Raw genomic sequence first — 144,179 nt, 5'->3', positions numbered from 1 at the left:
TAAAGAAGAATTTGTATTCATTTTTTCTTCTTAAGGGGCCTCTGTGGTCTCATGCTGCGTTCACACGTAATTCGAATTCGATTCGCATTAACTAATTCATATTAGTTTAATTCGCATTCGAAACGTTTAACGTCCAAACGTAAATTCTAATTCGAATTGCAATGCGCGTCGAATTCGCTTTACTGTCCTAACGACGTTAACTTTTAATTCGTATTAACAAAAATGCATTTCTAATGCGAATTGGATAATGCGATTTAGCCAATTCGAATCAATTCGAATTAAAAAAGAAGAGAGTGTGAACGCGATTAGCGAATTCGATTCGCATTCGATTCGAATTCAATGCATTAATAGTCGAACTATTGTATCACTAGCCTGTCAACACTGAGTATGTGATTTATTTAGAATCCCGCTCGTGGTAGGTGCGCTCGACTCCAATCTTAATTGACCAGGATTGTCAGTTTCCTACTGAGGTCGGTGGTACTTTACGGGCACTGCGGCATCCACCACCAATAAAAATTGCCACGAATAAATCATTTAATCAATGTTCATAAGAGTACAAAAAGAAATCGACCAGAAAAGTCGTATAATTAATGATATTGGAACACTGCCTGTTTGAATGTCAATACACCAAATTTGAAATTGGATTCCAATTTCGTTGTAACTGTGAGGTTTTACCTACAGCTAGTATGATTTTCGCAACAAATGACAGAAAGAGAGAAAAAACATCCACTGCAATTTTATTATTCTAATATAGAAGACATTGTTAAATGACAAGAAGCAGGCGGTATTATAATTTTCTTAAAAGTAATAACAATGGTAAATAAAGGCAATAGTAGAATACCGATGTTCAATAGTCATAATTCGATTAAGCAAAAACAAATCCGGGTAACAATCTAAAACCGAGGGAAACACATCAACTATAAGAGGAAAACAACGGAACAACAGAAACACTGAACTACAACAAAAGCAAACGCCAACATAAATAGAAATGGACTATCTGATAACAACTGCCATATTCCTGACTTGGTACAAGACATTTTAAGAAAAAATGATGGGTTGAACCTGGTTTTGTGGCTAGCCAAACCTCCCGCTTATATGGCAATGTTAAAAATACCGCTAAAATGACAACACTACATGACAGGAATACAGTACAAACATACACAAGAACACTCAGCACAGAGAAATACATGAATAAATAATATAATAGTACATTACAACATGTAAACCACAGAATGACAACGGACACCTCCAATGAATTTACGACAGTACACCACAAACGAAATATAAACTGCGCGTCACATGAATGGGTCAACGTTACAAAAAGTGACATATTTTTTGTGACGTTTATATTATCACAGGTAAATCTATCTCTAAAAATATAACATATTTGTTTTATTTATAGACAAACTAAATAAGATAAATATATTTAATTTTTAAATTTGAAATTTTCAGAATAAAATCTTGAATGGCACAGTTTTAAAACACACATCTTTGAAATTAATTCGAAGGCTTTCTTTGACTGTAGAAAAATAGATTATAACAATAATGTGAATATCCAAAGGATCTCGTTATGTAATGTTCACTGTATATTTTCTTATAAGAATACTCCGAGCAAAGCTCGTAATATATATTAATGGTACCCCCAAACCCCCATTGCAAAATCAATGATTTGATTAAGGAAACCCCTGCAATAATAGTTACTTCAAATATAGACCAGGAGGAGCACAATCACATTATCATGATCATATGATAAAGATTCCAAAAAAAATTTCATTTACATTACAAAGGATTTAGGAAGAGACGAGGATAAAAATATGTACTTTAGTGTGCAGATTTGACGTAATCCATGTCCATGTCATCCCAAAGGAAACCCCAAAGTCTTTCAGATGAAAAAAAATGAAATAGGTAGTGCAAATGTACACTGACCATTAAAAACCACTTGTGTTACTGGTTCCCGACTCAGAGGAGCCGCATAAAGAATGTGGCAGGGTTTAATTTTCCTCACATTATGCAAGAAATGTATTAGAACTTAAAAAATATATTATCCTAATAACAAGCTCCAGACCTACATTATAAATAGCATAAACATATATACTAACTACCACATCCTCCACTGCAAATGCAATTACTTTCTGTGGAAATGTTGAAAACCAGTGAACCAGAACAATTCTTGACTTGAGCATTCAAGAACTGATCACAACAAGCAGTTCCATTTCGGAAACACAGCTGAATGTCGACAATTCCACCAGAATCTATGTTTGTACCTACATATAAACAATAAAGAGAATACTAATATCAAATAGTTTGCCTGATGATGGATAAAAAGAACCAAGTTTACTGTGAGGTTTTCTTGATGATGATTTTATTTGTGTAATTAACCAGTAAGGGAAAGTATCAAAAAATCAAATACTTACAAAATGTAATAGTTTACAGTCCAATAGAGGAAAGTCGAAATTTTATAATTGCATATTTTTCATCAATTGAATTGCCAGGTATCTATATTTATGAAATTGTGTAATTATTTACTTACCATTTACCCATACTTTGGATGATTGACGACATTGTGTTTCCAATTGAGCTTGATGTTGCAGCTTGTACCAACCAGATTTTATACTGCATATACGATTTCCTTCAAAATCCTCTAGATTTATCTTGTCATGATAATAAAAGTCACATGGTTCTAAAAAATGTAGTGTTATGACAATGTTAAAACTTTGTTAAAAAAAGGTTGACTTGTGTTCCCTCTACTATAAATTTTAACAGAGGCATCATTGAAGAAAGATATAGATAGTGTTGATCTTTCAGCGATTGGATGGTGTATGCTACAGTTCAAATCAATCAAAAGGAAATTTCTTTAAAATGGCACTGTTCTAGCTGTTGTTTTTGCACTACAATGATATGTTTCCATTATTCACCAACAATCTAATTATATGGAAAATTTGTTAATAATTCAAAGAATATCAATTATCATGCGCAAGACACTTTATTTCATATCGAACAATACTTTAGAAGGAATGAAAAATGATATTTGGTTGCAACTTTTAATTTGAATTAGGCTTACCGAATGCAGCACATGATCTGTTCATGCCTAAGAAAAAGATATAAATGGATTAAAATGTCAGTCCAGTATATGATACTTATATAAAAAAACAAAAACAAAAAACAAAAAAAACAAAAGTAAGGAAATAAGGAGGAATACAATGTAACGACATTAATGTAATATGTAAATAATAATTGCCCACGTGTACATGTAGTTGTAATTTGTAATGTGAGTGTCAACTTCTAGTTTTCTCAAGAAAATAAGTATATGTAACCATTGTGTGTAATTGGTGGCAATAACTACTGATGTCATAAACAAATACAAAAAAGAAATAAAAAATTAGAATAGCTATGTAGAATTCACATCATCATTTTATAAAAATGATTGCCTTCTGATGAGCACTTTTGAATTTGAGGTTATGCAAAAATGATCAGCTAACAATCGTTATTAACCTGCAATAATGGGAATCATTCAATTTAGTTTGATTCAATGTGTTAACATAGATTATAAAAGTTAAATAGAGGGAATTACGTTGTATGTTGGTTCTACAAACATATACTCAATTAAGTTTGGTGAAATTGAGTTTTTCACCATCGCCTCCCTAAACACTCCTTTCTTGTCTGTCGAACTGTTGGAGAGAAAAGTACGACGTAAAGTGTAATTTTGGTAAATGTATCATGTAATTGTTGCCTATTATACATTTTGTATCATTATGGCTTGAGATTACGAAATATCAAAATATTGCACGAACGTAAGCTATGATCATTTGTCTAGATAAGAAATAAATTAGAGAAGGTCGCCGTCTTATATGTATGGATCGAAGAAATTACACATGTATGTTATACAGAGGAGTGCCTTTGGTAGATTATTCTGTTGTCTTATTGTCGCCTTTTCTTCAAGTTTCCCCAAAATAAACGTGCATGTACACAATTAATGCGTCTTAAATAAATATTTAGTGGTGTTATACTATGTAATACTTGTGTGTATTTGCTTACCGAAACAGTAACCCGCTTCACACGGCTCTGAAGGCTGTAAGTAATAAACAAAATAATTCGTACATTTCTTCACTTTGATGCTGATTTCTTCATCACAACCTCCATTAGACATGCCTTTGTTAATGCATACTGTTGCATTCTTTTCTGTGCTTGTCTTTGGTAACAACCCTAGAAATAAGAAAGCACTAAAGATGCAATGAAAAAGGCCAAATCAGTTCATGCAATTGTATTCTAAACGTATTATATATACACATAAATATTAAAGAAGACGAGCATTTAGATTATAAATGTTTACTATATACATGTTTAAATAGTGTTACATTGTATGTTGCAAAATCCTGTTCAATCTACCTACCGGAAAACAGTTTTGAAGCAATACATGAATGGATAATAAAATACATATTAAGAAAAATGTGTTACCTCTCATCCAAATTGGAAATGTCGTGGCACAATGGTATGTGTTGACCTGCTCTGTTACAATTTCGGCATCTCCTTTGACTCTAAACCAATTCGGTTTTATATATTTATCACATATATCTCTGTATGGTCGAGAGGGACACATGGTTCCTCTGTATTCCGAGTATGGTAACCATTCATAACTATTACAGGGGTCAGCAGCTAAAAACAAAACAGATTTGATAACAAGCCAACTATGTTCATGTCAAGTATTTCAAATATATTTTCTTTGTTATATATGCAATTTGCTTAATTCTTTAAATATTTAAGTCCAGTAAAAACGATATGTTTGCTATTTCTATTTACTGTTTTTATAATATTAATTTGCTTTCATATTGTCATATTACCACATTTACCTGGTGTGTACAAGAAAAAAACAAAACAACACAAAAACACAAAATAAAAACAAATACAAAAAACAAACACACAACAAACAAAATAAAACAAAACAACACAAAAACAAAAGAAACAGTCCAGCGAGGTAAACCTAATTTATTTTTTATGTAATAACAAAACGAAGATGTTCGAACGGAAAAATCATGAAGCATACGTGAGAGCAGGCACTAAACCTTTATATTTCGGAAAGACTGGCTTATTTCAATACTGTATTGATGTAAACTCTGCAAAAGTCTTTTAAACATGAAAACATCTGCACCCAACTTTATGGTATATGGCAAACTAGGTCGCAATCCAATTGTTGTAGATATAAAAACTAGAATTATCTCCTTTTGAGCTGCACTTATTACTGGAAAACAAATAAAATGTTCGAAAGGTATGTACAGACTTCAACATTATATGTTCACAAATTATAATGTAAATGTTACTAGTATATGGATCTTATGTGTTTGATAATTATTATTAAACTGCCAATAGGAAAGGAATATTAATAAATACACGATTGCATTTGAATGGTACTGATAGATCTTCAAAGATCACCGAAGACATTTATTAACATCAGTGACATTAAGAGGTATAGAAAAATATAAAAGTGTATTTTAGTTGGAAACATATGTGTACTTGAAGCTGTTAGTAAAATTAGTTAATACATAGATTCAAATGTAAATGTTAGAATTTTCAACTATGAAACAAAATGTTCATTTTCATAAATCGTATTGCGTTTCATATCTGTAAATGGTAAAGCAATAATTTACCTAAATTTTGAAGACAAAAAACATATCTTACTAAAAGAGACTCAATAAAATGTTGTCAATTTTAATCATATAACTCATCATTTCATTGAATACTTTTGTCGTGTATATTTTGTCGTATTTCAAAAGCGTGTCAATTATATAATAGCGTGAAGTCATTTTTCTAAATACAATTTCACTTCATACTTAGGGCTAAGATGTAAACAATTACATTTATCATATTGCATACCACGTAATTGAAATAAACGGAACAGAAATCGGAATGTTGCCATCACAGAAAGAATAAATAAAACAAAAATATTTAGCATGCATACAAATATAAATAAATGAACAAATTAAATTAAATGAACAGTCATTAGCTGCCTAAAGCAGGTTGATGGAGGACATTTTAGCGAGAAATAAATCGGATGTGTTAGCGCCAAAGTATTACCCATTTTAGCGTCAGAGAAACTTTCAATGCCCATTTCAAAAATTGATTCAAGGCAGAATGATAAATAATAAAATACAGCATTAAAACTCTAAAATGTTAGAAGTCCGGAATCTACATCATACTGGGCGCTTGATTATACCCACGATACATTACTGTTGCTAAAATGCGATACGAACTGTTCCTCATCTTTTCTTAGTTTTGTTTAAATAAAGGTGCAGATTCATCGATACTTCTTATTTTAATTTATGTTGTTTGTAATTTGACGACGGTATCCAGAAAAAAAACGTACATATCTGGCTGACAAAAATGAAATTGATTATTATAATGGGCATGGAACTACTCTGTATCATTTTTTTCCCGCTTTGAATTACATGAAAATTTTGCCCAAACTTGAGCTAGAAACCAACATTAATTATTGTCGACGGTTTTATTATGGTGAGTATTATTCAACCTAGTAATTTTCCCCCAAAAAATGTTTTTTTTTTTTTTTTTTTTTTTTTTTAAATATTTCGCTTAAATCTCCTGCACCAAGAACCCGTACTGAATTGACCTTAGTTCACTTCATGAAATTTGATTTTTAGATAAAGGAAAGTAAAAACTGTATCATATATAATGCTTTGATGCATGAGAAAAAGGAGAGCAGGTGTTATGAAATGATAAAAAAAGATCGGTTAATAAGTTCCAATTAAATCTTTCAAAACAAAAACATTAACGGAATTTTTCCTTATCCTCTTTTTTTTGGGTTTATGGGGGAGAGTAGGGTGCTAAATAATCGTACGAAAGTAAAGTATAATCATGCAATATTCAGCGTGCAGATTTTCAATGCAATATCAAAAGCATATCAGGTTAAAAAAACAGCTTTTCGTTAGTTTAAAAATCAGCGTAATAATGTAAAAAAAAAAACTTTTCATTATCATGAGAAGCATCAAATTTCGAAAACATACCTCAATACATTTGTAATTTTTATAAATAATAATAGTATCGCTTTCAACGAAAATGACATGACATACCTAGGTTTTGTACGAAATATAAACACATCATCTGCATCCAAAAGTACAATAAACCGGAGCTTGCCATAACTGAAATCCAATGCCGTAAAAATCTAACCTTTGTTTTATTTTATCGATTTCACATAGCTTGTACTGATAAGATAAGAGCTATAAATATATTTTACTTGAGTCTTTATTAAACAAAATCATCATTCCCAATACCAATAATTTAAATGTTTTAAGTAAAATTCCCAACATATCCAGGTTGCATTGATAGTATAACTATTTTTAAAGTACTCTGGCGACTAACAATGACCCATATTAATAATTTAATAGATAAAAAGTAAAATCAGAGCGTTTGTAATCAAATTATCATATAGGATTGGATGATTTCTACTGAAATTATTTCCCTCTTCTTTTTTAATTCCGAAAAAATTTGAAACCTAGTGGAATTTCAGCATCAACGAGCCTAAATAAAAGTCTACAATCATTTTTGAATAATGCTAAAGGTTGTCATATAATCAAAATATAATAAAGCATTTTACGTTGCCGTTTAAGACATCTTTTAACCAACCTTGCTAATTTTAACTGTTTCTATTTTTATTATGCATTTAACGACATTCTCAACCAGAATGATTGCTTTGCCGGTAAAAGACAACACATACATCGTTTCTTCTGATGGAAATTTGGTGTTGATAAAAATGTTCATCTTATTCAGTTTTGTAAATAAACACTCATAATTTGCTACAATCTTGTTAAGGTGTGTCTTGCCCTCTTCGCATCTATAATAAGTTTGAGAAACGACATAATTTTATTACAGCCTCAAAGTAGACATATGGAACTGTGATATTGTATGTTGAAGTATAGATTGAAAGATTTTCGAAAATAGTCCTACTATTAAAAAATATGTTTAATAATGTTCTCTCTATAATAGAAGAATACGGATGTCAACAATGAACAAGACTACTCATAATGTATAGTAAGCTATTAAAGGATCCAACATGTTAAAATTTAAAACAATTCAAATGTTTTCAACGACCTGATTTATGTTAACCAATAAACGAAAAAAATATATATACATCTAAAAGCAAACAACGAATTCTGAAAAAAAAATCGCTGACGGAACAAATAATAGGGCTTTCGACGGAAAAATAGCAAAGTAAGAACTATGAATTTAACAACAAACAAAATTAAAACATCCTAAAACGTAACATATAAATCATCATTAATATATGGGAAGTTTAATTTGATAATTGTTGGTTAATGTCTATCAGCAAATTCAAGACTGCTAAGCTGTGGAGTACACTCATGGTCACATTGACTTCTCGCAACCAATATTAAAACTCATGCTAAAAAGTGATGTCCGTTTTGCTGTGCTGAAATTTTAAATAAGCATAATAGTGTTCTGTCGGAAATGAGCCATGACTCGTGATTGGAGAGTACCATGCTAAACACCCGTTACGAAGAAACAGATAATGCAAATGTTAAATGTTTTCATGTTATATGTCGCAGTAAGTTGACTCGATCTTAAATCCATCTCTTTGTTTTGTTGATTTTCTTACCATGTATTGTTTGGCTGATGTCTCATTGACTTATCTGGTGATACAATTTATAAGCCTGGTATCCATAATCAGTTTATAAAACTACTGGGTCGATGCGACATAGGCCAGTAGTCAGCACTACTGTACTGACATGCAATATCTAGAATACGTCAACTTTTCACAAAATTAACTGTTCATAAAATTTTAAAATCATTCGAAATACTAGGGTTTTCCTTTCACAAACATATCCAGATTTAGAAATAAACTTTGCGTATTTTGGGTTTCAATGGCCTTCTTTTTCTTAATTGATTTGGTCTTCCAACTGTTTTGATTCAAGAACTATTGATGAGTCATGTGTAGACGAAACGCGCGTCTTTAATACAAAATTATAGGCCTAATATATTTGATGAGTTTTATATCCCTTTCATGCAACATCTTAAAATTGTGTTTATCGTCCTTCCTTTTGCCTATATCACGCTGCTGAGTCCCTCCATGATTATCACTATTTTTATCATTGTGCAAATCTTAAGAGTTTGATATCGCAGTAATGCCTATTCTAGACATTCCGGTACATATTGAATTTGCTGGTTGGACTTTTTTATAGACTACTTTATGTTTCTATATATAAAGAGAGAGAGAGAGAAAGAAAGAGAGAGAGAGAGAGAGAGAGCGATATGTGTATATATATATATATAGAGAGAGAGAGAGAGAGAGAGAGAGAGAGAGAGAGAGAGAGAGATGGGCATTTACTTTCGGTTTTGAAGACGGGGTAAAACATTGAAATATGTTATTTATAAAACACAAACGTCTCTTTATTGGAAGAACATTGAGGGTGATTTCCTTTTTTATTCCAATAGGAATTTTATTGTCTGATCTTCCTGGTTGCAGTGTATGGGTCGGGTAATTAATCATTCGTTTGAAGGGGTTGAAGATCGACATTGTTGACTTCTGTGAGATCAAAACATTCAAAAAGAATTAACTTGACTTTTTCAATGGGGATTAGAGATGATATTCTAAGCAAACAATATAAATTTATAAAAGTAAAGATTCTGTTTAATTTTGAATTAAATAATATTATATTTTCTTGATGGGAGGTAATATTGTTATTGTAACAAATTCCTGAGTTACCAGGAAGCCTATGATGCATAGCATAGTTATAATGGAGAAATGAAATATTGATTCTCTATTCTCCACTATAACAGATATTTGTTTCATGTAGATACATCTGCAGTTTCTTCCATTATCATCTAATGTTTTACGTTGCTCCACAATTTCATTACCTTATACATTCTTTTATCGTTGACAATTTTAAAGCATCCATCTGAAAGTTAACTTTCTTTTTTCTTATTAAGATATTTATGAGCTGTAACATTGAGCAAAACAGTACATGAAACAGTATGTAAACCAAAGTGATGATCAAGTGATACCAAATGATGTTGCCACAAATGATGTTTATTGTAATAATACATAATGATATTGACAATATATACAAATGAAATTTTCCTATATATCGTTTATTACCAATGGCTTTAAGACAACATTAACCCCAATTATTTATAAATTTGTGAACGGAAATATTTTTATTTTCAGTCAAAATTAGCCGAATATTTCATGCAGAACAATACAATTGCTATACATCTGTTTTGGCTATTGGTCGGAGCAAATCTAATTCAGACTGTTTATAAGCTTTAAACAATGTGTTTGTGTGTACGGAAGTATGTTCTCCTCTGACATAGTCTGTCGTGCAACTACCTGAAATCAAACGAAATCATAAATATATGTAACTATAGTCTTAGACTTAAATATCGGTATCGCAATATATTTAATTACTGAAATTAATGACTGAACAAATTTCTATAATTCATAGAATTTACAGCAAGGTAAATTAATACTAGCTTATTTAAAAAAAAAATTATAAGCGCCATATTTTTTTTAAATAGCTAAGTTGCACCAATACATTTTTTTTAATTCAAGTCCAAATAGCATTTATATATGTTTTCTGGTCAAACTGAAAAAGGAATTTCACAAAACGAATTTGCGAAGTCCAAAGTTAAACAATATTTTAACAACATTTCTAGACATATGCCTTTATAAAGTTTCAAACTTTTAATCGGCCCGCGACTATAAATAATGTGAATAATAATAAAAAAATCTTTCATTAATTCAATAAAATATCATGATTTTCCATACGTCTGAGGACGGATTTTGGAGAAAAACACAATTTCAAGTGAAAAAAAATATTTTTCACTGCTTATTATGTACATTATATACATGTATAGACATATTTTAAACATTTCTAATTCACCGTATCTATGAAGGTATAAATGATTAATAATTTTGTTTCGATGTTCATGGGAAGTTTCAATTTCATCAAAATCCGAATTATCACCAAATTACGTATATTTTGCACTTAATAGATAAAAAAATAACAGTATTTTAGTATCCAATCTTTAATTGAAACTCATCTCAATATACATAAAGTTATCAATTTAACACAGAGGGCTACAATATGTAGTATAGCATGCCCTTACAAATTATATCTAATAATATTTTTTGTTAAGTGCCAGTCTTTGTAAGAATCAGGCAATTTTGAAAAATTTCAAAACATGGCCGAAAAAAACCCACCTACCTAACCATCCTATTTTGAAGTTAATCTCATCCTGAGTAAGAAATAGAAGGTCTTTTGATAGTGCGTGTCTGGTAATTCGAGAAATATCTAGATAACTTTTGGTTAGGATGATAGCAAATTACGGAGTTAACTCCCCTTAATTGTTAATTTCTAGTGCATTTCAACCAAATTATATCTTGAGATACCAGAACAGGAAAAGGAAACAAATGTTATTTTCATGTACCATTATACAATTTGAACATAATATAATGTCAACTTGAGTGGGTTTTTGTTTGTCATGTTTTTCACCACTGCCTGATTCTTAGGCAGATTGGTACTTAAAAATAAAGTAATTAAAGTAAGTTTGGTAAGAGTATATCCCCTTTTATAGAAAATAATAAACATAGATCGAGATTCAAAAAAAGTTTAAAATCGAGGAACCATAATAAATTCGAAGACCAGTTGTAGTTGCATGTAGTTGCATTAAGTAAATAATGTCTTATAAAAAACACAATATCCCCTTGATAATAATGTGTTATGCCACTACAGAAATGTTTGATCATCTTGCTGGTAAATGCAGGTAGAACTCAAGGAGGACGAAATATTAAGCAGTTGCCAATAAGAAAGTTGTTATTAGGAATCTTGGTATAGCTGGTTGTTATCGAATATTTTTTTCCAACTTACCAACTTACTTGTTATGACCTTTAAACTGTTTTGATTCGAGCATCACTGACGAGTCTTATGTAGACAAAACACACACTACTGGCTTCAAAACATAAACCTATTATTTCTAAAAAAAATATATGGCGATGTACGTATTATAGCGACACGTTTATGGGGTCTTAGATATTTAAAAAAAAAAACCATAATAGTCATCTGATATAGTCATTTGCCAATTGTATCCTATTGCCGGTTTAACTTTTTTACTGTATGGATTCGTACGGAGGGTGATGCATGCATATCTTACACTAGTACTGTCAACGAACCCTGTCAAGCTCCTTTTGGAGTTGATGCAATTCCCTCAGCTTTTGGCTTTTACCTTGATTCGTAACTTCTTGGTGGATTTATTAGATTTGAACATAAGAAAACTACTGTTGCCTCTTTTCTATTATGTCCAAGTAATGTAATTTCCGAGAAGGCAGGAAAAAAATATATATCATATGTTTAATACAAGTTTTTAATTTATACATCAATCATAATGTTAGATGCTTTATTATATTTGAAATTAACCATTTCAGCAATGTTCATTATGCTATCTGTTATCAGTTCTTCGTTTTTGTATGATTTGAACGAATAACTTTGTTTTCCGCTGTCATCAAACTAGACATAGATTTAAAAACTCCGATACGTATCTCGCTCTGTGTATGAGTCGTGTTGTGTTTAGAATCTTAAAATGTCTCTTCAAAATGTAAATGCCACTTTATTAATTTTGTGCATTGGAAAATGTGTTTCTAGATTTCAAGAAAATTAAATGAAACTTGGTATTATTGTTGACTTCACTTGAGACTACGTCGTGTAACATTGAAATATTAAAAGAGTTTTAATCGTGACTGAATGATAAAACGTGATTCTTAAGGGCTGAAAGAAGAATCCCATGCATATTTATTTAACAGTTAGTACGAAGACAATGCAGTGTATATTTAAGTCATAATAGATATCAGTAGGATTAAGTCGCTAGTCAAAATAGTATATCCATTTTCTTATCTCAAACCAATGAAATCAAAGATCAATTTAAGTAAAATCTAAAAAATCTACAGTAATTATTAATTTACCTGAACAATGAAAATGGCTATCATAGGCCATTGCATGCTTTTTATCAGTGAGTACAAAGTATTTATTTTGAGTATGAAAAAAAAACTTGTATGTTTTGTCGATCTTAACTTATTTCAAATATAAAATATTGAAATATACAACCATATGTCAGAATCTAATCTATTGCATTGACATTTATTTTTATAAACATTGTAGATACACTGATACACTATCTGGTAATTCATTCAATTGTATTCGAAATTCCATTCAAAACAAATGATCATAATATAACTTTAGGTAAAATCGAATGACCTAATTCTACCGCTGGCTCTTGCAAAAGATAGGTTTGGACAATGACAGAACCGACAAAAAAAAGTCTCAAATAAATTAGATGAATCATACTTGAATGTCATTATTAGCTTTCTTGTTGGAAGTAAACCACTGTAGATTCTTGCGACGTTTTTATTAATTCGCAAAAATGCGACAGTATCATGTTTGCAATATAATCATAAAATTTCTAAAATCGCATTAATTCTATTTCCTATATTTGCACAAAAAAAAGGTCAAGGATCCGCAATAATGTATAATACATCTATCTTAATAATTCTAATTTTTAAAAATAATAATAATCTTGGTTTATTGATGAACTAGGGAACGAAAGCGTAAACGTGATCAGTTTTGCAAGTCGACAAGGAGGACAAAAATAAATCTAATTTACTGAAATGCAGACAGGCAGCAGGAAAAACAGGGGATATACAAAGAAAACATTTCATAGGAAACTTTTAAGACCTCAATCTGGCGGCATATTTTCATAAAATCGAAATATACAATACAAATATGTGTGTTGAATGGGAACTGCGTGTGCTGAATCTTGTTTTTAATTGCCCGTTTATAAATTTATAAATTATTAAGAAACTATGTTTTCAACTCCCTCAGGCAAAGTTGACCTACGAAGGATTTGGCTGTTATTTTTATGTCCTTTTTGGGTCATATAGCTCTTCAACTGTTCCGATTCTTATACACACTTGGCATTCAAATATTAGGCTTGGGGCGTTCCTGATGAATGTAAATCCAGAAAAGCACTGCGGACGCATAAAATTTATAAAGTGTTGTTTCAAATTTTTAATGATCATTGTTGCTAGACTGAGCTATTGTCGATCCATTTTAGTTTTAAGAGTACAAGCAGAAAGAGAATTGACTAATATGTGTATGAAAAAAGTAAAACAACAAAAAATCCTAACTCCAAGGAAAATTCAAATCGGAAAGTCCCTTATCAAATGGCAAAATCAAAAGCTCAAACACATCAAACGAATGGAAAACAACTGTCATATTCCTGACTTGGTAAAGGCATTACTGAAGAATTTCTGTGGCTGATAGATACTGTTCAAAGTTTCAGTGTATCTGTCATAGTTTTTAACTTAAGGAGTAAAACACTGAAATAGGTCGGCGATTACCTTTAAACTGCTAAGGAGTCAACTGACAATTTTCGTCATTTGTATTTTTTGTTGATCGTATTTTGTCTATCATGTAGGATTTTAAAAGCTTTCAATTTTTTTTTACAAAATTCGATTAAATAAAATCGAAATGTAAGGGTGTAACTCTTAATAGGATTAACTGATAATTTCGCCATGTTGTCTTATTCGTAGATAATATTTGGATTTAAACCGTTCAACAGTTTCTCTATATTTGCTAGTTTCTGCAAACAATTGAATGAAAGTGGTTATCGACGTCAATAACTCCTGTAAGTTGTATATCGGTCATGTTGACTTATTTGTGGATCTTGACCGGTTAATGATTATTTTTATCTCACCTACCTTAAATGGCTATGTGAGCTTTTCTCCATGTAAATTATAGTTTCTGTAAAAATCATAAAATTGGTACAAAAACCGTTATTAAAAGGCAATAACTCCTACATAAAGTCTACTGCCGATTTCTGCTAGCTTTTTGATGTTGTCATCCTAATCTTTTTTGCTTTATACATTTTCTGTATGTCTATACTAGTTTCTCCAGTACTCCTTCAAATAATATTATAATTATAAGCCAATGGGAATATCCACCGGTTTAGAAAATTGCAAATGTAAGTGCTATTTGTATGTAATAGGGCGATGAGTCATTGCCAACTAAGTCTTTCTAAGTTGTGTTGGATTACAAGCATGTACTCAACCTTGAAGTGCTCTTACGAAAAATCCCCTTATTTTTTACTATTCTTTAATCAATTGCAAGAAATGTATATCTGTATTCTTAAATCATTCGGGAAAAAAAAACAGTAGCTTTTTTTGTTTTCTGTGATTTTTCAAACGGTTTTAACAAGGTTTGGTATCATGGAATATAACATTAACTAAATATTATGGATTTAATGGAAATCAACGTAAAAGGTTTCAAACAACTTGTATCACAAGAAATAAAGTTTTTTTATCAATGAATTATCAACCTTTCTCTTTATATATAGCGGGAGACGCTTACCCTGTCGATGCACCCAATTGACAGCTCCTTTTGGGGTTCATATGATTTCACCAGTTTGTGTTTGTTCCTTTATTTGTCTCTCCTTAATCGATTTACGAGATTTGCACATCGGTAAACTACAGTCGCCTTAATAGACCACAAGTCATTTATTTACATATTATACGAAATGAGATATAAATAGCTATGTTCGCTGATGTGTTTACCCAGTGCTGACCGATATGTAATTATATGATAGTTATGTTTTGAAAGTTATTATACTATACAATACTATCAAAAATAAACTGACAACGCCATGGCAAAACAAGGAAAAGGACCAAAAGACATCCAACAGTTAAAACAACACAACATAGAAACTAAAGACCGAGCAACACGAACACGAAACCCAACAAAACACCGGGGCCAACCTCAGGTGCTCCAGAAGGGTAAGCAGACCCTACTCCACATGTGGCACCTATCGGGTTGCTCATGTAGATACCAAACCAGTGATAAGTCTAATTCGGTAGGTCACATTCGGGGAAAAGAAGGATGGGATTTTGGTAACGACGACTTGAACATATTCGTCGTCATCTGAGAAACAGATATTTCATAACGGTCAACCAACTGGTGATGGCATCGGTAACATTTTCAAAGAGATGAAAAACCCCTCTTGATCAAATAAATATCTGTTAACAGTCTGTTGTTAAATTTTTTTTTTACAGTCCTTTATTCAATTTTCTTAAATTTGTTTTTTAATTGCATTCTGTCGATTTTTTTATTTACTAATACGTGGTAAATTTTAAAATTTTTCTTTCATGACTTTATCATTGATATATTTCTCATTTTGTATTTTTTTTAATTTCTATTATAACAGTGGTTATGATTACTTGTCCATTCTCAAAAGGCGATCCATGCAAGGATTTTAAGAGACTCGGTGATATGGATAGACGTTATACATCTTATATTACTGGTAGTGATGAAAATGACATATGTGATATGTACTTACATAATGATGGAGGAGAATGGTTTCTTGCAGAAGTGGATATGCCCACGTCGCCGCCTTCATTATACGACTGTGGTACAACGTTTCCTATTTGGTTCAACGGTAAGTTGTTTAAATATATCTATGTATATCAACAAAATTATGTTCAGGTTTGCATTGTAAAATCACAATAATGCTCTAAATAAGTTGACATTAACATACAAGTATGCCATTAATTTCAGCTACTACGGAATGATAAGGTAATCAGAGTACAAAATTTTAAGATATTATAATATTCTGATGCATTATATGCGGATTTTGATCCCTTTGATTCGACAATGATGAATACAGCAAAATTGTTTGAAATTAGAAAGTATTTTGTACTTGTAGTAAAACAAATACTGGAATAATTTTAAATGAATGTTATCTTCTTCATGCATTATTAAAAAATCAAGTCAACGATTAAATGCATCTCGGTATATGAAAAGTGAAAAGACACCAAAAGGGCAATTAATAAGGTTGAAGAGTTTAAACAACGTCATAACCAGAAGCAAATAAAACACGTGAAACGCAGTGCACAGTCCACAAACATTGACTTATACGAACCATGTCAACAAACCTTGGTAAGTTTCTGAAAGGATTAGGAGTTCCTGATCCCACCCGGTACTAAGTTGCATTTGATTGTCTTTTTTTAAATAAGGAAAGACGACCGGGATTGAGGCTAAGACAAATTGAACATTTCTTAGTTAATCTTTGATTAAAATATTCCATAATAAGTTATCCAGACCATATTAGAGTACATACAATCTAAGACTCTCTCATCTTGCAATAGTATTAAAACATTTGACTTTTCTACACTTTACACAAGTATTCCCCATTCCAAACTAAAAGACAAATTGAAAGAGTTGGTATTACTTTGTTTCATTAAAAAGAATGGCGAACGTAGATACAAGTATCTTGTCTTGGGGAGGGATATATCCTACTTTGTAAAGAATCACTCTGATTCAAACAAAAAATTCTCTGAAACTGACATTATCAATATGCTTGATTTCTTGATTGACAACATATCTGTTACGTTTGGAGGACGTGTTTTTCAACAGACTGTCGGAATTCCAATGGAAACCAATTGTGCCCGTCTTCTTGCCGACTTGTTTCTTTATTATTATGAGGCTGACTTCATACAGGAACTTCTTAGAAAGAAAGATAAGAAGCTAGCAATATCCTTTAACTTTACGTTCCGCTATATAGATGATGTTCTCTCACTAAATAATACAAAATTTGGTGACTATGTTGAACGAATCTATCCCATCGAACTAGAGATAAAGGATACTACATATACAGTTAAGTCTGCCTCATATCTTGACTTACATCAAGAAATTGACAATGAGGGTCGGTTGAAAACAAAACTTTATGACAAAAGAGATGATTTCAGCTCGCCCAATTGTGAACTTTCCATTTTTATGTAGCAACATTCCAGCAGCGCCTGCATACGGAGTATATATCTCCCAATTGATACGATATTCCTCTGCTTGTATTTCCCATCATGATTTCCTTGATAGAGGATTGCTGCTCACAAGGAAGCTATTAAACCAAGAGGTCCAAATGGTGAAGTTGAAATCATCCCTTCGTAAATTTTACGGACGCCATCACGATTTGATTGACCGTTATGGAATAACCGTTTCACAGATGATATCGGATATGTTCCTTATGTCGTAACTACAATACCCTTCCCTTTTCACGAATGTGACCTACCGATTTAGACTATTTACCGGAATTGTAATAACATAAGCAACACGACGGGTGCCACATGTGGAGCAGGATCTGCTTACCCTTCCGGAGCACCTGAGATCACCCCCAGTTTTTGGTGGGGTTCGTGTTGCTTAGTCTTTAGTTTACTATGTTGTGTCATCTGTACTATTATTTGTCTGTTTGTCTTTTTATTTTTAACCATGGCGTTGTCAGTTTGTTTTCGATCTATGAGTTTGACTGTCCCTCTGGTATCTTTCGTCCCTCTTTTAATGCAGTTGAAACTATTTTGAATTCATAACTTTTTTCAACATTAATAACTCTTTATTCCATAACGTCTTTGTAAGACGCAACCATCTAATATGAAATTTAAAATTGAAACATCGTACCATCTGGGAAGAAATTATTTGAACGCAGGTGCTGATGGCATGTTTCTTTACAAAAATTCAATAGTCCTAGAATGGGAAAGTTAAAGTCATCTCTGTTGCCGTAGAATTTAGACCACAAATTAAACATTTCCACAATGTCAATGTCAAGATGTATTTATAATATTCTATCGGATTATCTGATAGCTTGTATTTCAAGTGAAATGTGAATGCAATACTCTTACATTAAAAAAAGGATATATGTAGAAATATGAAAATGTAGACTCAATTCGCTAACGAAAAAATTAAAAACTAACAAGAAACAATGCATACATGTATGTGTACTACATGAAATTATTAATATATCAATGCAGGAGATAAATAAAGGCAACAGTAGTATACCGCTATTCGAAACACATAAATCGATAGAGATAAAAACAAATCGGGGTTACAAACTAAAACTGAGCGAAACGCATCAAATATAAGAGCAGAACAACGACACAACAAAAACACAACATTAAAATGTAACACACACAGAAACGAACTATAATATAACAATGGCCATTTTCCAGACTTGGTACAGGACATTTTAAGAACAAAATTGGTGGGTTGAACCTTGTTTTGTGGCATGCCAAAACTCCCGCTTTTATGGCAATGTTAAATATAACATTTAAATGACAACATTACATGACATGACTACAATACAAATAAATGGGAGAACATATAGGACAAAGAAACACACAAGGAGAAATTGCATTAAAACTATCAATATGAAGTCCTATAATATCTATGAGGGAATCAAAATTAAAGCTATCAGCTCCTTTTCTACCAATGACCTCCGTCGCACTGACATGTTAAGATATTCAAAATAGTAATAATCTGTAGTAAGGCATCATTTAGAAAGTGGATGAGCATACTTTTATTTTTCTTGTCTAATATTCATCATAGTTCGAGAAAATGGAATTCAATGTATATATATATTAATTTAGGTACATTGCCACAGAAAACAAACGAGGAAACAAGTGGTAGAGGTTGTGTTGTTGATTCAAAGACTAAAGAATGCATAGAATCATATCCTGTGAGAGTACATAAATGTAGTAAATTTTCCGTATATTTTCTCAAACCAACAACGAAATGTGCACAGGCTTATTGCTTTGGTATGTTCAAAACCATTTTATATAATTAAGTCACTGATACTTATGTTATGTTAAGACTTAAAACTGTAAAGTATTTACCAATAAATATCTAAAAGTGCATACTACAAATTTATAAACAAGTATACCGAGAATTATACCTGTGCAAAGTCAAGCTTTACGTTCTCAGTCTCCTCAGTTGTACTTTATAAAACTATGGAACTTAAATGTAATAATCAATTTTCACAAAAAATATTATATTTAAGTCGCCTAGAATGAATAAATTTACACACACATGATACGGACTGGCGTCTAAATATGAATCAGACCACTGTAACTCTCCGATAAACCAAATATTTGATAATTTAATTCAATTAAGTGAAGTCGGTAGACCACATATCGATACCAATTTAAAAACTCAATGTTTTCCGTTTCTAAAGAAGTATTTGGCCTTTTAGCTCACCCTGCCCGTTAGATCATATGAGCGATATTTTCGTTGGACGTCTTGGTCTCCGTCGTTCTTTTTTCTAGTCTCCTCTGAAACCATTGGACCATTTTCAACAAAACTTGGCTTTCATGATTCTAAATGATTTGCTTTATCATATAATTCAAGTGTTTTGTTCCAAAATGGCCGCCATGACTAAAAAATGATGATCAATTGATGTTGATCGGAGGTTTCATAGAACACTTTAAAGACCCAGAAATATAACGTTGTTTCAAAGCACACTTAAGAAATTATGGTTTCCAGTTCTTCATCTTCTGTTCAAAAAGACCCACGATTGCTACGTATTTCCTCTGTGTCGTGGGAGTATATATTGAGTATCCAAGTGAGTTGTCAATATATAATGTCGTTATCGAGCAGTTTGTGTAATGATATATGCATGTATGCACAAAAACAATCTTGATTTGAGCTTTATCTGGGGTAACATCAACATATGTCTCGTTCAGATTCAACAGGTGCTTAGCATTATTTGTGTCATCCAAGATAGATGTAGCATGAGTGTTCATAGACCAATTCAGTTTTTAAATCCTAGTTTTTATCAACAACCTTACAACCTTTACCCATTTAGAAAGAGATTCAACGTGTTCTTTTGTTTACGTTGAGCCAATAGCCTGACATTATTCCTGACTGAATCCATAAGTATTTTGAAGTGTGGTTTTCTAATTTACAGATATAGGCTCGCGGCATTTATGTCCACATTTCACAGAGAAGGTTGTCGACAATTTTCAGGACACCATTATAACGTGGCCAAAGGTATATAGGAATTGGAACTAGAACAGGTTCAAACAGGAGCTTTGACGTAAAGTCGTCAATATTAGGATCCTGCAACGTGTCTTTATAACTGAAAATTTTAGACGCAATAGCTGTAATATATGTATATGGACGACTTCAAACAAGAATATATTACAAACGTGATAATTTCGCATTTCCAATTGTCAACTTCCCATTTCGCAGCAGTAACAGTCCGTTTCCCCCCGTCGTATGGTGTTTACATTTCTCAAGTAATACATTACGCTCGTGCATGTTCGTGCATTATATGGATTTCATCAATAGGGGTTCACCTTTTAAAAAAACTGAAGTCGTCCCTACATTAGTTTTATCGCTACCATTACGAATTTGTAGACTGATACTATATGTCTGTGTTTCAATTCAGAGCGATTATGTTTTCGCAGTTTTCAGATATCAATGTTGTTGTCTAACCTGTAATTTTACCAATTGTGACCTACTTCCGATTATGACATTTTGTCTGGATTTGGATTTGCATGGCAGGTGATATATGCATTGCAGAAGACGCTTACCTTACCTTAATTTAGTTTAGCTTAATTAAAGTTTAATTTAAGAAAGGCAGCAGATAACATCTGAGCACATTTGTTGGTGTTCATGCTGTGGTTTTTTGAAAGATGGAACTATTGTTCCAATTCTTTCATAAGGCGCCAACCTCTCAAACAGAAAGTAGCCAGATTAGCACCTGGTTCCGCTCCTATTGGATTCACTCAGTGTTTGTTCGTTACCTTATTTTGTTTTTTTCTATTCGATCTATGATATTTGAACATTGGTAAATTACTGTTGTCTTATTTCAGCACTTTGCCCGAAATTTACAATGATTTAGGGGTTTGACCCTGAGGGTCATGTCCCGCCTTTCCATATACAAATTGCTTATAATGTTCCAGGTTCAGATAACCACCTCAAGGCATGCATTTACTTATTTGCCTTGATAAGACATTTATAATTAATTATTAAACATAAAAAAATCTGCTTATATTCATATCCCCACCCCTAAATCATATATATATTCTTTATTGTAAGACAAAACCTAAGAGTACACCATTAATGTTGATCCACCCTCTCATACCATAAAATTTTGAATGTATCACAAAAATGTTTCGATATTCACTCGTAAATCATATAATATATATTCTAACCTGTAATGCAATGAAGACCTTTAGACAAAATGATACACTATAGCATTAGTTTACGACCATCAAAACATTTCGATCTGGTTCAACCTGCCATCATTTAAAGAACTTTAACATTACAGAGACATGCAAAAGGTTAATGAATCAAGTGTTTTGTTCATGCTTTTTAGTTAACTTTCTACAAACATCTGTATTTTCAAATGACGATATCAAATAATAATAATGTTTATTTCTGAAAATAAGGTTGAGGTCTTTTATTTGTTTCTTATGATTTACAAGATGTTTTGATGTACAAAATAATTTAAATTATATTTTTGTATTTCATTAAATTTTGAGTTTTAGGCGAAGAATTTATTTTATTACAACTTCAACAACAATATTTATTTTTTTAGGCACCGGCATTGCAGGTAATGTAGTACTCGAGTGGTAAATAATAACAATAAGTATGATAAATATAAATACTTTTGTCGTTTAATATCAAGAATGAGTTAAGAAAATGTATAGCTGAAAACCCAAAATAGTTCAAAAAGAAGTATCGTTAAAAGGAACAACAAATGGCGTTTGTATATTGATTTCGAAAATGAATTAAAGCCCGGTAAAAACCGCTTAGTACTATTCATGTATACTTGGATGGAGAGTTGTCTTATTGGCACTCATACCACATCTTCTTATATCTATATAGTATTTTACTTTATTCCATTTAAGTTGTTTCGGAGATGCATCTCTTGAAATGCATTTCTAAATGCAATTTATTTTTACATGCTCCGTAAGTACTGTCTTTACATAAAAATTTGTGTTAATCGATTTTAGAAACTTTGAATTGCAAATGTGATATACCAGTATGACTGACGAAAGGTGAAAAAGCATAGATTTTTGAAAATAATGAATAATATAGTACGAACAACATTGTTAAAGTTGAAGTCATACTCATCGACAAACGGACATTGCTGGTGCAAAGTCTTTTTTTTCAAATATATACTTCGCTACACATTAATACATGAAAAAGATAAATATAACAATGTTAACCAAACTTAAAATTTGGCACAGAAAGGTATTAGGAAAAATAGTATTTTTAAGTGTGTTCGACAGTCAATTGTATGTGGGTTAACATAATTAAACATGTGTATGCTTTTAGAAATCATGATATCAACAACGAATTAGATTTGCTTTTTTTCTTAATGTGCAACTTCATAGATATAAGCCAAACGAAGGGTTGCATAAGCTTTTTATTACAAAATATTAAGCATTTATTCTCTTGAAGTGTATAAATTCGAAACATTAGTTTTAACGTTTTCATTTTTCCTTTAGTAATGTTGAGTTAAAACAAATTACAAGAAAAGGTGCAAAACAAGTAAATATTAACGATTGAATAATCTACTGATTTTTGTTCACTAATCTAATTAATTCAAAAACTTGCCTTTAACTTTATTTGCCTTCACTGAGAATCGAACCCCTCTTTGAGGTCCGTTATGTGTGACTGACATCAATACATCGACGAAACCTCTCGGCTGCCAATAGTTTAAAATTTCGATGATTATTTTAAATATATCAATGAACATATGATACACATCAGTACAACATAACACACAGGGCTTGTACCCTTATATATACATACTAGACAATCGTATAGTATAAGTTGGTAGCCGCGAGGTTTAAATCAATGAATTGTAGAGTCAAGTTAAAAGTAGAGATTTGTCGGTTTAGGTTCGAATCCCTGTTTTCTCTTTGTTGTTCCTTTAGTTTTTCCGTTTTTCTTATCTTGTATGGTATTGTGGATATCTTTGTAATAATAGTGGGTTTTGGATTACTATTGGCTATTTCACGTTTTTGAAAAGAAAATGATTACATTCAATTTGTCAATTTTTGTTTTATAAATATAGTATGATTTAAAATGTTTTACTATATATCTTTACAAAGGTTCATTCGCAAATCCCTATACGAGTGAATCGTGAATAAGGTTTCTTGCTAGAAATGTCCGTAATATACATACTATATATACTTAGAACTACATTCGAATATGTCTTAATTGGTAAATTACGTATAATATTAATACTAATTTAAAGACACGTATTATGTTATATTTGTATTTCTATAACCGATTATTTGTGAACTTTGATTTATTAATTCGTCGTTGAACATGATAACATGGTTATTCAAAATCACTTAAAATACCTTTTAATTAAGAAAAGGCTTTAATCTTCAAAACACATCAGAACAAAAGTTTAAGTTAGAGTCATAACGAATAAGCGTTGATTCATGAAAAACAAACCATTAATACTCCGGGATCATTGTTTCTCTTTCAAGAATCAATGCTTATCAATTGTATCTATAATACTTAATTGTGTTAATTAAAAGAATGACATGAAAAACAAGTGGGTTAACGACAACAAAACAGTTAACTTCAAACTTAGATTTGTAATCTCTCTCTCTCTCTCTCTCTCTTTCTCTCTCTCTCTCTCTCTCTCTCTCCTCCGTTTAACCATCAATCTTTCCATCATTCATTTATATATTTATCCATCCAGCAATCTTTCAATCTATCATACGAATTAAAATATCTTTTGTAGATACACCCCCAAAAGAGACTCTACAAAATGTTGTAATACAAACAGATTTGATTCCAGATGAATTAGATGCACCCCCAAGGCAGATTATTGGCTTTGTTTGTTATTTTGGAGACGCTTCAAGCCTCAAAAGTCCATTTTACCAAGTAACCTGGGCTGTTAATGGCGAGTCGATTCTGACAATTACGAAGAGTAAAACACATTTGTCAAATCTAATTCTTACAGAAAAAGACATTAAAAAATTAGACGTTACAGTGAGTGTGTTATGTATAACAATTATAATACTTTTGCAAACTCTTGGTTTGAAATTAAAAAGAGGACTTCGGCGTTACCTGTGAAAGGGGAGGAAATTCGTAAAACATGTAGTTATTTGAAACATTTTTTAACAAAAACAAATCAATGAAACAATTTTGACAGTTATTGATAAGGCAAATACTAACTAATACCGAAACACTGTTTTAATTAATGAAAAATATACTTATCAATTTTACACATATTGGGAAACCCTATGAATTTGTCTCCTTTGTTTATACATGATCAATGCCTGCTTTGTTTACAAATATTTAGAACTCTATCTTTAGCCTTGGCCTGTTTACCGAAGTTGTCCTAGGATCTGTACTAAGAAATACCGTAGGAAATGAGTATGGATAGACTTATGACTGTCCTAGGGCTTGTCTGAGTATGCACATCGAAGCCTTTCTTTATTTTCTCTATTTGTGAGAATTTTATCCTTGCGAATTTCATGTAGACCGCCAGACTGTTCAGCAATCTCATTGAGACGTGCATAGCATTTCTACATTTTATAACACTTTATGCTAACAGGTAAGACACCCAATTCACACCATACTGCTAAACTGGATGAGTTTTAAAAAATCCAAAGTATATTTTTAAAGATTGAGTTTTGTGGTTTCTTTTCACATTGACTTTTGTCTAGGGCTTCGGAATTTGGCTAAAAGTGATCTGAAAACAATTATTCGCTCGCAACATAAACATGGGAACAGAAGACTGTTTATACGTATACTCTACGTACATTATTATCGCTACAAGTTAAATGTGGTATAGTAGGAAGGTATATTTCCGGATAAACTCTACTATTTCGTATGAAGCAAGAATTTTGCAGTCTGGTTGGTTATTTACCATGGTGTAAATACCCCCACAAAAGCTTAAATAATTACACTGGGAAATAATAAATAAATAAAAATAAATAAGCTTTATTTAGAGTTGGCGTAATATGCAAACAAGGGCAAAGCATAAACTCTAATGAGCTTTTAATCGACAAACAAGACATAACAATACAATACATAATACGCATGCAATAAATTACATAACACAAAAGGAAGCACTATAATTAAGCATGGTGGTAATAAGCAGATTATAAGCATGATAAGATAGGTATTATAGTTAAAAGCATATAAAATGTAAACTAAGCATGATTAAAAGGCTGGTAAAATGCATTGCATCAAATATAAAAAAAATAGCATATGATCTAAATGGTAAATATTTTTACATAATATATTAATTAATAATCTGCACAAACTGTGCACTTGCACAGTCATTTCTATTCCATGATTTTAAAATATTTTTTAACTGACTGAAATTAGCATTTATTTTCTAAAATCATCATATTTACAATCTTTCAGTAGAACTAAATCATGTAATCAAAGTGGTGACAATTTATATAAAATTTTAAAACATTCAATAGACATGTTACGCATACGTCTAATTTTCAGTGATGGAAGTTTGGCTCGTACAAGTAATTCATCATACGAACTAACATAGTCATATATAAATCGTAAAGCCCTTTCCTAATTTTTTTTCTAATTTAGTGGTATTATTTTTGTTGCAAATATGCCAACTGCAATGGCTTGGAATTTATCAGGATTTGCCTGCATACAATTAGATTTAATTCAATCAATTAAAACAGCACTTTCTCTTCCAAGTATATACAATAAATTTTCAAAATTGTTGTCAGCATATGACAGAGCATTATCGTCAGCATAGTTATATAGGGTTCCATGTTCAATAAAATAGAATATGTCATTTATAAAAATATTAAATAATAGAGGTCCGAGATTGAACCTTGGTGTATCCCTTTCTTGATGTCAGCCCAACTGCTGAGTACTCCCTGAAGTTTGATTTGTTGCCTACGATCTGTAAGATAAGTTTGAAGTAATTTCACTGATTTTGAAGAATGACCATAGGCAGATAATTTACTTGAAAAAAGTTTCATGTGTTAGACAGTCAAAAGCTTTCGAAAGATCCATAAGTATTGCTGCCATATACATATTTTTATCCAAAGCTGTTTTCCAATCTTGAAGGATTCTAAGCAAAGTTGTCTGACATCCATGACTATTTCTAAATGCACATTAAAAAGCTTGAAATATATTTTAAAAAAACTCAGTTAACTGAGTAAGACATAATCATTTCATATACTTTTGAAATTGTAGGTAAAATGCTCACAGGTCTGTAGTTATTTTTATCCAGTGGATCGTTAATTTTGATGTAGTGGTACGACGTGAGCTTTTTTATAAAGTCTGTTTGGAAATTCAATTGATTCTATTGTATTATTTATAAGTGTTGTTATATGTTTGTTAAGTACCAGTTCACCAGCTTGCAATAGTTTAGATGACATCTGATTTATCCATGACATTTTACAATAATATGTGTAACACAGTGTAATATATTCTTTTTTTATATTAATTTGTTTTTAATCCGTTGTATTTGATTGTGTTTTCAGTAAAAGGGACGTAACTTTATTCAATTACGTCTGCTAAGATGGCGGCGAAAAGATTTGCCCAGTATCAATGAACAAAGAAACGCTTCATAAGAAAAAAATTCGTTATCTTGGTTTCATCATGGGTGTATGGTATTAAAATTCCATGCACCCTGATTACACTCAGATAATAATAATATCGATAGGTGTACTTCATTCTAATCAAAGCATTTGAAAAGGATAGTATTTGTTAATATTCTTTTTTTAGATAAATTGTGTTGTTAGAGCGAAAAATAACATTAAAGGAAGACCAGGACCATCTGCAAAGAGTAGTGATTTTTTTGCTGGTATTTCGGTAAGATTTCTTTAATTAAATGCTCTCTGCACGTTCTTAAATATTCAATTTCTACTAAAATGGATTCATTAGCATGTATTTTAAATCCTTAGTTTATACTAGGGATTTCAATATACAGATTCATGCTAGAATTTGACATTCAGATAAGAAGCAAGACTATAAATATGAATTCCTATTAAATTTCAGCAAAACAAAAACACAAAGAAAAAGTTTCCCCAAATAACCTTGAATCAGTATATAACAGATATATTAGTATGGTATTGTCGTAAAATATCCTTGCTTAGGAAATGTTTTTAAGGAAAACTCAATAAAACTAAAATAAAAATCCACGCACGACAATATAAAATAAAAATATGCGGTATGATTTGTAATGTGACAACTGTGCACTAGAGTCCAAATGACGTGGATTTAATCAACTATAGGTAACCGTGAGGCCTTACACAATTAGCAAAACGCATACCATATAGTCAGACATAAAAGGCACCGATTTTATAAAACCAATGACTTTTGATGAGGTTGGTATACTAATGTATTTACCCCATGTATCTGACATACCCCAACGCCAACTTATATTAAAAGTTTACAATTATTGATTTCATGACCTTTTGATCCATCTCAAAGATCCTAGTATTTGCTCATGATATTTAACTGCTTCTTGTATTTATACTCAATATATATTTGCTATGGCAATTTGTTTTACAGATCGTTTATACTAGAGATTTAAATAATACCATGTTTTATGTTTTGGTTTTTTCATTTTGTAATGCCTTTTTTCCAATTGTTTGGTGCCTTTTTTCCATTAGCCTGGTAACACTTTTACTTTATATATTTTTTTTTACATTTTTATGAAATTATTTTCTTATAGTTTTGATAATGCAGATTAAATATTAATTTGGTTTAAAAAAATCATAAATCGCGAGGATGAAGTTAAACAGTCTAAGCATCATACCATTTTTCAGCAGGTATGTAGCTGCATCTGCAATATTTTAATGACAGAAACGTATAATTGACGTCTGCGAGATCGAAAGCGCTGATGGTTTGATAATAATTGAGTCATCGAATAAAATCATATTATGTATACTTCCCTTAACTTAGAAACATTCTACATTACTATATTTAGGTACGTGTTAGCTGTTCCAAATTTTATATGAACCTCTCATGATTTTCCTCCGCTGGATATAATTGATTATAAAAGAGGACTCCCTATGCTTTTATCCAATGAGAAAACAGAATATATAATTATGGCAAGCCGTTTTTATTTTTATTCAATTTATCTTATTAATCGATATCTTATCAAATTAATAAGATAATTTATAAAGTATATATTATATCTTGTATTCTTTATTATATAGCTTATATAATTTGAAGTCAATAATATATCCTATATACTTTATAAGATATCTCTTTGAATTTATAGGATATCTGTTAAACTTAACCTAATATAGTCAATGCATTGACAATAATATCTTGGTGTAAATTAGAAACACACATTCGGGCTAACGCCATCAAGGTGAATCTTGTGTTTATACTAACTGGTAAATATGTGCTACAAATGACAAATGCAAGGCATTTGTTTTTGTTATTGAAAGAATAAAGGTTACAAAATAGGAAACGTGATTGGAATTAACGAAAAGTCACATTTCTTATAGTTCATAGTTTTAAAAAGATTCATTTCTGTTGTAGATAACGTCAACTGTATTAACTATAGCAAAAAACCAAGAGGAGCACATTAAGTTCAGATTTACAGTGCCGTTTGGTTGCTTGACAAGACCAGGGCAGGCACATAAATGTGTACTTAGAGTAGAAATGTATGCACCCGATAATACAGATAAATCGTGTAGAGGAAAACTGTCTGTTAATTCGAGGTTTTGCAGACACGAAATTCAAAACGACAACTGGAATGACACCCAGTCCATCAAAATACGATACAGGGGAATAGGAAAATATACATCAAAATATAACAATTACATTCTTAATTTAAGAGTTCATGCTGATGAGAGTCATATATGGAATAACCATGCGTTACCAAGTATAAAGGTAGGTCGCATCATTATAATTCATTGTAAGTAGTTTTAATACATACTAAAATTAATGAATGAGCTCGGGATTTTTATTAAAATTATTATTTGGACAATTTAAACATGTGGTTTGAAGAGGTGGATCAAATGAAAAAAGAACGGCTATAATAAAACAGATGTATCAATGTTTTAAGTAAAATTTGCTATTTTTGTCAGAAAGCCATAAAAAGATAAGATTGTGAAAATCCATGAGGTCCGTGACAAAATTATTACAATTACATAAATTCACTAAATTGATGTTATCCAAATTAAATTTAGTTGTCTCATATCCTCGTGGCTTTCGCAACTCATATACGCAGAAACTATATTTAATACATATCATATTATCTGAAAACTGTACTTTTGCCAACTCATATCACCTTTGTCTATTATTAAAGTAATAAGTTAAGTCAAGTTGAACATTTGGCGTCCTCAATAATAAGCCTGGTATCTTAAATAAATGTTTTTTACACCAGTGTTAGTAGATGTATCGTTCAAAAGGGTATAACCAGCCAAGTAGGCAGCACTCTTGACATGAAATATAATTAAACGTTCATTTTTTGTAAATTAACAGCTCATAAAAAATTTGAGCGTTCAAGAACGTACGTTTTTCAGGAAGAGATGAAAACAGGCAGATTTCCTTTAACTTTTTAGACTTTTATTTTTAGTTGTCAATTCCCTTCAGCTTCATAACCGATTTGACCTTCGAAATGTTTTGATTCCAGCAATAGTAAAATCTTTTAATATTGTCTTCATTGGTTCTAACATTTATTTTGTTTAAAAAAATTAAAGCATAACTAAATATGTATTGCTATACAGTTATGAATACTTATGGTTCTACATCCTGTTGATACTAATATTTTGGCATTACACAAGCTAAGGATATTCTTTTCTCAGAATGTTTATAACGTTTTTTCACTTAATTATTTCGATGTGTACTGATTGCACTGATTGATATTTAAGTATGGGAAAAGACGATTTGTTTATCAGTTTTAATGGGCTTTGAAATAGCTCTAAGAAACTACGAGTACTCTAAGATCGGAACATTGTTTGTGCTACATGTAGGTGCCAATTTGACGATTTAAGCCCTTTCAAACTGATTTTTACTTTGGCTGCTAGTTTGTTTTCATGTTTAGGAGCAGAAGTTAACCGATCGTGACCTTCAAAAACTAAAAAACAAAGATCAATGAACACAGAATTCTTAAGCACTTGTTTAAAACTTAGGTGATAGAGCGCGATATTATCTTTTTCTTATTTCCATGCTTTACCATTTGTTATTGATCTTTTTCATAACATGTGTTAAATGATTTGGTGTATTAAAATGTTTCTCTCAGAATCGGTTAATACAAACTTCCTTCCAAGTTTGACTAGTTTTTCTTCCATCACGTTTTCCCATTCGCAATTTTCGTAATTTCGTGAGAGAAAACGGCTAATTCAATAACATTTCTGAAGAATTGGATAAAAAGGATTTTCTTTTAAAAGAAATCTACCTTCACGTGTTTTATGTTTAAACTTAGCCCTTTAAGTATGTAAAACACATTCGACCTTTTTTTGTTGAATTTGAAAGAGCATATGACTTTATACTTGATCTACTTCCGAGTACTGTTACGCGTTATAAGCGCCATTTTATATTAAGAAACTGATTGTCAATAAATAAACAATTAGAAAATGAGTAAATTTTTAGGTCATTTTTCTTCATAAGACGGACTTGGGAGGAAATTTTTGAATCTCTCAAAACAAAAGCTTAAGTCAAGACCTCCCTTCCAACACCCCCCCCCCCCCCCCTAATTGATCTCATTGTAATTTACCTTAAATCCCTTCCATTAACTTTTGCATTTAGCACATTTTTGGCTCTTCACATGAGGAACGAAATGGTATGCATATCAATATTCCATGAGGTACGAAAAGGTCAAGGTACGAAAAAGTCAGGGTACGAAATGTTTTTTTTTAGGGTACGAAATGGTTAGATTTTGGATATTGGACCATAATTACGAAAGCCTAATAGGGTCACAAAAATTTTTTTTTTATCCCGTAATTACGAGAAAACTATCGCGTAATTACACGATAATTATCGCGTAATTACGGGATAATCATTGTTTTATCTCGTAATTACGAGATAATTATCGCGTAATTACGAGATAAGATTTTTATCTCGAAATTACGAGATAATCATAGTTTTATCTCGTACGAGAAAACTATCGCGTAATTACGAGATAAGAAGTTTTTTATCTCGTAATTACGAGATAATTATCGCGTAATTACGAGAAAACTATCGCGTATTTACGAGATAAGAAGTTTTTTATCTCGTAATTACGAGATAATTATATCGTAATTACGAGATAACTATCGCGTAATTACGAGATAATTATCGCGTAATTACGAGAAAACTATCGCGTAATTAAGGGATAAAAATTCATTTGGCCAAGTAGATTAAGAGGAGAAAGATTTTTGTAAAAGATTAAAAAAAAATGTACTTAATTGCAGAAATTACTTTAAAGGGCAATAACTCCTAAAGGGGTCAATTGACAATTTTGGTCATTTGACTTATTTGTAGCTCTTACTTGGCTAAACATTTTTGCTCCTACAAGTTATATCTTTCTATTATAATATTCAAGATAATAACCAAAAACTGAAAAATAATCATTAAAATTACCAATTCAGGGGCAGCATCCCAACAACGGGAAGTCTGATTCGTCTGAAAATTTTTACCCTGTCATATTTGCTCTTAATGCTTTAGTTTCAAAGATATAAACCATAAACTACATTTTACCACCCCCCCCCCCCCCATGTTCGATTTTTAGCCATGGTGGCTATCTTGGTTGGTGGGCGGGGTCTTTGGATACATTTTTTCAAACTAGAAACCCTAAGGATGATTAAGGTCAAGTTTGGTTCAATTTGGCCAAGTGGTTTCAGAGGAGAAGATTTTTGTAAAAGTTAACGGACGACGACGGACGACGGACGCCATGTGATGGGAAAAGATCACTTGACCCTTTGGGTCAGTTGAGCTAATAAAAACGGGCGTTTTATCAGGTGCCTCGGAAGGGTAATCATGATCTGTATAGCTATATATATATATATATATATGTAATTTTCTCGTAATTACGCGACAGTTATCTCGTAATTACGCGATAATTATCTCGTAATTACGAGATAAAAAATGATTATCTCGTAATAACGCGATAGTTTTCTCGTAATTACGCGATAATGATCTCGTAATTACGCGATAGTTTTTTTTGTGACCCTAATAGGCTTTCGTACATAATAGGTAAATGTCCAATTTAAAAATAATTTTTCTAAGTTCTTAGACAACATTCATTCTGTGTCAGAAACCTATGATGTGTCAAATATTTAATCACAATCCAAACTCAGAGCTGTATCAAGCTTGAATATTGTGTCCATATTTGCCCCAACTGTTTAGAATTCGACCTCTGCGGTCGTATCAAACTGCGCCCTATGGGTCATTTTATTTCTTCTTCATACTTTCCCCTTTGGATAAATATTTCTCGTCCTACTGAGGAGACGGTAATAAGCAATAAGTCATCAATATAAACATTTCAGGGACAGAACTTTAAGAGATATCATCTTGATTGGTTTGACCCAAATTAATCAAATATTTGTCATTATGTCAAATACATATCTCTTACAGTTTCAGTGAAAAATCGATACAAGTAAAGATGTTATTTTGAGTTCATTTTCTGTGTCATTTATCATGGATGTCAAGTCAAAGCATTAATACTCCATGTAGGTCTATTAAATTGTACATGTATGGTTTAGGAGTTATATGACTTAACAGATATTATTATCTTTTGAAGGTCAACGTAAATGAAGCACCCGATGACTGGATTGGAAAGGTCTGCGAATCACATAACGACCCACACATGAAAACGTTTGACGGAAGGTAAAATATTGCATTACAAACATAATGGGAACAAAGCTCTGTTTTATTGATCTTGGGAATTTTAATAGTAGACGAAAACCTAATTTTTTCGTTCACTCTATTGGGTACCAAAACTACAGAAGTACCGGTATGCCAAATGCTCTATGAACCTTTTTTCTCAAAGAGGGACGAAAGATACCAGAGGGACAGTCAAACTCATAGATCGAAATCAAACTGACAACGCCATGGCCAAAAATAAAAAGACAAACAGACAAATAATAGTACAGATGACACAACGTAGAAAAACAAAGACTAAGCAACAGGAACCCCATCAAAATCTGTGGGTGATCTCAGGTGCTCTGGAAGGGTAAGCAGATCGTGCTCCACATGTGGCACCCGTCGTGTTACTTATGTTATTACAAATCCGGTAAATAGTCTAATTCGGTAAGTCACATTCGTGAAATGGGAGGGTATTGTAGTTACGACATAAGGAACATATCTGATATCATCTGTGAAACGGTTATTCCATAACGGTCAACCAACTCGTGATGGCGTCCGTAAAATTTACGAAGGGATTTACTCTCTATTATATTAAGAGTGACTTGTGACATGGCAAATATTTCATGCATATTTAGAGCAAGAATACATAAACACATCTGATAAAAAGATTGCGCAATTTGTGGGGGTTTGGGGGGGGGGGGGGGTGACAGCCTTTTTGGTATCAGTAGGCTAAAAGTAGCAGACCCTCTGTTAGACAGCTGGTAATATCAAGGAAGGTAATCGTGAGTTGAAATATTTTAAAAGGACTTTAGTATACTTGATACAAGGATATATGGTATGTGCTAGTATTAATATACTCATGAGACATATAACTCCAAATAATAGTATTGTGTCATTAAAACAATGCTCCCGCGGTAATCATTTAATCAGACTTTGAGAACAATCAGAATATGATCAACTTGAAATAAACAAAACTAAGATTTGGACAACTAATTAATCATGTAGTTGCTCAAGGATACAATTACAAGAGTAAAGATCTATACAGCCCGTGAAGAAGCAAAACGATTTATTGACTACACAAAAATGCTGTAGAACAAAGATAATAATCAAGAACGTACATGAAATTCTTATTTTATGCCGAAACGTGTTTTCCATTCTTCCAAAGCATATGGGGAATTATAGAGAATGAACCTAATTTAAAATAAGATAATTCCATTACCATTAGTCACGACTTTAAAGAAAACCAAAGCAGCATCTTTGATAAATAAGTGACAATAAGTGGCGAAACATACCAAAAGGGATATCCAAACTTATAAGCCAAAAACAAACTGACAATGACATGGCAAAAACAAAAAACAAAAAACAAAAACAAGAAGACAAACAACGGTATACAAAACACAACATAGGAAACGAAAGACTAAGAACACGAACCCAACAAAAACTGGGGATGATCTAAGGTTGTTCGGAGGTTGAGCAGGTCCTCCTCAATATTTGGCACACATCGTATTGATCATGTAAGTACAAACCTGGTGATAAGTCTACTTCGGTAGGTCGCATTCTTTGAAACGAGGAAGAAATTGTGGTTACGATAATTGGAACATATCCGTCGTCATCTGTGAAACAGACATTCCATAACAATCAACCAACTCGTGATGGCATCCGTTAAATTTTCGAAGAAAATGAGTTCAACTTCACCACTTGAAACTCTTGGTTTAATACCTTCCTTGTGAGCAACAACCCTCTATCATGGAAATCATGATAGCAAATGCAAGATTTGAAATATCGTATCAACTTGGTAATATATATTTCATATGCAGGCGCAGCTGGAATGGTGCTACATAGAAATGAAAATTATACAACTGGGAAGCTGAAATCATCTTTTTATCGTATAGTTTTGTTCTCAACCGATCCTCATTGTCAATTTCTAGTTAGTTCAGCTTTAGATAAACTGTGGAACTGCCTTTTCCATGGGCGGTTTGAATTTAACATTCTAAAGATCTGTAAAAGTACATAACATTTAAGTCTCTATCCTCTTGCAATAGTATAAACCATTTGACTTCTTTACCTTTGCACTAATATACACCATTATAAATTTTAAGACAGATTGAAAGTACAAGTCAAACTTTGTTTCATCAAAAGGAATGGCTAACGTAGATACATGTACGAAGAACTTGTTTAAGGAAGGAATAAATCATATTATGATTCAAACAAAAAAAGTCTCTAAAATATTCTTGATGTTTTAATTGACAACCTACATATATTTGTAACGTGTCGAGGACGTTTTTTTTCAACAAACGATCGGCATTTCTATGGGGATTTATTGTGCCCTAATTCTTGCCGACTTATGTCTTTGTTCATATTATAAAGACTACATAAAAGAGCTTCTCGAGAAGAACGAAAAGAAGCTAGCATTATTCTTTAACTTTGCGTTCCTTTAATTTCAAAGTACCGTAGGTTCCTATATGTAAGTTAAGGTTTTAACAATACTTTGTTGTATGTATCATAGTGTTATTCGAAGAGCCTGGTGCTAAAACAGCTATTTTCCATTTTGTCCTGTGCCGTACAGCAGTGTTACTATCAACAAGCCAGTACCATCTGTACTGCATATGCATAATTTAATGTTTTATGCTGATATGATCATATCATTTCTTGAATTTATATAGTATGTTAGACGTTCCAGATTTATTTTTATTTAGGAAATATGAACATCAAGAAAAGGGAGTATATATATTATACGAACATAAGGACCAAAACAGACAGATGCAGGTAAAGTGTACTATTTTACCAATCTTTTCTTATTTTACAGCTTTCTCCACTTGTGTATCTTTGTATTGTGTTTTATTTTATTGACTGAATATTGTAATAGTAAAACATAATATTGCACCATCATTTCAAATATATCAGAAAAACATAGGTATGCAAAAATTTAACTATGTCTTTCATTATGATAATGACTATGTGATGTATGTCTACTGTTTAACCAAGTTCTCAAAAATCTAAGTGAAAAGCATGAGGAAAAGAATGAAGTTTTATTTAATTATTTAAAAAAGATTTAATGCAAAGGATAAATCTGGTGAATAATTTTGTAGTTTTAACCTTTATTTCAATTTTATTGATTTAATCCAAAATCTTGAACCACATCAAATAAAACAAAACATGATGCTCTATAAACGTGCCTGCGTATATACAATATATAATTATATAGGTTTATTTTTTTCCTTAATGTTATGGTTAGGGTTAGGATTAGGTAAACTAACTGCATTTAATTTAATGCATTTTTTATTCTAGTTTTTTTTTTAATTTCAAAGCAACATGTGGTCATCATAAATTTATCAGACATGTTTTAGTGAAAATATCCCTTATCAAATTGAAATAAGTGATCTTTAGGTCATAAGCAGCAAGTTTTAACTCTACGATTGAATTTCAGGTTCAAATTAAACTAAAGAGCTGCCATCCTCCTCACCAAGTAAATTTTTGTAACTGTGGTGTTGCTGTTAGAGCTGGTGGTGATGTCTTCATAGCCGATAAGTGTGATGATGATGGTGATAAACATTTGTTTGAATATAGGACTTGTCATGATAAAATTTTAGATGTTCGTCGTCAAAAGAAAAATGACAGACAGTACAGTGTAAGTGAGTCTTTATCATGTTTCATTCTTTCAACGATATCGCTGTTAGGCACTCATTCCTACAGGGAAAAAAATTAAAAGAAGATGGTCAATAATTGTTTTTCTATAGAACGTATAAGTGAGTGCCTATCATATTTTTAATTCTTTTAAAGATATCGATGTTACGCACGCATTCCTAGGGAACAAATAAAAAAAAGATGGTCAATTATTATTTTTCTGTAGATAGTTAGACATCTAATGAGTCAATAAAACACACGGGAATATAACATTTGCATATTGAATATTTGACAATTAAGACTTACTTATACTTTATACTTTAAGAGAAACTTGAAAATTTAGCACTTCCCTGTAAAAAAAAAGTCAACAATGGATACGCATAACGGCATGTCGTTTTAAATAAGGACAATTACATCGTCAACTAAGATTTTTCAACCGAGACGGTTCCCAGCAATGCATTATTTAAGAAGGTAGTTGTTGCTCATAGTAAGAGACATACTTTCATTGGTCAGAGTAACTTTATTATTTTGATATTGTCTTATTGACTTTTACATTTTCGTCTGATGAGTAGAACAAGATATGGCGTTCTATCCATTTGATTTTTACCATTTATCCATTATATAATGCAGATATTTATACATGAATTTTACTGATTCAATAGCCTAGTGCTAGCGTCTGTTTTTATCTAGAGTCTATCCATTATCCGTCTACTAATTTTTTGTTCTTTCCAGTCGCGCTAAAACCTACACAATTTTAACAATACGAACGTCGTAATCTAGATTCAAAACTGCAACCGATCAATCACCTATAAACTATGCTACACAGGCTAGATGTCGTTAACATTTCATACAATAGAAGATAGAGGTATTATCAATTAACGATTTACACAGAAACGATGACCCCCATATATTTGAATATCATTAAAAAGGAATTGTTTACTGTAAAAGCATATCATTATTTAACAACATTTTGTGTACGGAATTTCGAGAATTATTTGCATTTGTTTACGTATATTTTATGTAATTATAGATCCATTTCATAAATTGTAAATCGATTGTATCTATAAGGTATACAAATCAACATCAACACACGAACAGTGGTGACTTTTCATCTTTCTTAACTCAACTTACTTGCTATATATACCTCCATCAGAGTGATAGGCTGATCAAAAAAGTTAATTTTGCCATTTTCATCCTTATCTATATAAACTTAAGCAAATGTTGAAGTATTGCCAAAGATAAAAATATCCACCAGAGATCAACGGATGCAATCCATAGGGTGGTGTGTTTTAATTTATATTTATACAACAACGCCATAATTTACCAACCATCACGAATATTACAGAACCGAAATTTTCGATTGTATAAAAGTCGTTCATTTAGCAAGACGGAAATACTTTAAATTCCTCTACTGCATGTACCCAAACGTTCTTTCAGATCGTGTATTTTTACTCTCAGATACCTAATCTGTTTGCTATGAGAACATATTTGTTACCAAAAGGAAAAGTCATAATATGTCTGTCCGATATACAATTCCTTGCAGGTCCTGTATATCAAACAATGAATTTTATTTTCGATTTCCATCCACTTCTGTATTTTGAACAATGTTTTTTTTTGCAACGTAATTTGAGGCCTATTTTTCAAGTATTCACAAAGGCATTTGATTTGGAAACGTTTTATTTCAGCTGTGTCATTAAATTCAGTCCTTTTTAAAATCTTTGACAATACAATCGCATGAAGGTTGCTAAAAGGTATGGAAGCGATAGTGACAATAGACAATATATTTAATCGAACCTTTTTTTTGTAAATAATCTTTATTCAAAATTCGTTTAAACCTTAATGCCAAAACATTCGTTCTTTACTAGAGTATATATCTCCCAGTTGATACGATATTCCAGGGCTTGTATTTCCTATCATGATTTCCTTGATAGAGGGTTGCTGTCACAAGGAAGCTATTAAACCAAGAATTCCAAGTGGTGAAGTTGAAATCATCCTTTCGTAAGTTTTACGGACGCCATCACGAGTTGGTTAACCGTTATGGAATATCCGTTTCACAGATGATAGCGGATATGTTCCTAATGTCGTAACTACATTCCCGTCCCGATTCCCGAATGTGACCTACCGAATTGGACTTATTACCAGGTTTGTACTAACACGAGCAACACAAATGATGCCACATGTGGAGTAGGATCTGCTTACCCTTCCTTAGCACATGATATCACCCCCAGTTTTTGGTGGGGTTCGTGTTTCTCAGTCTTTGGTTTTCTATGTTGTGTTTTGTGTACTATTGTTTGTCTGTTTGTCTGTTGGTCTTTTTCTTTTTTAGCCATGGTGTTGTCAGTTTTTTTTCGACTTATGAGTTTGAATGTCCCTCTGGTATCTTTCGCCTCTCTTTTACTAAGGACTATAGTTAATCCCAAGACCTATCGCATGAAAACCTATTCTTATCAACAGCTAATATCAATATTGGTAATGGTACCGGTCCATTGACTGTTAAAAAGCAAATCCGACTGCAGTATAACAAAGTTGTTTTTGTTACTGATTGCAATTTGAAAAATGAACACATTCTCCTCTGATTTAAAACAAAATGCTCTGTACAATTAAAGTCACTTTCATTTACTGTAAAATTATTTGAACGTTTTGTTACAATAAGACTTGCTATTCAGGGTTTTATCAGTTTCATTTTAGTGAATTCAATTTGGATTTTTTTTAGTTTCAGAATGCATAGCTGCACATTAGGTCAGGTCATGACAGTTAAGGTGGTACCTAACACTACAGGGAGATAACTCTGTAAAAATCAGCTAAACGTTTTAATAACGTTGTATTGTAAAGGAAATATTAAGCTTCTCAATGATCAAAATTAGTGTTTGTCAAACTGCTATATAACCAATGAAATTTTTCTGATAAAGTGGTTGGTTCAAATTTTTTGAAATTTTTATATTTTTGTCAAAGGGTCAAAGTAAACATTTTGTCAAAATTTTATGAAAATTAAACGAGCTAAATTAATATTAGTCAAGGTGTTGGGTACCACCTTAAATCTCTTGTGATAATATATTTTCAAACTAATGTTACTAATGTAACTACTGATATTTTTATTTTTGTTATATATTTTTTGTGAGATTCTGTACTTGCTGGGATCGATGGTTGATCAGTAGAATGTTGTCGTTGATTAGTACTGTAGCTTATTTGCTATACTATGTTCTGTAATGCTTATAAAAATAAGGAGATTTGGTATGATTGACATTGACACAACTATCGACCAATGTCCAAAATACTTAAGCGTTAGCAACTATAAGTTGTTTGCTTTGCTTTGTTGAGTTTGATATTTGTTTTTTATTGATTTATCTGTTTTATAACTTTTATTGGTGTCTTCACTCCCTTGTTAAAAATTAAACGAATGATGTTCTCTTTACCTTTTGTAATTATTCTACACATTCAAACTAAACTTTCTATATATTATTATAATTTTGCTAATGATTGAAATGTTATATCATTACAGATATTTTTTCCAACTGGCACACGAGTTGACATAACTGCATCAATTAAGTACTTTAATGTCGATATCAAAGCATCACTGCATGATACAAGAAACACAAGAGGGCTTTGTGGTTTTCTTAGTGATACTTGCACAGACGATTTTAAACTACGGAACAATGCACTGAGCACCGTCTCTGGAACTAAAGATGAATGTAACAATCAGGGCTATACAGCTTTATATCCTAAAGATTTCACAAAATCATGGAGGTAATATCTTCAATATTGATTTTTTTCTATTTAATATAAATATACATACCAAGAGTTTGCAACTATTCTTTGCTTTATAATATACATTTTTGACCTTTGATTAATTAGTTTGTGAAATATGATATATGTATAATTTATGTATGTCGATATTTGTTTTATTTAATTGCTGATATTGTATAGACCTTACTTATTAAGCTCATATGTTCATACATCTTATCTAAAATTAAAATCCCTAATTGTGCCAAATTTGTTGTCTTGGTTCATTTAACCTTTCTGAAGGATATTAGTCATCAATGATTAACCTTAAATTAAGATAAGTAATCAAGTCTTTTATATTTGCCTACTGCAAGGTTGTTATATAAAATAAAATAAAATAAAAATGTCTAATAAAGTAATAAATGACTATAAGTTTTCACATTTAACGCAAATTTGGGGTATATTTCAGAATTGATGACAAGATTAGAACGCAAAATGAAAATTTGTTTTCCTTGACTGCAGATAATAAAACCATTAAATTGTGGAACAACGACGACAATTACTGTACATGTCCACCTGACACAAAAGAGGCTGAGGAATTTGATTGTTCACCTTCTTATTCTGTACCTTGTGAACGGAATAAGCATTATGACTCTATAGGGTCCAAAACCTGCCACGAAAAACCTTTGAGAAAAAAACGTTCAATTGAGTATCCATGGAAAAGTTTTCGAAGACATCGTCGTAAACGTTCTATCGTAAGTGCATCTCTATTAGACGAACTATAACATTAAGAGTTTTCTATTTTTTTTTCTTTCTAACAAAGCATTAAGTCATGTTAGTGATAAGCTAGTGTTTCTCTGATGCTTTTCTTTTTGTATATGGTGCACTACGACGATCTTTTGGTCAACCGACAACAAGACAAGCATTAAAGTGTAGCTAGTTCGTAGTTCATGTTTAGTCCATTTGGGGCAGAAAATGCGTACCTGTTCGAAGATAAACACTTGTTATAAGTTTTGAATGAAATACATTTTCGTTTAATTTATGTGAACATTTATTTTGCCTGAGATAGTGAAATAACAAAAATACCGAACTCCGAGGAAAATTCTAAACGTAAAGTCTCTAAGCAAATGGCAAAATCAAAAGCTCAAACACATCAAACTTTCCTGACTTGGTACAGGCATCTTCTTATGTAGAAAATGGTGGATTAAACCTAGTTTTATAGCTAGCTAAACCTCTCACTTGTATGACAGTTGCATAAAAGTCCATTATACTGACAACGATGTGTGAACATAAGAAACAGACATAATAGGTAAAAATATCAAAAATAGGGGTACAGCAGTCAACAGTGTGTTATAATCTTAATCACTATAAAAAGAAACAAATATGTCAACATAGAAAAACAAATATATAGACAAAGCACATTAGCAAAAACGAAAGACAAGAATACAAAAATTTTAACATTGCACAATAACACAATGACAGGATCTATAAGTACCGAGCCACGTCAAATGGATATTACCAAAAATAGACTAAACAGTAAAAGTAATAATTTGTCAAGACAAATAAATGATTTTTTTTTGTGTTTTAGCGTCACTTTTAAGCACCGCTTTTGGGCTATTTCGTGGCTGCCAGTTTTTATTGGTGGAGGAAGCCGGAGTGCCCGGAGAAAACCACCGACCTTCGATAGGAAAACTGACAATCCTAGTCAATTAAGATTGGAGTCGAGTGCATCCGCACGAACGGGGTTCGAACTCACAACCTCAGTGTTGACTGGCTAGTGATTACAGTAGTAACTACTTAGACCACTCGGCCACCGAGGCCCCCTAAACCAAGACAAATAAAAGAATACTATAAAACGTTATTCAGACGATAAACAACGTCAATACCTAGAATCTACACCTCAAGACCATCGTGTATTATTTGTGAAGTTGATACGGAATATTTATAAACAAGGTATTGGTATCTTCCGATGAATTTTATTTTAGAAAGAGGACGAGACATTCATTGACATAACCCTGGTTCATCAACTTTCTGCTCAAATACTGGCGACGTTTTACAAAGTCTGAGTAGCAGCTGCAAGGTCTTGAATACCGAATGAGTTAGGAAATGTATATCTCATATGCAGGTCAAGTTGGTATATTGCTACTAAGGTGGGGGAAAATTGATCATTTCAAAATTAAAATCGTCTCGTTTGGCATAGATTCTGGTACTGAGATGACCGCCGCCTATGTCAAATTCGAGGTATAAGTCTAAAAATTAAGCAGAGGAAGCCGTGTCTTTTGTTTATTTAATTTCTAGTACTGGAGGATATATCAATGGAACTTAATTAGAACAATTTGGATTGTTAATGGAAAGAACATCATCAACATATTTGAATGTGAAATTAAATGATCTGGCTTCTTTGATCTTCTTGTTTTTGACAAGTGTCTGATTGAACTTCGACTCATATGAAAATAAAAGAGATCGGCAAGGAGAGGCACACAGTTCGTTCCCTTAGGGTTGCCTAACGGCTCTTGAAATTTGTTTACCTCTCAACTGGTATTTTTGGCAAATACATACCCCTTGTAAGCATGATATATTTGGATACCATTTTTTGGCTGTTTTTGTGTAGTCAATTCGAAACATTTAATGGTTTAGGTCTCGTAAATGATTGTTATATTCTAACAATATTAATCGTATATTTTTAAGGATTTGAGATTCGTTAAAACTTGGTCACATGAACATGTGTATTTACTCAGTTTGAACGCCAATACTGTTGTGTTTAGCTCTTCGTAGGTAAAAAAACAGCTTATTGCACAGGGCATACAGCATGTTACTGAAATATATTCTAGAAGTCTGCAATCTTACATTGTTCATGCAATAGTTGTTGATTAATAAAATACCAATTGTAGCCTGTTGTTGAGGTCAATACGATGTTATATCGACCTAGAGAAGCATATAGACCTCGGACTTAATCCTCAGTCAATATGCTTCTCTTACGTCGATATAACCTCATATCGACCTCACACAAAGGCTATAATTGTATAATATAATGCATGATATGTTTTAGGTTTCAAATGAGCAGCACGATAATGTTACAATGACTAAAAATGAGGCGGAAAAGTACTGTCAACACACTCTAGGAGCATCTTCTGTATTTAAGGCTTGTAGCCAAGTTCCTAATGTCCAAAGTGAATCGTCATTGGAAGCATGTGCCCTCGACATTCAGGTTTTGTATCAATTAAAATATAAACAAAATAGAATAGAATTTCACTCATATTAACTTTTGGCTAAATGTCTGCTTTCTTTATGTTATAAGAATTTATTAAACCATGATGTCTCAAATTGAAAGTCGTATAGTCTCTATTGTACAGATTGGTTTACATCTCTCTCTCTCTCTCTGAAATATATAATAGGCAATGTAAATTTACTCTTTTTCCACCAGATAATGCTATTTCAATTTCAGTTGTCGAAATCATTGTCATGGACCAAAGCAACAATGGAAAGCTTCAAATCAAATTGTTTTGGGGAGCTAATTGACAACAGCACTCTGAGCGAGGAACCAGAAGGTGGCGGAATGACAATTGCAGACGCTGTGCGGGAAGTACTCTGCCCTGGTCTTCCAGAATGCAGTGGAAACGGTTCTTGTGTAAACGGTTAGTTCGTTTTGAGAATTATTATTTCGAGACTCCAAAAACTTTTCTAAACTGACGATGAAAGTGATAATAAGCTAGATTATACGAATATCACGTTTCTTTTAATACATTCATACATCGCTCTTTAATCACGTCAATTCTTCACAGAAAAGAGGAAGTTTTATATTGAAAATCACTCATTAAATAGAGTCTCGTCATATTCTGAAAGACAATTGCTATACATTAATTAGTAATTCTTCTATTTTGAACGTAACGTATCAGTCGTAGCATACTTATCATAGTAATGCATTCATACGATACATATTTTATAGACAAATAGCTGGCTCAAGATGATATTAAGGACTGAATCGGGAAAAGATACAATGATAAATATTTAAAATAAGTCTCAAATGGTACGACAAAGGTTAAATTGAAGAAAAAACGTTCAGTGGTCCAATTACGCATGCCTTCTCCAAATTGGTACTTGTAGTAATGCTTCACGTGTTTATAGTTTCAAAATAATATTTATAAAATGCATGTGAAAAACTCATCATAATATGTATCCGTTGACAATATACCACGTCTTTTTATTTACTTGGATATTTCAGTTGGCAAATAAAGCAGTAATAATTGAATTTATATAGGTACATGTTACTGCCATAATGGTTATATTGCATCAGATTGTTCAGTTGATAAAACAACACCTCCTGTGATGTTTGGAGTACGCGGAGATGGGTTTTGTGATCTAAGTGAAATCGAATGTGATACGGCCTTTGTTTTAGGAGAGGACGTTGGAAGCAGTCCGAACTTGTCCTGTAGTATTCAAAAATATCACGTAACTATTCAAAATACTATAACATTTACTAATACGTTACAGGTACTATTTCACAAAAATAAATCATTCGAAATTGTCGTAATGAAATTTAGAATTCATGGCATATCAATTCAGATCGTTGGTTAAACATTTAAATTGTTGTTGTTCAATCACAGTTTCTCGTATTTTAGTAATATTTTTTTTTTAACGTAACTAATATATTTTATTGCACGCTATTGCTGTTAACAATTTACTTAGTGTACAGCATTGTACTAAGTATCCCTGATATATTAGTTATTAGGTATCCAGGGAGAATATCGAATAAGAGTACATTGATATTACATTACAATATTACAATATTTTAAATAATTTCATGTTTACCGGAGTATTCCATTTCTATCCAGTTTCAAATCAGTAATATTGATTCGGTATGGTATAATAAAAGATTGATTCAATAAAAAATATATTTTTCCTGTGTTGTTTGCTTTTGGCATTATACATAATCATGACTCTCTGTCATATTTATGACGTTGTTGCAACCGAGATCAAATGTAGGACTGTATGTTTTCTTATCAACAAGTTTCGTACTTTGAGCTTAATTTCAGAACCGCGATTCATTGCTATTATACTATATATTTTATTTTATTTTATCAGTATTATATCTGCGCAAACAAGCATTCAGGAGAAATGAATAGGAATCAGTGTGTCTGTCCTAATCCAAGTAATTATCCATTGTATGATTCACACCAAACTTGGCAGAAGAATTGATCTTGCCATGCAAGATCATCACGTGAAGAACTTTTAACGTTTATTTAGAATTTTGGCCATGTTACCTAAACAATGTAGACTCCTTTTTACAGCCGCCCTTGTCATCGCAACTCCTGCTACATGGTATATAGTATACATATGAACATTAGCATATTGTTATATCCTATAAATGCAGATGTGCATCTGGGACTAAAAATTTGGACCTTGTCCAGCACCGAACTTGTGCATTTTGGTAGGTTGTTTGAATTATTTGAGTTTTCCTAGAGATAATCCTCTTTCAGCTTAGAAATTGTTGGCCCTGTTCAGAACCTACCTTGTCATCGCAACTCGTAAATATATCATAGGTTTAATGGAAGTTGGTACATTGTTAGAACCTAATGAAAATGTGCATATGCTTAGAGTATTCCAGTGCATTTTTTTTCAAGAGAAATGTAGACCTGCTCCTGCATTGTCTTCGCAACTCGTCACAAAAGGTTCCTTTCATCTATAATATACAAATATGCATGCATGTAGGATGTACACTGAGACAATATATAAAAAAAAGACACTAAGAAAAGTCAAAAATAATAGTATAAAATTCTCTGATTCTGTGTATATCAGTCACTATCATAGATTACTCATGTATTAATCCAGGATGTGGTTGTATAAGTCCCGGTTAATGAGCTTTTCTAGTCTATTCTGGAGTTAAGATGTAACTGCCTTTTTTGTATCTCTGTTTATTCTATGTTTTTAATGTATGTTTTTGTCAATTTACTGATTGAGAGTAAGAGGGAAAGGTCGCGATCTCGGTGAACTATTAGTACTTTAAACGAGCCAAATTTACATGTGACTATCCCAAGTCCCGAACCTCGTCAGTAGTTGCCATATGTCAAATCTCCATGAGTGCATGAATGTTATACATTGTTTGGAGAATTGGGTTTTGAAGGCATTTCTTTGATTGTTTCTGTTTTAAAACAGCAGAATGAGCTACGAGATATACAGTATAAGTTGAAAAGGGAAATGGTAGTGGGCATTATGTTTTTTTCTGTCTGTGCGTCCGTCCATTCGTCTGTTCGTCCGTCCATTCGTCTGTTCGTCCATCCATTCGTCCCGTGTAAATAAATATTGAAGTATTAAGTGAAGGCAATTTACAAAAATGATATGGTCTAAACAACTTGATGTGTACTATTAAGTAACCTTAAAATAGTATATGTCAAATGACAGTGTTGACCGCGACTTCACGGTTCACTGAACATGGAAATGTCAAAGTGTGAGATTAATATATTTTCAGGTTAAAATATTCAGTCAACCATGAAGTTGAGGTCATATCAATTTGAAACTTAGTACACATGTTTGTTATGATATCAACTATTGGGGTTATTTACCAAATTAAGGTTTGACAGTTCACTGCAATATCAAATTTAATGCGAGCGGGGCAATGTGTCCCTTCAAACAATGTAAGCGAAATCGTCTTTGTAATATCGCACTTGTTCACCTTCGTGAATCGTATGGCACCAATATTTGTTTTATATTTGTAATAATATTGGGGTCGCATACCAATCGAAAATCTTTAAGTTTTTGTTTTTGCCAGTCCGAAATACGTACGAGTCATGCATGACTAAATGCATTATCATTTGTTTGCAATAGAAATTTTGTGGGTCTGATATATATACTTATAAGTGTGTAACAAATCCAATTTTGGAGTTTTGAGTAAATGTAATGGATATGAGTTTGGAAGTTACTGGCACTTCACATATAAACACTTGAGGCCATTTAGAGCTTGGCCTATTGTATAGACACATGTAAGACTGAATGTTGTCTTTTAAATGTATTTTGGTTATTTTTGTCATTGAGTTGCATCAACAATCTCTCTCTTATGTTTTTGTTTTCACTTTTGCATTCCTATCGTTAAGTTCAAACATCACCAATGATACACAAGGCCGAACTTGCCTGACATTATTCTTAGAGAGACCTCTTAAGGCCGAACTTGCCTGACATTATTCTTAGAGAGACCTCTTAAGGCCGAACTTGCCTGACATAATTCTTAGAGAGACCTCTTAAGGCCGAACTTGCCTGACATAATTCTTAGAGAGACCTCTTAAGGCCGAACTTGCCTGACATAATTCTTAGAGAGACCTCTTAAGGCCGAACTTGCCTGACATAATTCTTAGAGAGACCTCTTAAGGCCGAACTTGCCTGACATAATTCTTAGAGAGACCTCTTAAGGCCGAACTTGCCTGACATAATTCTTAGAGAGACCTCTTAAGGCCGAACTTGCCTGACATAATTCTTAGAGAGACCTCTTAAGGCCGAACTTGCCTGACATAATTCTTAGAGAGACCTCTTAAGGCCGAACTTGCCTGACATTATTCTTAGAGAGACCTCTTAAGGCCGAACTTGCCTGACATTATTCTTAGAGAGACCTCTTTGACAAATATGTCTGATGGTCCTATGGTATAACTAGCATTGGCAAATAGCTAATGACAGTCAACACGAAAATCAATATAAATTTATGAATGTTTTGTGAATTTTTACATTAAATATTATCTTTTTTTTTTTAATTTTAAATAGAGAATTTACAAATCTTCAAAGAAGAAGGTAATATAAGGCACATATGTTTGGCCCCGTCCGATTTGAGAATCAAAGTAACATAAATCTACAAATTTACCAAATTACAAAATTACATCCTTCAGATGATCATATTAAGATATAATTCTAGCATAGATCAGTGTTTATATTTCTGAATTTTGTCTTGAATATTTGCATTAAGCCTGGGAACTTCTTGAAATTAATGCAGAATCCCTTATTATGAGATCTTGTCAATAATATTCACATATGAGAAACAGCTTTACCAAAACTAATCTTGAAGGTACAGCTGTTAAGTTGATAGTTGGTATCTATTTGTATTTTTGCAAGTATAAGCTTCGATATGGTTTCACCGGATAAAAAAATTTTGTATAATACTTTTACTAAAAGTTTGAGCTACATAGTTACGTGAAATACTATTCATGATTAAATATTGCTTTTCTGGCTTACCCTACTGTTGAGGTTTAGTTTATTATTGAAGGCCGACCAGTGATCAATGGTTGTTAAAGTATGCTTGATCTATGTTCTATTGTGAATCTATGTCTCATAAGCAATTATTTCACATCGCTTTATTTTACAAACATGTCAAGTGAGCGTTACAAATTTATTATAAGTTCTATACATTTGTATAAGGCATACGTGAGTGTAGAAATGCATGTAAAAAATAGCCAAAAGTCGCTCTGAAATATACATTTATTGTCTTTATTTTGTCATATAATTTAAACTTTAAATCTGCATTACTCTTGCTGGCTTTTATTGTATATATATATTCTTACAGCTAACAAAGAAGGGTATGAAAGTATTGTCTTCTTCCTGGATAGCAATTGCAAGACTAGAGACTATAATGGAGGTGCACTGTCCTCTGACTATCGAAAGCAATACCAGACACAAACGTGACGCTTCCATTAATATGGACAAATTTGTCGAGTTGTTTTCCATGAGAATAAGTTACGATATGGAACATTTTGGAGATGAACTAGAGTTATTCATATTTGATTCGAAATGTCAACGTTCAAAAACGCATTCAAACCTACCACAATTCGTACTTAAGGTAATGATTATTTATATTGGAAGGATTATACATGCAGCTATTGATCTAATAAATGAATTAGTATCGAGCATGCCAAACATTTGTGGTGTATAAATTTCTGTTTAAACAAAAGAAGACAACTAGAATGGTTCAAAAATTAAATAACAACTCCAAGGAAAATTCAAAACGGAAAAATGGCAAAATCAAAAGCTCAAACACATCAAACGAATGAAAAAAAACTGTCATATTCATTTCTCCATGTATAAAATGGTAGATTAAACCTGGTTTTATAGCTAGCTGAACCTCTCACTCGTATGACAGTCGCATAGAATTCCATTATATTAACAACAATGTGTGAACAAAACAAACAGACATAATAGGCAATTGCAAAAAGTCAAAAAATGGGGTACAGCAGTCAACATTGTGTTATTATCTTAATCACCATAAAAACAAATAAGTATTTCAACAAAGAAAAACAAAATGGCATATTGACACTCTATTGACAAAGTACATAAGCAAAAATGAAAGACAATACAAAAAATGACCTAAGCACAATAACACAATGGCGGGATTTATAAATACCAAGCCACGTCAAAAGTATGTTAGTAGATAGTGTATCCATTTACAATTATTTTACTGGTAAACTGTTGGTGTTGAATGGTTCTGTAAGAGCTCTTGACCGTATCATGACGACCAGTTGTTATTGATTGAGGGAGGAAACCGCAATACCTGCAGAGAAACACAGATATTTGGCAGGAAAACTGGCAACCCTAACCAATTAGGATCAGAGTTGAACGTTCCTTAATTTGCAGAAACGGCATTCGAACTCCCACGCTTTGTGTTGACAGACCAGTGATAACTGTTGAACTGTAGATGAAGCCACTGAACCACCCCACCCCTCTTTACTACCAGTGTATGAACGGTTGTATACTACGAATGATATGCGATCGTAGCACAAATATATGTTGCACCTCTTTTGTAGAATGCTCTGTTACAACTTCAATTTAATACTATCATTATAGTAAAATGGCTTATTTTAAACAAATATTGATATAACATTGATCAAATGAACATAAGAGGACCAGTACGGCTTGTGGATTTTTTTGTTATCTCAGTATATTTAAGTACACAATGATAACAATCTGTCAACCGAATAGTACGTTTAGGTATAAATTATTTCAGTATGGGAAAAAACGAGGAACAATAATTACAAAATTATGATTTTTCACAATGAGATAACCCGACACATCACAACAAATCATCCCTTTCTCAAATTATATAATGTGGTTATTTGCCATGATTGCTTTGATTCATGACAACTAATTTATATCGTAGTAGATCTGGTACTTTTTTTCCATAAATATGGTGTAGCTTCACGTTTAATTAAACACACAAATTATTTAAATATATAGATATGTATCCTTATCTATGCAGTATCGCCTCCGGAACATATTTAGTATATTGTAGGTCTCTTTCTTTATATAAATTTCTATATATATATATATATATATATTATATATAAATGTGCGTGTGTGTATCAAAGCACATTCTACTTTTTTTTCTAGGAAGAGACTTGTTTTATTGATGGAAAGTGTTATTCAGATGGAGAGCAGAAAGCTGTTGATTTCTGTAGCGTCTGTAATCCACAATATCCATATGTATGGTCAATACCATCTTCGGTAACAGGTACTGTAATGTTTTATCCTATTCCCCCCGTAAATCAGCTTGAAATCAAAATATCTGCTTAAGGCAACAGTCTTGATGTTTTGAACAACAAAAACATTTAAGGAAAACATTCTTTTCAGTGGCGGATCCAGGGGGGGGGGGGGGGGAGTTCCGGGGGTTGGAACCCGCCCTTTTTTTTTTGACGATCAATGCATTTGAATGGGGACATATAGTTGGACCCCCCCCCCCCCCTTTTTGACCTTGTTTGGGAACCCCCCTTTTAAAAATGGCTGGATCCGCCCCTGCTTTTTTTAGATTGAAAACAGTGAATAAATGTATGCTTATTTTAATCCGACGAACTTCTTACTTTCAGCAGTTGAAATCGTTTTCGGAGACAAAAATGTCCCCTTTATCAACCGAAAATCGTCTGCTTATCTTCGTCTTGAATGTAACTGACAAAATCAAAAGATTTCAACAATTTAAAACTCAGAATAATTCAAAGCAAGATGTATTTCTTTTTTAGTTTTATCGCTTCTTTATATTTCTGTTCAGGTTGTGTCAAAGTTGACAAAAGCATGAGTATGGCTTGGGTAGCTGGACCTGTAATTGGAACTTTTCTTGCAATTGCAATGGTTTGTGTTGCCATCCTTGTGTATCAGAAACGAGCAAGGTATGTTATTACCATAAGTCCCCAGCAATACAGGAATCACATGTACAAAACTTGTATTTGCATATCCATGTATATTTAAGTGCTGGGTATATCTTTAGAAACAAATTTGAGCAACCATCAGTCATGTTTTATTTATATGATAAAAAATACGCCCTAAGAAGTTTAAACTTGTCTTTTTTTAATTGACGCCTTTTATCGTATATTTGTTAGAAATCAGACTTATTACATGAAAACATTCTCAAAGATACCAGGGTTATAATTTGGCACGCTAGACGCGTGATTCGGTTACATAAGACTATTTAGTGGTGCTCAAATCAAAACAGTACTGTTGAAAGGTGAAATCAAATAAGAAGTTAAAGAGTATCAAATCCAAAAATTCGGGAAAGTTGTGCCAAGTACGGCTTAAACAATGTATGTCTGGTATAGGAAGACCTTAGTGTTTCGAATAATTCCACGTTTTATTTACATAAAAAGAACAAATCAATCATATTTTGTGTCAACACAGAAGTGCTGAATACTCACGAAATGTCCACCACGAGTGAGATAGACCCAATGTAAAGATAAATGAAAGCGATTAATTTCGGTGTATGTACTCTTTTACATCATAGATCTTATTTAATTTTAGAATTATATTTCAAATGTTTGTGTGAATCATTATATTTTAAAGAATTTCTCTTCTATTTCAGAGCAAGGGTGAAGACGGTTCAATCGGTCAATTAGCTAGACGGGAGACTTCTGGACACAAAATAACCAAGACGTAGTTTTATATCTTTAATTATCATATGACGTTTGCCTTAGTATATTAACAATTGATATTGATTCACATCAACCCTTAATTTGTCGTTTTGTGTATTTATTGATAGCATTAAGGTAGACATGAATAAGCAGTACATCTTATTGGTTATGAAGACAAATCTTGCTTTTTGGCAAAGACCCCTCTGACACTTAGTCTCAGTTAGGGGAGGTGAAATCTGATTTTATGAAAGAAGTTTTAACCGCTTTAACATAAATTAGCTGTTAACAAGTAAGTTATATGTATGCCAAATTTCAAGTCATTGTAAAAAATTGAAAGTCTGTGATATACCAATCTCCAATTCCATAGAATACGTTTCTTTACTTTCCTTATGAATAGATTTGTCGTCAGTAATAGCTGCTAGGGTAAGTTATCTTAATGCTACTCCTCGACTATTTCCTTAAGAGAGATCCAAAATGATGACGTGTACGAGCATGTGAATGTATTGAAATACAAAATAGCTTTCCATATTATAATCTTGTCAGGTTGAAAAATATACGCTTTGACTATAAAAATCTTTTTTTCTTAATTCATTGGCATGATAATTTCATGCATAAATCGTAATAGAATTTAAGGATTTAATATAAATACATTGCATTCTTTAAAATTTACATCTTGTGTTAAAGCGCTAGCTATTAATAAATAAATTTATTGTTGAATTAAATCAAAAACATATAGTTTTTTTCTAATTATAAGTCATTATTGTTTTAATAATACTTATTGCATTAAAAAATTACAATTTGTGCAACAGATGATTATAAAGAATTGCCCTTGTATAAATCTTTCAATGTTTATATATAACTACTGTTTTTAATTTATACTTTATGTTTACATCATAGAGCTGAACTTTTAATTGATGAATAAAAAGGGTGATTTTTAATTTGCATGTGAAAATATATGAAACAAAGGGCAACTGTTAGATAGTTTTTGCCAATGAACGAATATGTAGACAACGGAAAGAAACAATAGTAAGCAGTATCAGTTACCGACAACCAACTCGGTAACAACGATCAATCTACAAAGCAATATTTATTATTAAAATTGTACACAGAAAAGGACCGGACAAAGCTTCAGTCACCCATAACTAGTCCTGAAAAACATATTAACGGGTTATTGTCCGGCTAGAACGTATAGCTTAGGCCGGTAAATGTCTATAATGCGATCCTTGTTAGTTCTTAAACAGTTCTCGATACGTCAAATTGGTCTTTACCATGTCTGCAGTTAGTTTATATTCAGTTAAGATTCTATAAGATTGTGAAGGAGAAACCGTCTCCAAACAGTCCAAGTCCCCGTCACCCCCTCGAGCTGCAAGGATATCAAGGTTCCTGGGTATATACGTACATGTAACCAAATAATGAATCAGTGAGAAAATGGCCTCTTTTTATACCTTACTACATTAGAACGCAATAAACGACATCCTTTTAGAACTGTGAAGAAACGTGTTGCTATCTTGTTCAGAACTTGTTGCTTTGTATTGATCGTTTTTAGACGGAATGAAGACGCACTTAGGACGTAATGAGGTCGAGTTGTGTCTGTGTGTGAACGGGATGCAAATGCTACAAATGGACTTGGTCTGTGTGTACACGTACATCCAATTTACACCCAACCACAGTACGTCAAAGCACATGTTTAGTACGTTCCGTGTACGGCAATTCCTATCTTACTACGTCTATCCCGTTTTAAGTACGTTGCCACCATGTCTTATTGCAGGACGGGATGGTCATCAGAAAATTCCCGATCAAACCCGTCCATGAAATTCGTAATGTACAGACCGTAAACAGTTGCTACTATGTCCACTCCGTTTGCACATAGTTTAAGCCCGTTCGGCTACATTTTTTTCAGAACGCAGTGCGAACATATACGTAGTGAGAACGAGTTTGCTGTGACGGGATAATTATCTTGTTTATTCAATTTGAAAACTAGCTAGTCATAAGGAATTATGGCGTTCTTAATTGATTATGAGATCTGTATATATAAATGTATGCTTTCTGTACTGTAAATTTCATTATTGCATGTAAAAAACTTAATTGTAAATACAAATGTTTAACAAGTTTAATGGCTTCTTTGTGTATATATATATATATAATATATATAAACAAGTCTAAATTGAAAACAACGTTCAAACCTATGATTGCGTTGGATAAAAACCGCAATTTTTATACGTGTGCATGCAAAACAAATTTCTTGGTAGAGGGGTCTTAATACAGCACAAAAAAACATTTTCCAAAAGACCAAAAAAGTGAAAAAGTATATTTTAACAAAACGCATTTGACTAGCAGGCCGAACAACGGATGTTCTTAAATCCTGCTGACTGCCATTGGCGATTGCCAAATAAACGGATCTGAACTATTAATTTAATACCAAACAGAAAACAATAAACTTGCGGAAAAGATGATATACCGCAAACAAAAGGTGCAAAAATTAGTACACCATATCCGGATGTCGACAATTAATGTCTCTTCAGTGATGTTAGGAATCGAAACGGTATTAGGAAGGCAATATAATTTATCTCAATTAAGGATAGACTCTTGAATTTTGAGGAGTCGAAATAGGATGAACGAATCATATAAACCGCAAGGCAAATATAATACAAGCCTAAACGAAAAAATATAAACAAGTCTAAATTGAAAACAACGTTCAAACTTATGATTGCGTTGGATAAAAACCCGATTTTTATACGTATGCATGCAAAACACATTTCTTGGTAGAGGGGTCTTAATACAGCACAAACAACATTTTCCAAAAGACCAAACAAGAGGCTCTCAAGAGCCTGAATCGCTCACCTGTATTTCAGAGGAGAAGATTTTTAAATGTTAGCAAACTTCATGAACAAATTGTGTAAAATTGTCTTTAAAGGGCAATAACTCCTTAAGGGGTCAATTGACAATTTTGGTCATATTAACTTTTTTGTAGATCTTACATTTCTGAACATTATTGCTGCTTACAGTTTATATATATCTATAATAATATTCAAAATAATAACAAAAAACTGCAAAATTTTGTTAAAACTACCAATTCGGTGGCAGCAACCCAACAATGGGTTGTTCTATTCGTCTGATAATTTCAAGGCCGATAGATCTTGACCAATTAAACAATTTCACCCCATGTCACATTTGCTCTTAAAGATTTAGTTTTTGAGATATAAGCCAAAAACTGCATTTGACCCTTATGTTCTATTTTTAGCCATGGCGGCCATGTTTGTCGATGGATACAATTTATAAACAAGATACCATAAGGAACATTTAGTTAAAGTTTGAAGGTAATTGGCCCAGTAGTTTCAGAGGAGAAGATTTTTAAATGTTAGCAAACTTGATGAACAAATTGTGTAAAATTGTCTTTAAAGGGCAATAACTCCTTAAGGGGTCAATTGACAATAATGGTCATATTAACTTTTTTGTAGATCTTACTTTGCCTGAACATTATTGCTGCTTACAGTTTATATATATCTATAATAATATTCAAAATAATAACAAAAAACTGCAAAATTTTGTGAAAACTACCAATTTGGTGGCAGCAACCCAACAATGGGTTGTTCGATTCGTCTGAAAATTTCAGGGCCAATAGATCTTGACCACTTAAACAATTTTACCCTATGTCAAAATTGCTCAAAAAGCTTTAGTTTTTGAGATATAAGCCAAAAACTGCATTTGACCCTTATGTTCCATTTTTAGCCATGGCGGCCATGTTTGTCGATGGATCAAAACTTCGGATACAATTTATAAACTAGATACCCTAAGGAACATTTAGTTAAAGTTTGAAGGTATTTGGCCCAGTAGTTTCAGAGGAGAAGATTTTTTAAATAGTTTACGACGACGGACGACGACGACGGACGACGACGACAGACGACGACGACAGACGACGGACGACGACGGACGCCAAGTGATGGCATAAGCTCACATGGGGCCCTTCGGGCCCCGGTGAGCTAAAAAGTGAAAAGGTATATTTTAACAAAACGCATTTGACTAGCAGGTCGAACAACGTATGTTTTTAAACCCTGCTGACTGTCATTGGCGATTGCCAAATAAACGGATCTTAACTATTAATTCAATACCAAACAGAAAACAATAAACTTGCGGAAAAGATGGTATACCGCAAACAAAAGGTGCAAAAATTAGTACACCATATCCGGATGTCGACAATTAATGTCTCTTCAGTGATGTTAGGAATCGAAACGGTATTTGGAAGGCCATATAATTTATCTCAATTTAAGATAGACTCTTGAATTTTGAAGAGTCGAAATAGGATGAACGGATCATATAAACCCGAAGGCAAATATAATACAATCCCAAACGAAAAAAAAAATAAACAAGTCTAAATTGAAAACAACGTTCAAACCTATGATTGCGTTGGATAAAAACCGCAATTTTTATACGTGTGCATGCAAAACAAATTTCTTGGTAGAGGGGTCTAAATACAGCACAAACAACATTTTCCAAAAGACCAAAAAAGTGAAAAAGTATATTTTAACAACACACATTTGACTAGCAGGTCGAACAACGGATGTTCTTAAACCCTGCTGACTGCTATATATATATATTTCGTCAGATAATTAACCCCTCAATGTAAATTCTGCAAATTTGCGTTAGCAAATTTGTGATCTTCACCCCAACGAGATTTGAACCTACGCTTATTTGACATCGTTGTAACAACGTTTACAACTCCTGTACTGTGTCCATCGATCACAACGGAGACATGGCTACGGAACAAACCAGTTTAAACTACTGGGATGGATTGGTAGTAGTTTAGCAATCTTACCATCTTGTGGAAAATAATAAATATTAACATCTCGACAGAAAATATCTTTGAACAAAATAATTCAAATCAAGTGTAAGACCCAAAATGACTAGAACATAATTCTGTTCAAACTAAACTTGCCCTCCAAACCAAACTCATATGGTCGCGTCCTACAGTGAAAATACTACACAAATTAGACAAACATTTATACTCTTTTTTTGATTTCAAAAAGGTTCACATCGAACACGGTTCATGGTATTACATCATAGATAATCGTATAAGACGCACCGATTTTCTGGAATGAATTTTATGACGTGGAATTTTTCTGAACCGCAAAGGGAAACCTTGTTGTGCCTTGCATTGGTATGCAACACTAATTCGAATAGTGAGTTGCACCTAATCCATACATTTAAGTTTGAAGTCTGGATGGAATCACACTCAGGTGATACACGATTAATAGTATAAAACCATCAACCACGCCGATTATTGGTATAGTTATCCTAAATATGATGCAAGTTTTGCTGTAAAATCAAATCTTTTTTTTACAGTGTACGTCTATCACGGAGGTGACAATAATTTTGAGTAGCGAGTTACACAAAACCAACACTATGAAGTGTGAAGGTAGTGTAAAATCACACCTAGGTGATACATAACACGATGTATAGTTTAAGGCACTCATTTACATCGATTTTCTAGAACAGTAGTCGTAAATATGAAGTAGCTTTTGGTGTAACATTTCAAGGTTTTTTACAGCGTATAGCTTACATTGGGGTTTCACTAATTCGAGAGACGAGTTGCAAAAAACAAGCACTTTTAAGAGTTGAGTTAGGGTGGATCAAACCTAGGTGATTCATAACACTTTAAACATACCGATTTTCTGGAATAGTTGTTCTAAATTTGGTGAAACATTTCATTCTTTTTCAACAGTAGCTAAAATAAAGACATTCAAATAACGAAAAGTGAAACAATTTAAAAGAGAAATTTTAAGGCCTTTTCTAAACTACAACAATAAAGGAAAAAACTTATTGTAGACAACTGTGTCACCGTAAGTCAACCATTATAATACTGACTCCTAGTTTTAGTCTGGTACATAAATAAGGAGGTGTGGGTACGCATACTTATAAATGCTAAACCCTCCCCAGACCCCGGGTGAAATAATAGATATTAATACAAAAGTGTAAAGAAAAGTTGTAAAGGGCTTGAATCATCTGATCGGTATTTTAACAAAATAAAAATAACATAAAGAAAAAGAAAACCACACAAACTACCAATTTAAGAGTACTCGCAGTTAAACGCCCAATTTCAACAATGATACAAAAAAACAGTTTCCACCAGACCAAAACGTCAATTAGTACACCCCTAACGGATTTCATGTAAAAACGTCATAAGCAGCCCGAAAAAATGCATGAACTTGAGCAATGCCAAAAAAAAAAAGTATTGAGAACATCACCGTGAAAATTAAGATGTGATATCAATTTGCTTTTAGATTTGTATATGTACAGCTTAGTTTCCAAACCAAGTAGTTGTACACAATGTATATATGACTAATTTATCAAACGTTTTAGGTATTGTGTTTTAATGAGATCCTTGACTATATGTATAATTTATCAGTCATATATCATTTCATTCGACGGAACCTTAAACGTCACTACGACTATGCGGTATGGGTTTTGCTCATTGTTGTAGGCCGTGCGGTGACTTCTTGTAAACTTCTGAGTCATTTGGTCTCTGGTGGAGAGTTGTCTCATTGGCAATCATAACACACATATGCGAATATAAAAATAAGAAGATGTGGTGTGATTGCAAATGAGACAACTCTCCACAAGAGACCAAATAACACAGAAATTAATAAATGTAGGTCGCAGAGTTAGCTATAATAGGCCCCGAAATGACAAATGTAAAATAATTCAAACGAGAAAACTAACGGCCTAATTTATATACAAAATAATGAACAAAAAACAAATATGTTACACAGCAACAAACGACAACCACTGAATTACAAGCTCCTAACTTTGGACAGGCACATACAGAATGTGGCGGGGTTCTACTCGTTTGAAGGCGCCAACCCTCCCCTAACCTGGGACAGTGGTGTAACAGTACAATATAAGAACAAACTAAAATCAGTTGAAAAAGGCTTAACTCATCAGATGGAAGTCCATTTAATGCTATTCTTGGAAATAATATCAATGATCATTAGATGAAGGGGAAAACGGGGGGAAAATGGAAGATATCAATAACATGACGCATGTACGCCAAGAATAACTAGATGAAAAATTAGGACACATCCCCGATACACAGTTATTTTTAATAATCGTTGTAGCTGTACATGTTGTCGGCCACATAACAGGTAATTCATTTTACATTACTTAAAATTCAAAATATTTATTTTGTAAAATTGTATTTAAATTTATTTATGTATTTATCGAGGTTCATCAATTAACAGAGAGTTATTTACATTGGCATGCAAACATGCAGAATGTAGAACACAATTTGTTTCGCATGTGTAACTGTATAAATAGTCATACCTGTATGGGTAAATCACATTCAACGTGTACTTCAAGTATTACTGTCACACATGGGTTAGGATAATTTCTGTATATTTGTTTTAATTTTGAATGATACACCCGTATTAGAGAAGACAGGTTTAGAATACCTTATTTTAGAAAAAAACTTGTAGAATATTCTGAATAGAGTTGAAATAGGAAATAGAACCAAAGTACATTTATTTCATTTATTGATATTTCTCTTTTTAATGCATGAAATGGGCTATACGTCTTAAATTCTCAATCGACTTGAATTGAAAATTGCAATTGCGACTGAACAATTATACCTCTTCCTATAACCCCTTACCCTCCCGGAGCTCCTGATATCACCCCGGATATTGGTGGGGTTCGTGTTTCTCAATCTATAGTTTTTTATATTGTGTTTTGTGTACAGTTGTTTGTCTTTTGGTGTTTTGTTTTTAACTATGGCGTCGTCTGTTTATTTTGGACTGATGAGTTTTAATTTCCCTTTGGTATCTTTCCCCTTTCTTCACCAAAACATGCATGTAAAAGTGTGGCCTTTTACTTCTAACAAATCCAAAGCCAGAAGAAAGCCTGAAATTATTGTCTATAACTGGAGTAAATGGTTTATTTTTCACTTCTTATCCAAGCTCTGGATTGCATTGAACCATGCAGTGCCCTCAATCGTAACAAAAGAAAATTTTAGTGTTGAATTAAGGATTAATGAATTGATTGGGACCTTAACAAATAAGGTTTTCTTGACGATGTTTTTTTTTATTTTATCATCTCAATGACGTGGTTCCTTCGATAGAAACGTTTTTTTTTCATAATTTATATGTACATATACACCTATAAGCTAATTATTGTTTTTGTTTTGAAGAAAACTATTCAATGAAGACCTCAGACTGATTGCAATAAATTGCACTGTGTTTTATTTGGGACTATTATACTAAGTTAGTATAATAGTCCCAGGTTTTAAGAAACAATAAAATTGTTTGGATTTTAATTTAAATACAGACTAAAAGTTTCTTAATTTACCTAAATATTAGCCATAAAACAGAACTTGCAAAGGGAATGACAAGTTTTGGTACATCTGAATGATGAATTTTGCAGAAAAGGATTTCAATATATCAAGCTATGTAATCACAAGATTCAACAGTCAAAATAGTTCATTGTCAACTGTTGTAAACCTAGGTCAAGTATAAATTACAAGGCAAAAATTCAATTGTTTACTTCATTGCAAAGAATAATCAGTCAAAATTCTAATCAAATAATTAAGATTGCTGCTTATTTTCTGAACCGCCTCGGTGGTTTTGTTGTAACAGTCTTGCCTCGCCTGAATGCTTTGGTCTTGGTTCGAAAGACTTTAAAATTGACATTTGCTGCTTCTGCACTAAGTAATCAGCAACTTAGAATTAGAGCAAAGGCTGTTCCGCTCGGGGTTTGTTATACTTTGGGAACTAGTGTGTCGGTCTAGTACAAAGAAGGGTTCATATTCATATCACATTAACATGTTCTCGTCCTGGTTATGCATTAAATGAGAAACTGGACGTTAAACAGCCATTCATTCTCATCCTTATTTTCTGTATTTTAAAGTATTAATAATTACATTAGATGTATGTTTCACTATTATACTTATTTTGATTGGCTAACAGCAATCTCGCGTCATTCTTCATTTCAAAATGAATTTCATGAATTGTAACATACACGATGACACACGTTTCCACAATAAAGTGCACAGGTAAATAAAAGAAAAAAATGATAGTAATCGTGTTTGCATGATCATACAAAATGTACTTCGGTCAACGCTTTTACACCCCAATGAATTTACAAAAAGAAGCATTCAATTCTTAAATGCAGAAAAACACTACCTTGTGTTAAAATCATATGACACGAGTTTCTTGTAATTTTAATGTTATCGAAATTATTGAAGCAATGCATGCATATATATATACCAAACTAAGTTCTGTATGCACGTTCTTTATATTTATCACGAATCGATAACGTATCATCGAAAACAAATATTTCATTCATGCAGTGATTTATGGCGTACGGAAAGGGTCAAAAGTAAAAAGAGGTGCATAAGCTATAAAATATAGCTTATGCTGCTTTGTAGCATAAGCTATATTTGACGTCCCAAAAGGGTCAATATATATTTGTCTGGTTATGCTGCATTTTTATCGCATATGCTATATCACAAACATTGACTATGCTATATTTTTAAATTGTAGCATATGCTGTACTATTTCAAACACATCATTAAAGGGTCAAAACTCGAAAGTAGCATAGGCTGTATAATTTATTTTGATTAGACTGTATATCTTACTGTTGGAAGGCGTGTTTAACGAATCTAGTCAATTATCATCACTAAAGTCTCCGCCCTTTTTTATCAGTACTTATAGAAATGAAATGTATAATGCGATAATTTGAAAAAAAAAAAAAAAAAATTTTAATGATCAAGTCCGAGTTTATTGAAAAACAAATCATTTTTTAATATTATTACATTTTATATATTCATATGTTTTGCCTGGTATATTAGTGGATTTTATCACACTGGCACCGGGTAATTTTAAAACAAGTGGAATGGAAACGCGGCATACATGAACAATAATTTTCTTATATCATCTCTGTCTCGGGTGATGTATTAATTATGTACCCAGCAGAGCCTTTTCGCTAACAAATATTCACATGTACTTCCCTGCCGTGGCAATTAAGGGCATATCCAACAGTTTATTTCTGACGGTGAGAATTTTTCCCTTTAAGATATATAGGCTATTTTTTACCTGCTTAAATCAAATATGTAATAAAAAATATGCCTTCATGTGCTACTTTTTGAGTAAAATGAGGTCAAAATTTCAGATATTTGCTCAAAATTCGGATTTGTGGACGTATTTTTCCTCCCGACAGATGTGCATAACTTTTTTGTTTTAAAAGATAAACAGATAAACACAAGCTGTTTTTTTTTGTTAAATTATTTATAAGTTCTCTTTTATATAAGTATCCTATAAATTTATGAAATATTTTGTTTAGAAATAACTAAAAGGACAAGCTAGGTACGATAAGCATCAAAGAACGGCCCCCGATTTCGATTCAAATTAAAAGTGATATGCCATAAATTATAGTACTATATTTTTAAAGTTTAAAACCTATATTATTGTAAACATCAATAGATTTGTCAACTTTATCTGATATTATTCATGCTTTGTTGCTGTAAACACCTCAAGATTCGCGAAAACGGCAGATAAATGGCAGTTTCCAAATCTTTTTCTGCATTTTAAACTATGAGCGTACCTACGGCCCACGATAATATTTAAACCTAACATTCCTTGAATATAAATGTTGATGCAGTTCAAATATCTTAGTGGGCCGTAGGTACGCTCATAGTTAAAAATTAAAAAAAGGTGAAAAAAATCGTCAGTTTTCATTGAATCATAGAAATATTTAAACGAACTGCGGACCAGAAATGATTTCCGGTATTCGCTGGATTCGACAAAAAGACTTTTCTTCGTGCTAAAATGGCTAGTTTTTTACGACAAATTTTACATCTACGAGAAAGGAACACAGAATATTCCTGTATTTATTATTGTATGAATTTAAACAGAGATTATAGCAGATTGTCGGGGTTTGACACAAATCAGAAGGAACTGTGACAAACTGCAGAGAAATTTTGGGAATGTAAATCACTAACTAAAACCAAAGTTATTAAATAACTGGTTCATGCTAAAACAGTTCCTTTTTGACTAAATTTCAATATTTGGAACACTGTGACACAGACGTTGATTGGCATGTCGAAGCATACATATCATATGTCTTTGTAGCGTAAAAACTGCACAGATTTGTTAAACATGTTATCCATGGAATGGTGTATTCTAAACAAAAACAAGTTTTGACTATAAATTCTATACTCAACAGATTGATAATGGCAATAAATGGTGTCAACATTAAATGTTAGTACAACTTTACCCGTCAGAAACACGTATTTTGTTTTATAAATGACGAAATCGTGGCCCTGGAATCTATTAATCTCCGTTGACGCTTTTGTGAAAAGTCCTTTCTTTCACGTCCGCATTTCTTTCATGTATGGCATGCCAAGTTAACATTTTAGGCAATCATTACGGATGGCGAAAATAAATTACAGAACTACAGAACAGTAGATAATAACATACATTGTATCATACGACATAAGACGACACCATGTGATGATTTTAATTATTTAATTGTGAAACTGTAACAGTAATAAAGATCAAACAAAACTATCCAACACTATTGCGAATTCATATTGTGTAATTTTTTTACCATGATGTTTCTAAAAAAGAAGATGTGGTATGATTGCTAATGAGACAACTCTTGACAAGTGACCAAATGACACATAAATAAATTAACAACTATATATCACCGTACGGCCTTCAACTATGAGTAAAGCCCATACCGCATAGTCAGCTATAAAAGTCCCCAAAATGACAAATGTAAAACAATTCAAACGAGGAAACTAACGGCATAGTTGATGTACAAAAAATGAACGAAAAACAAATATGTAACACAGTAACAAACGACAACCACTGAATAACAGGCTCCTGACTTGGGACAGGCACATACATACAGAATGTGGCGGTGTTGAACATGTTAGCGGGATCCCAACACTCCCCCTAACCTGGGACAGTGGTGTAACAGTACAACATAAGAACGAACTATAAAAATCAGTTTAAAAAGGCTTAACTCATCAGATGGATACAAATAGAAATACATCTAACAAAAACACAGAGTGGATTTGTTTGTATTTATTGTACTTATGATTTGTAATTGTCCCCCGCCTTCCCGCTGCTCTTTTTCAACGACAACGCGTGCAACTTCGTATTTCTTGTCTGAAAATTGTTCTCTACATTACTTTCCGTCATAAACATTCATGAAGTATTTGTCACTGGACGGTCAGAAAACAACATTCAATCAATCATATCTCCTCTTAATTTGCAGTACTATAATGACTTTAAACATACTTAAATAAATAAAAATGGTTATTTTTTTAATCAGATATTCATACGTCAAAGAAAAGAAAAAAAACGAATATTGAATATCAAAGGAAAAAAATGCATCATAGTCAAAGATATCATGCTTGTAATTTTGTATGTGTGTTTCGTGTACAAAAGGTCGATTAAAAAAGTCATTAGATCATAAAAGGCCCAAGATTCCGGAACGTTTTGCCAAATACAGATCAGGTTATCTATTCCTGAATATAAAATTCGTAGTTTGTCAAACAATTCAAAGTTTTACTCAACAGTTTATTTATTAATTTGACCATATCAATGATAATTCATGTTTACACAGAAGTGCTGACTACTGGACATCGTGTTAATGCATGGGTTGTTTGTGTCACTATTTTTAATGTGCTGACATATCACCCTAACTGGACACTATATATTCTGACTCCGACCCAACTAGTCTTTGATCTTGCCCCTTAATGTAACGTGAAATCAGCAAATACCAATTTTAAAGTCTTTGGTTTGACCCGGCCGGGGTCAGAACCCACGACATCTGACACTCGAGGTGAAGACGCCTCCACAAGACAACCGAGGCGACGTTTGTCTCACGAGTTTAGCGCTGGGTGAGAAAATGACTAACCCAGCGAAAATGTGCACCTAAATGTGCATGTTGTTTTAAAAGATGAATATTTAATATTCTCAAATTAACTACAATAGACAAATGTGATTATAAGTATTTAATATTTCAAACTTTGAAAAAATAGGAATTTTTTTTTATCTATATGTATTTAAACAGTGGACTTATTAAGGTTTATGACCCCTTCTGAAGCCATGTGAATTACGAAATTTTCAAACTGCAATAGTATTAAAACAACAAAAATAATGAATAACAGAAACGGGCCATTTTGTACATATACCAAAGGTTCATGAATATAGAAAAAAACATCATTTTTTGCTGTATATTTATCAAATTTTAAAAAATTGCATCATTGACTTTTTCATGAAATTTGGTACAAATAATCTTAATACGTAATCAGACCGAATGTCATTTTAAAAAAGAGGGGTCCATGAACTCGTTTAAAAGTTAAATCAGTTTGAATGATAAAAATCAGTCGAAAAATGCATCTTTTTCCCATATGTCACAGTTTGACGTCGCGAAAATAACATTTTACGTTAGCAACGTCATTACCTCAATAGGTAACTGTAACAAAAAAAACAGAACAGAATGAATTAACTATTTCCTTGAAAATCAGCACAAGCAATAAAACAGAATTTCAGCTTTAGAGCGAGAGCAAGAGGTCATAATTCTATATTACACAATTTTGAAGTTTTTAGCCGGACAGAATCCAGAAACATGGGGAAAAATTAATATATCTCATAAGTGAAAAAGTTCGTGTATGTTTTGTTATAATAAAACACCCATGCAACCACGCATCCCATATTGCATGATAGGACCCGACACTACTTTTATTTAGTGTTTCGGCAGTTAAGCTTGGGATGGTCATTTTAAGATGCTATATTTGAATATAATCAAATATGAAAGTTATTCATGTATATATTGATATATTTATATTTTAATTCTTCTTCAATAGATCTAGTTATTATGACAGATCTGCCATCATCAGGGGTCCAACTGTCAATTTTATGTTAAAGTCTTTAACTTTGATCTACTAAGCATATCTCCAACACTCTTGTGTTTGCTATACGCAACAATTGGTGCTGTATTGAATATTTGTACACAATCTTCGTCTAACTGTAATAAATGCCCGTGTTTCATAATACGTTTCTTTATTTTACGTATATATGGATTATATTTAGTTATTAAAACTAATGGAATATTTTGTTTTTCTTTTGATTTGTTTTGTTGTAGTAATTCAGTACTGTCAATTGATAAATCATCAGTACTACTATCATCTATTTCCACGTTATCATAACATCTATCTAATAATTTCACTTTGAAATTAGTTAGATTGTTTATTAATTTGTTATGGTCACTTGTGTTTCTAATTTGCCGTATTGCTTCACCTTTAATAAATCCTCTGAATACATGCTGTGAGTGACAGCTATATCTGTGCAGAAACAGATAAGAATTGGTTTCTTTAAAATGTAGTCAAGGTCAAGCATGCCATGTGTTGTAAATCTTTGACCTTTGATTACATCAACATCTAAGAACGACATTTTATTGTTTGAGATTTCATATGTGAACTTTAATAAGGAGTTATAATTATTTGCTAGACGAAACGAATCTATAATTTAATCTAGATATGCAGATCTGATTAACTTTCATAACTTTGCTGCTGCAAAAATATTTTGTCATTGTTCATTAATTTTAACTAAACAAATGATTAACTACGCAAACATTACTCCAAGTACAGATCTCTTGATGGATATATGTCAACAGTTTGAGAAAAGGTATCACTCCAAGGGATTCAAATTTCAACTTTTGACCAAATTTTGAGGAAATGTGTGACACCTTTACACCACTTTTAGCAAAAACATGTAGGTTTGTGCCATGGATACGTCAAAAATACATTCTAGCTTTAACCTTTCAACTTCTGGATATCAAATCTATACAAAATACTGATTACATACATATACACAAATATGACACAAACAGTAGGCTTAATTTGTAAGAAAGGAAAGAAAAAGGGCTGGTAAAATTTATGTATATTGTTATCTAACATAAGTACCAATATGAGGACAAATCTCATTTCATGATGTCATTTTCAAGAAAAGAGCAACGAAAGCTACCATAACATATCAGCTTCCTACACTACTTTGAGGACTATTTTATAAACATTTGGGGTCTTCTTTGTTGAACTCCTGCAAGTCTTTCATTTTGCCCATACAGCTGTCGTCGTGTCAACCTCTGTCTCACCTAGATTCTTTGGCGCACGTTGCTGTCTACGACTTTTTGTTCGTCTTCTACGCCCTTTTCAAGGTACTTCACAGCTATTAACCTGACATTCTGGAGAACTAACCACATTGCCTACAAATCCAACTGTTTTATTTCGACGTAGATATCTTAAATGTCTGATTTTACTCAGAGCTTCTGTAAACTACTGAATCTAACCAAATGAATAAAATATAGAATGTGTCCATGGGACACAAATAATGGCCCGCTTGCATATATATAGCATTATAAAGGGTCATTACTCAAAATCGATAAAAGTGACGCCATCCAAATTAGCACATGATCTGTGTATTATGGTAATAAGCATTGTGTATACGTGTCATAACATTTGGTTGGGGCAAAATTTAGAGAGAAGGGAAACTAACTGATTGGACGTACACGTGTACAGACGGACAAGGTTAACACTTAATGCTCCCTACGCTGCGGCGGGGCTTAACAAATTCAGACATTTTTTATACTGAAATTGTACATACCCGACAAATTCCCGACTATCCCTACGACCCCTATACGACCAGGTCGACCTGGTCTGGTCAAGATCGGGCTGAGATCGAGTATAGTTGATTTGGTCTAGCTAGTTGAGTGAAGAACGTCCAGAGATTGTGAATTGGTCAGAATTCGAATATGTTTTCAATTAGTGGTCGGGTGGGAGTCTTCATGGAGACATTAATGAGTCGTGAATGGTCGAGTTAAAGAAATTCTGAAGTTAACAAAGTTTACTTATAGTTCACAAAAAAAGAATTAATTTGATCTTTTTGTTAAAATTCATCCAAATACTACAGTCAAAGGTTGTCGTTTTCATCTTGGACAAAATACAAAATTTAGGTTTAGCTAATGAGGACAAAGATAGGTCAAATGAAATAGAAAAATGGTTAACGCAGATTTTCTGATTGCCATTTCTTCCAGCGGAGGAAGTTGAGGACGGTTTTGCTGACGATATAATGTCAGATGTTCCTGATAATAAAAAATGAAATAAATTTGCCGACTACATAAAAGAAATTTACGTAACTAGTGGGCTGAAATTACAGTGTGGACGACTGTGTCTAATGAAGTAACAAATCGTACCAACAATGGTCCAGTCTTTTTACAGCTATTACCACATGTATTATACCCATCGCTATCGCTCGGAAATAATCAAATATAAATGCCCAACCCATTGTAAAATGAAAACAAATCTATACGGCTGCCACAAATTATTTCTTAAATATAAGAATTGAAAATGTGGTATGCAAACTATGTTCTTAACAAATATGATAGACAACCACCAACATGTTATCTCATTTTCCTAAAAAAAAATCATAAAAATCCATAAAATTCAGGTTATTCTCACTATAAAAAGTCAGGTGAAAACTCAGTTGAATTACAGGTAGATTCGCGCAAGCGTATTAATACGATTTCTTCGCGCAAACGAAATGCTTGTCATTTTGAATTTCGCGCAAATGTAGTTCGCTCGTATAATACGTTTACGGTCGCGCAATCAAAATCCCAAAACAAGTTATTTTATACATATAAAGTACCAACGGGATTATATGTTTATGTACGTTACAATGTATTCGGCGTAAGATGCTTAACAAATATAAGAAAAACTGCAGTCGCACTATATATCATGACACCAAATATTGAAACGTAGCATCACACAAAATAACTCTTTTGATAATAGCAAAAAAAAAAACCTTAAAAAAACCCAAATGGTACTGTCATATAAACTATTTGCATATATATGTAAGACTCATCGGTCTCTAATCGACGGCCGTTCCTCAAATCGACGTCCAAATCCGACGACATTAAAATAACATGCCAAATCGACGGCCAATTTTATACCCTACTAATCGACGTCTTTTTTGTTGTTCTCAAATCGACGTCCACTTTTTAGCTTCTCTAATCGACGTACGCTTTATTGATTTGCTGCAATGACGTCATAACTTTATCAAATGACCGATGTTTATACAGGTTGTGATATCAATTTTAAATTTAACAGATTATATAAAACTAAGGAGATTTGGTATGATTGCCAATGGGACAATTATGCAATAGAGTACAAATGAAGTGGATGTAAGCAATTATAGACAACCGTACGGCCTTCAACAATAAGAAAAACCCATTCCGTAAAGTCGGCTATGAAAGGCAAAAACAATTCAGAAAAACAAATATGACAGGCATAAACCAACGACAACCACTGAACTACCGGTGTTATATAGACATTCTTCCCCCATGCCAGTCCTCCCCCCCGGGGGAAAACTATCATGATCCAATTTTACCCCCGGGGAAATGTTGTATCATTGCCATTCTTCCCCCAGCGAAAAATTGGCAATACGTATACATATAGTCACTTTTCCCCTCATGCAAATCTTTCCCCCACAGTATAGATTTCACTATATACAGTCAAACCTGTTTTAAGAGACCACTTATGGGATAGCAAAAAAGTGGTCTCTTAAGACAGGTGGTCTTTTAATAAAGGTTCGATATTTATGAAATGTACTATACAGAGGAATCTAAAATCGGTGGTCTTTTAACACAGTTTTTTGCTTAATACAGGTGGTCTCTTAAGCAGGTTTGACTGTATGTCTAAAAATTAAAATCAGTATTAGACATAGATTTTTATGTTGACAAATATTTTGCCCATTTACATTTAAACAAGTCTGTCTACATTCTCATCGGTCCGTCTATGTGTCAACAAGTCTGTCTTCATGTTCACCTGTCTATCTACATGTTTACAAGTCTGACTATGTCCACTAGTCCGTCTACATTTTCACCATTCTGTCTATGTGTCCACTCGACTAGTCTGTGTCTACATGTTCAAAAGTGTGACTACATATTAACCAATCCTTCTTTGTGTCTTCTATTCTGTCTACATGTCCAACAGTCTGTCTCTGTGTTCACTATAGTCTATTAACATGTTTACCATTCTGTGTATGTGTCCACCAGTCTGCCTCATGTCCAACAGTCTGTCGACATGGATATCAATCGGTCTATATGTCTACCAAGCTGTGTCGACATGGATATCAATCGGTCTATATGTCTACCAAGCTGTGTCTACATGTCCAACAGTCTGTCGACATGGCTATCAGTCGGTCTATATGTCTACCAAGCTGTGTCTACATGTCCAACAGTCTGTCGACACGGCTATCAGTCGGTCTATATGTCTAACAATCTGTGTCTACATGTCCAACAGTCTGTCGACACGGCTATCAGTCGGTCTATATGTCTACCAAGCTGTGTCTACATGTCCAACAGTCTGTCGACATGGCTATCAGTCGGTCTATATGTCTACCAAGCTGTGTCTACATGTCCAACAGTCTGTCGACATGGATATCAATCGGTCTATATGTCTACCAAGCTGTGTCTACATGTCCAACAGTCTGTCGACATGGCTATCAGTCGGTCTATATGTCTACCAAGCTGTGTCTACATGTCCAACAGTCTGTCGACACGGCTATCAGTCGGTCTATATGTCTAACAATCTGTGTCTACATGTCCAACAGTCTGTCGACACGGCTATCAGTCGGTCTATATGTCTACCAAGCTGTGTCTACATGTCCAACAGTCTGTCGACATGGCTATCAGTCGGTCTATATGTCTACCAAGCTGTGTCTACATGTCCTACAGTCCGTTAACATGGCCATCAATCGGTCTATATGTCTACCAAGCTATGTCTACATGTCCAACAGTCTGTCGACATGGCTATCAGTCGGTCTATATGTCTACCAAGCTGTGTCTACATGTCCAACAGTCTGTCGACATGACTATCAGTCGGTCTATATGTCTACCAAGCTGTGTCCACATGTCCAACAGTCTGTCGACATGGCTATCAGTCGGTCTATATGTCTACCAAGCTGTGTCTACATGTGCATCAGTCTGTTACATGTCCACCAGTCTGTGTATGTATAGAAAAGAAGATTTGGTATGACTGCTAATAAAAACTCTCCAGAAGAGATCAAATGATCGACACAGAAATTAATAGCCATAGGTCACCGTACGTCCTTCAACAATGAACAAATCCCATACCGCATAATCAGCTATAAAAGGTCCCAAAGTCACAAATGTAAAACAATTCAAACGAGAAAACTAACGGCCTAATTAATGTACAAAAACGATCGAAAAACAAATATGTAACACAGCAGTCTGTCAACATGTCTACCAGTCGGTCATTATGTCTACCAAGCTGTGTCTACATGTCCATCAGTCTGTAACATGTTCACAAGTCTGTCTACATGTTTAACCGTTTTTAATTGCATTTTGTTGTGTTGTTTCGTCTGATCGTCCAAATCATCAATTTGCTAACAGCTACATGCATTCTTTTGACCTGAAAATTCACTGGGTGTATTCTCCGTACCAATACCTTCACCACACCACCCTTTGTTTACACCGAACTCCAAACCCCAGGGAAAAGGCGTCTTTTACTTTCATTTAATGAACATGATTTTTCACAATGAAATGTATGCAAAGCTTTTCTTGGTGAGTATTTTTTTCAGGTAATGCAAGATGCACAACTTATTTGGTCTCAATTTTTTTTATCGTCTTGATATAATTTTTTCACATCGTAGGTGTCCGTAAATGACAAAGTCAATCTTCGTGCTCATTTATGTTTGTGCATCCGATATTTAACTTTGTATTGTGCAACACAGGTCTGAAAATTGCAAACATTTTTTTAGGGGCCAGCTACAGCCCGCCTCCGGGTGCGGGATTTTCTCCTTGTGTTGAAGACTCATTGGTAACCTTGTGCTGTTTTCTGCTCTTTGTTGGATGGTTCTCTCTTTGACACACTCCCCATTTCCGTTCTCAATTTTGTTGTTTTCAAGATGGAAAAAGGCATAACTTTATAAAAATACAAACAAAAAACAATATCCCAACTTCTATTTACGTAGGTTTTCTGTCTCTGCACGGGTTTCTCATCGTTGTTTTTGGTTTTTTTTTATTTAACTATTCCTTACTGGCAATTCTTGTTTGCGTTCAAATGCCAAACAGTTTTCGTTGGGGTTCATTATAAGCCAAGGAAAATTTTAATATGTATCGCCAAAACAATTCACGTTGCAATTTTAGTTTTTTCTGACAACAGGCTAGTATAACTAGTAAACCTGTATTTCAATGATGCAATTAAAGCATCAAAATTAAAAAGCCTACTTATATCCGGTTGACAAACTGTCGTTTCACAACCATAATAATTATACATGTTTTCGCAGTAAATGTCTGTCTCTGCATGATTGGTGTCCTTTTTTATATGAAATGTAGCATTGTTTCATAGATATATATCTCGTTAGTAGTTATTTCGTTATTAAAGAACAACCCGTCTGGAAGAATATAGTCATATTAGTTGAAATTGGCTTTGACATAGCTTTCGGTAAATGAGTGTGCTCCTATTTCGGTGCTTTTTTTGTAAGTTAATTGTTTATTAAAAAAGCACTTATACTCCCATAATATGGACATATGGCTTACAAACATTACACATGATATACATATAATACAGTAACGCAATGAAAATGAACAATATTGTAACCCGTACCTCTACAGTTTTAGTGAAGCAAATTGTAATTGATATTTTACAGTTTTTTCCTATTGTGTGCTGTCCTACGTTGGAGCTTTTTTGTGATTTTTTTTTGGGGGATGGGGTGTCGAGCCCACGAATATGTTTAATCCCGCCACATGCTGTATTCGCCATTCCCATGTTAGGTGCTTGTAGTACAGTGGTTGTTGTTGGTTCGTTTTGTTTTCGTAAACTATTTTGTTTTAATAATTAGGCCATTAGTTATCTCGTTTGAATTGTTTCACATTTTTATTGCCGGGGCATTTTATAGCCGACTATATGGTATGGGCTTTTCTCATTGTTGAAAGCCGTACGGTGGCCTCTAGTTACTTATTGCCACGTCAGTTTAATACGTTGGATATTTGTCTCATTTATGCTGGATAGAGTCGACCCTGTGCACGTTTAGGGCATGCGGGATCTTTTTGTAGATCTTGTACAGCTACAACTGATGGGGTAGATATCTGCATTCGATTGATGTAGTTTCTGGTAGTTCCTGTACCTCCACGTCTCCCATGCTGGTTGGAGCGGGTATACCGATAACCACTGGGTTTGATGATGTTTCATCCGTATCGGACTTCTTCTGAAAGAAAGCTTTCAGGCGGCGAGTATTTTTTTCTATCCAGCTTTCGATGTGTTCTTTTTCTTTGTCATCTCTCTTTTAGTTGTTATCTTTCCTAATGGCGGCCATCTAACTGGTAGAGTGTACTGTCCATTCCTCCTGGTTAAAGACCAGTCGGCAGTTGTACTTCCTTGTACAGCTAGTACATATACCGATGTAACATAATTGGGTAGAGATAAAGTAGGTTCTTTGCATGATTCATATGAAGTCATTTTACCATACTAGTATTACGAGACATCATAAACATGTCTGTCCAGGGGAATGTCTTCTTACTGACCTGAAGTGGTTTAACTAATTGTATTCGTCTAGTCATATGATACTAAGGGTTCACGAATGAAAATGGATGTGATCACCACATAAGAATGTGCTTCATGTATATATATATATATATATATATATAAGTATTCTGATATCAAATGTATATTAATACGCCAAAGGTTCGGTACCGCTAAACTAATCAAAAGAAGTTACTATTATTTTTTTTGATTTCTAACTGACATCGCCGATGTTAATAATTTACAAGGGGGAAAAATTAGCTTCTCGTGCTATTAGGGGGGAAAATTGGCCTGATCCTGGTTTGTCCCCCCTTTCCCATCACGCCGAGGGGGAAAAGTAGGATCATGCCAATTTTTCCGGGGGGAACTAGATCGATCCAGTTCTACCGCCCGGAAAAAAGTATGGGGGAAGAATAGCAATAGGACACCGGCACATAAAGAATTTGGCGAAATTCAACATGTGTGTGAGGGGGTACGCCCGACAGTCCGACGCCCCTTTAGTCCGACTGTTCAATAGTCCGACAGTTCGATAATCCGACAGGGTGACACAAAATTATACAAGTCAAGGGCTTAAATATTCTTATTTTTGTCCCGCTATCACACTTAGAGTGTTTATTCAGGCCTTTCAACCCTTCTTAACTTGTATAAGCAATTGCTCTTCTCAGTTTACCCCGAGTATGATTTAACGTAACATATTGTAACAATACGCACGTGTCAATGTGCAAAACCAAACATAAAGTGTACATTTTTTTTTGAACTTCTGCCATTAAATGTTTAAAACTGTTTGAACCTTCAAAGAAAAGGACTTGGGCCAATTTTCCCGCTATTTGTTCATATACGTACTGGTGTAGTTCGATAATTGAGATAGACAATCTCAAATCAATCAAACATGTAATGAGGTTTTTTTTCTTTTTTTTAATTATTAAACAGTGCTTTTTAAATAAAAGATAAAACCAAAATGCTGATACTTGGATTAATCATAAATCACATACTTTTTTCAGGAACTTTAAGATTTAAACAATAATACTTCTTCATGGTTGTAAAAATTCTTCATGTTGAGGAATCTGTCATTTAAGCGACTTTTGAAATTGTCATTTAAATTAATTTATATTCTGAATACCAGGGAAAATGGTCTTTATGTATTTTCACAAAAAAACAAAAAAGTTGTAAGATTCCTTCAGTATTATGAAATACTAGTATAATATGAGACATTCAGATTTGAAACCTCATAGCTGACAAAATTGATGACGTCAGTATAGCGATTAGACGGTATAAAAGGACGGACAGAACCAAATTAAAATGCATGAACTTCAAACTTTTTATGTGAAAAAAACTGTGATGTGTGTTCCCCGGTTGATGATGCAAGCACAGGAAGTATCAAAATATGGCTCTGTACTATATTTGTAGAAATGTCAGTTTATTTTTTTGTAAATTGACATCTTTGGTATGTTGAAAGTTCACATGTACAATACAATATCTATGTAACGAAAGATGAAACTATAAAATTTTCTTATCATTTTCTGTAATAGTCCCCGAATTTTTCACTATTGGAATAACCAAACCCTTCCGGGCTTGGCTGAAGTGTGCTTCACACGAATACAAGAAAAATCGACTGAAAGCGGTGTACAAATTGTACCAATGTTTGTTCAAACACATACCCCAAAATCAACAATATGCTGTCAATTTTGAAATCAAGTATCTTCCATGTACATTTTGGTGGAATTTATAGTTTATAATTATTTTATTTGCTCAAAGAGTCAAAACGGTTAAGACGCACGTTTTTCGAACTTAGGAAGTCTTCTCCTGGAAACAATACTATAATTTAGTTTACATGTAAAATATATATGCACTAATGTTGTCCAAAAGATAATTTCGAGGAGAGAGATTTAAAGCATAACTAGAAAAAGAAGCACACAGGATGAAGAAAAAGCTACAAAAATAGACGAAAAAACGTGAGTGAAGTATATGGATACCGTCCCGTCACGGAGTATGATGATGTATACAGCATAGTATAGTAATGTTCAAAGTTAGACAATAAGGTATCTTTTAGACCCTCTGATAAATATAATTATAGACATTTTTGTAGTGTTCTTCGTAACTAAGGCCCGGCGGTACTTCCTTGAGTCACCTAAGCAAGATTATCAGTTACTATTTCAAGATTTTGTATATTCATTTTAAACTTTAACTTTCACAATAAATCTGGCGAAGTGTTTCGATATATATTTGTATATATTTTCAACATGTTCGTTCCATTTTGCATCAGAAGAAAGAGTTACTTCCTAAGTGTTTAGGAATATCGTTGAGAATAGTGTACACAATTTCATCATGAATCAAAATGGTCATAATCGCCTTAAGTTTCAAAATGCTTACAACTTCCAACTTTCTTTCATTGTCTGATTTTTTATTCAAAGTTTTTTTGAAGATGTCAATATTGTAAACAACTAGTGTTTGAATTACACCAAAAATAATGGCACAGTCAGGAACCTAATGTTCAGTGGTTGTCGCTTGTTGATGAGGTTCATAAGTGTTTCTAGTTTCTTTTTTATATGGATTAAACCGTTGGTTTTCCTGTTTGAATGAGTTTACGCTAGTCCTTATTGGGACCCTTTATAGCTTGATGTTTGGTGTGAGCCAAGGCTACGTGTTGAAGGCCGTACTTTGACATATAATGGTTTAAATTTACAAATTGTGACTTGTATGGAGAGTTATCTCATTGGCACTCATACCACTTCTTAAGATTACCAGTTGCCTTAGTTACAGGGTCATGAGACGAAAATAAAGGGAAAAACAGGTATAATAGACAAACGGAAAAGCAGGGACATACATTTAATAGAGTAGTCCGATTTCGGTAATCTGCATCTTTTCTGCCTGCTTGGCCCTGATGCATGTATACATTTTCTGTTGATAATCAATTTGACATTATAATTATAAAAAAAGAAGATGTGGTATGATTGCCACTGAGACAACTCTCCAAAAGAGACCAAAATGACACAGAAATTAACAACTAACTATAGGTCACCGTAAGCATGTCTTACTATGGCATAACATTTTTATGGCAGTGACAATATACAGCTACATCCAGTTTGATGAATCGATGTTACCACTGTGCTACCATCTTGTTGTTCTATTTCACATTTCTTTCCTGCTTTAAAACAGTCAAGAGAGAACTGAGGAATGTTGAAAATCAGTTTACCAATTATCATGGTCAATTTGTATCGATTTAAAACTGTCTGAACATCGGAAGATAATGTTTATTCTTTACAGGTGAATCTGGTCACCACAAATCCTTCGAAAATGCTGACAAATACAAACTTTGAATATCGAACACGAATTCTTTGGCAATTACAAAAATATATGTCTCCTTTACGTTACATACTAATAAAAATACCAAATTTGTATATATTTTTATAAAACGTATTGTTCATTTGTAATGCCATATTTTTCGATACAATTTGACATAAATGCAATCTAGCTGGGTATTTGCATAATATTGAAGTGGCAAAACTATTATGCAAACTTGTTGTCTGCCCATAAAGTGAGAACTGTAAATAATACCTTGTCCATCGGATTTCTTATGAGTAAAAAATCCAGGCTTTAGAAAAATTTAAAAAGTGCCTAGAATATCAACCAATGTTAGAGTTAGATTTGATTATTTACTTCCTCCCCGGCAGGGGCTGTATATATATTGACTGTGAAATAAAGACTGGCTAAACTTTTTGGGACATATTAGCAAATCGGTTAACTAATTTTGCGGAAAAAAAATGGACAGTATACATCCCATTTTAGCGAAATAAGAAAACACGTATGTCACTTTACGGAAATTGCTACGTGTTCCTTCTATTATTTGTATTTAGATTGTAAGGATACAAAGTGGATGTGTTCATAAAACTTGTTTTTCTTTTTTGTTTCAATTACTTTTATTTATATTTAGTAATTAATACATGACTTCGAACAGTTTAATATTTCATCGTTTCTTGAAAATTCTTATATACATGTAGTCGAATAGACTACGTGCGTACTATAATAAAACTTATAACGAACACACATTTCGCTAATCTGTGCTATAAAACAGACATGTAAACATAGAAATTCTGATGATTGAATTCAGCATAAAATGAATAGTACATCAATCTCATTCTTGTATTTTTCATCATACAATAGACAATTTATAACTAGTGCTTGCTGTATGGTGTGATTTTTACTAATTTTGTAAAGTCTCATAGCGACTTTAAGACGTTCAAAGGCATTGTTTTTCGTACCCGTACCTTTATCTTGGTTGTTTGCCTGAAATGTTAAGGGATTCGGTATCATTGTCTACACTATTCTTTCTCTCGGTAGCACAATACAAAGATTATTTTACCCCTAATCAGACAACTTTAAACGGATGTAATCTCTTTCATCAAGCTTTAAATTTTATAGGGTACCGAAAGAAAGAAGAAAGATTAAAGTGCCATATCAGTCTAAATGTCGAACTATTTTTTTATGGTTTTACTTCTTTCAAATAAATTTAGGAATCGATTGCAAAAAACCCGATTTCAAAATTCTGTGTATTTAAAATGATGAGAATTTCATTATGACATAATTATTACATAATTAGTTGCTATATTGTGATGTCCACACTTGAATGAAATAAGCTTCTTTGTTTTTCATTCCATCCCAAAATATTTTAAAGATTCTTGTACAACACAGTTTTAACTCCGAAACCATGTCTCAGATTTTCCGTCCTTCTCTTATAAACCTTCAATGAAGATGTCAACCTCAGTTTATAAGAGATCACTAAATTTAATTGGGTAAAACATTTGTTCTATTGATGCTTTTTGGATCTGAGACTATATGTTGAAGATAACTGTTCAAGGAACAACATGTGCATATAGGGGCACACTTCTAGTACTGTAGCTAATTTCATTTAAAACTACATTTTAATGTCAAAAATGAATGTGTCAAAATTGCATAAATAAGAATTTTCCTACTTGTACCCCATTTACTTCAATATAATTCACACATGTACCATTTGGATACTTCAGCATAAATCAGTTAGGTTTTGACCAGTAAGAAAGCATTTCATTTCAGCAATTCTAAATATACAAAGAAAATGCACACACCTATAATACGCATCAATATACATCTGGCGGGAGAGGTTATATCAGCACTGACCTTGCTGTAAGTCACGGTTGCTACTGATATGGTCAAAACTCCGCTTATTATGATAAACAGTTACAATAAATAATATCAGAAGCTTAATTACACATTGCATTTTCAATATTGATTTTATTCCTCTTAGTACATAAAATAATATATTTTATTTTTTTGCATTCAGTTTTGTTACAAAAAGTAAGTTATGCATGTGTACACAAAATGATCAGTCGGTCAGTTTAGATGATCTTTATGGGGGATTTCTAGAAATATATATTGTATACAATGACAATATGGTGTTTTACTCCAAGTATATATTTTTTTATTTTTGCAGTTTGAAAATAAAATATTTTATTCTTTTAATAAGAATTCATATTTATTACATTATCCTCAAGAAATTCTAGTATAGACATCAGCAACATTAATTGTTAAAAGAAGTAACAAAAACAGATGAAAATTAAATTTTGATAAAATTTAGTTGCTTTTGTATTGTGCTACCTTAAATATAATTCTAAGATAAGCATGATATAATTTCATGTAAATATTCCGAATATTTCATTAACTCTCTGAACTCGACTATCAATTACTTAAATCATAATGCTCTTTAATTTTCACCCATCCTAAACAAAATGTGGTTCTGATGGGCGTTATCCTAATTTGTGAATAGCCTTCAAAGTTGAAGAGGGATTGACAGTAAATATATAATAGAATCATTTGTGATTGACAGTAATCCCACCTTATAACCATATGGCACAATACAGCTTATGCTACATTTACTTTTGACCCTTTCGGGACTGTTAAAACTTAAATGTAAATAATGTACATGTTTCAACAATTATAGCGTAATCTGTATTTTCTTTTGACCCTTATGGTACGTCAACTGGACGCTTAAACTGCATATGCTATTTATTACAGCATAGGCTGCATTTAATATAGCATATGCTGTATTAATTATAGCATATGCTGTATAAATTACAGCATATGCTATATATTATAGCCTAAGCGACATTAATTACAGCATAGGGTACATAAATTATAGCTTAAGCTGTAGTTTATATAGCATATGCTGTATTAACTGTAGCATATGCGAAATAATTTACTTTTGACCCTTTCCGTACGCCATAGTGATTGTTGATCGCAAGCTGATTAACTTTCGAGTTTGTTGTCGAAGTTTACCGGATCGTGAAATTAAAAAAAATATCAACACAGAGCACGTGCAACACGTGGTAAATAAGTGAATCAATAGAGCCAAGATGTTTTGTTTTATATTTTTCATGCGTTCCCATTTGTTAATTTACCTTTTCTTAACAATTGTTAAATAATTTGTAGTATTAAATTTGTTCTTTAAGAATCAGTTATTGCTTCGCATCACGGTACGGAGCTATTAGTTTCAGTCGATATACACGCCATCTTGAAATAATTACTTATCACATATATCAGAATCAGAATCAGAATCAGAATAATTTATTATAGTGTCACATACCAATATAAAACACAATGAATACATAATTACATAATATGCAATTAAAAATTAAATATTACAATTAGAATATTGGTACCCAGCCAAATAACTGACTTATGAGACACTTTAAAAATATAACACATATTATAAAACAATTAAAACTAATGTACTAAAATATTATTACACACAATACCTCCTTCGATAAATCATGTGATATAAAGTTTTTGCTAAAAATGGTTGAATTGCATCATTTGACATTAAGAAAATAAATTTGTCCTGTAAATCAAGATCGTTAAAAGTCTCACAAATATCACCAGATTTCTTCATTAAATCATATCTTAAATCTGCATAAAAATCACACCCTAACAAAAAATGTTTTTCATCCTCAACACAATTATCTGTACAATATATACAAGTACGCTCATTTAAAGGAATTTTTGGCTTGGTGTATCTACCCGTTTCAACTGCCAGTGGTAAACAGCCACTTCTAAAATTTGACAAAACACGTCTATGCTTCCTATTACGAACTAATTTTACATAAGAACTAAATTCTAAAACATTTTTATACTCCCTATACATACGTAATTTATTACCATAACATTCATTTCTGTCATTAAACAATTTTTCAACCCATTCATTTTTATCTTTTTCACAGAGTTTGGATTTGATTTCTTGCAGTTTATGTTTGATGGAAAAAGTATCATTAATAACATTTTCAATACCTAAAATTTGTGCTTTCTTTATACAGTTTTTATCCCATGACCTAGAACAATCCTTACTCCACGCATGAACCTTATATGTAAGTCTTGTATCGTAAGTTTTGCTCACTCTAAGAAAAAGACGAAAAGTTACCAAAATTTCTGCTGATTTCGTACTTTTAAGTCCCATATCACCCTGAATGGCTATATTTGACGCATTTGAAGCACTTCCTAAGAATAACCGACATGCTTTGTTCTGTATAACTTGTACATCTCTCCAATTTGTATGCCCCCATATTCCAGAACCATAGTATAGAACAGGCTCAACTACAGACCTATAAAGTTTCGTAAACACATCATAAGTCATTCCACCACATGAAATAAATTTAGCATATAAGGCTGAAAGTGCTCTGCTTGCTGATTTAGTAATTTCTCGTACTGTATGTTTATAATCCAAAAATTCATTCAAATGCAGTCCCAAATATAGATCTAGCAATGTTTTTATTACGAAAATGAATAACCTTTGTTATTTCTTTATTTAGTGTCATTCTCCATTTCCTACACCAGGTTTTTAAACAGTCCAACATCTTTTGTAAATTCTGTTCACTTGGAGCTATCAACGCAACATCGTCAGCGTAAAGAAGAATAGATACATTTAAATCACCAATATCTACACCAGCATTAAGCGAGCGAATATCATCCGCAAGATCGTTAACATATATGGAATACAAAGTAGGAGACATTTTACAGCCTTGTTTCACACCGTATTGAACCAGGAAAATATCTGTCAAGTTGTTTCCTAATTTTACTGCACTTTGTGTCGCATCGTAAAGAGACTGAATTGCTTTTAGAAACGTTCCGTTAATACCAATTTTCATCAGCTTATACCACAACATGTCCCGATTAACATTATCAAAAGCCTTCTTCGCATCAACAAAGCACACGAAAGAATCTTTCCTTCGTAACTTTCTATTTTTAATAATTGTTGTTAATACATATAAGTGATCCAAACAGCTTCGGTTACGTCTAAATCCATTTTGCTCTTCTGCTAACATGTCATTTTGTTCTAACCAATTTGTCAATCTTTTATTCAAAATATCCGCATATATTTTGCACGGCACTGATATTAATGAAATTGGACGGTAATCAAGTGGATTAAGGGGATCCATTTTCGGTTTCGGAATCGGAGAGATCATACTCGTTAACCATTCACTAGGAACGTGCCCTTCTATGAAACAAAACTGAATAATTTTATATAACAAGTCTATACACGTGTCATTTCGCAAAATCTCACTCGGTATCTCATTAATTCCTGCGGATTTACCTTGCTTAGCTCGAAAAACGGCCTCGCGTACCTCATCCCTTTCAATAGCTCTATTAAGTTCAGTTGTATCAATATTATTGTCATGGACTAAATTATTCCTATTTTGAAGTTTACTTTTAATGTCCTTAAGAAATTCGTCATCATACGAACCATTCATATCAGCACTGTTGTACAACTTTTTATAGTCTATTTTCCATTTTTCTAATACAGAGTCCATGTCACTTATAATTTCTCCTGTTTCTGATCGAATTTGAAAAGTCTGTCTCGATTTGCGATCATTGGCAAGTCCTAATTTGCCTATAGACTTCCAAAATTCAGATGAATTTTGTTCGCTAAGTTTTTGAAGTTTATTTTGTTGTTCTAGCTGATAATTTCGCTTCGCTTTCCGATTTAATTTGTCGAAATCTTTTCGTGATTGCATAAATCGAGTACGGAGCTTAGATTTTCCAATTGATTTGCATCGCTTCCATTGCCTCTCAGCATCACACGTTTTGTTCCATGAGTCCTGTAATTCATCAGACCAATACGGTTTCCGCTTACACTTATTCGTTCGCATATTAGAAACGAGCGGTTTCAATTCTTTACATGTTAGCTCCAATTCTTTAATAAGTAAATATTTCAGTTCGATAAAAGCCTTATTCACGTCTTTACTACGGTTTAAAGCAACTTCAATTCGATATATAGTATCTCGTAATACATTCTGCATATTTTCACTAGAAAAAGGTTCGTTACTCAATCCATCTAGCTTGAACTTTCTTGGACCTTTAACCCGATTTACTCCTATACCGCTCTAGTTTTGCTCTACTTCCGACATATACGTTCTAACTCGTATGCCCCATTCTAACAGTGAATGGTCCGGAATCGACTCGTATCCGACAAGCGATAACTCAGTTACTAAGTCTGACATTGTATTCACTTTAAAATTAATTACATCGTTTAACTGTTCATGTGGAGTAAGGACATAGTCTACAACAGATTTCCCTGTACCTTTAATATGAGTAAAATCTTGCGAGCCAATTCGCCCATTTACCATACACATATTACAATCTACTAAAAACTCAATGAGTAAATCACCATTTCTATTTGATATACTATCACAATTTCTCTTCTTTGTACATTATCAACACCTTCAATAAAATCTTGGGCATCTCCACATCTAGAATTAAAATCCCCACAAATATACAATTTACCAATATTTTGATACATATACACCTGTTCTAGCAGTTTAGTATAAAAAACTAGTGAGTCATTATATAGAATTTTCTGGTGGTAAGTAACACACACATAAACATATTATATCATTTTCATTACTCAATTTTATCCATAGAATATCTTGTACTTCACTGTTTAAAATTTCAACATTATAATATTTCAATAGATCATTTTTAACTAAAGCCGCAACCCCACCAGAACCTCTCTTGGAATTAACATGAACTTTGTCCCTGTTTCTCTGAAAACAAGTATAACCTTCTACATTTATTTTATCACTTTCTCTCAAAAAAGTTTCACATAAACATAGAATATCAAAATTTAAAGCGTTTACAACATGACATCTAAAGTTTGAATTATCATTTTGACGTGCTGACCACCCTCTAATGTTCCAAACACCAAGCGTTAATTCCTAATATCCGCGTCCACCTCTACCACCTCGACCACGGAAATGTCGTCCTTGTACTGGTGTCCACTCCTCTCTTTCTGGTCGTCTTTGTCCGTTTACATTGTCATATTCTCTACCTCTCATGTTATTGCCTCTCTTCTGAATTTTGCCGTTTACAACCACAAAGTCTTTTTCACGGCCAATACCGTTCAGCACTGTCATCATATTTGACAATTGTACCCGTGCTTCCGATGTCAGTTCATTTTCAATGTAAACTTTTTGATAATCGCGTTAATATTTCAACTTTCTCTTACTTTTCATCAACTTCTCTTTCTGTGTTTCATTTTCTACGGAAGCTATCACAAGCCCTGGGCGACTTCCTTTGCTTTCAATTCTTGTAGCTTCAACAACTCGAACATCATGTAAACGAAGACCATCTCTAATGATAGCGGATACCCGATTTTTTGTCAGCTCAGAGTCTGTCTTCTCCGCATCGGTTTCTGAGAGCATTTTAACTACAAATTTTGTATCTCGCTGTATCGGCCGAGTAATTGCACCTGCCTGTGTACTGATTAAATCTGTGCGCACTCTGTCCGCGACCTCGGTATGTATGTTTTTAATATCGCTCCTCAGTTTATTTACGATGCCGTCAATCCTTTTGTTTACTGTGGTCATTTGAGCTTTAAAATCGTCTTTCACTTTATTCACCTCTTTATTTATTTTATTGTCAATCATTTTGCTCATATTTTCAACAATATTTTTTGCAAAAGTATTTTCTAAATTGTCAATACGTTCAAATACTTTGTCATTCATATCTTTCATCTCAACAGCAAGATCATACATGAGTGTTTTCAATTCACCCAATTCGTTACCAATGTCATCTTTTTTCAGACGTTTATTTGTTTCTTGTTCGGTTTCTGATACATTTTCATTAGACCGAGCTCTTTTTAACTTATTGTCAGTGTTAGATGCATCGTTTCTTCTGTCTGCATTCTTGTTTTGGTGAATGTAGTGTCATTGTGTTTATTTGTGTTTGTTTATTTTCTTCACCGGACTGGTCCGCCATACTTTTTACTCAACGGCGAAATATCAACTGGATAATTTCAATTCACTTTCTTATTTATCTCATTTATCTTCACAGTGATAGTTTAATGATGGTTAATAAACAAATATGAATGTACCTGACTTGAAAAATTTCCTCCACAAATGAATAAATATACCGTAAATAGCACTTTTCAATCACTGCTCAACAACTTGTAAACACTGCTGGGTGCGCTCGTTTTATACTTTCGATTCTGATTGGTTGCTTTATGATTCGGCTGAGATACAGCAACAGCTATTGGCTTAAATAAGATAAAGAATTACAGACTTTTCTCGTCTCAGGATAAGACATCAAATGCCGGAAAATTTAAGTATGTGTATTTCAGTTCCGTTCAACTGTCATTAATTTATGTTCGTTTTATTATGCATATATTGCACACTCAAATTCAAAATTGAAATATCAATTATTAATACGTTTATTTGCTTTGTTAATCTGCAATACGCACGATTTGGTTTGCTAAACAATGTTCCTATACAATGTTTACAAAAATGCATTATCTGTATTTTATAACTTCTGCCAATCTAGGAACAACTCCAGACAGGAACACCTCCAGAGTCGTGTCTATTTGTAAATGTTTTAATTTCCAACCAGTAAAGTGAATATATATTTTGGTTGTACAAGTCTTTGTTTCCTCCTTGGTTTTGATTGTTATTGTCTTCATCACTCGAAATCATGCTACTCTTAATCAACATACCTAAACATTCATATATATCTAAATGAATTATAAACAGAACTAGCAATCAAAATCGCAAGTCAATGACCAGCTGAAAGAACTAGAAATCCACACTCCACAAAGACACATTGACAACTAAACACCGATTAGCCAGTTTAAAATTTCAGAAAATTTCATCTTAACATGAAAACAAAAATTGATATTCCAAGTCTAAGACATCCATTTTATATCAGTCAATATCTAAAAATACCACATTTCCAATACTAACCACATGCACACATATTACCTTCAATTAAGATAGAGCGAAGCAGTCCACAGCTTTTTAGAAAGCTCAAACTTGTTACCATTTACCTTCCAGTGCACGTTTGTTTACATTCTTTCATCACGGGTTTCCCCTCGCACTTGCGCTGTGCGGTGGCCGAAGTTCTAACGAGAGGTCTTGTAGTTGAGGTCACTGCATACGGGAAAATAACGGTGAATTAGTGTGCGGGTAGACAATAATTCAATAGCAGTACATTTCTGAAGATTTGATAATATAAAAAAAAAATCGATTACAAGAAAGTCCGCGAATTCTTGTTTTAAAGTAAATCGTAGCCATTCAAGTATATAAAACATATTCAACTTTTGTTTAAAGTTTCATATAACTTTAACCAATGTACTCAATTTCAATAAAAAGAAAACAATCAAACATTTTTAATCATGATAAAGACACTGATAAAAGAATACCGTAAAAAATCTTTCTTTATTTATCTTTTTGGATTCCGCTACCTGCCTCTGCATTGAAAATTAATATTTTTTTGAGAGTTGCCAACTAGATAAAGACAAGAAAGATAAAAATAACTTCATACGAAAAATAAGTAGATGAATAAAAGTCAAGAATTAGGACATGTAACCGATACACAGTTATCTGTAATATTTTCACACTCGAGGTTGTAGATGTTACAGCACAATACAGGTAATTCATTTCAACATGTGTATAAAACAGTAAAAACTTTAAGTCGTTTTCTTATAGGTGTATATGTATTTCATTTTATTACATTATTTTGGACTGACAGGAAACATGCTTTCATGCGGAATGTACAACAGCAATTACCTTTTCGCGTTTGAAATTGTGTGAATAACTCAGGTATGTGTAAAACAATATAGTTTACATAGTACTGTTGCTAATGGTTAAGGTTTGACTATTACAAGTATATCTACTTTAGTTTGATAATAAAACTTCATTAGATAAATTTTCTGGCCGACGGGTGATGGTTCTCTTCGGCTTACTCTATCAATGAAACTTGACCGCCACGAAATAGTAAAGAGTGCTGAAACTCGCGTTAAACACCAATAAAAAAACAATTAATCATTAGATAATAAAAATACTTTTTTAGACTAACTTACCTGCTTCGAACGCAACAATTCATAAAATGCTATTAACATTTATTTCATATTTTTGAAACCTGTATTGCCTCGGAAATTGCAACGTAGACGAGTTTGTTTATTTCTCCGAAGAATAAATGATATGTTGCATTACAGAGCTGGCATGATTTGCAGTTATCATTCTCTCGGCTTATTGAGCATCTACTGGCGAATCCGAATAAGGCTATATATTTATATCCCGTCTCTCTGTCTGTCCTTTCATCAGTTTATTCGTCAACATCTTCAGTACGAGTAACCTGTTTTAGCCTTAACATAGATCAAGTAAATATTATAAGAAATTCAACAAGGGAGAAGTATGTAAAGCCAACATTTTTACCCTTGAATTCGAACATTAACATCCTGCAGATCGTCTCAAGAAATTAGTTTATCAGACATTAGTATAAATATTATATTTTCCGATTGTATCTTACGTATTTGTTTTTTTTCAAGCCATTCAATAAAAGGCAAATCTGGAAAATATGCCAAAATTGCCTCATTTTAAAATATTGTCATTTATATTTGGATATGAACCAAGACATTACCAAAAAGATATTTCGCCACAAAATGTCATATGAAAAAATTTTAATTTGAAAAAAAATGTATGATGCATTGGGTCATGTCTAATTATGCAAAGGAGTATGTGTTTATTACAATTTTAGTGTTGACAAGCTAGAGAAAAGGTGGATGAACAGCATGGACACTCGGCCACCGACGTCCCAATGACAATGGTAACGAGTTGTGTAAAAACAAAATATTCTGTCTTCATGATGTAGCCTGAATATTCCTTGTGGTCTTCATTTTTATCTATAGTTCTGTCATGTGACAGTATAGATTCAGTTGGTGTATGTTTGAGTTGAATGACTGGTAAATGTACTTTTTTGTTACTTAATTGTTACTATTGAGATGTTTCCATATCTTGTTCATCTGCTGTATAAGTTGGTTTTCCAAAGAAAAATCACAACACCTTTATGTCGTTGTGTTTGTTATAATTTCTTTTGCATCATGGAAGAAAAAAAATTATTCAAATATTGTATTTATGTTATTTGTTTAAATATATTTTAGTTTCAAACCTAAGCATGGATAAAGAATCTCTTTATGATACTACAGTTAAACAACTAATTAGCCAGAATTTAAATACGGAGGAAAAAACCAATTTGTACAACGACTGGAGCTCTACATATGAATTGGTAAGACTATATTATCAATGGTCAAAGCTTAATTGAGCTATGTAATGGCTACATTGAACCGTATAACGTTAAATGGGCGCAACAATACATGACATAAAGATGAACATTGTTGACTATCCGTGAGTTGTTGATATACCATTACATAATTTTTTTCACCTGGATAGCATTATGAGTTAAGTTTCATGCAAGATTATTATTGTCCTCAAAATAATATCATTACGAACCGAAGATTTGTTTTCGTTTCGATCATAATTGTTGTAAATTTCCTGCAGAATCGCTATGGTTAAAAAAACATATATTCCACCCCAAAAGTCACTATGTATTCAAAGGCGGTTTAATATCAAAATAGATATCGTACTTCCATTACACAACAGTTTTTCCATAAATGATTCATTTAAAGCATTAGCTCAGAAATATGTTTTCCAGAAAGAGGAAAAATAACATGGGCCTCGAAAATTATAAGCCAAGAGAAAACCAATAATGCAGCGACACAAATGAAAAAAAACCAGCAAAAAGACAAACAACAATCCACAAAGCACTACACAAAAAACCAAACATTTAGTAAGACTTTAGTCCGGAGAATATATTTCATTTACTATTTGTAATTGGCTTTGAACTAGTCTGTAGTTATTTTTGTGTGCTTCGTACCGATCTATTGAGTTAAATCAATTGCAACTGATTTTTCTGTGTGTTCTTATTTTGTGTTGTTACACCACTGTTCCATGTTAGGTTGATGGTTGAGCGCTCACACGTTTAACCCCGACACCATCTTTTTCTACCAGTTATGAGCCTGTAATTCAGTAGTTGTAGCTGGTTAATGTCATATCTATTTTTCATTGATTGTAAATCTGTATACCATTTATATCGTTTACTGCATAATACTTTTCTAATAGATGGTAAATTAGACTGTCGTAGTTAATCGATATTCAAATATCAGGAATCAATTCAGGATTTAAAAAAAATCAAGATCAAAACAAAAACTGAGGAATCGCATAAACTTCAAACGGAGCGGAACCGGGTATGTCGAAACGGATAACGGAACCGGGTATGTCGAAACGGATAAGTGCCTCCTGCTATGCATGCACTATCTGCCACTCGTATCCACACTCTGTTTATATGTCACTATGGAGAATAAGACGCATTCGGTCAATATATAGATCAGATGAATGACCTCATCTAAAGATCAAAGAAAGCATTTCGCTGACGAAATGAGACACAAGCATATGTTTCGGTCAACCAATTCGTAATGGAGATCGTAAAACGTATGAAATGTCAATTTCAGTCGTTCTTTCTCATACAACAGTATATTTCAAATATATGTTTGTCAATTGACGAAGAAATTGTTTTCTTTTTCTAGTGGAAGCACTCATAATTTTAACCAGTTTTTGTCCTTTTTTGCACACGCAGTTAAACAGATAAACATTTCACCGTTAATTTCTCTTAGTTACTTTAAATATATGTCCAACAACTTGACTGTAACGTTGTTTTAATTCAAGAATATTCATAAAAATCAATTTAAATTTGTGAACTACCAGGAGATACCAGCTCCTTAACTGACCGATTGCAATTTCCAGCATTCTTTCACGAGCCGCTTTATTTTACCAAAAATCTATTGCTTAGGTAACCTAACAATTTCTTTTTTCCAGAATTTAAAACAATTTGGATACGCTGCAAACAGTAAATGTAGTGAAGTAATATGTAAATATTACCCTGAAAACAGAGGAAACATTGTTCTGCTTGATGTTGGAGCTGGAACTGGTTTTCTAGCGGAAGAGGTAAGCATATAAAAGACTGATTGGAACTGGTTTTCTAGCGGAAAAGGTAAGCATATAAAAGACTGGTTTGAACTGGTTTTCTAGCGGAAGAGGTAATCATATAAAATAGATATAGGAAGATGTGGTATGAGTGCTAATGAGACAACTCTCCATCCAAGTTACAATTTATAAAAGTAAACCATTATAGGTCAAGGTACGGCCTTCAACACAGAGCATTGGCTCACACCGAACAGCAAGCTATAAAGGAAAAAGACTGGTGTATTGTTTTTTTTTTATAATACACCTGTATGAAAACGACCTCAAAACATAATCAATCTAAACAACCTCAGCAATTGGGATTCAAAAATATTTTATCATCTGGGAGCTTTTGCAATAATATTCAACATATGTTTACTAGAAACAACGCTTTTGTGTGTAACAACTATATGCCTAAATGACGACAACTTATTAATCCTTAACCGTTGAATTTTTTCTTACTTTTGTTTTTTCTTTAGATGAACACAAATTTATTTCGTTTTCAACTGGTATAATTCAAACTTACAAGTTATCTTCGTTTATGTGATGGCTGAGATGCAGATCTATGAAAATGAATAGACAATTAATGGCTGAAACGTTGCATATAAATAAACCAAAACAAATTACCAAAAGGACACCAAGACAACCTCATTTACATTAATGAATCTTGAAGATAACATAAGATTTTAACATATTTTACAAATTAAAAATTTCTCACGTACCAATCTCACAGTAATATTATGTTAGTAAAAACACGGGCTCAGAATATATATCGTTGTTGATTTAGCAACCTCGACACATGTAGCCGGATTGAACAGATTTTTGTGAATACTTAAATCACTTATATTGTATCAAGCAGAATAAGAACAAATCATACAATGAAAATCATCAGCCAAAAGTAATTATTGGAAACATTATTCAATAGGCAAAACACAGCTTCATGCAAAACAATACTGGAGAATAACAAATAAAAACAATACGAATAGCTCCTCCGAATTCAACGTATCTTTTGTCTTTGAGTAATAACAAAATACAAATTTACAGCTCTTTGTTTACAATAATAGGATGCATTGTGGTATATAATTTTTTTCCGTCTACATTATCGTCCTTTTGTCTGTTCCTCCTATAATAGTATGATGCATTATGGTAAAAAGTCTTTGTTTCCGTCTGTATTGTCGTCCGTTTGTCTGTCTTGTCTACAATAGTAGGATGAACTACGGTATATAAGTTTTGTTTCCGTCTGTTCTGTCGTCCGTTTGTCTGTCCCGCCTACAATAGTATGATGCATTATGGTAAAAAATCTGTGTTTCCGTCTGTACTGTCGTCCGTTTGTCTGTCTTGCCTACAACAGTAGGATGCACTACGGTATTTAGTCTTTGTTTCCGCCTGTATTGTCGTCCGTTTGTCTATCCCGTTACAGGTTATTTTGAATTTGAAAATTTGTACACATTGTAACTATGATTGTTTTTTTTTAAGTATATGACAAATGACAATTTGGACACCGATTTCATGTTCAATGATCATGCGATTTACAGTACACACAAATTAAATGCTTATTAACATACATTGCACTCATATGCTTTAGTTGGCATCAAAAGGATTTAAAACCATCGATGGATTGGATCCATCTCCAGGAATGTTGAAAGAGGCAGAAAAGAAGAAGTTATATCGAAATGTATTCTGCAGTTACTTTACATCCAAGCCTTTGCCATTTTTCAAACAAGGTAATACATTTGTAGCACTGAATAAAAATACCAAATTTTAAATTAATTCACTTTATATAATGTAGAACAAATAATCTTTAAAATTATGGAAAGTATTGAAAGAAAAATTGTATGCTTCAAATACTTGTACAAATGTTTCAGAAATAGTCGGTTTAAAATTAATTTAAATAAGGAATATAAAATGAGAAGTATGATCTACGTGCAAACATATTTATACCAGAATACTTTGATTTTTTTTTAATATTTTAAAACTAAACATTAGATAGACTGAACTTAGATTTCATCATCATTATCAAAATAATCGTCATTTACATATATATGTAGTTTTGCTGATTATTTTTTCTGTGTTAAATTGTAGACAGCTTCGATTTGCTGGCGGTTGTTGGTTCATTTAATACAGGCCATATCCCGTATGACGCCATAATTGAAATGATAAGAATAACAAAACCAGGTAATACCATCATTTTTCCTTAGTCGTCCATTTTACTCATATCAGTATCCTGGATTGGTTTATAGCCAGTGTATTTTTCATGTTTGTTCTTTATCAGGCGAATTAGGTTGAATTTCATATTTCACCACCAGGGTATATCCACAATGATATATATTTTATTAACCTCTATTTCGTTGTAATCGCCAAAATGTAAATATCTGCTATTACCTTCACAAAAAGGCATGATGATGTGTGCGCTTTATTGATGGCGGTCGTTTTTTTGCTAACTAAACGTCTTGAAGTTGAAATGGATAATGAAACAAATGTTTAACTCGACAATCCCTATCGATTTTCGGTGTAATGAAACATGTGTATCATGAACATGAGACGTACATCTTATGAATAAATTTACTAGGCCTAGCGGCTGGTGAAATTTCACCTCTTCTGGTAACGATATATCTGTTCAATAGACTATAAGCATTATGACGTAATATTACTATCTGCGAGTTTTAACATATAGTGATCTCAAATGTTTTCTCTTTTGAATGGTTCTGTAGTTGCCTATGTTGTTTTTTGTAAACAGTTTTTTGTCTTTTGGTCTTTTTTTGCCATGGCATTGTACATTTATTTTCGATTATGAGTTTGTATATCCCTTTGGTATCTTTCGCCTCTTTCTTGTTACTAGTATATTAATTTCGCTTTGACGGTTACTATACTTACTTTTCTCTTTTTGCGGAAGTTTAAAAGTATAAACAGAGGCAATATCTTAATCTAATGACACCCTATGGAATTTGAATATTTAAGAGTCAATAAACATGTTATTTGCTAAAATAAGATAAGAAAATGAAAATGTTACATGTTTTCTTTAAATTTGAATAGAAAGACACAATAACCAAAGTACAATTAATTTGCATCCTAGTACAAAGCTTTGTTGTGTTGTCAAAAGCTGGACTTAAGAACATGAATATATGATGTTTCGAATTTTACTGACGATTAAAACAACTGAAATGCACTTATTGGTTGAATAAATAAATCAAACACTGTTTCCACCTTGAACCCTCTTTAAATGGTTTCGAAAGCAAGAACGAACATTTAATAATGTGATATAATCAGTTAAAGATGTGTCTTACTGACCATTTCGTCTCTAACTTATCTTTATTAATTTTTAGGTGGTATAATCTGTATATCGAATAGACGTTCCCCTTTTTATGAATCACCAGATTACGTGGATAAGTTTTTCCCGTTATGTGATCAACTAGAGAAAGATGGAAAATGGAGAAAGGAAGAGATAACCACGTATGATGGATTTATGGAGAACGCAGACGGAATTATCATAGTATATCGTGTTAAATGAGAACACATTACGCCAATTTAAACATGCAAGTTGAATGTTTCATCCTGTGAAAGGATAATGTCGGTTGATTCAATCTCAAGCTGAAGTCAGAAGTGACTACCGTTAAGAGTAAAAGTTTCGGAAAACATTGGCAATTCACCTATTACCGGTAATTGTCATCTTTTATTTTCCAATCATATACTGTGTTTGTAATGGACTAATTTTGCTTGTAATAACAATCCATTAAATCAAATATATATTTTCAAAATTCGGTTGCTTTATTTTCATTTTTCAAACTTTCCGATTGTTTCTACCTTTAGATTTTAACACCTTAAAAAGCAATACACTTCTTGACTTCTTAAAGCTTCTGTACTGTGTTGCCATTTTACCTTTTATGTCTGTTTGTTTTGCCTTCACATTGTTGTCAATATAAGGGAATTCTATGCGACTGTCATACAAGTGAGAGGTTTAGCTAGCTATATAACCAGGTTTAATCCACCATTTTCTACATAAGGAAATGCCTGTACCAAGTCAGGAATATGACAGTTGTTTTCCATTCGTTTGATGTTTTTGAGCTTTTGATTTTGCCATTTGAAAAAGGACTTTCCGTTTTGAATTTCCCTTGCTATTTTTCCCTTTTTTACTACAGCTTCTGATTAAATAGAACTGTAGATTCAACTAGCACGTGCATAGGGAGTATATATATTTCCAAATTGATACGATAATCCAGAGCTAGCATTTCCTATCATGATTTCTTTGATAGAGGGTTGCTGCTTACAAAGAAGCTATTAAACCAAGAGTTCAAAGTGGTGCAGTTGAAATCATCCCTTTGCAAGTTTTACGGACGCAATCACGAGTTTGTTGACCGTTATTGAATATCTGTTTCACAGATGATGACGGATATGTTCCATTTGTAACCACAATCCAGTCTTTTTTTCCTCGAATGTGACCTACCTAATAAGACTTATCGCCGGATTTCTACTTCCGTGAGCAACACGACGGGTGCCACATGTGGAGAAGGATCTGCTAGTCCTTCCCTTTGGTGGGGTTCATGTTGCTCAGTCAATAGTTTTCCTTGTCATGTTTTGTATACTGCTTTTCTTTTCGTCGTTTTCATTTTTTGCCATGGCATTGTTTGTTTGTTTTTTTTTTGGACTTATGAGTTTGAATATCCCTTTGGAATCTTTCGCCTCTGTTAAAACACTTTTCATATCATACAAACAAACAAAGTGCTTTAAAGTCTGTTATAACAGCAACAGATATTTGTATACTTTTTGGTTAAATTATAAGAGTTTTATTCATTCTACTTCATTCAATTTACTCATAACATACCATTTTGATTTAAAAAAAAAAATCGTTTCAGATGTTTGTCTATTTTTCCCGCGCTTCCATGGGAATGTCTTTATTTAACATTTTGTCAGTTTATGAGAGCGCTTATTCATATTAAACCTTTAAATGTACTCATACCTAAGCAGAAGATAACAAGCGATTCTTATCAACTTATATTTAACTGACTTTAGATGATGGTTCGTAATTAGCCTTGTTGCGTATATACAAATGTAGTCATATTTCATCAAGGAAAAGTTTATTTGCCTTTCAATGTGGAGTTTATACTGTCGTGCACATTGTCCCTGTACAATCTGCTTTTTTATAGTATTTCCAAAGTCGCATTTGAATTAAACAGTAGATTTCTTTGAAAATTTTTGTGAAATTGTCCTGATATGAAGCAATCATCAAATGTAGGTATATCCATTCACAGATGATATTCACAAACTACCCCGAATAGAAACGGTATCGGATTTAATAACAACATTGGGTGGTGAAATCTGTTATGAAACTTTACGGGTTCTAATTATATTGGATGTTAAATCTTTTCCTAATGTTTTCGGGTGGTAAAGCAAAGACAAAATATAAGCAAGACTATTGAAAAGGCCAAGTAACTGTTTACTAATAAGTGGTTGAAGTGCACATTTTCCCCTAATACCTATTGAAATTGAAATGAATTGAAACGTTTATAAAGAGAAACACGTATTACTATCAAAACGCGATTATAGTTGCGTCACGTCATAAAGGATTGATTACAGTTTTGAGAAACGTTTGGTAACGGATGTTACAACAGTACGAAAAGTGCCAAATGTAGTGGAAGTATCACGCTCTCTTCACGTCAAGGAACCTAAGTAACAACTCTTTAAGAACATACGATACAGTTTTGATCCCGTAATGAAATGTTGATGAAAATTTGCATATAGGCTATTTTTTACCTGCTTAAATCAAATATGCAATAAAAAATACACCGTCATGTGCTACTTTTTGAGTAAATTGAGGTTGAAATTTCAGACTTTTCCTGATATTTGGATTTGTTGACGTATTTTTCCTTTCGACAGAAATACATAACTTCTTTAATTTTAAAAGATAAACACAAGCTGTTTTTTGTCAAATTATTTGTAATTTCTGTTTTATATAAATGTTCTATAAATTTGTACATTTTATTTTTACAAATAACCCATATTTATCAAATGTTCATTAATGTAGAAAAAAAATGTCATTTTGGCTGTATACTTATCAAATTTAAAATAATTGCACTATTGACTTTTTCAGGAAAATTGGTACACATAATCTTCATACGTAATCAAACCAAATGTCATTTTAAAAAAGAAGGGTCCATGAACTCGTTTTCAAGTTAAATCAGTTTGAATGATAAAAATCAGTCGAAAACTGCATCTTTTCCCGATAAGTCACAGTTTGACGTCGCGAAAATAACAATTTACGTTAGCAACGTCATTACTTCCCCTGTAACTGTATCGTATGCCCTTAAGGGGTCAGTATGTGACCAGTTGCAAAGAAAAGTGTGCGACTCTCAATTTCCGATTGCAGTCCAAAGGTCTCGCCTTCATCATGGTCGAACTACTTTACAAAACCTACATATTGTATTAAATGTTTTTTTTTCTCGTCCTAAATACGCATGACATATTCATTACAGGAATTTAATCAATCAGACGATCACAGCAAATCACATCATTCAAACTTAACTTATTGAAACAGACAAAACGAAGACGTAGACCCCTATGTTTTCATATCAGTTCAAAGAAATGTTCACAGCACTAGAATAATATTTCTGAATATAATATTAGATAGAAGTTCTATGACACAAAGGCGTTGGGGAAATAAGGCACTTATTTGGCCCAAATATTACTGCAAATTTAAAAGTTATCATACATATTCTTAAATTTGCCCTAACTAGACTAAAGTACATGGTTTTTCAGAAAATAAAAACAAATTTCACATTAAACGAGCTCCCATGGCAACAAACCATGACGAAATTTGTATATTTTGTAAAATTTCTTGAATTTCCTTGTTTTTCATCAAATGCTAAGTACTTTTTAGAATAGAAAAGTATGTGCGCACCCTAGAAACAAATTTATATTTGGTAAGATTATGTCAATAGTTTTAATAAAGCTTCTCTTAAATTATTTTGTTGTTTCTTGGCTGTGCACGATGTTTCCGTAATGGAAATAACGTTGGAAAATTGCACTAATTCTGTATTTTTCATCGTTTTCATGAAAACGGTACATATTATGACGTAATTGTGACGTCATCAGATAAAAAATCTAATGTTTTTCATTGATATTTCTTCACTCTATGCATTTCCAAACATTATGTGCCAATTTGAAATAGTTGTCAAACATTTTATTTTCTTGGGCCAAAACTGGGCCTTACTCCTTTATTATAGACTTTGCTTATGTTCATTCTATTTTACAGTTTTGTATTTCAATAGTCGTCTGATCGTTAGATTTCCTTTTGTGTCCTTTTATCGATTGTAACATTAAATATAAATAAGAAGATGTGGTATGAGTGCCAATGAGACAACTCTCCATCCAAGTCACAATGTGTAAAAAGTAAACAATTATAGGTTTAAGACTCGGTTTGGATTCGTATGGCGGATAATGCATGACCAGCTGTAGACACTCACACTGTCGACGCATCCGGTCGAGTTCTTGCATTTACCTCAGATTTTTATTGATTTATATCTTCTTACTGCATATATGAAACATGCAAATCTTTTAACTTCTGTTGACTCTAATTTATTAAAAAAAAAAAATAATGGAAAAATGGTTTCCGGATGATAACTTGATTGAAATGAAACTTGAACAGTTGGAATACACCTTATCGCTATTTCTCCAATCTGGATAAGTTCTGAAATTACACAACTTTTTCATCCAGTTGAAGCTATCTAGGGCCCTGTTTAAACAATGTATTATGCATAGAACTTTTCAAAAAGAACTGTTTAAACAATCGTACACATCATACAAAGCATTTTTATGATTTTAATTTATGTTTTAAAAAAGTGGATCATAATCCATCATAGTTTCAAAATGTCTGCTTTCTAAACATTTTCCTTCCTCAGCTCGTTACTAATGACCTTTGTAGTTGCAATCCTTGACCCAAACAGGAAGTTGTGTCTAAATGATTTTTTTCCCGGATTGGACTAAATAGCGAACAGGTGTATATAAAAGAAAGTAGAAGAAACTTACTGGAACCTTTAATGTCAATTAACAGAGGTTATATTTTAGGACTTGACATGGATGGTAAATTAGTTTATTAGTTTATTTATAACCACTGGGTCGATGCCACTGCTAGTAGAGGTTTCCTCCTCAGGATATCACCAGCCCAGTCAGCACTGCTGTGTTAACTTGAGTTATGATTGATATGGTCATAATTATAAATCAACTGTTCACAAAACTTTGAATTTTCCGGAAAACTAAGGATTTTCTTCCCAAGGAATAGATTACCTCATCTGTATCTGGCAAAACCTTTTGAAATTGTGGGTCCTTGATGCTCTTCAAATTCTTATTTTAACCTTTTTGAATCGAGCGTCACTGATGATTCTTTTGTAAACGAAACGCGCATCTGGCTTACAAAATTTTAATCCTGGTACCTATGATGTGTTTATTTACAACCATTGGGTCGATACTACTGCTGGTGAAGTTTTCCTTCCCGAGGATATAACCAAGCAGGCACCCGATGTTGTACAGACGTCGATATTTGGTTGAAAATAGGTCGCAACATCGGCGACCTGAATTCAACGTCGGTTCAACGTCGGCTGGCAAACGTCTGTCGGACGTTATAGAATGACATCTATACAACCTTGGTTTTTGGTCGCGACCTTATACAACGTCGGTCGGACGTCTAAATTAATCTAGAATATCGAAATCACACGTACACGGACATATATATACTAAGCAGGCTCGCAACTTTTTATTTATATTGGTTTACTTCTATTTTTGAATTAATTCAATGATTACTTTTGTTTATATATATAAATCTTCAAATTGACATGATAAAAGTGTATGCATCACTTTTTCGCAGTAAAATATTTAAATTACACAAACAGATTTGATTTGAATTGGCGCATGCGTATGAGACCGACATTTCGAATTTATGTGTGCCAATTTGATAACAACAACAATTTCTACGACGTGTGATATACATAGCTGTAAAAAGTGCAAAGTAAGTATAATTTTCATTTTTTGTCAGCTTTGATAATAGATATATGATAATTTAGTGTAAACAGTATTGTAGCAGTAATTATTCGCTGTCCCCGCAAGTATGAGTTTAGTGATTTGTGTAGATCAGATCTCTGATCAGATATGATTTATAATTATGCACGTATGCACTTATAAATTGAAAAATGGATAAAAGAACTAACTTATTTAGAAAAAAATATGAACAATGATTTGATAAAAAGCATAAGCGTTTGGCAAAAGTATAATTCTATCATTAGTTAAAACATATTTAATTGTTCAAAATGGACAAATGAATGAGACACAAGTTTTTCAACTTGTAACGCCTTCTCCAAAATTCTATCATTACAGATACAGGGAGGATGGATTCATAATATATCATGGAACATCGGATGAAATAGAAGAATTAATTCGTCTGGCAAGTAATTATTTATAACACCGTACTGAAGTTCAACTATGTAATCTCAGACCGGATAAAATTTCGTTCTTATATGTTGATGTAAATTTATAAAAGTCAAAGATTTACAACACATGACATTCTTGACCTTGAAATACATTTAGAACTAACAAATTCCTTTCTACTCTAGCTGTCACTCACAGCATGTATTCAAACATGTTATCGGAGAAGTAATATGCAGATAAGAAACATGTGTGACCAATGGAAATATTAATACACAATCTGACCAATTTCAAAGGGGTAATTATATGATAACATCGAAATACATGATGTATTTAATACTGATGCTTTACCTATTGACCATACTTAATTATTACAGCACAAAAAATTAAAGGAAAAAGCAAATATTCCTATGGTTTTAATGTCTAAACATAACCCATAAACATGTATTCGTAAGATTAAAAAAAAGTATCACAAAAGACTGGAATTTATTACAGTGTGAAGAATAATGTAAACAAAGTTTCAATGTTTAACTACTTCTTGCGTATAGCAAACATGCCAAAAATATCTATTGATAAAGACTTTAAATATAAAATAAAATATATCAATATAACTAATTATACATGAATACTATTTATTTTGAATTATATTAAAATTATAAGGGTCTATCTGGCAATGTAGGATACATTTTTTATGGATGTTTTATTATACAAAATGAGTGTTTGTCAAGATCTCGGTACTTGTGATGCATTATAGTGACTGAAAAGATCTCGGTACTTGAGGTGCATTAATTATTGTTTCCCAAGATGAGTGACTGTACAGATCTCGGTACTTGTGGGGCATTATTGTTTCCAAAAATTAGTGACTGTCAAGGTCTCGGTGCTTGCGATGCATTATTGTATCTCAAGATGAGTGACAGTCAAGATCTCGGTGCTTGTCGGGCATTATTGTATCTCAAGATGAGTGAGTGTCATGATCTTGGTACTTGCGGTGCATTATTGCTTCTCAAGATGAGTGACTGCCAATATCTCGGTGCTTGTGATGCATTATTGTTTCCCAAGATGAGTGACTATCAATATCTCGATGCTTGTGATGCATTATTGTTTCCCAAGATGAGTGACTGTCAATATCTCGGTGCTTGTGATGTATTATTGTTTCCCAAGATGAGTGACTGTCAATATCTCGGTGCTTGTGATGCATTATTGTTTCCCAAGATGAGTGACTGTCAAGATCTCGGTGCTAGCAATGCATTATTGTTTCCCAAGATGAGTGACTGTCAAGATCTTGGTGCTTGTAGGGCATTATTGTTTCCAAAGATGAGTGACTGTTAAGATCTCGGTGCTTGTGGTGCATAATTGTTTCTCAAGATGAGTGACTGCCAGGATCTCGGTGCTTGTGATGCATTATTGTTTCTGAAGATTAATGAATGTCAAGATATTGGTGCTTGCGATGCATTAATTATTGTTTCCCAAGATGAGTGACTGTCAAGATCTCGGTGCTTGTGGGGCATTATTTTATCACAAGATGAGTGACTGAACAGATCTCGGTGCTTGCGGTGCATTATTGTTTCCCAAGATGAGTGACTGTCAAGATCTCGGTACTTGCGGTGCATTATTGTTTCTCAAGATGAGTGACTGTCAAGATCTCGGTGCTTGTGGGGCATTATTGTATCTCAAGATGAGTGATTGTCAAGATCTCGGTGCTTGCGGTGCAGTATTGTTTCCCATGATGAGTGACTGTCAAGATCTCGGTGTTTGTGGGGCATTATTGTATTACAAGATGAGTGACTGTCAAGATCTCGATGCTTGCGGTGCATTATTGTTTTCCAAGATGAGTGACTGTCAAGATATCGGTGCTTGTGGGGCATTATTGTATCACAAGATGAGTGACTGTACAGATCTCGGTGCTTGCGGTGCATTATTGTTTCCCAAGAAGAGTGACTGTCAAGATCTCGGTACTTGCGGTGCATTATTGTTTCTCAAGATGAGTGACTGTCAAGATCTCGGTGCTTGTGGGGCATTATTGTATCTCAAGATGAGTGATTGTCAAGATCTCGGTGCTTGCGGTGCATTATTGTTTCCCAAGAAGAGTGACTGTCAAGATCTCGGTGCTTGTGGTGCATTATTGTTTCTCAAGATGGGTGACCGCCAATATCTCGGTGCTTGCGATGCATTATTGTTTTCCAAGATGAGTGCATGACTGTCAAGATCTCGGTGCTTGTGGGGCATTATTGTATCTCAAGATGAGTGACTGTCAAAATCTCCGTGGTATTTCAAGATAATTTGAAAAAATATACTTTATATTTTCCATCATTGATCTGTGTTTGCAATGTATGATCTCTGCTATATAAAAGAATTATAAAGAATAGTTTTACTTTATAGTTTTACTTTACCTAGAACAATTTGTAATTAAAATCAGGGGTGTAACTCTTTGCCTAAAAGTTTGCTTTAAACATCGATAATGCAGCACTAATGACATTATGTTGTAAACGCTAAACTGTTTGGTTTTCACATGAATTATATATTTTTTATTTTAGAAACGGAACATGACAAACAGGTAACAGAAGCTTACCTGAAGTATCATCAATAGAAATGGAGCAGAAAATTGACATTGATTTTTTTAAAAATACCACATTAAAATATGTAGATTCATTCAATTATTTATTGTTTTGTTTCAACACATATTTCAAGTGTTCAAAGCTCATAGTTCTGCCTTTTAGAACTTAGCTAATTGATATTTGTTGGTTTCTCCTTTATTAACCTGACAAAACTTTATATGTCCATTTCAGGCTCTGCATATCAAGTCAAAAATATTATTTACTGGTCAAGCCCTGACAAAGCGACCGTTTTTGAACCCCTGGTCAACACCAGATTGATGTGCAAAGTAGTTGTGGAGACATATTATGTCCACCAGCACTGAATTAAAAGGTTACCAACCTTTGTTGGAAGGAATGATTTTCTAAGGTTTAGAAGCACGTATTCAGGACGTTAACTTGTATGAATTATTGTTTCATTACCTTAAGTTGTCCAATTTAAGAACGTTAACAAGGTTTAACTTTGGTCTTTAATTAGCTCTGAAGACATCTGAGGATATTTAAATAGGTTTAATGGTGGTTGTTATGTCGTTGATTAGACGTTGTACAGATATCTGAGGATATATAAAGAGGTTTAATGGTGGTTGTTAGGAGGTTGATTAGACGTTGTACACACATCTGAGGATATTTAAAGAGGTTTAATAGTGGTTGTTAGGACTTTGATTAGACGTTGTACAGACGTGGAACATCCTTATTCAGGTTCATTCTGTTGGTTGGTCGGATGTTGTACCAACGTTGTACTAATGTTGTAACTACGTTGTACAGACGTTGAACGGACGTATGTCAAGACGTTGGGTAGACGTCAGTTTTTGACGTCTAAAAAATATCATATACAACCAAAATCTAACGTAGGCGCGACGTTAGGGTCTGACGTCGAACTGATGTTTATACAACGTCAAATGTCTGCTGGCTTGGAACTAACCCAGTAGAAGCACTTCTGTGTTGACCTGAATTATTAGTAATAAGGTCATAATTATAAATTACGGGAGGTATTGGACTTTGACTATGGTTTGGGGTATTGTTACAGTGACACCTTGTGAACACATCCTCTCTGAAACTATTTGACAGGAAGCTTAAAACTTGGTACAGCTGTATCAGATGTCTCGAGTGCTAAAAATATACGAATATCACATTTTTCACATCAGTTAGTTACTGTTGCCTCTCATTGATTACACTGTCAGGATAATAAGATTTATACAGTGCATGTAACCAATATCATACCAAATTTATATTTAATCAATGTAGTGTAGCGTTTATGTGAAATCTGATAGATTAATAGATATTGGCTACCTATAAAGCGTAGATCATTTTATTATACATTGATCAATTTGTTGGGCAAATTATAACAATGTATCATATATTACAAATGTCAACAGCAGTAAATGTAATATATTCATTAACCCAGCGATTAAAAAAATCATGGAAACATGATAAATTCATATAACAACTTCCACGTGTATTAATATTGCTTGAATTTAAATTTCTATCATGTCAATGCACACTTTTTGAAAATAAAGTCGTCTTTGAAAGCAGATAGTTTAATCCCGGAACCGAGAGAGCGAAAGGTGTAAAAATGCATAATATATAACTAAAATACCAAGTGACCCTTATCATGCAAAACTAAAAAAAACAGTAATGGCAAATATCCCCCTTAAAGTGTTTCTCAAGTCGTCGACACACTCTGAAAGAAACCTAGTGACATCTAAAAGAATTTTAAAGAGTCTAGCTATATATATATAGTATATGATATACTTTAAAATATATCAACAAATTAAGTTTAAATTTGTAAATCTACTCAAAAGCTATTTAGTGAATTATTACATATAGGCATATATCCTAGTAAAGAGATAGTTATTATGGACTTACATTCTAAATCAACTATTCTAGCTCCTTTGTGAGCTTTCTATGATATTATTCACATCTTTAAGCATGTCTTTTTTATCTGTATTTCCAATATTGTATTAATCTTTATTTGTTATAAATTAAACAAGAACGCATGTTACAGATAACAGTACGTATGTTGATGTAAATTTATAAAAGTCAAAGATTTACAACACATGACATTCTTGACCTTGAAATACATTTAGAACTAACAAATTCCTTTCTACTCTAGCTGTCACTCACAGCATGTATTCAAACATGTTATCGGAGAAGTAATATGCAGATAAGAAACATGTGTGACCAATGGAAATATTAATACACAATCTGACCAATTTCAAAGGGGTAATTATATGATAACATCGAAATACATGATGTATTTAATACTGATGCTTTACCTATTGACCATACTTAATTATTACAGCACAAAAAATTAAAGGAAAAAGCAAATATTCCTATGGTTTTAATGTCTAAACATAACCCATAAACATGTATTCGTAAGATTAAAAAAAAGTATCACAAAAGACTGGAATTTATTACAGTGTGAAGAATAATGTAAACAAAGTTTCAATGTTTAACTACTTCTTGCGTATAGCAAACATGCCAAAAATATCTATTGATAAAGACTTTAAATATAAAATAAAATATATCAATATAACTAATTATACATGAATACTATTTATTTTGAATTATATTAAAATTATAAGGGTCTATCTGGCAATGTAGGATACATTTTTTATGGATGTTTTATTATACAAAATGAGTGTTTGTCAAGATCTCGGTACTTGTGATGCATTATAGTGACTGAAAAGATCTCGGTACTTGAGGTGCATTAATTATTGTTTCCCAAGATGAGTGACTGTACAGATCTCGGTACTTGTGGGGCATTATTGTTTCCAAAAATTAGTGACTGTCAAGGTCTCGGTGCTTGCGATGCATTATTGTATCTCAAGATGAGTGACAGTCAAGATCTCGGTGCTTGTCGGGCATTATTGTATCTCAAGATGAGTGAGTGTCATGATCTTGGTACTTGCGGTGCATTATTGCTTCTCAAGATGAGTGACTGCCAATATCTCGGTGCTTGTGATGCATTATTGTTTCCCAAGATGAGTGACTATCAATATCTCGATGCTTGTGATGCATTATTGTTTCCCAAGATGAGTGACTGTCAATATCTCGGTGCTTGTGATGTATTATTGTTTCCCAAGATGAGTGACTGTCAATATCTCGGTGCTTGTGATGCATTATTGTTTCCCAAGATGAGTGACTGTCAAGATCTCGGTGCTAGCAATGCATTATTGTTTCCCAAGATGAGTGACTGTCAAGATCTTGGTGCTTGTAGGGCATTATTGTTTCCAAAGATGAGTGACTGTTAAGATCTCGGTGCTTGTGGTGCATAATTGTTTCTCAAGATGAGTGACTGCCAGGATCTCGGTGCTTGTGATGCATTATTGTTTCTGAAGATTAATGAATGTCAAGATATTGGTGCTTGCGATGCATTAATTATTGTTTCCCAAGATGAGTGACTGTCAAGATCTCGGTGCTTGTGGGGCATTATTTTATCACAAGATGAGTGACTGAACAGATCTCGGTGCTTGCGGTGCATTATTGTTTCCCAAGATGAGTGACTGTCAAGATCTCGGTACTTGCGGTGCATTATTGTTTCTCAAGATGAGTGACTGTCAAGATCTCGGTGCTTGTGGGGCATTATTGTATCTCAAGATGAGTGATTGTCAAGATCTCGGTGCTTGCGGTGCAGTATTGTTTCCCATGATGAGTGACTGTCAAGATCTCGGTGTTTGTGGGGCATTATTGTATTACAAGATGAGTGACTGTCAAGATCTCGATGCTTGCGGTGCATTATTGTTTTCCAAGATGAGTGACTGTCAAGATATCGGTGCTTGTGGGGCATTATTGTATCACAAGATGAGTGACTGTACAGATCTCGGTGCTTGCGGTGCATTATTGTTTCCCAAGAAGAGTGACTGTCAAGATCTCGGTACTTGCGGTGCATTATTGTTTCTCAAGATGAGTGACTGTCAAGATCTCGGTGCTTGTGGGGCATTATTGTATCTCAAGATGAGTGATTGTCAAGATCTCGGTGCTTGCGGTGCATTATTGTTTCCCAAGAAGAGTGACTGTCAAGATCTCGGTGCTTGTGGTGCATTATTGTTTCTCAAGATGGGTGACCGCCAATATCTCGGTGCTTGCGATGCATTATTGTTTTCCAAGATGAGTGCATGACTGTCAAGATCTCGGTGCTTGTGGGGCATTATTGTATCTCAAGATGAGTGACTGTCAAAATCTCCGTGGTATTTCAAGATAATTTGAAAAAATATACTTTATATTTTCCATCATTGATCTGTGTTTGCAATGTATGATCTCTGCTATATAAAAGAATTATAAAGAATAGTTTTACTTTATAGTTTTACTTTACCTAGAACAATTTGTAATTAAAATCAGGGGTGTAACTCTTTGCCTAAAAGTTTGCTTTAAACATCGATAATGCAGCACTAATGACATTATGTTGTAAACGCTAAACTGTTTGGTTTTCACATGAATTATATATTTTTTATTTTAGAAACGGAACATGACAAACAGGTAACAGAAGCTTACCTGAAGTATCATCAATAGAAATGGAGCAGAAAATTGACATTGATTTTTTTAAAAATACCACATTAAAATATGTAGATTCATTCAATTATTTATTGTTTTGTTTCAACACATATTTCAAGTGTTCAAAGCTCATAGTTCTGCCTTTTAGAACTTAGCTAATTGATATTTGTTGGTTTCTCCTTTATTAACCTGACAAAACTTTATATGTCCATTTCAGGCTCTGCATATCAAGTCAAAAATATTATTTACTGGTCAAGCCCTGACAAAGCGACCGTTTTTGAACCCCTGGTCAACACCAGATTGATGTGCAAAGTAGTTGTGGAGACATATTATGTCCACCAGCACTGAATTAAAAGGTTACCAACCTTTGTTGGAAGGAATGATTTTCTAAGGTTTAGAAGCACGTATTCAGGACGTTAACTTGTATGAATTATTGTTTCATTACCTTAAGTTGTCCAATTTAAGAACGTTAACAAGGTTTAACTTTGGTCTTTAATTAGCTCTGAAGACATCTGAGGATATTTAAATAGGTTTAATGGTGGTTGTTATGTCGTTGATTAGACGTTGTACAGATATCTGAGGATATATAAAGAGGTTTAATGGTGGTTGTTAGGAGGTTGATTAGACGTTGTACACACATCTGAGGATATTTAAAGAGGTTTAATAGTGGTTGTTAGGACTTTGATTAGACGTTGTACAGACGTGGAACATCCTTATTCAGGTTCATTCTGTTGGTTGGTCGGATGTTGTACCAACGTTGTACTAATGTTGTAACTACGTTGTACAGACGTTGAACGGACGTATGTCAAGACGTTGGGTAGACGTCAGTTTTTGACGTCTAAAAAATATCATATACAACCAAAATCTAACGTAGGCGCGACGTTAGGGTCTGACGTCGAACTGATGTTTATACAACGTCAAATGTCTGCTGGCTTGGAACTAACCCAGTAGAAGCACTTCTGTGTTGACCTGAATTATTAGTAATAAGGTCATAATTATAAATTACGGGAGGTATTGGACTTTGACTATGGTTTGGGGTATTGTTACAGTGACACCTTGTGAACACATCCACTCTGAAACTATTTGACAGGAAGCTTAAAACTTGGTACAGCTGTATCAGATGTCTCGAGTGCTAAAAATATACGAATATCACATTTTTCACATCAGTTAGTTACTGTTGCCTCTCATTGATTACACTGTCAGGATAATAAGATTTATACAGTGCATGTAACCAATATCATACCAAATTTATATTTAATCAATGTAGTGTAGCGTTTATGTGAAATCTGATAGATTAATAGATATTGGCTACCTATAAAGCGTAGATCATTTTATTATACATTGATCAATTTGTTGGGCAAATTATAACAATGTATCATATATTACAAATGTCAACAGCAGTAAATGTAATATATTCATTAACCCAGCGATTAAAAAAATCATGGAAACATGATAAATTCATATAACAACTTCCACGTGTATTAATATTGCTTGAATTTAAATTTCTATCATGTCAATGCACACTTTTTGAAAATAAAGTCGTCTTTGAAAGCAGATAGTTTAATCCCGGAACCGAGAGAGCGAAAGGTGTAAAAATGCATAATATATAACTAAAATACCAAGTGACCCTTATCATGCAAAACTAAAAAAAACAGTAATGGCAAATATCCCCCTTAAAGTGTTTCTCAAGTCGTCGACACACTCTGAAAGAAACCTAGTGACATCTAAAAGAATTTTAAAGAGTCTAGCTATATATATATAGTATATGATATACTTTAAAATATATCAACAAATTAAGTTTAAATTTGTAAATCTACTCAAAAGCTATTTAGTGAATTATTACATATAGGCATATATCCTAGTAAAGAGATAGTTATTATGGACTTACATTCTAAATCAACTATTCTAGCTCCTTTGTGAGCTTTCTATGATATTATTCACATCTTTAAGCATGTCTTTTTTATCTGTATTTCCAATATTGTATTAATCTTTATTTGTTATAAATTAAACAAGAACGCATGTTACAGATATTTTTCATTTTGAATCTTTGTCTCTCAATTCATTGATTCATCAATAAAGAAAAAAAAAGTAATATGACAGTGGTGAACGGCATGGTTTCTTTATCAAAGCTTATAATTTGAATACACTTTTGAAACATTTCTGAATCATAGTTTATCAGAAATCACAAAACACATATGAAGTTGTGATATCATCATATGACTAAAGTTTTAAGGTCTGCATAGAAATGACTCATAAAATATACAAAGAGGAATTCGGTCCCAAAATTTCTGAATGACGGACAAAATTTCATCTGTTAAGTTCAAACAAACTCCGTTTAATTTGGTTCCTCGATTGTAGACTACTAGTATGTGTTTTGATAATGATTTTTTCCCCAGAATATTTTATAAAGATAGGTATCCTAAAAATATTTCTTGTTGGTAATTTTATTTATTTGTAGTTGACCGTCATTATATATGCCAAACTCTTTTTTCACAACATCCCTGCTATGTCAAATTATATTCGTCAGTCCAAAATCTATGCATTATCGTTAATTTTTCACATTTTCCCTTTGATCCTACTGCCAATTTTTTGTTAAGTTCGCAAACAATACGTCTATAAAAAAAACTAGTCAATGACGTCGCGAAAGAATACAGAAACATCACGTGTTCATGTCCATCCGCATTATTTTTTCAATGAAACAACTAAACAACTACCTCTATGTTATGTGCGCGTATCAAAAGAGTTTTTTTTAACTACTATTGATAATTTCACAGTTTACCCAAACACATATATTAAGAAGGAATACCAATTAAAGGAATAAGGATGTATATTTTCTGATATTGACTTCATTAGCCAAACCCTGGCGGTTTTGCTTAATAATTTGGCTAATAATGTCATTATCTAAATTTAAAAAAATACCATTATTCTAGTATTAAACACCTGGCAGAAGTCCGATATATGACAAATTCAAACACCAAAAATACTTAGATCAATCAGTTCATGACACTTGAATTGGAAACATCATTGCAGTATTTGCGTTTATATTCTGTTCAGTCAGTTATTGTGCGGAATAATAAATTAAAAAAAAATTGAAGGATAACTACAACCAGTAGTTGAACAAAAATCATGAAACCAAGGGACATTATGATTACAATGACAAAGGTTTTATTTTTGGATTTGACAAAGCTGGTAAATTCATATAATAATTTCCATAAATACTCTGTTGTCTGTCTTTGACGATTGCTGTCCACAGTTTATCAAAGCCCTTGTTTCCGTGATATGCTGCATACACAACTGCGTGTGGACACTTTGTTCCATATTTTGTATAACATCTTACTGCCTTCATTAAGTGAAAATTCAACCTCGTCCTTAAATCAACGTGTACAACACCATCAATTTTCGATGGTAAAATTCCGAATAAATAAAAATCGTCCACCCAAACAAATGGTGAACCGATGGCAGCTTGGTATAACATAGGCACCAAGTCTATAGATATGAACACTACAAGTCCACTACAATATGTGTGAGGATATCGTTTCAATCCTTTAAATTCGTCATCTCCTACATACCATTTGCTTCTTTTATTTCGTACAATATTCATTCTATGTTTTCCTATCTTATTGCAAAGAATAAACTTTTTCTTCTTTTTAAGGTCAAACATTTCTTCGAAAACTTTGAAAAAATTTATATAGACATCATCGTCAATTTTTGTAACAAACTCTGCATTCATACAATGCTCTGTTATCCATTTATACCCCATGACGCCTTTGTTTGTTAAATTCCGATACGTATCTAGAAAATAGCCTTGCACTATATCACCGTACGTTTCACTTTCAGCTTCTATTCTTTTTTGTATTATTTCACTTTTTACCAATCCTAAGAGAAATACGACACGAATACTCTCTGGACTATAGTATGTTGCATTAAGCATTTTGCTCCTTAGAACCATTCTTCTTGTAAAGTGTTTAGGTGCTGTATGGACCATTACGATGGTTGACACTTTAGGAACTCCATGACATAAGTTTTTGTTATTTATTTTATATGGCATTGATATAACAATAGGATAATTAGAACCTCTAGATCTGAGTTCTCTTCTTTGTATGGAAGTATTGTTGTTTTGATCTTCATCACAATTGTAAATATCCTTCATTTGAAATTGTTGTATACTGTTGAATATCGGAATTTCTAATTTGAATTTACTGAAGTCTTCCACCATACTAAGAATCAATATGTTCAAAATGACAATAAAGAAAATAAAAGTCAGATATCTTCTGTCGTTCATATCTTGTATTTAGAATAGTAACTTTGGTATATTCTGCAAATATATAACAAAATAGTTTAAAATGTATAACCAAACATACAGTAACAAATACTTTCGGACTCGTCCCCTATAAAACAATATCTTGATTATGTTGTCGTAATGTCTCATCAATATATATTACAAACAGAACGTACAAAGTAAACATTTACCCCAAAATGTTTCAGATTTACACAATAATCTTTAACAATGTAATTGAAGTAAAATGTGTAATCACAAGGTGTTTTGTCAACTAAGTGTTGTTATAAGTACAATATATCTCAAACGCAAAACGTGATAACTTGGTAGCATAGTGATGGATTGTCGGTCGGCAAGTACACTATGGGGTAATCAGTTTTTTACATATATTTTCATACATTCTTATATGATGAATGTTTAACAAAAAAGGATCGAGGTATTTCTTTTGTCCCCATCTTCAAATATATTGTGTGTTTATTGCTGTGCATGTACTGATTTTGTGTCATTGATGGATACTCCATATCCTTTGTTTTTCTTTTTTAATGTGATAGCTCGGAACATTCCTGGTGAAAGTTAACACAGCCGTCAAACCCGAGACGTTCCATCAAGGTATAAAATGGGAATATATATACTTATCTTGAATGTTTTTTTAAAATGATTTAGGATTGTTGTTTTTGTGTCTTATTTTCAGATGGCCATCATGTGGTTTGTCCTTTTCCTACCTTTAATATTTTATTAATCCTTTGGTATATTTTCATTATTTGTGGAATCCCAAATCTGTGGAATATAGAATCTTAACGTTTCACTTTAACACATATTTCATTTAGCTTGAGGTAAAATAAGTATTACTCAATCAATTTGACTTAAAAGTATTTCTTTTTCAAAACATATCTATTGAAATTTTCTCGGTCGTAAAACAGAGTTCCCTCTTTACTGTTGTAAACCGTAAATTTTAATATGTTTACCCGAATCTGTGTCCATTCGTTACGTTATTCACAAGTCCGTTTAAAAAGTACGGCCTCAATCTGTGTCCTTTTCTTATATCTGTGTCGAGTTGAAATGTAGAAGTCATTTGTAAATGTATGTCCGTGTAAACAATTCGCCCCTATGTTCTCTTACTGAATTACCCACATTTCGATATCTATCCAAATTTGTCCTCAACCCTTGTCCTGAAATGTTTATTAACGAGGGACTTGCATTGTAAGAAACATGTAAGCAAAGACTGCCAGGGGATTAAAATGATTTTTTTTACTAACAAGCATTTTAAGAACCTTCTCCGTTTACAGACGATTTGCTTGCTAACGTGGTGTTTCCAAAAATAGGAGTTTATTTCCCTTCTAAAGCACCTGAATGTCCCAATATGAAAATAAGGAGATGTGGTACGAATGCCACTGAAACTACTATTCACCAAAGTTCGACAGGAAACAATTCAATTGAAAAACAAACGGCCTAATTCATAACAAAACAATTTACGAAAAACAAATATGACAGACATGAACCAACGAAAACTACTGAACTACAGGCTCCTGACTTATAACAGGCACATGGAGAATGTGACGGGTTAAGGGTGTCAGTAATTGTTATCCGTTTTTAGTTTTCAAGATGAAACTGTCCTTTTTGTCAAGATAGCTTGTCTTTTGTCTTTAAACAAATATCTTCATTAATTGTCTATGTTACTGTTTCATTAGTTATATCAATCATCTATGATAGTTTCCTGAACCTCCATCATAACTATTGCGTAATCTTGTTTTTTTTTCTGAAGTAAGTATGTGTGTGATGCAGATCATAACTTTTTGGAAAGGACACAGATTTGAGAAAGTAAGGACACAGATTTGTGATGTCTTTAACGCAGAAAAAAAACCCCAATTTGAACACAGATTTTAGGAAAGGACATAGATTTGAGGCCGGACCAAAATTTGAGACTAAACATATCATCCATTTTTTTCTAAAATTCATATACACGGTGACCCATTAGTTGGTTAGTCGTATTTTGTTAGTAGACGAGACCGTTAAAGATATACTTTTGCGGCTCTGAAACATTATTCACACTATTAAGAAAGTCATGCAGACGTCATATTTTGTCAGTCTTGGACAACTGAGTGAGAGGGAGTTTATAACAGTGTTGTTTCTAATTCTCAACCGGGTTAGTTTACCAACAAGAAGTAAACCCAAAATACGCGATGTACAAACTTCTGTACAAATGTACGTACAAAAACAGTAAGTATTCATATTCCTCTTCGTATAAAATATGGGCCTACAAATAAGTTCTTTTTCAATTAAGTTAATGTGATTTGTGTTTTAAAATCTTGTAAACAGGTAAACAGAACGCTCGATCGAAACCTTACTACTCTCAGTGCCAAATTGAAAATTCAGTCAATCTATTTCATAGCTGCTGGGAATCTGTCATGATAAAGTTATGAAGAACTTGTCAAATTCCTTTGACGTATATTTATACATATATCGACTTGTAAAACCATTCACGTCGTCATATAAGATAAACTTTACACGACTTTAAATTCTATGCGTTGTCAACTCCTTTTTGGGTAGTCCGTTGATTGCCTGCTGCAAGGCACAATTCAAAATACCCTCTTTTCACATTGGATTCTAAATTTCATAACCTTCATCCATTGAAGTCAGCTTTGCAGTCTTTTTTGTCCTGCATATGCATTTAATATAAGTAGACCATCAACCAATCTAAGAAACTGATATTACTTTGACACATACTGCTATCGGAGTTTCATAACACTACACTATTCATTTAACGCAGTTGACTTCAATAATACTGAATAGTGTTATTTTACTGATTGTGTTCTATTACCGATTATGACATGTTGACTGAATGTGGATTCGCAAGAGGGTAATGCGTGCATAACAGGAGATGCTAACCCTGTCAAAACAAACGCTCTTGGTTCTTTTGAAGTTCATGCGATTATCTCAGTTTTTATTTATTACCTTTCTCTTCTTAATCGATTAACCAGATTTGATCATCGGTAATCTACTGTCTCCAGAATAAATCAATTTGCATTTGGAGTAAGTTCTATTTGATCCTGAAATCTGTCAAGGACTGTCAGGGGAACTGTTCTTAAACAGTCTCTACCATAGTTCTTCTGACACCTTCAGAACAGTGTGCGACAGAAGTTGTTCTACCCTACCACAGTTTTTTGACAGGTCCAGCCTAGAACATTTCTTCCCTAGATAGATTTGACAGATTGATCTAACTCAAAACAGATTTGAACACTTCTACCTCATTACAGTTAATACCTAGAACAGATCCTGTCAGGTCTACACATCAGAACAGATCCTGTCAGGTCTACACATCAGAACAGATCCTGTCAGGTCTACACATCAGAACAGATCCTGTCAGGTCTACACATCAGAACAGCTCATTTATTTATCTGTTTATTCATATTTAATTTTATCTTCAAACATATTTGACTATCGATCTTACTTTTCATGATTATTTAATGTTTAACATTTTTTTTAGAATTAATAATTATTATTATTTTTCGTAATTATCTTTATGAACTGTTGTTATTAGCGTAAACCAACATCTACATAATTATACGAATTGATGGATTGCTGATTAACGTCCTGTGATATAATAATACTGAACCACACAGGTATCATTACATAAGATTTTATCATATCAATATGTTCCATTAGATAAACTCTGGTATAAAACCACTCCCTGAGAAAACGTAATGGTCACTGCGTAATCTTAACATTACCTTTGATAAACACATAAAAAATGGCTCCACGAAGAGTTTATTTGTTATCAAAAGAAAATATATATTTATATAATTATAATTAAAACTGCATAACCATTCTAATACAAGTAAAACTACTAAATAGTTTTGATAAAAAATTGTTTATATGATATATACTTTACAGGAAAAATCCAGTAAAACCTCCCCTGACTTTCACAACAGCTTCTCTAACTTATGATATTTAGAACTGTTCTACCTTAAACAGATCCTGATAGGTCTACCTTAGAAAAGATTGTGATTGGCCTACCCAAGTACAGATACAGATGGGTCTACCATAGTACGGAACCTGAAAGTTCTAAGCTCTATTGCAATGGCAGAACTGTTCTATATCAGATTAGAAAAGTTTTATGACAAATAATTCTGATATTTTCGAAGAGAGGTAAGAAATGATTCCAACTATAAATTGATAACACTCTAGGGTTTATTTGTACACCTTGTTTGAATACTGAAATGGTTGATTAATATTGATTAATGAATTTTGATTGATGCTAATATACTGTTGTTTCACATTGATTGTAAGGTGATCTACGCCGTGCAGATGACCGATATCATTCTATATTAAAATTTAAAGTCAATGTGGTGTAAACTTTCTGTGAAATCTGTCTGTAGATTATTTTTTTATATTTAAATCGATTTATGTAACAGATTATAACCGTAATGCATTGGGCAAAATTGTCATGAGCAGATAGTATTATACTTGTATACCAGAAAAAAGTATAACAAAAATACTAAACTCCAAGGTAAATTCAAATAGAGGAAATCCATAAAAACTGACAAAATCTAACGTTATAAATCAGCGGCAGCACGAGTGAAAAGTAACTGTCATATTTCTGACTTGGTACATGCATTTTCAGAAGAAAAGGCTGGGTTAAACGTGGTCTTATAGCTAGCTAAACCTTCCACTTTTATGACAGTTTTTATAGTTCCGTTATATTAACAAAGTTGCGTGAGTACACCAAAAAGATATTAGGTTAATGTGACAATAATTGGGATCTTAGTTTTAAATAACCCGTTGTGCAAAAGAAATGAACAAATTTGCATTCACTCTACGGCTTGGTGCAAAAATCGTTCGATATTAAAAGCAATTCTACAGATGGGCGTCTGTTCAGCTATACAAAATGTATAAATAAGTATCCAAATGCGAACGGAATAGGGACGTGAAATCTGATCTCGTGTGTAAGGAGAGTGCTCAGATCTCTGAACGTTAAAATTTACAACTACTATCTGAAGGTCAGTAGGTGGCCTGTTGCATGACTTGCTTTCTGTCCCTATCCCTCATACCGACATGTTTACTGCCAGTGGCAATTCCCACTCCTCAAATCGCTCTATCCTCTTTACATAACCTACCTATTATAGTTACTGTGGATTCATTATTATTCGTTGGATACCATTTTTCGTGGATTTCGTGGGTACAGATAAACCACGAATTTAAATGTTCAACGTTACGAATTACACATTTTCTATCAGGTTGTATGTAGGCTTCGGCAAATCCACGAAATCAAATATCCACGAAAATTGGTACCCACGAAAACAAACTAATCCTCAGTACTGTTCTTGTCACTTGTCTAAGACAAAACACAATCATTCAATCTTAAACATCTTTTACAAAACCTTACGATACTAGTATATCATTTACAATATATGATAAAAAGCATGGTTTTATCAAGGAACCGGGAGAGCGAAAGAGAATATATTGCACATCGTCTAACTATTAACCTTGTGACCAATATCAAGCAAAAATAATCATAATCCAGTGATTGTCTCTGTTTGCATCAGTCGTACGAAATTTATCAGTGGTTTTGTTATTCATTTACTAGCACTTGGTCGATACCGATAAACTTCTAGTCCCGAAGGCATTTTTAATTCAGTAGTCAATGATTCGGTATTGACATGATTTATAAAACACCTTTATTAACTTTTCCGTTTAGGAATTTATACATTGTTCTGAATCTTAGGTTCAAAATCCCTCCGGATTTGGCTATAATCTAATGATCTTTTTTGGTCATATACATATAGCTCTTGGCATGGTAAGTATTTATCATCCCTGGTTTCAAATGTTTGCATTTGAGCATTCCTGACGAAGATGAATTTAGTGTAATTCTTAGTTTGCTGTTCGCCGTTTTGTTTTTCTTTTCACATTTTGTCTTACCGGGGCCTTTTATGGCTTTCCTATCTCGAGGGTATCAGTGGTCCAGTAGTAAGCAATTCTGTTTTGACATGAATTATCAATGATATGGTAATATCTAAAAGTTACTGTTTGAATTGTTCAAAATACTTAGGATTTTTCTACCCCAGAAATAGGTTACCTTGGTAAAACCTTTCGGAATTTTTAGTGCGCAATGCTCTTCAACTTTGTACTTTGTTTGGCCTTTTAACTTTTATTCGAACGTCACTGATGAGTATTTGTTGACGAAACGCGTGTCTGGCCTACAAAATTATAAGACTGGTATCTTTGATGAGTTTTTTTTTACTATACGATATTGGTTTGACTCATTATTGAAGGCCATACGGTGACCTGTAATTTTTTCACATCTTTGTAAAATGGTCTTTATTGATAGTTGTACCATAAGCAACCATATCCTCTAAATGAAAACGTTACTAGTAACAGTAGTATAAAACGTTGTTGTTAAAGACAAGTTCAAACAGCCGGACACATATAAGTGTTTCTCAGTCCTTAGTTTTCTATGTTGTGTTTTGTGTACTTTTGTTTGTCTGTTTGTCTTTTTCTTTTTTAGCCATGGCGTTGTCAGTTTATTTTCGACTTATGAGTTTGAATGTCCCTTTCTTATCTTTCGCCTCTCTTATATTACCTGATTTTGAAAAAATAAATAAATAGAAGGACATCCATAGCCAAAATGAGTTAGTTTGTTCCAGAAAGATATAATAATTAATTCAAACACGCGTTCGTCCGATTGAATTATTACTCATTACTATAGAAAAGATTTTGTAATATATCATATTATTTTTAAATATTCCTTGCTAAATAGATATTAGAAGATGTGGTATGAGTGCCAATGAGACAATCCTCCATCCAAGTCAACATTTATAAAAGTAAACCATTATAGGTCAAAGTGCGGTCTTCAACACGGAGCCTTGGCTCACACCGAACAGCAAGCTATAAAGGGCCCCAAAAATTACTAGTGTACATATCAGCAATTTAAATCTTCTTTGAAAGGATTTTAGTTCTAAAAATTATCATCCGCAACTCTAACTAAATCAACATAGAGAAACAGGTTTTTTTTTAAATATACTAGTCAACAAAAGTAACGATACACAAGTTTGAACTCCAATTTATCATAAAATATAATAAATAGGAAAAACTGTTAAAGTATCCAAAGAAAAACATTCATTTGCAAAGCAAATGCATATGATTAAAACAATATGACAAAATTGGAAAGTGAGAAAATACCGTATTATCGAACACAGGGGTCAAATTTATTTTGCGGAAAATGATTTCAAAAGCCGGCACTTAATTTCGAAGATGAGAATTAAGTATTCAAATACCTGCAAAGGCATTCAAAATTTTTAGCAGACCATGTTTATATTTAAAGTTTTAAGTTCTAATATCGATTTTTGAATTTTTGGGTGAAAATACGATTTTTGAAATAACAAAAATTGAAAATGCATTGCCTTGTATCGTTTCTTTTGTTGACTAGTATATATCTAAAATTTTGTCATCAGCTTCGTTTACAATTTCTTAAATGAATATAAAAATTGGAAGTCCAAAATTTGTTTTTGTCTTTATAACTTTACGAGTAATACTTACGCCAGACAGCTGAGTTCGTAATTAATTTAATGGTTTTTATGTAAACTAAATAACACAAACATAATTTGGACTTACCTTCTAATTTAACTATTCTGCGTTTAGCACTCCTTCTTGTGCATTCGATGAGTTTGTTGACATGGCTAAACATCTCTTTTTCTAACGTACTATGCAAATGATTTATTAGGATAACGATCTTTTGTTATGCATCATTTTGATCTGTCTATACATAATTTTATTTATTTTCTTATGTTATTTTGTTTTGTCGGTATATTGAAAAATAACACATGTTACATGTACATCAACTTGTCATTTTTAATCTTTTTCTATTCATCCATTGTTTCACAAATAGAGGAAGAAACAGTATGATGACATAAAATACTTTAGTTGTTAAAACTACAACATGATGAACTAACTGGTCATTCATCTATTATTGGCCATAATATTCTAACACAGGTTATTTATAATTCAAAAGTTAATTTTCGCGTAGGTAGTTCAGTAACTTGTCATTTTAAATCTTTTCCTATTCACCCATTGTTTCACCAATAAGAGAAGAAACAGTATGATGACAAACTACTGTAGTTGTTATACATGTAACTATAACACTATTAACTAACTTGTCATTCATGTCTTTATCTTTTGGCCTTAATATTCTAACACAGCTTTCAAATTACTTGAAATCATTTCCAGATGGATGATTAACTATTTGTTGAAACATCGAAGTAATTCAGGAAAAAATATTTATTAAAATATCATAATTGATTTGTCAACCTTTTTTTATGATCCATAAAACGCCATTTAGCTCTACTCACTGTTGATAAACACACTATTAATAAATCATCGGGAATGTAACAGCATTGCAAAATATTTACATTAAAAGACATTAATTTTTTTAACAGTTAATAAATTAGCAAAGGTATCATCTTAGTTATTGATTAAATTCTCTTTAAATCAGGTACAGGTGTCGGTATTTGAGTGGCGGAAAGGTTTCTATATTGCAGTTTAAGTCAACATTTTTGTAACTTCTTATGTTTTTTATCAAGCCATCAGATTTCAAAACAAACACAAGTACAAAATTTTTATTGCCAGTCAAACAAAATCTTACCATGATAACAGTTTGTATAAAATTATGATAATCATAATAATAAGAGATTTACAGAACTAAGAGGATAAACATACTAAGTCAAATTCTTGCCAGTCTTGAAGGTTGATGGAGAAAGAAGGATGGTATGCAGTTGTGCTATCATTGTCCTTTTAAATTCGCGATTAATTGTTACAATGGCAAACATACTTCATCTCCTTATTTTTATACTAAAAATATTGAAAATATCAAAATATGAAACAATGTGTCGGGTTGAATTTACTCATATCAGTGAATATTCGAACAGTCCAGGTAGAGTTTTATATGACTTGTTCTCTTGTATGTCTATTGATCAGAAATACAAAAAAAAAATCAACATGAATTACCCAAAACGGTGGAGAGATCAAACACAACACAAACCACCAACATGTTAGACAACTGAGACGAAAGATGTGATACCACCAAATCATATAAAAATAAGAAGATGTGGTATAATTGCCAACGAGACAACTCTCCACAAGAGACCAAATGACACAGAAATTAACAACTATAGGTCATCGTACGTCCTTCAACAATAAGCAAAACCCATACAGCATAGTCAGCTATAAAAGGTCCCGAAATGACAAAACAATTCAAACGAGAAAACTAACGGCCTAATTTATGTACAAAATGATGAACGAAAAACAAATATGATACACAGAAACAAACGACAACCACTGAATTACAGGCTCCTGACTTAGGACAGGCACATAGTACGTCACATCCGGTTCGAAAAAAATATTCACTTGAATTTGACAGTTGTAGGAAAATAACCCTGCATTTCATTGACGATATTTATTATTGTTATAATCATATATCTTGGGTGTTTAGAAGCATCATTCTTTTTTTTTCGGTTCTTCTATAAAATAATTTGGAAACTTCAGGTGACATGGCTACTAAAGCTTGTAAACAGGAAAAAATGGGGTGAAAATTTGATTGGTTTACTTCCGGTGATGGTTTTATCTTATATGCAGTGAAATGTAATGTACATTATTTATTCTAGTACTGGACAGGATAAAACTTTATTCATGCAAAGTATTTCTTTATTTGAAACAAAGATAAATTCTACACAATTTTTTTTTGAAAAATGCCAATCTAACTTAGACTAATAAGGAAAACACTATGGTGGTATTACTCCATAATAACCATAACCACGTGGCCCCAATAACCGGACTTTGTAGAGGAACAAAATGTGGTGGAATTAAACCAGTTTAAGATGCACACAATATTTATTAACACATGGCCTCACTAACCGAACGTTGTAAAGGAACAATATGTGGTGATATTAAATAATTATAACATGCAGACATTAGCACATCAAAGTAACAAAATAATGGTCCTCATAACCGGCACAAATTGTGGTGGATTTCAAAATTTTATGTGTACACAAATCTCCGCGTTTGTTTTCTAGTCAATGAATGTCGTAACAGTAAAACACACAATACAAAAACCTCCCCTGTCCAGCTGAGTAGGAATATAAGTTACTTTCTATTTAACAGGTTAACCACATCACAGATAATTATAGAGAGAATTGGGATAGATATTACTATTCCTCCTACGATCCCTATAAACATAGAGGAGGTACGAATATCAGTTTGTGAACTTTTAGATCGCTTGTAAGAACTAATTTTCTTCTTATCAATTCGCAGTTCGTGTTTGATTTTAGCAACAACCTCGTCCAGTTCAGAAACGCTCATACTTCTACCCATACTCTGACATGAACAGGAACACATTGCTTTGTCTAGTGGTTGAGGACTGCTGTCTTTTACTGTTAAATGTGAATATCCCTCTGTTGCAGTTTGACCAATCGCAGAGTTCGTTGTTTTGTCTATTTTAGTCGATGTTATGGCTCCATCAGTGTTCACATTACAATTATCTAAAAAATAAGTCAAAAAGGTAGAGTTTACCCGAACAATTAGCGATTAGATATTAACGCGGTGCACGGAGACAAAGATCTGGATAATGATAAGATATATTATTTCAATCTCATTCGATAAACCCCAAACTTCCTAAATATGGATACAAAATATTGCATTCAAAACAACAATAAATCAGACAATCAGGTATAACCTGGCATGCTCTGTATACATAGAACCTGGCATACTCTGTATACATAGAACCTGGCATACTCTGTATACATAGAACCTGGCATACTCTGAATACATAGAACCTGGCATACTCTGTATACATAGAACCTGGCATACTCTGTATACATAGAGCCTGGCATACTCTGTATACATAGAACCTGGCATACTTTGTATACATACATGTAGAACCTGGCATACTCTGTATACATAGAACCTGGCATACTCTGTATACATAGAACCTGGCATCCTCTGTATACATAGAACCTGGCTTTTTTTTTATTTTCAGGTTTACCGTCAGGTACATGTATAGCCTGGCATACTCTGTATACATAGTTGGACCGTATATTTGAGAATATCTACTTCAACGAATGGGTTTTGTTATAAAATAAACATATTTTTTAAAATAAAATTCTTTATTTTTACACACTCCATTCTGTTAATATGTAGCATATCTAAAGGGCCTTTTTTATTTCCAGTTTTACCGTCAAAATAATGGACAGTTGATATATGCTGATTTGGTTGAGCCGCCATATCAATACCTTGAAATCCATCATGTGGTGTGATGATCCTAATATGTACGAACATAAAACCGCAACCTGGCTATGTATTTGAAAGCGTACTTTATAAGTCGTAATATTTGTTCATATATGGTTCATATGTTACAACTCTTTTTAAAAATAGGACTTAAAACAAGATATATACTACTAGTGAATTTGTATCACAAGTACCATCGGGAAACCCCTCTTTTATGCAAACCCTGTTTCAAACAAAAAGTAATCTGAAACTAACATCGATATGCTTAACTTTTATATCGACATATTATTTGGTACGTTTTATGGATGTGTGTTTAAAAAGAAAATTCGGAATTCCGATGGGTACCAACTATACCCCTCTTCTATCCCATTTGTTCCTTGTTTTTTCATAAGGCAGATCTCTGACAGGGGATATGAAGAAGAATGATAACAAGCTTGCATTATCGAATATCCTTAATTTTGCTTATATAGATGATAACCTTTAACTGAATGATTTTTCATGTTTGTGGCTATGTTGATCGCATCTATCTGATTGAACCTGAAACAAAAGATAGCCAATACGAAGGTATAATATGATATGAATGCCAATGTCACCGTAGGTCTTCAACAATGAGCCAAAACCCATATCATACAGTAAGCTATAAAAGGCCCAGAGATGAAACAATGTAAAAAAATTCAAACGAGAAACAAACGGTTCGTAAAATCTATAACTGTTAAAAAAAAATAGGTTTTTCAACCCCCAGGCATATATATCCTTGTCGTAGTTTTGGTTTTCAATGCTCTTCAACTTCGTTTTTGAGTTGTCTGTTGACCTTCCAAATGTTTAGATTCGAGCGCCACTTATGCGTTTTACGTAGATGAATTGCGTGTCGTGTGAACCAAATTATAAGCCTGGCATCGTTGACAAGTTTTTATGTACAAAACAATACAAGTAGTAGGAAATGGGGTCAGTCCGCCACAGTTCCGCCACAGGAAGCCACGTCACAGCTAATCCTCTTAACTATGACGTAGTATCCGGTCTATAATCTCTTAATCCTCTTAACTGCTACTTAACATCCGGGTTATAATCCTCTTAACTGAAGTGGATTAATCTCTTAATCCTCTTAACTGCTACTTAACATCCTGGTTATAATCCTCTTAACTGAAGTGGATTAATCTCTTAATCTTCTTAACTTGTACATAACATCCTGGTTATAATCCTCTTAACTGAAGTAGATTAATCTTGTAATCCTCTTAACTTGTACTTAACATCCTGGTTATAATCCTCTTAACTGAAGTAGATTAATCTTGTAATCCTCTTAACTGCTACTTAACATCCTGGTTAAAATCCGGTGGTGGAAAATTAACGGAAGTGTTTTTAATCCCCCTACCCTCCTACGTATGATCTTGTAAACGTGGTATACACGTTGACCTATCCACGTTTACATCCTGAAGTATAATCTGAATGCAATCAGTTTATAAACTAAGTAAAACGTTTACTATATATCATACATCAACAGTATTTCCATAAGAACAAACAATATGAATCTCCAAAATTTTAATATGTTTACACTTTTAAGAGAAAGAGAATTGACAGGAAAGATCAGACGATCGCGAAGAGGTCCAAAAAAGACTGCAAATTTGATAAGGAACAGGGTTGATAAACTTCATCATGAAGAACTATCTCGGTGTCCAGTAGAAACATGGCTTCTAAAAAACGGTTACATTGTTTGTATTCTATACAACTTTGAACACCACCCAGAGTTTATTGAAGATCTTTATTTTTGTGGTTGTTACTTTGATGCAGTGTTAGCAGACTACAAGTTTATGGATCCTGTCAACTACCAATAAAAAAAAAATCCATGTATATCATTTACATGCGTACAACGGTCCTTTTTAGGACCAACAAATCATTCAAAAAGAGTATTTTATTGTTGTACATGATCAGTTCGATTTTCTTCTCCAACGATTATGAAATATTTACAAAAGGTTCACAACTCGTTTATTTTCGAAGAAAAGAAAACTAGATTATATATTTTATTACTTTCGATTGATAAACACACATTATTTCAACTAAAACAGCATTATGATAACAAAAGTTTTCATATTGAAAATTGGAAATTACACCTTCTTAATGAAATTCTCCTATAAAATATAGATATATATTTTTGTGTATATGAAAAAAAAAATCATTTAAGTTGAAATGTTAGAGAGAATGAGCACAGAAAACCCTCAAACAAAGTGGTGTTTTTTCGGGCAGAATGTACCAAAAGCAGAGATCGTGTATTTTTGTCAGATGATAATAGTTTTCATAATTGTTATTGCAGCAGTTGTTAATTTGTCAACACAAAATGGAAGTATAGAACTATGGGTTAGTTTGTTAAGTGGTTGTACTGGCTACATTTTACCAAACCCCTCTATAAATAAAATATAAATGATATTCATATTAAAAGAAAGGAGGAAAAAAAGAGTGTTTTAGTGACCCTCCTCCCCCTCACGTGACTGAAACGTTTACTATACGTTTCGTTAATCTATTTATGAATCATTATGAACAATTTAATCCGCGACCACAACTATAAAAGTACACAATTATATCAATGGCACAGGCACAGGTTGATTTATCTAAGGAGGTGTACGGTTGTGACTTTGAACATTTGCATACTGATTTATTCAAGAAACAGATTGAATGTTTAATTGATGAAACGATAAAAGTGGTGGTGAAGAAAAGAGGAAAACATACCCGATTACAGCTTGTTATAAAAGGGAAAAAGATTCTGATCAGTAAAGAAAATTGGACAAAACTGTGTAATCTAAAGGAAAGCATCTTATTTCTTTATTCATTTATAGACGAACACTGATAATATAATGGTGGACATTAAAGACGGTATGGGAAAAAGGCTACTTTCAACTATATTATTGTTTTCTTTTGCTGAATTATTAGAAGAAATGGTGCAACAATTATCAAAGAAGTTTTGCCAGGGATGCAAAGTTGAACATGGATCACAACATAGACACGATTGTTTGATGGATAGTGAACTGGATAAACTTGAAAAACATTTTGAACAGGCGTATTGTGAATTTAAATACAGTCACATACTAGGAAAGAACAGAGAAAATGTGAGAACATTGAACTTGGAAAATAGTGTCGTTTTAAACTTTTTCATTCTTCATGTGTTGTTCCTTGATACACTTCGATCACAAAAAATGAAAGAGACTGTTTATAATTTAATGGAAAGGAAAGTAAAACTTGAAGGACGTTTCACACAATAAGATTGTATTATATATAAATACATGTATATTTCATTGAATAAATTTGTATACTGATATGAATTTTTTTCGTTGTGTATTTATTTTTTAATGAAAAAATTATATTTCTGGTAAAGATTAGAAATGACTTCATGTTCGTTTATATCATTTCGATTGTATTCGTAATCATTCGTTTATTTCCGTATGTATATTTATTTCCGGTAGTAGTCGGAAACATTCGTTTATTTCCGAATGTAAAGTCATTTCCGATCATTTCCGGAATCGTTCGTTAATATCCGCCTTTTTATTCCGGAATCATTAGGTTGCATCCGTATTTTACTTCATTTGTTGCACTTTATTGTGTACTTGGTTCTTTTTTTTTTTCAGTTGTAGTATTTTGATTCTTTTTTTTCTGGTGATGTATTTTGATTCTTTTTTTTTCTTTCTGGTGGTGTATTTTCTTTCTCAAATAAAAAAAACTAAAACAAGTTAGAAATAACAGTATATAAAACAAACAAATACCTTGAAAAATAAATCACAATCCATAAGACAATTAAGGTTTAGACAACAAACAAACAAAAATGTGTGAAGACCCGGAGAAAGTGCTTTTACCGTTTCAATCACCGTGTTGTATACAAATAGTTGGACCTACTCAGTCAGGAAAAACCATGCTTACATATAAAATCCTGGCTCAATCTGAATACCTATTTACCAAAACACCAAAGAAAACCATTTATTGTTACTCTGCATATCAGAATTTGTTTTCAGAGATGGAAAAAAAAGTTAGAAACATAACTTTTCACGAAGGTTTACCATCCAGTGAGGAAATTGATAAATGGTCAGAAAATAAAGAACATATGATTCTTTGTCTTGATGATTTATTATGTCAAGCTTCAAACTCTAGTGATGTATTAAATCTTTTTACCGTCAAATCTCATCATTGTAATATAACAGTTTTGTTTCTTATGCAAAATCTTTTCCCTCCTGGAAAATGCATACGTACTATTTCGTTAAACGCAACATACATAATATGTCTAAAAAACCAACGTGACAAACACCAGTTATCAGTTTTAGGAAGACAGATTCTCCCAGGTCAATTAAACTATTTCATGTCAGCTTATGAAAAGGCAGTTTGTAGTAGGTTTGGTTATTTGATTATCGATTTGTCAACGCATACAGATAAAACATATTTATTGAGAACAAAAATTTTCAAAGGAGAAGATCCAGTAATTTTTGTTCCAAAATGAGTAAACAAGTTTTAGCCCATGTACATTTTTTATCGCTTTTAATTACATGTGACGAAGAACAGAAAATTGCATTGTTGAAGACTATGAACGACAAACAATTTCAACTTTTAGTTGAGTGTTTTTTAAATGTGTTATGGGGGGTATTTCATCTTAGCCGATCAGTTAAAAAGAAACTTATGAAATATAAAAGTATCATTCGGAAAATAACACACAGAGAGACATCACGTATTCAGAGAAAAAAAAATTGTTTCTGAAATATCATAACATTATTTTTATTATTGTAAAACCAATACTTGAAACAATTAAAAATGACAAGAGAAATGATTCTTCTTCCAAAACATAGATATGAAAGTATAGTACAAACAGAAAACAATGAAAGCAGCAAACAAACTTGTTCTAAGGAAGAATTTTCACCAAAGGAGGAATTAATAACCAAAAATGAAAATTCTGACCATGAATTGAACACTTTAATCGAGCTGACCATACCAGTGAAATATAGAGAGAAGGGGAAACAACTATTGAACTTTCTTCAGACTCAACCATTAATTAGTTGGAACAAACGAGGAGTAATTCATATTAACAACGAAACTATACCAAACACTCATATTGTTGACTTATTGCGGGATGTTGTCATTCCATATGGATGCAAACAACCACCTAATGGATATATACATTTTTATAATTTTCTTAAAACTATCCACATACCTATGGGATTTATTTCAAATAGAATGAGAAGACAACTGTTTCAATCGGATACAACTACAACACTGAAAAATGAACTATTAGCTGAAAGTGAACACGTTAGAAAAAAGAAAAAACAGACAAATAACAATAAACTTTGTGTAAAAAGAGAACTTTCAAGACTGCTTGATGACAAACCTAAACTTAAATGGAAAAGATTCAAATTGTAATATCCTTTCTAATGTTTTTTTTTTTTTTTTTTTTTTTTTTTTTTATTGTATGCTAATAAATATAGAATAATGGTTTGTGTTGATTATTCATTTTAACTATCAGACTAAGGTGGTTATTTTTTTGTTTGTTTAATGATGTGATGATGTCAATCAATGAAATCCCTTTTCCAGACAACTTCCTTAAAGCATAGACTAATTCTTAGCAATAGCAAATAAAGGAAAAGTAAAAATTTTATAACATTGAAATCACCACCAATTAAGAGCTCACAATATCCTGAAAGTATGTGTTTCTCTGCAGTGAAGATTAACTACTAACAAAAACAATGAGATAAACAAAAGTATAATTGTTATCAACTTATTTTATTAATATAAAAAAATACTGTATGGTGGTATACTTTATGAATTTGCAAAGTGAAAATAAAAGTTTTATTTTTTCCAGTCTAAATTATAATAAATTTCATCAATTAAATATTTTTTAATTTTTAAAAATACATTAGTACTATTATTTTGGGTTTTACATAGCATATAACAATGTTTTTATATTAAAAGTAACATATATACAAAAAAAATTCTTTAAAGACAAATATGTTTTTAAAGTGCACCATGATTGTAATAACATATCACATAAGAACATTTTTAAAATGCAACACTATCAATAAACATAAACTTTACTGGTTGGGTGTAACATATTTACATAACTTTACATATACAAACAAGATATATCTTTCCAACATTGTGTATTATAAAAAGTAAAAAAGAAGATAAACTCTATCATTTTTTTTTTTACACACATTTATAATTTAGTTTTAAAACAGTAAATAAGACGCACACACAAAAAAAAAAAATTATCAGTTTGAGAAGTTAATTATTGATACATTATTGACATCATATATCTTTCTTTTATAGCACTATACAAAAAAAAAAAAAAAAACATGTATATTACATAACTATATAAAAAAAATGTTTTCCCTGAGTAACATATTACTATTGCAAGTTTAAATAGAAAAAATCACACAACCTTAAAGGGAGACAACTTTATGAGTTAATAAAATGATTGAGTAGTTAATTATCATTGCAATATAGATATCATATATCTTGTTTATAACACTATACAGAAAAGAAAAAAAAAAACATGTATATTACATAACTATATAAAAAAACTTGTTTTCCCTGAGTAACATATTACTATTTCAAGATTAAATAGAAAAAAGCACACAACCTTAAAGGGAGACAACCTTATGTTTTAATAAAGGGGTGAGGAGTTCATTATCATTGAATTAGTGATATCATATATCTTTTTTTTATAGCACTATACAACAAACTTGTTAATTATATAGATGTATGAAAAACTTTCCAAGTTAATGTCTTCAGACAATTCAATTCTTAAAAATTAATTGACTAAAAGTGTAAACAAATGAGGGAGGGGGGTATTTCTAATCAATCAATCACCTTTCTTTCAAACAATAATTTAATCTTTTATCATAATAAACCATGAGGTGTTTTTTCACAACAGCAAATGAAAGATTGAGTAAATAAAATCAGACCCCACCTACAAATAACAACTTGTATTGTTTCTTTCAAATACAAAGAGATTAGATAATTGATATATGAAAAAAAAATGAGGATTAAAAAAAAAAAACATCTCCATTATTCCACCCTTTGTATAGATAATTCCCTATACCCCTCCCATTCACTTAATCCAGGGTGTGAAGTACTAATAAATACACCTTAACACTTGTTTGATAATCATATGTTAATTAGTTGCAAACTGTAAAAGAAAAAAAAAGAAGAAAAAAATGAATTCAAATAAGAACCTCATCAAAATAGTTATGATTGAGAAATGTCTGTTACAGCTGTCGTCATTGGTTCAAGATATTAAGGTAAGTTTTTTTCACAGTTTAAAAAGAATAGATTTTTGTTTTTGGTTTAATTCCAATGAATACTTTAATAACTTTTGAAATAGTAGGAAAGTAAAAATTTATCCATGAAACTAGAATTGAGTGTGTACACTATAATATTTCAAAACTCAAAACTGATTATACATTAATCAATTTGGAGCAACACGACGTCTGTTGCTCCTACGTAAAGGTTTTCTTTTCTGAATAAAATAATGAAAAATATAATTAAGTAACTGATATAAAAGATTGATAAATGTATTATAGTTCAAATTTCTATTAATAGCCATTGTAAAAATCTTTTGTATAGAATGTATTAGCAAGTCTTTGACACTCTGCCTCATAGGGATAGGTCCTAATATAATTACTGTAAAGGATGACAAAATATCTGAAATAAAAAGAAGTTTAACTGTGAATAAAGCTAACCTAATTAATATAAAAAAAAAATCTTACTTACATTTTCGTTCCATTTCACACGAAAACACAATTTCATTATCACTTGTCAATGAAGTAATGCTAGACATTCTTCTAAGTGAAACTGTGTCTACGTGTGAAGGAAGAATATTATGACTATAACATTTAAAACATATATGTTTCCTATACAATATCATAAAAACAAAAATTATAAATATACAAACAAATGAGAGTACACCTAATAATATAACATAAATTTCATTATCGTTTCCCTCTGTATTTTCCACATCTGAAAAGTAAATTTTTTTTTGCATGAAAATACATGATTTTCACAAGTAGTTCACTTAAATCTATTTTTCTTCTTTTCTTACACTCAAAGCGATTAACGAAGAGTTTTCTCAATCTCATTACACGATATCACATTTTTTATATTTCAAATAATATAAATACAATTGTTATACATATAATGTATACACATTACACTTTTTATCAACGTGATTAATAGAAATTTATATTTATAATTTCAAAACTAAAAATACTTACATCCAAGAATTTCTAATGTAGTAATTTCTCCCTCATCTTTACTGTTTGAAAATGTCACTGTAAATAAATACCAAAAAAAATTATAATATCTTTAAAATGATAGGATAGGGTTCTTTGAGATTTCTTATTACATGAAAATAAAAGTATTTTACATTAAGATTACAGTTACAGGAAAAAACAGAAAAGATTCCTTTATACAAGTTTCTGATTTATTAAAGTATTCATTCTCACTGAGGAGGAAATTAGTTATCATTTCAATAAAAAGACAAAGAAAAAAAAGAAAATTACCTGTATCTGTTATTAGTTCATCGTCAATACTCCAACTTGACTCAGCGAAAGAATTAGTTGATTCAGTAATCTATTAAAAAAAAGTATATATAAATTCTTTTATTTTACAGATGCAGGAGAGAAGCAACCCCCAAGATATTATAGTAAGTATGCATATTCATTCATTTTAATGAATGAAAACTATATATAGATTAGCAAATCTGTTTTCAACTCCATATGAATTAATTATAAATTTAGTATTGCTTGTAAATATCAGCTTTCAGAAAATTAATATTTCAATTTAAAGTATATGTGTAAAGTTAATTTTCATCATAAAAGATTGTATATTCTTTTTTTAAAGCTATACATGTTTATTTTGTAGATGATAGACTTAACAAAAGATGTAGAAAAAGATCCTTACTGTGTATGTATAGATTTAACTCATTATAAGTTGCAAATCGGTTTTAAACTCCATATGTATTATTTATAAATTTAATATTGCTTATAACATTAATAATATATATACATGTATATATGAGCTTTCAGAAAATTAATATGTCAATTTAAAAGTATATGTGTAAAGTTAATTTTCATCATAAAAGATTGTATATTCTTATTTTAAAGCTATACATGTTTATTTTGTAGATGATAGACTTAACAAAAGATGAAGAAAAAGATCCTTACTGTGTATGTATAGGTTTAACTCATTATAAGTAATACAATTTATACAATGTTAACAATATTATTAAGAAAGGGTTAAAGTAAAAAAAAAAAAAAATAATAAAATATCCATTGCATGCTTTATTGTTTTTTTTTTTATCATGTGTAAATGTTTAAAAGTTTTTTTTATAAATTTCTATTCAACAGCTTGATTTAACCAACATGAGTCAGCCCAGAGGGAGTCAAAATGTAGACGCGAAACCATCATTAGTAAGTACATCTTGATTTTTGGTAATAAGTAATAAAAAGAAAGGAGAAAAAAACCAGATTCATCCAATAAACAAATAATTGTAAAGCAAATAAAAAAAACGAGTAAATGAAAACAAAGATGTTTTTAATACCTTACTTCCAAGGTTGTTTTTTTTTATATATATAAATGTTTAATACATTATAGCTAATGATGATACTTTTTATTCTACAGAACAAGAAGAGAAAGATGATAGACGTCACTTCCGATGTTGAAAATGATGTAAGTTATGAGTTTAGAAGTAGAATATGCATGTATACTCTTATAAGAGAAAGAGAAATAACTGGGAAGATGAATAGACTTCTTATTAGATGAGGAATAAAGTATATAAACTCCGTTATGAAGACAGTCATCGTTATTATTAACGGTTGAAGTTTAACCATGTTGTAATTTAGATATTTCATTCACTGATCTACTATACTCGACAACCGAGGAGATTCATATTATTTCTAGAAATGTTTACTTATCACGTGATTGAAATATAACTTGAAGTCTTTCATGAATATTCATGTATGCAAATTTTTTTATTGTGTTATATTTTTACCATTCAAATAAAATGAATGTAGACTTACTGTACACATTTTCCCGTCTACCATCATCAGTTTATGATTAATATCATCACACAAATTCAAAGATTCTTCCAACATTATGATAACATGCTTCGTAAATTTAACATCTTCAATTTGATGTTTGCTCTGTATATGGTTGAAGCGAATGTTTAAAACGTCATCTGCTACCTCTCCCTGAAAGCTCTCTTCTGTTTCCCTCGAACAATCTATAAAATCTTCAACTCTGTAGCTAGATGATATATGTACAGCTCCTACATTTTCAAAATAAAACGGGAGATGAAGTCACCTCTGCATTTAAAAAGATTTTTAGTGAGGTAAAACCGGAAAAAATTCGAACAGATAAGGGACAAGAATTTCTAGCCAAAAAGACACAGTCATTATTTAAAAGGAATGGTGTCCGCCATTTTTCGGCTCAAAATGAACTTCACGCAAATTATGCTGAAAGAGTCTTATAAACTATAAAGAATAAAATGTTTCGCTTTTTCACAAAGAACAGAACACATAGATATATTAACAACTTGCAAAATTTTGCAAAAAGCTATAATGATACTCCTCATAGAAGTTTACAAAACATTGCACCTAAAGACGTTAATTCAGACAACGAGAGTGATATCTGGGGGAAAATGTATTTAAGTAAAACAGAGAAAAAAATGAAAGAAATAAAAGTACAAACAAACAAAAAGAAAAAGAGAAAAAAACAATACAAATACAAAATCGGTTCTTTAGTTCGACTCTCAAATATTGCTCATATTTTTGATCGATCGTATAGTCAAAGATGGACGGAAGAGATATTCAAAGTAGTACAAAGATTCAGACAACAAAATATTGATCTTTACAGGGTTTCAAATATAAATGGAGACGAATTCATAAGGGGAACCTTTTATGATAGTGAACTTCAAAGAGTAGACAAAGACGAAAATAGTCTTTGGATAATTGAAAAAATTTTAAAGAAGCGAAAAAGACGAGGAAAAACTGAATACTTAGTTCGTTTTCAAGGGTGGCCTCCTTCGTATGACGAATACATACCAGAAGAACAGATTCAATCTTTATCATAATGGAACATATAATTTTCATTCGAAGTGATCAATCTGATGCATATTACCCTAATAATTCACCGTTCAAGTTCAAAGTGTGTTTAAATGAAGTTTTACAATTACAAGGTGAATGGAAACTAGGAATATTAGATTTTTACTCTAATCAAAAAGTTACAAAAAAGAACAATCATCAATTATACTTATTTTGTGATGTATGTAGTGGAGTGAATGTTTTTCCCCATATACAATATTCACTTTTACGAAGAATATTTCCCACGGATATGAATACATGGAATTATTTATTTTCGTCTCCAATTTATTTACCGGTAAAGAAAAACGAAATTCAAGTCTTAGAATTTCTTATAAAAGATGAACACGGAGAAAACGCTTCATTTTTGAAAAATAATTTGTCTTTTACACTACAATTTATACCAAGCGTATTTTAGCGTAGATATGTCGAACATTGATAAAATGTACATTCCTAATGTTGATCTATGGTCTAGATATTATCAGAATGTAATTTCTGGTCAATCGAACGCTTACGTAGCTCATATGAAAAATGGACATAATAAAGGATCGCAATCGGGATTGTTTATGATTCCAATTTCGAATAAATCTTATCCAATTCGTGTTGAAAAAGAAAAAAACTTTGAGGTACGGTTAGTGTCGCCTAGTGAACAAATTGTTAATCAAGCAAAAGAAGAGATAAAAAATGACGGTGAGAGTATATCATCATTCGCCACAAAGCAGAGGAGGTGAAAAGAAGACGAAAAAATCGAAAAAAAGATAAAACTGTTAAAAAACATAAAAGGGATATATTTTCAACATAATGTCTTTGTTAACTAAAGAGAATTTTATTGAAGCACAACCGTCAGAGTTACAGATTTTTGAGATACCTCCATATCAAGTCGGTGTTGAAAGTATAACATACGAGGAATGCAGACCTGTTAGTCAAATAACAGCTTACAATCCTATAGAATTCGATCTATGTGCAAACAATGGTATGGATTATATAGATCTTAAAAGATCGAAACTATACGTGAAATTAAAAGTGAAAAAAGCAAATGGTGAAGATTTACAAGATGGCGATACGGTAGGACCTGTGAACTTATTTTTACAATCGCTTTGGTCGCAATTGGATGTTTATATACAAGGACAAATGGTAACGTCTAGTAATACGTATTACCCGTATAAATGTATGATGAAAACATTACTGCAGTATGGCCAAGACGCAAAGAGCACACAATTATCTTCTAGTCTGTACTTAAAAGACAGGTATGGTCACATGGATGAAATATCTACTAACACTGGACTGTATGAACGCAGAAAATTTATTTCTAATTCGAAAACATTAGAAATGGAGGGACCAGTTTTTTCTGATATCTTTGAGATGGATAGATACCTGCTAAATATGTTATCCCTTAAACTAAAATTATACCGCAACGATCCAAGTTTTTGTTTAATGTCTGGAGAAATTGAAACTAACTATCATATTTCTTTGGAAGATGTCGTGATAAAGCTTTGTAAGATCAGACCTAACCCAGCTATAATTGTCGCTCATTCAGAAGCTTTAAAGACAACAAATGCTAAGTATCCTTTCACAAAAACCATGATGAAAAATTTTACAATAATGCAAGGAAGTACTTCGTTAATCGTAGAAAATGATTTCCAAGATGTGAGACCGAAAAGTATTGTGCTTGGATTGGTTTCTTCAAATGCTATGTCTGGAGCATATACAAAAAACCCATTTAACTTTAAGAATTATGATTTAAAACAAGTGACTCTGTTTTGTGACGGAATACCAGTTGATGGTATACCACTCAAACTTGATTTCAACGAGAATAGCGGTGCATCGAACGTTTCTCCTTATGTAAAAATGTTTGAAACAGGAGGAAAGTGGATGTTGGATACGGGGAATGAAATAACAAGGGCTGAATTCAACAATGGATATACGCTTCTATGCTTCAACTTAGAACCATTCTTTTCGGATACCAAATATCTTTCACTACTGAAGCAGGGGAAAATACGATTGGAATGTCAGTTCGGTACTCCATTACCAGAAACAGCTGCCTCACTGATTTTAGCTGAAAACTATGGATACTTTGAAATAACTGAGAATCGACAAATAAAGATTGTATGTGGATAGTTTTAAGAAAATTATAAAAATGTATATATCCTTTAGGTGGTTGTTTGCATCCATATGGAATGACAACATCCCGCAATAAGTCAACAATATGAGTGTTTGGTATAGTTTCGTTGTTAATATGAATTTCTCCTCGTTTGTTCCAACTAATTAATGGTTGAGTCTGAAGAAAGTTCAATAGTTGTTTCCCCTTCTCTCTATATTTCACTGGTATGGTCAGCTCGATTAAAGTGTTCAATTCATGGTCAGAATTTTCATTTTTGGTTATTAATTCCTCCTTTGGTGAAAATTCTTCCTTAGAACAAGTTTGTTTGCTGCTTTCATTGTTTTCTGTTTGTACTATACTTTCATATCTATGTTTTGGAAGAAGAATCATTTCTCTTGTCATTTTTAATTGTTTCAAGTATTGGTTTTACAATAATAGGAATACTGTTATGATATTTCAGAAACAATTTTTTTCTCTGAATACGTGATGTCTCTCTGTGTGTTATTTTCCGAATGATACTTTTATATTTCATAAGTTTCTTTTTAACTGATCGGCTAAGATGAAATACCCCCCATAACACATTTAAAAAACACTCAACTAAAAGTTGAAATTGTTTGTCGTTCATAGTCTTCAACAATGCAATTTTCTGTTCTTCGTCACATGTAATTAAAAGCGATAAAAAATGTACATGGGCTAAAACTTGTTTACTCATTTTGGAACAAAAATTACTGGATCTTCTCCTTTGAAAATTTTTGTTCTCAATAAATATGTTTTATCTGTATGCGTTGACAAATCGATAATCAAATAACCAAACCTACTACAAACTGCCTTTTCATAAGCTGACATGAAATAGTTTAATTGACCTGGGAGAATCTGTCTTCCTAAAACTGATAACTGGTGTTTGTCACGTTGGTTTTTTAGACATATTATGTATGTTGCGTTTAACGAAATAGTACGTATGCATTTTCCAGGAGGGAAAAGATTTTGCATAAGAAACAAAACTGTTATATTACAATGATGAGATTTGACGGTAAAAAGATTTAATACATCACTAGAGTTTGAAGCTTGACATAATAAATCATCAAGACAAAGAATCATATGTTCTTTATTTTCTGACCATTTATCAATTTCCTCACTGGATGGTAAACCTTCGTGAAAAGTTATGTTTCTAACTTTTTTTTTCCATCTCTGAAAACAAATTCTGATATGCAGAGTAACAATAAATGGTTTTCTTTGGTGTTTTGGTAAATAGGTATTCAGATTGAGCCAGGATTTTATATGTAAGCATGGTTTTTCCTGACTGAGTAGGTCCAACTATTTGAATACAACACGGTGATTGAAACGGTAAAAGCACTTTCTCCGGGTCTTCACACATTTTTGTTTGTTTGTTGTCTAAACCTTAATTGTCTTATGGATTGTGATTTATTTTTCAAGGTATTTGTTTGTTTTATATACTGTTATTTCTAACTTGTTTTAGTTTTTTTTATTTGAGAAAGAAAATACACCACCAGAAAGAAAAAAAAAGAATCAAAATACATCACCAGAAAAAAAAGAATCAAAATACTACAACTGAAAAAAAAAAGAACCAAGTACACAATAAAGTGCAACAAATGAAGTAAAATACGGATGCAACCTAATGATTCCGGAATAAAAAGGCGGATATTAACGAACGATTCCGGAAATGATCGGAAATGACTTTACATTCGGAAATAAACGAATGTTTCCGACTACTACCGGAAATAAATATACATACGGAAATAAACGAATGATTACGAATACAATCGAAATGATATAAACGAACATGAAGTCATTTCTAATCTTTACCAGAAATATAATTTTTTCATTAAAAAATAAATACACAACGAAAAAATTTCATATCAGTATACAAATTTATTCAATGAAATATACATGTATTTATATATAATACAATCTTATTGTGTGAAACGTCCTTCAAGTTTTACTTTCCTTTCCATTAAATTATAAACAGTCTCTTTCATTTTTTGTGATCGAAGTGTATCAAGGAACAACACATGAAGAATGAAAAAGTTTAAAACGACACTATTTTCCAAGTTCAATGTTCTCACATTTTCTCTGTTCTTTCCTAGTATGTGACTGTATTTAAATTCACAATACGCCTGTTCAAAATGTTTTTCAAGTTTATCCAGTTCACTATCCATCAAACAATCGTGTCTATGTTGTGATCCATGTTCAACTTTGCATCCCTGGCAAAACTTCTTTGATAATTGTTGCACCATTTCTTCTAATAATTCAGCAAAAGAAAACAATAATATAGTTGAAAGTAGCCTTTTTCCCATACCGTCTTTAATGTCCACCATTATATTATCAGTGTTCGTCTATAAATGAATAAAGAAATAAGATGCTTTCCTTTAGATTACACAGTTTTGTCCAGTTTTCTTTACTGATCAGAATCTTTTTCCCTTTTATAACAAGCTGTAATCGGGTATGTTTTCCTCTTTTCTTCACCACCACTTTTATCGTTTCATCAATTAAACATTCAATCTGTTTCTTGAATAAATCAGTATGCAAATGTTCAAAGTCACAACCGTACACCTCCTTAGATAAATCAACCTGTGCCTGTGCCATTGATATAATTGTGTACTTTTATAGTTGTGGTCGCGGATTAAATTGTTCATAATGATTCATAAATAGATTAACGAAACGTATAGTAAACGTTTCAGTCACGTGAGGGGGAGGAGGGTCACTAAAACACTCTTTTTTTCCTCCTTTCTTTTAATATGAATATCATTTATATTTTATTTATAGAGGGGTTTGGTAAAATGTAGCCAGTACAACCACTTAACAAACTAACCCATAGTTCTATACTTCCATTTTGTGTTGACAAATTAACAACTGCTGCAATAACAATTATGAAAACTATTATCATCTGACAAAAATACACGATCTCTGCTTTTGGTACATTCTGCCCGAAAAAACACCACTTTGTTTGAGGGTTTTCTGTGCTCATTCTCTCTAACATTTCAACTTAAATGATTTTTTTTTTTCATATACACAAAAATATATATCTATATTTTTATCGGAGAATTTCATTAAGAAGGTGTAATTTCCAATTTTCAATATGAAAACTTTTGTTATCATAATGCTGTTTTAGTTGAAATAATGTGTGTTTATCAATCGAAAGTAATAAAATATATAATCTAGTTTTCTTTTCTTCGAAAATAAACGAGTTGTGAACCTTTTGTAAATATTTCATAATCGTTGGAGAAGAAAATCGAACTGATCATGTACAACAATAAAATACTCTTTTTGAATGATTTGTTGGTCCTAAAAAGGACCGTTGAACGCATGTAAATAATATACATGGATTTTTTTTTATTGGTAGTTGACAGGATCCATAAACTTGTAGTCTGCTAACACTGCATCAAAGTAACAACCACAAAAATAAAGATCTTCAATAAACTCTGGGTGGTGTTCAAAGTTGTATAGAATACAAACAATGTAACCGTTTTTTAGAAGCCATGTTTCTACTGGACACCGAGATAGTTCTTCATGATGAAGTTTATCAACCCTGTTCCTTATCAAATTTGCAGTCTTTTTTGGACCTCTTCGCGATCGTCTGATCTTTCCTGTCAATTCTCTTTCTCTTAAAAGTGTATACATATTAAAATTTTGGAGATTCATATTGTTTGTTCTTATGGAAATACTGTTGATGTATGATATATAGTAAACGTTTTTCTTAGTTTATAAACTGATTGCATTCAGATTATACTTCAGGATGTAAACGTGGATAGGTCAACGTGTATACCACGTTTACAAGATCATACGTAGGAGGGTAGGGGGATTAAAAACACTTCCGTTAATTTTCCACCACCGGATTTTAACCAGGATGTTAAGTAGCAGTTAAGAGGATTACAAGATTAATCTACTTCAGTTAAGAGGATTATAACCAGGATGTTAAGTACAAGTTAAGAGGATTACAAGATTAATCTACTTCAGTTAAGAGGATTATAACCAGGATGTTATGTACAAGTTAAGAAGATTAAGAGATTAATCCACTTCAGTTAAGAGGATTATAACCAGGATGTTAAGTAGCAGTTAAGAGGATTAAGAGATTAATCCACTTCAGTTAAGAGGATTATAACCCGGATGTTAAGTAGCAGTTAAGAGGATTAAGAGATTATAGACCGGATACTACGTCATAGTTAAGAGGATTAGCTGTGACGTGGCTTCCTGTGGCGGAACTGTGGCGGACTGACCCCATTTCCTACTACTAATACACGAAAAAAAAAGTTTAAACAGCGACCAAAATCAATGCCCATATTCGTACCAAATTATAAGCCTGGCATCGTTGACAAGTTTTTATGTACAAAACAGTAAACGAAAAAAAGGTTTAAACAGCGACCAAAATCAATGCCCATATTCGTACCAAATTATAAACCTGCATCTTTGATGAGTTTTTAGTACCGATATAAACAGTATTTAAAGATCTGATTACAGTTTTAAAGTCATATGATACTTCAAATTAAAAAAAAAGTGAATATGTTTTATATAATTGAATGGCTAAGTTTTACTATTAAAACAAGTGTACGTGGACTGTTATGTGAATGAACATCTTTATCTTATCAAAACTTTGGAAATGTACTGCTATTTAATTATTGTCTTCCCGTATTCTAATTCGCCAAAATGTTTCGGTATTCAGTGACCTTAACTACGAGACCTCTCGTTCGAACTTCGACCACCGCAAAGGGCAAGTGCGAGAGACAACCGTGATTTAAGAATGCAAGGTAAATAGTAAAAAATGATTCATAAAGAACAAATTATGTACACCAAACCATTTAACAACTTTTATTGAAAAGATTCACATTTAGGAACGCATGTAAAACAGAAATATAAGTTTGCATCGCTCTATCAGGTTAAACCATTGTCGTGACGTCAGCCTATTTATTTGTCGTGGATTCTTTTTCTATAATCAACGCTTCTTAAATCTGTCGCTGAAATGGACTCATCAAATTATATTCAATTGTCTCCTTTGTGTGCCTAATGTCATTAAGCTTGAAATGGCTAATTTACTGATTTCTGTTCACTAATGGAATTAATTTAAAAACTTACCATTTAACTTTTGTAATTTTTATATTCCTTCACTGGGAATCGAACTCCTCCTTGAAATCTGTTATGTATGACTGACATCAACACATCGACGAAACCTCTCGGCTTCCAATGGGTTACATTTTAGATGTCTATTATATATATATATATATATATATATAAATGAACGTACATGTATGATACAAATCGGTACAGCGGACACACATGGTGTGTACCTTTATATATACATAATAGACAATCGTATAGTATAAGTTGGTAGCCGTGAGGTTAAGATCCGTGCGTTATAGAGTCAAGTTGGAAGTGGAGACTTGTCGGATTAGGTTTAATTTTCTGTTTTCTCTTTTGTTGTCTTTATTCTTTAGTTTTCCGTTTTTCTTATTTTGTATGTTATTGTAAATATTTTTGTAATAAAAGCGTGTATTACCGTTTATTTTTGGATTCTTGTTGGCCAATTCACGTATTTTAAAAAAATATTCAATTTGGCCATTTTTGTTTTATAAATATAGAATGATTTCATCTGTTTTACTTCATATCTTTACAAATGTTTATTCGCAAATACCTATGCAAGTAAATTGTGATGTGTCTAGAATTAGGTTTCTTGCTAGTAATTACGGCAACATACTTATATACTTAAAAATAAGTTCGAATATGTCTAATTTTGTAAATTACGGATTATATGCAGATGCATAATAATTTAAAGGCAGACGAGTGATGTTATAATTGTATTTCTCTAACCAATTAATTGTGAACTTTGATTTATTAATGGATCGTTGAAAATGATAACATGGTTATCTTTACTCACTTACAATACCTTCTAATTAAGAAAAGGCTTTAATTTTGAAAAGACATCAACACAATAGTTTAAATAATAGATACAATGGATAAGCGTTGATTCGTGAAAAACAAATCATTCGCCTTACCCGGCTCATGGTTTCTTTTTCAAGAATCAACGCTAATTCATTGTATCTATAACACATAATATATGTTGATTGGTTATAAATGTCACGATCAAGGTAACTTTGGAAACAACCTCGAGGGTAAGCTTGCGGTCAACAAACATATCAATGCATGCATTGGTTCAATAACTTCCTCAACATTAAAATTACAAGAAAGTTAAAATGGGATGTTCGTATCTAATATTACGTGCACAATAAACAACTTCATCGCATAAATAAGGATGCGATAACCCGTTTGTAAAAAGTTTTCTACAGGTACATTCAAACTAAATATTTGTGCCTATGCAACAATTTAGTAAATGTTTTAGTTAATTCTATAATTTACATTGATACATGATAGATTACGTTTACTGAAATGTAGAAAGTCATTACTAAAACTGGCAAGGCGAACGGGTTGGTAAATATATATATATACCGTTAGATGGAGCTGATAGAACATCGCCGCCCAAAAAAGGAAACATTAGTATCTTTTATCCGCTCAATGTCTGCATGTTTTATATCATTTTAATTAAAAAAAAATAATAAGAAGAAAAAAAAATACAAACAAAACAATTCAACAAAAACAATTTTAAAGGGAACTCAAAAAGACGACACTTTCGCCAATTTTAACAGGACATTTGAGCAGATCTTAGATGTACATTTATCCTTTCATCAGATTATTTTAAGTCTAATGTTCATTCAAATCTAAATAGTGTATTATTCTTGCAATACTCTTCTTTTGTGTCATAAAATTCATTAAACATGTACCTATTTCATAAATACTTAACCGCCAGTTGCCACCGCACATTTCCGTATTATTTCCAGAACAAGGAATACTGCATTCTGACTCTGGCCTCTTTTTGAATCGGTCACTGTCATTGCCACAGTGACATTCTTTGCCATACTACATTTCAATAAAAGGAAAGATGCATTATACCTATAGATGTACACATTTTCGGAAACCATCTGGATGTTGTTGCTGAATTCACAATTAGTTCTCATCTATTTTTCGTTTGGAACTAAAGTTATGACAATGTTTATGATTTGTTCAGGGTAACCCCATTAATAAAAACAATTGAAAATAGAACTGTACAATATCATTATATGATGTTGACCTATCAAATTATGACTAGGTGTTTCGGAGGAGAAGCGGATACAAATGTGTATTGTTATGAGCACATATACCAAGGTAATCTTTACCTAATACAAAACATTATTCAATAATGACGGACGACTCTTAATGAGCGCGCAGGAATAACTAACCCCATGCAAAACTCTGGTTTCTGTGATAGGGTTAGTATTATTTAATATAAAATAATATCTAATCGTTTTGTGGACTTTCCAAAGCCAAAATCAACTAATTAATCAATCTTTTTTTTTCACAGACTAAGGTATCAAACAGTATAAATCCAACGAATGTAGAGCAAACATGTCATAATAATTCCGAGAAAAGCATTACCTACTTCAACGACAAAATATAAGTACATGATATAGAGGGCATGTACATGTAGGAACAAAAATTTCTATAAATGTAAAAATAAAAAAATACATATTTAGTTATGTTTTAAATACTAGTATAGATACTAGTTATGCTTTATTTAAATACTGAGATTGATACTAGTTTAGTATTTGCTGTTTATGAAACTGTAATTTTTTGCCGGACACATATCACGATATGATTGATTTGTTTTGTTGGAGAGATGTCCGTATTTTTTATAGGCTCGTTGTTATTGTTTAGTAATATACTATGTAAAAATGCGCTTCGGAAGCACCAATTTCTAACGTTTTATTATACAGCGTATATGTTCACGGCGACATCTGATTTTTTTTATCTATAGCCATTATATACATGAACAGGTCAGGGCCACTACATGTCTGACGTCAGAATACATTTTGCATTGTAATTTCTCAAATGCAAAATGTAAACATGGCCATGAGAAATTGGTATTAACATAGAAATTGAATATTTAATCAATAATAACTTTAAAAAAATAAACACAAAAAATGGAGATCCACCCCACTGTGGTAATTTTGACATATATTTGTTTTCTTCAAAATAGGTGTTAGGCTTAAAAATGATATTTAATTGTTTTCGTATGCGTTATTAATGGACCAAGTATGCCTTTTGCCTATTTAACTCC

At 32.4% G+C, this 144,179-nt stretch overlaps 3 protein-coding genes and 1 long non-coding RNA gene across 6 annotated transcripts; 3 read left to right on the top strand and 1 right to left on the bottom strand.

Moving 5' to 3' along the window:
• The first annotated feature begins 26,335 nt into the window (after positions 1-26,335).
• LOC127720775 (von Willebrand factor D and EGF domain-containing protein-like) lies at positions 26,336-47,420 on the top strand. The gene is made up of 9 exons (XM_052227528.1): positions 26,336-26,356; positions 27,585-27,671; positions 33,541-33,626; positions 36,302-36,371; positions 37,033-37,233; positions 43,999-44,157; positions 44,395-44,584; positions 45,208-45,381; positions 47,416-47,420. The coding sequence occupies exons 1-9, from the start codon at positions 26,336-26,338 to the stop codon at positions 47,418-47,420; spliced, it is 993 nt and encodes a 330-aa protein (XP_052083488.1).
• A 12,452-nt stretch (positions 47,421-59,872) lies between these two features.
• Positions 59,873-94,535, top strand: LOC127719496 (methyltransferase-like protein 27). Of its 2 annotated transcripts, none has more exons than XM_052225642.1 (6): positions 59,873-59,949; positions 88,864-88,988; positions 90,635-90,763; positions 92,364-92,502; positions 92,861-92,953; positions 94,102-94,535. In XM_052225642.1, exons 2-6 carry the CDS (start codon positions 88,878-88,880, stop codon positions 94,284-94,286), a joined length of 657 nt encoding a protein of 218 aa, XP_052081602.1. In that variant the 5' UTR covers positions 59,873-59,949; positions 88,864-88,877; the 3' UTR covers positions 94,287-94,535. The 2 variants fall into 2 exon arrangements, with proteins under 2 accessions (XP_052081602.1, XP_052081603.1); XM_052225643.1 differs by lacking the exon at positions 59,873-59,949 and adding an exon at positions 87,355-87,523.
• A 5,153-nt stretch (positions 94,536-99,688) lies between these two features.
• On the top strand, positions 99,689-100,205 carry LOC127719495 (uncharacterized). Its single transcript, XR_007990331.1, has 2 exons — positions 99,689-99,773; positions 100,139-100,205. It is a non-coding gene; the product is annotated as an uncharacterized LOC127719495 (long non-coding RNA).
• A 10,012-nt stretch (positions 100,206-110,217) lies between these two features.
• Positions 110,218-119,310, bottom strand: LOC127719494 (beta-1,3-galactosyltransferase 1-like). Of its 2 annotated transcripts, none has more exons than XM_052225640.1 (2): positions 119,156-119,310; positions 110,218-111,586 (listed from the first exon to the last, which is right to left on the bottom strand). In XM_052225640.1, exon 2 carries the CDS (start codon positions 111,551-111,553, stop codon positions 110,420-110,422), a length of 1,134 nt encoding a protein of 377 aa, XP_052081600.1. In that variant the 5' UTR covers positions 111,554-111,586; positions 119,156-119,310; the 3' UTR covers positions 110,218-110,419. The 2 variants fall into 2 exon arrangements, with proteins under 2 accessions (XP_052081600.1, XP_052081601.1); XM_052225641.1 differs by lacking the exon at positions 119,156-119,310 and adding an exon at positions 113,893-113,943.
• Positions 119,311-144,179: the final 24,869 nt, after the last annotated feature.

The sequence above is a fragment of the Mytilus californianus genome, unplaced genomic scaffold, assembly GCF_021869535.1.
Source record: "Mytilus californianus isolate M0D057914Y unplaced genomic scaffold, xbMytCali1.0.p SCAF_11, whole genome shotgun sequence".
Lineage (NCBI taxonomy): Eukaryota > Metazoa > Mollusca > Bivalvia > Mytilida > Mytilidae > Mytilus > Mytilus californianus.
The sequence above is the reverse complement of the archived record's forward strand: the minus strand, read 5'-3'. Positions and strand labels throughout refer to the sequence as shown.

What these genes read in the sequence shown, in the direction of transcription:
- LOC127719496 (XM_052225642.1), top strand. Translation starts at nt 88,878, where the DNA reads ATGGATAAAGAATCTCTTTATGATACTACAGTTAAACAACTAATTAGC. An exon ending in CTGGTTTTCTAGCGGAAGAG is followed by an intron (nt 90,764 to 92,363) that starts GTAAGCATATAA and finishes CATATGCTTTAG; the next exon opens with TTGGCATCAAAAGGATTTAA. An exon ending in TTTGCCATTTTTCAAACAAG is followed by an intron (nt 92,503 to 92,860) that starts GTAATACATTTG and finishes GTTAAATTGTAG; the next exon opens with ACAGCTTCGATTTGCTGGCG.
- LOC127719494 (XM_052225640.1), bottom strand. Translation starts at nt 111,553, where the DNA reads ATGAACGACAGAAGATATCTGACTTTTATTTTCTTTATTGTCATTTTG.
- LOC127720775 (XM_052227528.1), top strand. Translation starts at nt 26,336, where the DNA reads ATGGAAGTTTGGCTCGTACAA. An exon ending in ATTTTTTTGCTGGTATTTCG is followed by an intron (nt 27,672 to 33,540) that starts GTAAGATTTCTT and finishes TATCTTTTGAAG; the next exon opens with GTCAACGTAAATGAAGCACC. An exon ending in ACCAAAACAGACAGATGCAG is followed by an intron (nt 36,372 to 37,032) that starts GTAAAGTGTACT and finishes ATTGAATTTCAG; the next exon opens with GTTCAAATTAAACTAAAGAG.